The sequence below is a fragment of the Lycorma delicatula genome, chromosome 2, assembly GCF_047948215.1.
Source record: "Lycorma delicatula isolate Av1 chromosome 2, ASM4794821v1, whole genome shotgun sequence".
Taxonomy (NCBI): Eukaryota; Metazoa; Arthropoda; class Insecta; order Hemiptera; family Fulgoridae; genus Lycorma; species Lycorma delicatula.
In genome coordinates this window covers 107,158,863-107,273,079 of record NC_134456.1, presented here as the reverse complement: position 1 = coordinate 107,273,079, position 114,217 = coordinate 107,158,863, and the positions used below count along the sequence as shown (strand labels likewise).

The following is a 114,217-nucleotide window of genomic DNA, read 5'->3' as shown; positions in this document are numbered from 1 at the left end:
TAAAAGAATTGACAAAGTGTCTATATGATCTTTTTTGTTGCAACTCAGTTTTACTTTTCTTTTTTTTTAAGTTTATTCTCATTTAGGGAAATATATTTTAAATAAAATTGTTAATCCTTCATATGACCCCTACTACCACATGCTCATAGAGATTTTTAGGTTAATAAATCTTATATAAAAATAAAATACAAGTTATAATCAGTAAACAATTAACTCATACAAATTGTTTTCTATATTATTATAAACATTAGATAATACTGCATGTATATGTAACAAAACAATAAAAATTAAAAACATTGACTGGAACACTCACTACAAGACTGCTGTCTGTAGATATACAATAAACTACTTGAAAAACTTTAAATTTTGTCTAAACAGAAATTCAGCCAAGTTGGAAGATGCTATTTTGAATTAAAAGAGGGGAATATCCTTCCTCTACCCATCCTGCAAAAGGGTATCAAGAACTTCATCATAAGTTGACTGCCTGACCATGTTGTAAGATTAATTTTAAGCGTTACCCCAACTAAACTCTGGGAAAGTTCATTGATATTACTGTTAGCTTTTTATAATGTTTGACAAAGAACTAAAAACTTTTTCAAATAAGTATGTTTTATCCTTTTCTTCACTTCTTGACAAGTACACCTCTGAATATGCATTTCTGTATTAAGAGGCCAGTCCAGCTTTATTCGATATGCACGTTAACCACTTTACTATTTCAATGAGTTAGAAAGAACTAACTGATGATTAATAACTGTGAAATCATTAATTATGATGAAATTCAAATATAAGTTTAAAAGCAAAAAAACATTAAACAGTACCCATATATAAGTTAAACTTCTTTTCTGGAATATTTCTTTCCCCACAGGGTAAAACTTGTAGTGTGTGAAGATGTATTGTTCAATTGTTGCATTAATACACATCAAAATTGAAACACTTAAAGATCAGTATAACATGTCTTTAAGCTTTTACTATTATATGAGTAATATAATGTTATATAACATGACTGTATTAATCTATCTTAAAGTGGTTAAATGTGATGTTTATTTTGTCCCAAAATTTCTCATACAAGTGATGTCTGCAAAGACATAATTTAATCGCTTTCAGCAGCAGAGTCTGCTAGATAGTCATATAGCATCTACTCTATCTGCAAGTGCACTGTAAATCATTTATTCAAAAATGATGATTGAAATTGAAAGTTTCATTGTTAATGTGTTGAGTCCCATTTGTGGGTATTCACATTCGAAGCATTAAATCTAAAATATACCACTGAAAAACCTTTCAGTATGAGGATAATAAGTTTTCATTTTAAAACAAATCTACCTTCTTTGTAGTATGTTTTTAAAACTAATACAACAATACAGTTTATACATTAAAAAAAAAAAAAAATAGATAAAATTATGTACTGATTTGTTAGCTGCCTTAGCAATGTAGTACTTTGAGCTATATTTTAATGTAATATGGTAAAAATAAATTTTTATGGCTTAAGGAAATTTTAATAATAAAAAACAAACACGTACAAAAGTAAGGGAATATCAGTACTTTATTTTATCAATAACATACATAAATCTTACAAGTACAATAACCACAATAACAATTTACAAAGGAAATCTGTCTCTTCTGTATTGTACAGTAAAACTGTGTATTTCATATAAGTCTGTATACTTACAAATACAAATATAAATTAACTCAAGTATCTGAAAACAAAATTAGAAAAAAACTAAAGCCCATCTCTCATCTAAATTATTTAATTACTAACAAAAATTATTGGAAAAAATTCAAGAACTTAAAAAGTGAATTAAAAAAAAAATATAGTAATACAATTTCAATCAATTATACTACATCAATGCTATTCAATAAACAAAAACATATACTTTCACACAATAAAAAAAAAAAAAAACACAATTTACAGTATTAGGGTCATATGGAAAGTAGTACTCTTTAGTGGCTTGTTACTCCATAGGTCAATGATCATGGTCAATTCAAGGTCAGCAACTTGTAGTTTATGTTTAGCATTAATTTTTTTATAAGAAATTTTTGAGACATTTCTCTGCCAATTATAAAATTAAAAATAAAGTTGAAAATTCTAAGGAGAGTGACGAGATCTGTTGTTCAGTTTTTAAATGCAAAAATGCGAGTTTCATTGACATATAAAGAAGTTTATATATAACCAAAATGTCAAAAATTAAATGTAGGATGCAGAAACCATGATGAACAACGTGGGTATACAGATCTCATTATAGTTCAATTTCTGAGTTATGTTGAGTACTTCTAGCAAAATCAGTCGCACATTTGACATCTTTGAAAAATCTCATGTTTATAACATTGAATCCACAAAATTGTCACCATTTATCTTGGTTGAACAATTATTAGTAGCAGATGGATTCCAAACATTTATTCATGAACACAAAGCTTTATTGTCTCCTTTCATCCTTTTCTATGCATTTTATGCTGACAAGAGGGATACATAATTCTGATCCAGAAAGGCTAAAGTTTTCCACAGATGTGATCCTTTGTTACAATGCCCTGCCACAAACAACACAAAATGTTCCTCTAGCTTTATAAAAGGGAAGATTTAACCATTCATGCTATAGCCCAGACTCAGCTACTATAGATTTCTACATTTTCACAAGAACTTGTAACATTTATACTTTGCAAGTGATGAAGAGCTGAATGCGTCAAGTTACTTCATTTCTGAATGGAATGATATTAGACGACAACTACATCAAGCGTAAAAAACTTGTTAATATTATATGTGCCTAAATATTCCAGATAATTACAAGGAAAAGTAATTTAAGTTACTTAAAGTTATAGAAGTAAAATATAACTTTTATTAAAGATTTTTTAATGCATATCTTAAATCAGAGTACTACTTTCTGTGTGACCCCCTTGTATCATAAAAAACCCTTATTTAATATGTTAGTGTTTTCTAAAGGTAACAGAAATAAATCTTTGTTACCTACACATATTACATGTTCTGATCACATCAATATGTTCAAGTCTGTTTATGTTATATGAAAAACCTTAAGTCTGATAAAAATTAGAAGGGGTATGCAAAATTTAACTGCTATAAACAATAACAGTTATTAATAAAAATCGTTATTGATATAAGTCATGCTCTCACACAGGAGACTAATTGTAAAAATATTAAATTTGATCTGTGGCAGAAAAAATCATATGATAAGGTTTGCAAAATAATAAAAGCTGATGACATCATAATAAAAAAACAAAGTTCAACTGCTAAATGCCATGAAGATTAAAAATTCATTTAAGATTTATATAATAGAAGATATTTAAGAAGATTAAGATAATTAATTAAGTGGGAATTAATCTAACGAGTGAATAATACCAATCGACTTCTTTAAAATATATTCAGACTGGTTAACGCACCAAGAACTGATAAAAAAAAAATCTTTCAGATACCCAACATAGGTATTTAAATAGTTAACAGCACTTTTCTTTTTATTATTATGTGTGTAGTATTACTTTAATGGCTTTGTAATCTTTTTTAGAATTTCATAAAAGTTCAAACTTCAACACAGATTGAAAAATTCTAGTTTATATTTTCTATAACAGCTTAATCTTCCATCAGCATCTACTTTGATATATATTTTTTTAAATTATGTAAACTGTCTTATCTATTTGTAAAAGTTCATCTTAATTTTTAAATAAGTCATATTATGTACATATATTCCACATTTCCTCCAAAACCACAAGACTGATTTCAACAAAACTTGGGACAATTACTTACTAATAGCAAAAATACTGTGGGTATTAGACATCCCTACTGCAACCACTGTAGGACGGTTAACAGGTAAGAACTTTATAAATTATACAAAGTTAAAATTCTGGAACATTTGGCAATATATTCCAACATTATTACATTTTGAAAATTTGTAGTTTCTAGAACATAGCTAAAAATGCTTTGACGAGTTAAAAAAAAAAATAATAAATTTGCCAAGATCAAACTGTAAACAGGCTAGGTTTGAAGGACTAAACTCAACAAGAAGGAATGCAAAGATTTATGTTTGTTGAGCAAAGCGAGTGACAATTTTTGTAAAAAAGAAATGGATATCTATGAACAAATTCTGACCCTGAGCAACGTCGCATATACAAGCTAGTTTTAAACAAATGCAAGATTCCAGAAAGAAATGCACAGACAGTATTCTTTCAACTTTTTCATTAAATTATTACTGCTCATAAATTAAGGGAGAGTAAAATCACTACTTCACAATCACACTAAAAAATGGTGTGGGAGATACCATACATTTCAGTGATACTCATTTTGCTCATATAAGTGATGTAAATCAGAATACTTGGTAATTGTGAGCCTGAACATACTCAACCTTTTTAAATTTAAGTGTGTTGAAAAATATGTTATATAATTAATAAAAATACAAGTTTCAAAAGTTGGAAGACTTAAATTACCTTAGTATTTTTCCTCCGAAACTGTAATGGCAGTAGCATTGTTATCAGCTGTTTTGGATAACTCCATCATATAGTCATCCCAACCCCAATAGGGGAAGACACCCACCTTGTGACGATTCTGGTCGTCACACCCCCCCCTCGTTCCTACCCCTGATAGGATTTAATTTTATATGATGGGAACTATCATATAGTCAGGATACAATGAAACTGTCTGCTGGCCACCTAAATAGGTAAAACATGTATATAATTGGTATATTTAACGTTAATTAGACAAAGTTAGTGAGTGTAGGTTATATTGATATAGTGCGAGATACGTCATTACACAGAATCAACATAATCTAATCAAACATAACCTATGCTTGCTAACCTTGTCTGATTAATGTTAAAAATAAAAATTATATACAATAAGTTATACGAATAGGTGATTTTATTTTTATATATGTAAACAATTGGATTTCAGTAGGGGTAACCGATATTCTTTTTTTGTACACCCTGTAAATCCAAATTACTGTTTCAGATCTTTTTTCCCCAAATCAATTTTAACAAATTTTTACTTTTAACAATATAATACCTCGTAGAGCTAGCTACACCAGCTATCACACAGGTCACCTTATTGCCTATCATACAAAAGTATTCTTCCCGGTACAATAATTGTTAGCGATTGCTGGTAGACATATAATTGTTTGCAACATGAGGGCTACCAACATTTAGCGATGAATCACAAATGTAATTTCATACATTCGGATATGAGAGCTCATACACAGACAATTGAGCGTATGTGGTGAGAAGTACGTTCAAACGTTCCTCAGTAAGAAATTGTAAGCACCACTTGCATGGGCATCTCGCAGTTCTTTTTCAAAAGAAAATACAGGGACCACAAGACCCGAGTACATCATTTATGGTCCAGTCTTGCTTCACTGTATCCTGACTATATGATGGAGTTGCCCAAAACAGCTGATAACTATGCTACGCCATTACAGATTCTGAGGAAGAATAATGAGGTAATTTCATTCTTCCGACTTTTGAAACTTGAATCTTTATTAATTATATAACATATTTTTCAACATACTTCAATTTGGAAAAGATTAAGGTTGAGGGCGTTCAGGCTCACAATATATATACATATAAAATCACACACATTCCCATAATCCAACAATTAAATGTACATTTTAAGATATAAATGCCATCTAATAAGCAATGTATGCAAAAACTGCAGGAATTAGTAAAAATTATTCATGAAAACCTTTTTTTTATCTGTTTATCATGTGCAATTTTAATAATCCCCAGTTTTATTAAATTATAAAAAATAATTTAAGTATGTTTAAGGAATGGTTTTATCTATTGTTTAATTTTTTTTAAACGTTTTCTTTTTAATAGTATCAGTAAGAAATTATTGGTCATACTGAAAACAAAAGTGCTATTTCAACTTGCATAAAATTAATAAGTTTTTTGTAGTCGACCATGTGATTTAACTATGCTATTACAGTGCAGCTATAATTCACAATTTCAGATAACAGTAGGTAGAATACAGGGTTTGAAGGAAAGAAGCATTTAGATTGAAGCTGTTGGGGGATATTTGTTATTTATCAGAAACAGTACAGTCACTTCACATTGATAAATATAGAAACAATTGTACAGTTAAGAATCTATCTTGTATTTGCATAATACAAACACATAATCCTGTGTTGTCTTACCGTTTATAATTGTGGTCCTAACTACTCCATATATTTTTATAGTAATATAATATGTGATAAGTCACTAAAGACCATCTTAAAACAATCCAAGATAGAAAATTTGATAAGAAATTCGTAAGTTTTAAATTAAACACTACTAATCTGTATAAGAGTACTGGAGAGTCAAGAAAAGTATTTGAATTAATATTTTTTATTGTCTTATTTGTTTTTGTGTTTATTTTGTCATACTTATAAAGATTTACTCAATTTAAAAATTAAATTAAAAATAAATAATTTAGTATTCTATGCTTACATGAAGGACTATGGTATTTTCTGACAAGAGGATTAAGATTGCCAGCAATATTAGTGAATATTCTTCTTTCCATCAAAACTCCTTTTGCTATCCTTTGTAAACTACAACTATAAAACTTTGTATGCACTGTAATTACCTTATTATGGTACAACATTTTGTTTTAAATGAAAAAAAAAATTCTAATCTTTAAGGAGGGCTGAAATAGCAATCTCTTCAAAAATATTTAAATGACAAATACTCTGTCCTTAAATATACTTAGAATAGTAATTAAAAAAAAAAAAAAAAATCTATAATGAAGTTGTGAATGACATGGTTTGGTAATTGAAAAAATACTACTAGGAAAATGGAGTTCTTTTTATATATTTTTAATTCATAGAGATTATCTTCAGATAAATTGCAACCCATAAAAAGAATAGTTTTTAAACTCAATTTTTTTTATAAGTGATTTTTTAGATGAAACTCTTTAAAGACAATATTTTAAGTATACATTATTATAATATTTAAACCATATTTATTCAGAGTAAAAGCACAATGGTTTGAACTTTACCTCACTTTACAAAATTCAATTTCTAGGAAGCTAATTGAGAAATCCCATGTGTTGCTGAACCATTGAGTCATAAAGATGCAAAGTTCTGTTAGGAGAGGTTGTAAAATTGAAGAAATTTTGTTTTTTTTAATTACCCAAAAAAATGCTTTATAATAAGCAGTAATATTAATTTTAATTGTACAGCAAAACGATATTTACGTCAATATCAGTTCAGCTTGAATACCCATAACAAATTGTCAAATCTTCAACAAATTTTTTTCCTACCTGCAAACACATTGATAAACTCTTAACTTTTTTGATTTAATAATTACTTTTAAAAAAACAGTGTACATATTTTTTAACAAATACATTAGCTGCAAAGAAACTATCGCCTTGTAGATTATTTAGAGTTGGCTGTATACTCGCACAATTCTCTGATCTTACGAATGTTTAATTATTTGAAACTTAAAAAATCTAATATTATCCATTAGCAGTAGACTGCTGGGTAACCGAAACCAAAGAATATGCAAATTCTGAAATGTGATGGTCTAAGGATTGTCTTATTATTGTACAGATAGGTATATGATAAATACTGAAAAATTATAAATTTGTATAATTTATTCCAAAAGAGAAATAATCATCTGCATAGGTGAAAGTAAAGGTTATAGGAATGAATTTCTTTAATAGACATTTTTTCTTTTGGCATGTTACTAGTACAAATATATTAATAGTCTCAAATTGATATCACGATAATTTAAAAATAATACTTCATTTAAGATTATAGAACAGCATCAATTTATTAACAGTACTGAAGGAGTATAAGGAAGAATTACGAGCAGACATCAATTATTAAAATGCATGAAGTACATTTGGATTATAATTATGATATATTAAACATCAATATAAGTACATACTGAGACAAGATTAAGTTGTTATTAGTACACTCAACATAAATATAATGCATACTGCTCATTAGTAAGTGCCAAAACTAACAATATTATATACATATATTTTTATTTGTATTTGTAAGACCTAACAGAAGACCCAGAAAACCTTGGTCTCAGGGCTTACCATCTTATCTTAACACATTCTAGAAAAAGCTGCTGGTAATGAATTTAACAGAAACTAAAACCTTTTAACAAAGATCTCTCCATCATAAATTTACAAAAAAAATTCTGAACCTTTCTATAGTCACTGATCACATTAATAAAATACAGATATTTTCTATAAAAAAAAATAAAAATAAAAAAAAACCATGCACCGTTCAGCGACTGCCGTCTCTATTTTGGAACATAATCAGCAAATATGTTAGTTATAAACAAAATATGAATAATATATAACACAAATGTTACACTCGTATAAGAAATTTGATCTATTTTATTATATACATATCATATTTTAAGTACATATAACTGTGTTTTTCAAAATGTTTTTTTCCTTTGAATTTTCTAAACATTACTCATTTTAGTCCTACGTGGCAATTTAAAAACCCATACAAATATAAAAATTATTTCACCTTGAGTTATAAGAAAAAAAGAAGGAAAATAGAAATGTTTGTTCATTTCACAATTTGTAACATATCTTCATGTAACTAAGCCTTCATATTAATGTATTATTATTACTAAAAGAGAGTAGAGACTAATTATCACATTAAGCCTTATACTTCTTTTATTAACTTGATTCAAACAATTTTTTTTCCAGTTTAGTCTGGTAGTTCATTAGTCTCCCAACTCTGGTGTATTGTTGCTATAATGCTAATGTCATATGAGTCCCACTATCAGAACTCACATGACATCATAGGATATGTTGTGACATAGTGTCAAAACATATCCTATGAGATATAACAAATCCTACGATTTTCATTTTTATTTTTTTATCCTGAAGAATATCTCAGCATTCACCCTAAATCATTGAAATTATTTAGCCATGATGTATGCTGCTTCCTGAAAATCAAAATAATGGTTATCAAGGTCGCACGAATTGAACCTATATGGTAAAAACTAGAAGCGGACCTAGATATGGATAGTAACCTTCAAGGAGCAGCCTGGGGTCATAAATGTATAGTAGAAACATGGCCCTGACTTACAAAAAATGAAAATACTATATTTACTAATTAAAAACTTGATATAGATTTCTAGAAATTTTCAGAACTTATAACAAACTAATGTAGAACTAGTGCCACAGAAACATACATATATAATATGCTGTAATGAGATTTTACATTTAAACATTGTGAAGAATAGGATATAATAACTGAAGAATATTTGCTGCTACGAAAAATCTGCACAAAATATTTTAATTTTTATAAAAAAATTAAAGACAAATGAAATTTTATGCATGTAATAATAAAATTTTAGAAATCTTTTAAAACTAACTCTTTAAAGAATTTCTGAATAAAGAAAAAGTTTCATAGCAGAAAATTTTCAACATAAAGCAAACCTTTTTATCATCAGTTTCTTAAATAAAATCCTCATTTTTAATTATCAACCTGCCTACATTCTTTCTTTAATTACTTGTTAATTTTTAATATTCTTAACACCAATTAAAATATCCATCCATTGTTTTCAGTATTCAGATATTCCTGCAGTATCGTATATGTTGGATTATTGTGTAATAGCTTGCATCGTAACAGGACACTTTCACCTCAGTCTAAAAATCCTGGATATTGTAATCTAGTCAAGATAGAATGCAGAAATCTGTTCCGTTCAGGAAATATTACATTACATTTAATATGTCCATCAAGTCTTAATTAATTCCTAGCTCAATAATCAAGCTGAAATATAAATTAAGAGGCTGAAATAATATTGCTTGATGGGTTTTAATGCATTTAACTGATGCTCATCAATGTCTGTATCAAAGTTAAAAATAGTTTGTTGCTGAAAATATTATGATGGTGTGGTGAAAAGTTTTGGGTCTCACATGGCATTAGTATGCTTCATTTCTATATGGTGTTGCCTGATTCCATTCTTTGTTTGTTTACTATACGTTTCAAGTCCCTGCATCACTTATTGTAATATTTACAGTCCGTCAAAATGGGGAATTAGGGTGTTTTTTTACAAAATGGAAAAATATGTATGATCATGCAGTAATTAAGTATTCTTTCCTGAAAGGCTAAAGTGCAAAGAAAATTAAAAAAAGTTTGATATGACACAGGGAGACTCTTCTCCATTAAATACAATAGGTACACGCTGGTCTCAGAATTTAAAATAGATTAAACATGCACTAGTGATAAATCACGCAGTGGACTTCTGAAGTGACTATGCCAGAAATGATAGAAAGAGTGCATAAAATTGTTTTGGCAGATTAATGAGCGACAGTGAAAAAGTTAGCAGTCTGTAGGCGTGTCAACAGAACACATGCACAATATTTTGCAAGAACGTTTGGTCAAGAACACGCTATGGACTAGTGCTATGTTTGCTCACCCAACCGAAAACAGTGCCGAAAAAACATTTTGGCACAATCCAGAGGAATTTTTATGTAGTTCTGTGACTGTTAAGAGTTGGGTTATCATTACATTCCTGAGACAAAACAGCAAGACTGCTCAAGTCAAGTGAACCTGCTCAAAGTGAAAACGAAAAAAAAGTTATAGCAACTGTTTTTTTGGGTTGTACATGGAATATTTTCATTGATTATCTTCAACAAGGTGAAAAAATAAATGGTGAATATAATGCAATCTTATGGCAGCAACTCAATGATGAAATTAAGGAAAAACAACTGCACTTGGCAAAAAAGTGATTTTCCATCAAATCAGTGTGAGCTCCAACTCATACTGATTGCAATGGCAAAAATCATTGAATTATGGTTTGAATTGCTCCAACATCCTCCATATTAGTTTGATCTGGCTCCCAATGACTATCACTTGTTTCCTAACCTAAAAAAAAAAATGGTTTGGAGGAAAGAGATTTTTGACCAATAATGAAGATATTGCTGCTGTAGATGGTTACCTTTAGGAGTTGGATAAATCAACGTACCAAATTGGCATAAGCATTTTTGTAGACCATTGGGCTAAATGTGTAAACCTTATGGTGTCTATGTTGAAAAATAAATCAAAATGTACCCAGAAAAATGTTGTTTTCTTATCCAGACCCAGAACTTTTCACCCTAACCTCGTAATTACATATATTAAACTTGAATACACAATAAAAAGGATAAAAAAAACTGTATAATTACATTCTGAACAGTCGAGATAAAAAAAAAAAAAAAAAATAGTGAAAAAATGATTAAAATATATAGATAAGTCTGGAAAGTAATAGTAATAATATTAAACAAATGAAAATATAAGATAATGAATAACATCTTGAATTCATGCTTCTAAGTCCAAAAGCATGATGATAATGAGTAAAAAACATAATCCAGCTAAGTAAAAAAAAATTCCCTATAATAATTTTAAGCATAAAATTTATGATCTGTTAATTCTGTAAATATTTCTTTCTCAACTACTGTAGTACAGCAATAAACTGTAGTACAGCAATGGACATTCCAAAAATATTTTACTTGTCGTGCTGCAAAAATAAGATATCAATTCCTTGATACTATAATTGCTTCAATCATCACAAATTCTAATAATAAATCCAATCCACATTTTCTTCAAATGAATTTAAAGCAAAAAATTAACTAAACAAATGTAAAGAAAAAAATTAGCAATAGAAACAAAAATCAAAGCAAATATAAACTCTTGTATGCTGCACATAATCGTTTCCATTTTTCATAATAAATCACAAGTCATACCAAACTTGTGAAGAAAAATTCAGTTTTGACCAACTGATGATAATAAAAAAAATAAAAGTAATATTATAGCTCATGAACAAAATCTCTTATACAACACATGGCTATCAAGGGAGGTCCAATTCCCAAGATACCAATGTTATAAATATTAATTTAAATATATACATAAACTAAAAAAAGAAGTATTTTTGGTTGTCCATATTTGCTATTAATACATTTAATAAAGTTCATAATATAACATCAACATTTTGGAAACCAAAAAAAGTGTTTTTCAATGTATGTATATATAAAACACATAAACCTAGGAAGTGAGCCGATTTCTTTAAAAAATTGCCAATCAGCCAAAACAAAACTGATTAATCTATTTTTAACCTACACAACATTCTATATTCAAAACTTATGAACATACATACTAAAAAAAAAACACAAGACACACACACACGTCATACAAATTATACCTGGATGTTCTGTTCAAAAATGTGTACATATAGTAATAAAATAAGAATGTACATGTCACCACATAAATTATAAATACTGCTTATAAACTGTAACTATTCAAGGTAGATCGCAGCTCATAGAGGTATTTCTTATATAATCAGAAGTGATGTTAAAAGTAACACTCAAGAGAATAACAGTTGCAACCGCAGCAACAATTATTTATGCTACTACATAACAATTATTTTAAATTACAATAATATATAAACAAATACATATTTCTAAAAGAAATTAATATTAAACAGAAGTATCACAACATATTTACTAAACATGCATGAATCGCTCTCTCTCAAATCACACATTCACACACACATGCATATACATACATGATGTGCAATTGACAGTCGTCTCATAATTCTAATAGCCAATCTAAAATTTTAACATAATATACTTACCAGATTACACAACAACTGATGATGAAGAAACCCGCTAACATAAAAGTAGCAAACAAAAAGAAAAAAAAAAGAAAAGGAATTCATGTATATATACGTATATAAAACTACTACTATCACTAATAATAAAAATAATAACAATTATACAACTAAACAGTAAATAGTTACAGTTACATATAAAATTCCTTGAAATTATTCTTTTTAATCAGTTTTTTTACTTGTTTATATTCATGTGGACTGTGTTGTGATGTGTAGCAAAAAGTATATGAATGAAAATATGTGTTTGTACATTTCACTGATTATAATTAGTTATGAATATTATATATGTTTATATATATAATACACATCATATATAATTATATATTAATTAAACCTAATTGATCGTAAATCTCAAAAATCCCAAATAAAATTATTATTATTACTATCATCAACAAACACTTAAATGCTGTCAGTATGAACAATTATGATCATTGCATCATCAACACTTCATTTTTTAAAATATCTTAATTAGTAATTATTATTTCAATAAATAATCAGTCACATCAGGGGGAGATGACGGATCGTGAATATTAAATCTGGCCTTGCAGGTCCCCTACACATGATACAGTGGTTGCGATACATTTACATCCAACACCTGAGAACAAAACTTTATCTGACAATAAATAATTTCATAAAAATAAACACACATACAAAGATTAATTACATAATGGAATACTTTACTTAATTCAATCAAAACAATTTAATTATAAATATCACGTCAATATAAAAAAAAAAAAAAAAAAACTTTGCTAATCCAAAATGAATGGATCTTGGAAACCAGACTCTCTATGTGAATAAATAAAGTAACAAATTAAACAAGTATCTTTCTACATCAAACTGTATACACTCTTTGAGTGGTTACAAATAGAAAACGAACAGAAATGACAAAACATTATCATCTGATAGTTCAAATCATTTGTTTTTCATTGTTGTTAATTGCTACATTGTATGTTATTTATTCCATAATAAACATGGCTGAAATTCAGTAGTCTTTTTACCATCATAAGTGGTTTTTGTTTATTGGAAAACTGAGAATGAAGAAAACTGAAGAGGATCAAAGTCACTGGGTGATGGAATTTGGAAAATCACCACCACCATCACCATCAAGACTAACAATTCCAAGAATTTGTGACAAGTCTGAAGCTAATAGAACAGTGGAAAATATAAAAAATGGGTGGACTAGGCAAAGATAAACCTCTATGAGTAATAGAAATGCAGCTTTACTAATGCATACCTTTACACAATTTCTCAGGAAATGTTATCATGAGATTGTTATTAAAAAAGGGCAGTATTTGTAGAATTTTATGAGCTAATAAGCACAGATCACGTGACTTCTACTTGCAATAAATGAAGATGATCCAGATGGGAAGTATAGTTTTGTGAATGGTACTGGGGCAAATGTGAAAAAAATGAAGGGTTTGAAGAAATATTAGTTGTTTGGCCAGATGAAGCAACTTTTAATCTTATGTGTAATTAATAGGCATAACAGTGTATAGTGGAGTAACACAAATCCACACTTAATTGAACAGAACCAATTAATTTACTGGCCCTAACAGTACAGTGTGGCTATGGATGGTTGGGGTGTCTTTCTTTGAGGGAACTGTCACTAGGAACATTACAAATGCAAAACAACATTATTTCTATACTACATAGCCTTTTTGTTGATGAAGTGTACTACTTTCAACAAGTTAAGGCTGCACTCCACCATCATTGTGACATGATGGAATTCCTTGACAACAACTTTCCTGAGAAATGGATAGTATGAAGTGCTTCCGAATTCTCCACATTTCTCTAGGAATGGTTGACTTAACACCAATGGACTTCTTTACCTTTGGGGTGTTTTAAAAGACACTGTGTATGTTACAATAGCAAGGCAACTACAGAAATAGTATAGTTAGCATGTTGCTGTGTAATAAACCATTACCATACATATGGTATTGATGTTAATGGTGGTCACTTTGAACTTTAGTAGCTTTTAAGTTAAAAAACACAAGCATCCTTTATCTAACTTTTCTTTAATAATATTATAGCATATATTTTTTTGAGACAAAATATAGTCGGGAAAGAAAAAAGTTTGATTTATTTTTAGACAGATTTTGTAATATGGTCCCTCAATCAAGTGGAAAACCATGAATGAGTGAAAAATTCTAAGTTTTGATCACTTCACAAAGGGTAACGGTCTTTAATAACACAAAAACCTTCCTAATCAAGAAGAAAAAAGCATTTTATGGATTTGTTTTGATTTCAAAATGTCCCTATTGGTAAGGAAAATGAAATATTTTACCAAAAAATTATCCTGGTATATTATTTTAATCAGAAGTATAAGTCCTTACTAGTCTTGTTGGGCTGTTTGACAACAATGCATTTATTTATTACTACGATAAAGAATTCTAAAGATAATTGTAACTACTCAATGTAAATGTAAAACTGACTTTTTTGGCATTATAATTAATAGTGGAATATCATTTTGAAAGAAATACTGTGATAAAATTTAGCCGAGACTGAAAAATTGTGACCTAATTAAGTCATGAGGTTCTTTTCTTTTAACCCTCCCTGCATCGTTTTAATGATTGAAGATTCAAATTTTAGTAATTTTCATCACATACTAAGCTGTGACAACTACCTTTTTACTAATGGAAAATTTACTACTACTAAAAACTGATGGAATAATCTTGTGAGTTTCTTCTTTTTTATAAAATACAAATCACAACCATTTAAGTCAACTTAAGCTTTCCCAGCACCATTAGCATTTCAAAACAAATATTTAGCACCCAATCAATCAAGTTAATTAAACTATCAATTATAAAATATCATAGTGGGGAAATGAAAATATATTATGTAATGAACTGGTTGGACAGAAAAATGGGAGAAACGAACAAAGATTACACGAACAAAGTGACTGTACCACTTGAGAACAATTATTCATAAGCACACTGATGACAAATATATCTATCTCAAAACCCACTATTCAAGGTCAAACCATGCAAGTGGTATAAATGTAGAGGGGAAAATTAAAGCACTACAACTGGCTTGGATGAATCGTAAAACAGATTATATGGTCTGTCTACAGATACTAGTTACATCAATGTAATGACAGTAATAAAATGGAAGAACAAAATATTGAAGCTGATCAAAGGGTAAAAGCTGAAGGAAATAAGTTAATTTTCAGCTGGCAAAATATTTTACTGATCATAGTTGAACAAGTTAATCTATTTACTGTATATTTTAAAACTGTATACTATTTATTTTTTTAATACTTTAATTTTAACAAGATATTTATACTAACAACCAGGTTGTGAATTAATTTGTACGTTATTGTGACTTTATTTATTAAGAATCCAAACATAAAACCACTCCCCTTGTAAAGAGGAAATTGCCTAATTTTTTTTTTAGAAGTTTCAGCAGTTTATTTTAGAAAGATTTGTTGAACATATGTAAAACAGAAAGAGTCAACTAGATGAGCCCACTTGTAATACTGGCATCTCACTATGCCTGAATATAAAAGCAGCCACTCAATCAGCTTCTAAATGTGATGTAAATATGTGCTTCTAATATGTTGTTACAGATTGAAACAACCAAGTCTAACACATACAACAAGGTACCTAGACTTACAACAAAGAATGTGCTTCTAATATGTTGTTACAGATTGAAACAACCAAGTCTAACACATACAACAAGGTACCTAGACTTACAACAAAGAATCAAGAATAAGGAGATACAGGAGGAAAAGAGGGACTTGCAGAACTTTTAGACAACTTCTGAGGAGAGGGGAATAAAATAATGTATTACTTTAACTACTGTTAAGATCTTTGAGCTAGAGAATTTTTTCTGTTTATAGCCTTGATTAAAAGACTTTTGATAGAATTATATGAACCGACGAAATGAAAATATTTTACTAACACTTGAAACAATAACCTAAAATCTGATCTAAATACAAAAAATGATAAGAGTATGATTACAAAGAATGAAATATCTAAAAATTAAATTTTTTTTTACCTCAAGTCAGATTAGGGAACTCAACGTGATTGGTCATCGATTTAAGCCTAAGAAATGATGCACATTAAGAGATAATAAAAATAATAGTGTGAATGTGTTTAGAAATAAAATGTATCTGTTGTTTTATATCTTATTACAGTGAGAGAGCGTTTGACCGATGATATACAATATATTATCAGACTCATAATATATTATTCTAAGAACACATACATACACAGATATGTTATGTTGCCCATTTATTTACATAACTGCAATATTATTTGATTCACTCAACTTGAATCACACTGGGTACAGATCAAACAAAATGATAAAGGATGTGATGCAACATCTGACTAATAACTACATTTAAAAGCTAAAATTAAGATTAATAAAAGAGTATTAGAATTAAATGAGGAAGAATGTGTGTCTATAAATGAGAAACATGGAAATTATCAGAAGTATAAATTAACTTGGGTTGATGTGCAAGGCCTGTACAAATGAAAATTAACTTAAAAAAATTTCCATAATGCATTAGCATGTATTACCTGCCTAATGACAATATTTAGAGGAGTCCTTTATCAATTGCCTCACACAAACTCCTCATCAGTGCTATTGTTTCTTTTTTTTATTGATGAATTAATTTACCACCAGAAGCTTACAAAGAAGCTGGTACGTAGGAATATGAAGATGGAAATTTATAGCATATGAAAAATGCCATGCCTTACTAGGAATCAAACCTGGACCTCCAGATGAAAGGCCGAGGCGCTACCACTCCGCCATGGAAATTTTATACTTTATGATAGTCTGAATTAAGTTCAGTTTCATATTTTTGGTATTTTCTTGATGAAAGAAATCAAAGCTATTGAAAAAAGGTGTGCACTAAATCTTGTTTTAAAATAACGAAAACATAAAGTTAAAAAATGTTGTGACAAGTATTTGGAGAGGACTGTATGAGCTGTAGGTTAAATTAATAAGTTTTTTAATGGTTAGAAATTAAACAGGATACTGATCAAGGAAAATTAAAGAATCTGTTAACTGACAATCATAACAAATGACGATCATATTTAAAAAAATATATGCTATTTCAACAGGGAAAATAGTTTGTTGAAAACAATTTAAGTGATAATTTTTAAAGTTTGTTACCTGTTTAACTGAACATGGGATGTTATCTAGAAAGAAATAGAAAACTGTTGATATCAACAAATTTTAAAATCATTCAGAAGATTACAAAAACTTTTTGAAAAAATATCATATCGAGTAATGAGCTATATTTTTATAAGTACACACTGCACAAATTAAGTGTGATCATTACAAAAGGTGGAACACTAAGAAGACATGAATATCATGACAAATTTTCTAACATCAAAATCATATCTTTTCTGGCTGGAAAGGTGCCATCTACTAGGAATTTATCCTGTAGGGTCAAACAATGGACAACAAATCTTATCTGATGGTAGTAGAATATTTGAGTGATCAATTAATCATCTTCATTGCAAGAATAAAAAGTAAGAAGTCACTCTAAGATAGCCCATAAATAAAAGTTCAACCTAAGTAAGGAATAATGGGAGAAAAACAAATAAAAAATTTAAACTGAACTGAAGAAATACAAATATATAATATACATATAAAACATAGATAATGTATTCAATAAAACACCGCTTTAAAGAAAACAAAATTAACACAAATTACAATTAATATATTACAAGATTTTTTTCTTTTAAAGAAAATATCAAGTAAAATGAAGCCCCAGAAGAAAAAATATTACTTTATTAATTTAAATAAAATGCATAAGCAAATATTGATAGACAAAATCATAATGAACTCAAAAAATTAAATATGATGGGAAGGAAAGAAAGCACAATATATAAAGCACGTTAAACTAAAATTAATTTACCTTTTTATTACATTGATATCATCAGGATTAGTTCTTAATTTAAGAGTTTAATTGGATAAATAAGACATATGTGTGATAGCAACTCATGGAGCTTGTTTTTTAAGTTTTGATGAAATGTGCAAGAACTATTTCTCAGCACCTTTTCTCTTGTAAAGTTTTTTAAAAAGCAATAATAACTATGAAAGAATGCCATTTTCAAACTATAACTTTTTTTAAAAAAACAAACAACCAAGCACGTTATTATTTCTGAAAAGACGTTACAGAACTTTCCTATAGGCCCTATACACAAATCCACTGATACAATTGCAGAAAGTGATTCAACAGCAGCCACTCAGGGAGAAACACCAACAGTCCAGGAGTACATTCCAGCACCCACTGATATTTTGAAGGTAAATTAAAATTATGTCACCAAATTAAAAAAAAAAAAAAAAATAGTTTATTTTTTATTGGTCCTCCCATCCTGAATTTCAAATTAACTGAAGTTAATAAGGTAACTGGTGGTTAATGCACAATAGATTGGGTATGGTTCTTACTTATTTAGAAATAATAACAACAGAAATACTTACTTTAATAATGCATCAATTGTGTTGGTTTCTTTAGTAGTTCAGGGCATTTGTTTATTTTAGTGTTTGGTCATGTGTAGACGATCCTTTCTCTGTGCTGGGAATCACAATTACTACTAATACTACTATTACTACTACTACTACTATTGTTGCTGTTGACATTACAATCCGTATTGATGCTAGCGGTAGTGGAGGAAGTGGTCATAGTTGTGACGATGTTGGTAGTCTGAAACAATAACTGAATAAATATATGTATTATGAATATAAACACAAAAAATAGCAGGGTGATTTACTTGCCAAAACAGAACTCCTATTTACAAATTGAATGAGTCTAATTTTTATAATTATTTTTTAAACAATCCTTATCTTTATAATCAAAGGGAAGAGGTGACCCTATCCTATAAAAATAACTAGAAATCTTATTATTCGTTTGCCACTTCTTAAGTTTTTCTTTATGTAAACATCAAATACTTATAAAAAAGTTGCCTTCTTAATAACTGCTACATTAAATTTATCTATTGATATGAATTATTCTAAATCTAAAATGTTAAATAACATTAACTTAAATGTTTATCTACCTTAAAATTTGTTGAATTAGTTACTTAGCAGTTTCCTTAAGATTAATTTCATTTAGTTAGTTGATACTACACAGATAACTGATAATAATACATGTCCAAGTCTTTGCAAGAAAAACATATATAGTCTGTGAAAAGGGTAAAATAAAAGGATAATGCAATACTAAATAAACAATGAATAACAAAACGGGTTCATAATAAAAGAAAAAATAGTTGTTAAACAACAATAGTATCCACTAGACAAAATCTGAAACTTAAAATGAATTTAATTTAAAAAATTGAGTTTATTATTTATAATTTTCAGTACAAAAAAAGAATAAGTTTAATACTGAGTGCCCTCTGTAATATAGAAATCTGACTTCTGTCCTGACAAAAATAAAAAACACTGAAAGAATAAGTACAAATCTATATGTCAAGAAAAGAATCTTGATTTAGAATCATGAGTGATATAGTAAACTACCCTTACCTGACAAAGTCCTCTGTGGGTAGATTGTTTTCACTCTCTTCCTTCATTAACTGCAATGGGAACTGACACAACTGCTATCCTGATTCCATATTTGATATTATGCTGGGACCTTGTATCTGGTAGGGCAGCAGCTCTTTTCTGCAGCTGCGCACTGTATTTTTTTTACAGTGGGGGACTGTTTTTTTCACAGGGGAAGGTGGGATTTGCACAAAAAGCCAACTAAGATGCCTCTTGGTAACACTGGGACTTGGTGAAAAAAAAAGATTGAAAGTAGAATAAAGAAGCATTTGTCTTATTTTACAGGACAAAAAATCAATGAGCAGCTGTTGCCCAACATTATTTTCAAAATTGTTAATGAAATAATTAGAAAACTTACTTCATTAAATATTATAAAGAAAATTCAATGCTGAATGAAGACAGGAGTGAGTGTCATTAAAATTTTGAAATTTAAATTAATTACATACTTTTTTAAAGAAAAAACCTTTTAGCTAAAAAAACAAAAAAAAATTATTTATTTCATCTAAATTTTGTTTACGCAGGAAATATTTCAATTACTGATGTTCTTGTCCTTTTCTTTAGAAAAATATTTTTATCATATTAAACTCAAAATAAGAAGAGGCACAGAATAATATGTGGTGGTTAGCAAAGTGAGAAGTTTAAGTGGTTTAGAGCACATTTAAATAATATTACATAATTTTGAACTGTTGATTTTACTTTTGTAAATATTAAAAGATATTCTTTCTAAAGCAATTCATAAATAATGATATTTGTTTTATTAATTTGATTATTTACCAATACAATTTCCTTTCAATTTATTTAATTTTTAAGTACTGCTTTTTAATTAATATATACTTTTATTAATTCCTATATTGTTTAGTTTATAATTCTTCATTTATGTAAATGCATGACTAGCTTTAGATTTATTATCTTTTTTTTAAATAGTAGAGTATTTTTCAGTTTTGGTCCATTTTTTTCCGGGTAATGTAACATTTATATTGGGTAGAAAATATTTTACTGTTGTACAGTTGTTTGCAATAATTGCCTATCAAAGAGGAAACTTTTCAAACTAACTACCAGGTTGTAAATTAACAATAGATTATTTTTAATTTCTGGAAGGTATGAATAAATAAATCAAATTTTTATCTTAAATTTCCTTAAATAAACATTTTGATAAAAAAAAAACTGAGTAAATTTAAACCACAGTCGTGAAATCTAGCTGACTTCTTAATCAGAAAGTGATGACAGTTTATTTTTGTAGTGAACTTTTTAAATTTGTAACATACCAAACATAACTTAGTAATGTATACTTATGAGATGGAAGGAACCTGCCATTCTCTATGATTCTAAGTTTCTATTGTTACCTTGGTTTAGTAAAGAAAGTTATGAAAGCATAATCCAACTGTTAGTCCTTGGGCTGTCAACCAAATATACAAGATGTAAAAATCAATTTAATTTTTTCTTTTTAATTCGGAAAAAAATTATTATTTACACACATTTCTCTGGATTAACTACTAAGGTGTATGTGAAAAATAAGAATGAACTGCTAATAAAATGAGGAAAAGTCAACTGGATCATGAACACATGATAGCCTCAACCAATTAATTCGGTATAAGTCATTTCAGTAAATTTGTCAGGAGACTAGTTTATTACTTTCTTATGTCAGCAGTGAATAATGAAGGCTTTTAAAGTAAACAATCCTGCCAGTTACAATTCCAGTCTGTAATTTGAATTGTCAATGAAAGTGAAAATTATGGGGATTTTGTAATAAATGAAGAGGTAATGTGACGATATCTTTAGTGTAAGACTTTCCCATTGATGAAGACACAACTGGGAAGTCTTATGATTAGATGGACGACACAGTTGAAAAACAATGTCAACATTTTAAAAATCCGAAAATTTACAATTAGTTTTCTATTCTTGTAATACTGAATCCAGAAAAAAGTTTGACTAATTAATATACAAGTGGAAGAATATCTCTACATAAGAATTCTTGGACTATTATGATAGATAAGTTACCTCCAATAACATGATCGAATTGTGGGTTTATTACATAAGTCAAAACAATTATCCATGCAGTGGTGTGAGGCCATTAAAAGCAAGAAATCCAAGTAATTTATTTAGGCAATCCAATATTCTTTACTTTTAAAACAAACTGTACTTTTAGTGACTTGATGTGATGTTGATGTGAATAACAAAAAATAACAGCTGATGGAATACTAAAAGACTTGCAAAACTGAAGAAAACAGCAACATGGAATGCTGTAATCATGTTTAATTCAACCTAAAGAAGTTATCTGATAGTCAATGGTTTGAGGAATTCAAAAGAGTACTGAACCACCAGGGTAAAATTTCATCAGGATATAAAAAGCTTGTTTTTTAGAACCAGTCCATAGAAAAAAATGATGATTATGTAGAAAAATAAAGTAAGCACAAAAATTGAATTAAGAATAAAATGGTTTTTATTTTTTATAAATCTTATTTGAAATACTATGAAACAGTACATAATTTCCAAAAACGTATAAAATAAATAAACAAAAATGTGGTAGGATTTTCAATTTAGTATTTACCAATGTGTAGGTAATAAAATTTACATGATACATGCTACAGCTTGTAAATAATAATTGAAAAAATTCCTAGAATGCTAGAGCATTTGGCAAATCTATCACCCTGATAAAAAAAATACAAATTACACAACGTAATATTTAAAAACAAAAAGCATAATCAATTTTATATATGAATGTTATTTGTTACCAGTTAACTAGGAAATGAATACAACCGAACAGGAGATACAAGCTGCCAATACAGCAATAGTATAAGATGGTCTGACATAAAACTACACCTCTTTTTATGTCATTTCAACAGTGACATCTCTTAATATTCTATGCTCTTTTTAAGAGTATAAATAAAAGAGATTCTATCAATTATAAAATCAGATTTAGATAACTGTAAAAAAAATTATAAATTATGCTGTCTTTGGAAAACATGTTAGTTATAATAAAACAATTAAATAAATACTCTGTCTTTACATAAATACAAAAAACATATTTAGTTTATGTATTGGTATTCAGTAGATATATATATATCTAATTAATTTCCACATGTAGATATCTGTTACAATTACAGAAATGACAGGAGCCGTCATGAAACACATTTATGTAGCATTATCACACTTGCTGACTAACTTTAGATATTACAAGGAACAAAATTAATTTAGGATGATCACTTATAAGAATATTTAGAATAGTTATAAAACAAACTACTAAACAAATAAAAAAATAAATTCTCACATTAACATATCCAGTAATTTTTTCTTCAGTATAAATTTTTAGTTGGATAATAATATTGGTGTTCTTGAATATAGGCACCGTTACTCTTATCCTTCATAATATAACCCAATAGAGAGAGAAAAGAGTTTCTTATCAACTCCTCCAGAATAATTAATATCCCCCAGTCAAAGGTTTCAAAATTTCCTTAAAAGCCAACAGTCTAGGGACTCTTTTAAGACTAACTGGCAAAGTATTTAATGCATTCATTAAAAAGTATTTAAGTACTTATATATTTATTAAAAAGTACTGCATTTACTAAAGTACTTAAGTATTTACTTGACACAGTACTTTTTAATTCCCTTGCTGCTGAATATGATGAACTAGCCTATATGGCTTGGAAGTTTAAAAATATCCCTGTTATTGTAACACTTTTCAAGTATTACTACTTCTTTGGCTTGAAAAAAAAACAGATTGGTAAGATCTCCTGCAAACGCAGAAAATATAACAGCCTGTACCTCTAACACCCAACTAAAATTTTCCTTTCTGTTGACTTCCCCCCCCCCCAAAAAAAAATACATTACATCTTATAAACTGTAGAAGTAGCTAGAATAAGAAGCTTTTACAATTTATTACATCTACCAGTATTTTACAGTTTCTTATGTAGAAAGCTATTAATACGACTTTTTAGGGTGAAGTTTGAGAGTTAAACCAAATAACTTAGCATCTCATATAAACTGAAATAATACAGTATAAAACTTGAATTTACAACCATTTTGTTTACTTATTTTCTATAGGAATGACTTCAGTCAACTTGCTTCAGTATCCTGAATATCATAGCTGTTAAATTAAATTTGAACATTACTTTAAAGATATTCTCTATTATATGAGAGTCGTTCAATAATTAAAGAGATAAAGTATTATTAATTAAAGAAGTGGATTAACTATTTAATAGAATAAAATGAAACTGTCTTGATGTACAAGTTGGCAACCCGGACAGAAAATATAGACATTCAAGATTCCCATTAACTTCTTTTATTTATTTCAAAATGTAAGCCTGACATATATATCCAATTAATACAGATGTCAAACAATCCAACAATTTTAATGTGATGAATGAACAGTAACAGAATTGAGAATGTAGCAAAAAATTAATTTTAATTTCTATTCTACAGCTCAAATTTTTGTTACAAATTTAAAGTGGCTGGCCAGCTAGGCTGATATAAACATGCTGCTTCTAAATCAGCTGATCTTGGATTTGATTCCTCAGCAAGGTTCTGACATTTTTCATCTATCATTTCATGTTACTTGTTAAAATAAGATCAGAAGCATATCTGAGGTCATATTAGAAATTGCAATCCCTTTTGCACCCAAAAAATGCAAAGAACCAATTTTTAAATTAAAGTAACATAAAGTCCTGCTGTAATCAAGTTTCTATTTTTTATGAATTCATATTTAATATGGTCTTACCTAATTCAAGTTACTGAACATTTACCAATATTTTATTACAAAAATGTATTTGAAAAATAAACATTCATCAGTGAAATCTAATATATATATATATATATATATATATATATATATGATTAGCAAGTTAAGATTACATTCATGTTGTTATGTGATCTCTTCTTACCTTCATGAAAATTCTTGACATTTTTCATACACTACAAAATTCAACTTTCAATATAATTATAATTGGGCTGTATTTCAGTATGTAGTGCTAAGATGAAGTATATAAATTTTACTTTAGACAAGGAGGTAAATTATGTATTTCATACAACTTTTGAGTTAACTGCTTGGAAAAAAAAAATTACTAACAAGGCAAACAAAATATGTCTAGTTAAATATGAGTGACAATATAGGTATGTGGGTCTGTGAATGGGTTTTATTGAGTATTTTGAAGAGAAAAAAATGTTTGTTAATGTTGTATAACTTCCTTTTCGCTCAAAATGCTGCTGCAATTTTTTATTTTAAGTGAATTGTGCTAACAGAACGTTTAATAGTGTAAAAAAAAAGGAAAGAATTAAGAGCATTATTCAAATAAGTATAACAGTAAAATTTGGTAAGCTTAATTAATCTCTTTGAATTTTAATGTTTAATACATTTACTTATGAATATGGTATGAATTTCTTTTCAGTAATAACATTTCTTTTATCACAGATTAATTATTATACAATGCCTTCTACAGAAACTTTATGTATAAAGTGGCATTGAAAATGTGATTTCTTCAATTTTATGAGTCAAAAGAAGAAAAAAATATTGTTACATTTAGTGATAATATTTTTCACTATAATCTGTGATTTAATAATTGTATAAATATTAAAATGTAAAGATTACATGTTTGAAAATGTTGATATTTTGCTTTTTCTTTAAGAAATTCCTTTATACTTCATGTTAATATTTAAAAACATTAGGGCTAGACAGTGTTTTTTAATCACTCACTCTGTGGTAGTGGTATGCCTTTAATCCAGAAGATTCTAGGTTTGAATCCTAGTCAGCTTGACTTTTTTCATTTGCTACAAAGTTCATCTAAGCATGTTCATAAGCATTAACTCATTATATTATTAAAAAAAATTTGTTAATTGTTACTGTTAAAGAAATTATTGACATCATGCATACTTTATCCATAACTTAACCATTTGCAGGTGGTGATGTATGAAGTAGCACAAGTCTCACTGAGCACACTAGAATTTGTAAACTATAGCGATGATTTTGGTTATATTTTATATTGAGTTCTTTTCATGTAAAAGACAGTGAATAATAATAGTAACAGTAGTAACATTTATGGTAATATAATAACAATAGCAATTTTGAAGAAGTAGTGCACCTAGGCAGGGAAGAGTATAACATGGTTTTATTATAATAATATAAATATTTTTATTCATTTCCATCTGAATTCTTGTCTCAAAAATTTTGTTTGAATTCAAACAAAGCAAGCCGAAAATGAGGTTTTAGAAGAAGCAGTTTGTAAAAAATTATGTAAAAATGAGCAAAAAACATGAAAAAAATTATGCACGCGTCTTGTTACATACACACAATCATTGAATTCATCTGATAACTGAAGTGAAATGAATCCCAATCACGTTGTATCAGGAATTCCCACCTAAAAATGATTGAAAGAACATCTGCTGCCATCTCTTGGAATTTATATGTAACTACGTGAAGACAAATAGCCAGTCACATTCAGAGACTCATATATGGGTTTCCGCTCTCCAGCGTAAGTACAGGTAGCCCATATATGGGTTTCTGCCCATGGAGGATTAAGTCAATTAAAATAAAGGAAATGCAAATTGTAGAAAAATGTTGTAGAATCTTATATGTAGTAATTTGGTAGTCTTACAAGAGAAAAATGTTTATACACTTATACCTCTATCCTACACCACCTGTTCACTAAAATGTTGAAACCTATTAAGTGAGTTGAAAAATATAAATAATAAATGCCATTATTATTTCTTTACTCAGGATCTATTTTTAAAGCAATAATTAATTACACATAAGGTAAATTAAAAGAAGCACTTACTAAGGAGAAGACTAAGTTCAAGTGTGTAGTTTTCTGTGCATACTTCAAAAAATTTAATTTATAAATTAAGAACAGGCACAGAGGTGTCCTTTACCCCTGGTAGGTACTACAACTACTATTTTTGTAGCCTGGGTAAGAAACAATCCTTGAAAAGTTTCATAGACTCACTAGGTTGTGAGCTATGAGGTAGATACACTAGCTATCAGAGGGTGACACAAATAAGAAGCTATAAAGTAATTGGAGAGGAAGAGGCTAATCAATTCACAGAGGGAGATGCTTCCAATTGGGGTAGTTTCCCATTTTGTTTAAGACCATCAGATGGTTAATGTGAAAATTTAAGTGTACATTTAATTTTTCTGGAATGCTCGGACTTAACTAACTTAAACAATTTTATTTTTAACATCTGTTAAAAAAATTACCTCTTCGACATTAAAAACGATTGAAAATTATATTTATGCTGAAGATATAGATAATTTTCCTTGTGAAATAAAAAGAGGGGCATTCCTGACAAATCAAAGTATTCAATTGTATTACATAGTACAGCCAGGACAAACAAATCTGAAAATAATTTTTTTTATTAAGTTGATAAAAGTATTCTGAATATTGGCCATTCCAGTAAATTAACTACTTTTATAAAGTGATGGGTATGAATTTAAGTTTTAAAATATGACATTTCTTAGAATGAACATGTATAAACTCTAAATGGCTTAATTTTGCATTACTCTAATTTGTCAGATGGCAACATTTAAGTAAAGGATTGCAATATCAGCAGTTGAAGTAGTCTTGTCATGTAAGATATTTCAGTACACATTCCTTTGTGTTGTGTCAACTTTATCTTTATCCAAGGATAAGCATGTTTCGCACAAAGAATTGCAGATAAAACTTTTGCACAAACATCTTTCTAAGATCTGAAACATGTTTCAGTTGAAATTTTTCTTGTCTGCAGATCTCAATAAGTCTGAACAACTCCGCACTTCATATATAAATATTATGAGACAAGTGTATAGAAAGATTCAAAAAAGCCTAGGCTACTGCCACTGCTAAGTGCAGAAGTCCTAAAGGATATGAACTTCTTATCCAGAAAATTTCTTAGCTTTCCTAAAAGACAGGATTATCAACATCATATATAACATTGCTTCTCGGCCTCTGGCCCCGTGCAGTATAACTTGTGTTTACTGCTAACAGTAGCAATTTGCTTCTACAAGTGCAATGTTCCTAGGTTCACGTCATCGGGGCTGACAACAATCAGTGGCTGTTAGTCAACCTGTGTTGCTGTGGAGTTTAGGCTACACAGGAGTGCCACTGTCGGCTAAGTAAGGATGTTTCCTTTGTGTTGTATCGTGTCCCCGTTCTAGGTTTGTGAGGCCAATAAGCTTTTTGATCCTCTGGTAGGTTTGGGAAGCGATTTTTGCTCCGACCTCACCTGTGGTCTAATTTAGGAGCTGTTAGCTTTTGACATTTTGAGTAGGGCTACGAAAGAACAGGTGGCCTTGATCGGGATAGTTCACCGTTGGCGCTCACCTTGCCTTGTGTTAGGTGATAGGTACATTCAAACTGTTACTCTAGTGCCTGGCAGTACAGTCAGTGTTTTTGTTTCTCACATACTATGAAGCAATCCGGAGATTGCTTATAGGGTCTTGTCGGCATAGCCAAGGACCTGGTTCTCAGACCACGGTAGATTGCACTAAAACTCCTGCTGAAACCTCCGCTACGAGCTGTGCGGAGAAAGCTGCAGCTGAAACTGTGCAGGGAGTGCACGGTAGTGGAGGGAGAACCAAGACCAAAGGGTGGCTCCCCATGAAGTTGGGGAAAATGGAATCCGGCAATGTAATGATTGGCTTGGTGCGAGAGGTCCCCGAGGTGAAGCCTGCTGTAAGGCAGGTGAGCTCCGGATCTGACTATCGAGATGAATCTGAATGGCCCAAAGTCTCCTCTAAGAAAGAGTTGTGTGTGCTCCAAATCTGACTGTATCGAGATGTGTCTGAATGGTCCAAAGTCTTCTCTAAGAAAAAGTCGTGTGTGCTCCAGATCTGACTGTATCGAGATGTGTCTGAATGGTCCAAAGTCTCCTCAAGAAAGAGTCGTGTGTGGCACTGGAGTGTCAACAGATGGTTGACTGCTTTTTAAGCTAGTGTAGCTTGAAGGTTGTGGGCCTGGCGTTAAAATGAAAGGGACTCCAAAGCGCCAACCTTGTCCTGGATTCAGTCATTTCACGACAGACAGGGAAGGTCAACCAGGTTGTACAGGGAGTTCGGGGTTTCACACTAGTGACGGGTGAGGCTCTGGGTGAACTTAAGAAATCCATTCAATGGGTGGAAGAGGAGATTAGGAAGTTTGTCTCTTTTGCCTAAGTTGCTGCCACGCCTGTGCCAGGCTACTGTTAAGGAAGTCCCACTTAAACCTGGCCCAAGGGCTTCGTCGGTAGTGATGGAACTAACCCTTAAAAAGGTTCTGGACCAATGGAGACAAAGGATCCAAGACTCCTGGGTCACGAAAACAAGGACCATGGCGTGATCTTGAAAGTTATTAATGAGTGGCAGGTGAAGCAGCTGTTGGAGGCCGACGTTCTGCAGAAGAACAAGCTAAAGGCTCAGTTGCTGACCGAGCAGAATTATTGTAGTCGTAATCCCAATATTAAATATAAAGGCTGTGTAATCAGCTAAGTTAGAGTTCATATGTACCTAGGTGTTTTGTTTGATAAAAGGTTGCTGTTTAGCAACCACACTAGGCAAGTAGCGGCAGATGCCGTCTCAGTGATGCACAAACTTAGGATGATTGCTCGGAAAGATTATGGGTTGTCAGGCCATCAAATGTACATGGTATACTGGGTGTCTTAAAAAAAGCATGACCTCTTATGCGGTGCCTGTTTGGGTGCATAGGTGGCATATGAATTTCTTCACTTCTTCAAAATTTAAGGAGTGCCCAGTACAGAGCCTTAATTGTATGCACTAGTGTTTTTAAAACAACCTGCTACGAGGCTACAACAGTATTGGGAAAGGCTCTCCCAATCAATTAAATGGTGATAGTTCAGGTGCCCATGTGGTAATTGCAAAGAGGCAGGAAGGCCTAGGTATTTGGGGTGCGGTTTTGAGCCTGTATTGAGCAGAATGGTGATCACAATGCACCAGATCTAAATTTCGTTCAATTGCCTATTTCCTGCCTGCGGAAGAGGCTGCAGAGCCTCGCGATAGAAGCATGGCAGCTGAAATGGGACACCACAACTAAGGGAAGATCCTTGTATAAGTTTATACAGGATCTGGGGGATGGTATACCTTGAGCTTGTTTTTAAGGACAACGGGTGCCCTGGTGCTCACCAACCACGCTAACTTGAACCAGTATCTGATTCGGTTCCGCCTGGCAGCTGATGAGCTGTGCAACAGTGGGGAGGTCCAGTCAAATGAACACCTGATGTCTGACTGCCCTGGTCTTGGGGGTGCCCTGGAATTTAGAGGTCAAGGGAAAATTGATCACTCACAAGTGATGAGTCAATGTGGTGAGAGCCACATTGTTAGACTGTATGGGAGTTCCTGTATGCGGTTGCTTTGTTTAACTGGCATCTGTAGTTTACTTAAGGGGAAGACTCTTACCGTGTTGCCGTGGGAAGCTTATCCCGAGTATGACTAACCACCAGCCAATTATTATGGCTCCAAGCGCTATAAAATGGTGGAAGGTACCTGCTGGCATTCAAAGGCCTAGGCATGATAAATTTTATTATGGATGTCATATATATTTTTAGTAGTTGACGGGGTACGCCTACCCATTTTATCAAATATATGACAAGTGACACAAATATATGGGTTGGGACACGTAAGCCAATGGTGTATGCCACCATGCTTAGTCTGCTCACGTTGTTAGGTAAGCTCTAGGAGCTTTGTTAGCATACTGGTTGCTAAACTGTTCGAGGCTCAGTTGCCATTTGTGACAGACATTCGGTCATATGCTTTACGGTGACCAAATGGGGTGGTGGCAGGAGAAATGCCAAGCAAACCAATCTACTGCTGCCTATCACATCAGAACTGGTCAGAGTGAGAGACTACATTTTTATTTATTGACCTGATTTCACCTAGTGGGTATGTGAAAATTCAGAATAACCAAATATGGTGTGAGTGAAAATCCTCACATTTTTTACAAATAATTACTTGGGATTTACCAAGAAAAAAAAAGATTGTCATGTGATATGCTCTTTATGTTTTTTGATAATATCTTTGATGATATTTTTCATGATTTCTCCAATAGTTTATTACACTTTTAAGAGGGAACAAACTAAAATGTTGGTTTCAGCCAGGTGATACCACTTGCCATTGCTTATGAAATACTTAAAATTATTTTCAGAAAAATCCTCAAATTCTTGATAAAGTGAAAATAACATTGAATATGAGACTTTAAACAGAAATGAAAAAAAAATTATGAAAATTATTCTAATAAAAATAAAAGAATTATACACTAACATAAAGTTAATAAATTAACATTTTTTAAGGCTTCAAAACTACTATATCAGCCTGGATCTAGAAGTTCTGCATGACACAAAAAATAGAAATGAACATATTTCATTTGACATGTTAATTTCACCAATATAAATATAAAAATGGAACAATAAAATATGATGTAAATAAAACTGTTCATGATATCCAAATGTTTGTTTGAGATATTCATAAATTTATACAAAAGCTTAGCAATAGAAAAATGATTAATTGTAATTCTTCACATATGTTCTTTCATTGTATTTTTTCCACATACATTAAAAGAATAGCATATATGACACAATCTAATTCAAGAATAAATCCAAGACAAAGTAATCATCTTAAGCTCGTAATTTTTCCTTGAAAAGATTTAAAATTCAGAAGAATAAGCAAGACACTTCTGAGAGCAAAAGCAGGCGAAGAATGAACGGCACATATCTTGTCTTAAAGAGAAAAAACTTGCATTCAATTAAATTAATACTACATTCAATTAATAACTAGCTCTACAGTAGCATCAACGCTACGCAAAATTTGAGTACATACATTTAAAGCATTAATACAATAAAATCAAACAAAAACTTACATTTTATATAATATACCGTTTATTTAAAAATCTAATCACAAAAATGAAAAATATGGTTTGAAGTTAACAATTATTTGTAATTTGATGACACTGCAACGTTATAATGATGTAACTGTATTGTGTATGAACGAGTGATAAGCAATACTCCGTGTTCCTGGACGAGTGAAACCATTTTATATTACAGTTAGAGATCACTGATAAAATAACTCGACAGAGAATAAATTGTTATCCTTCATTTCCATAAACAGAATTACACTTTCAGCATTTATAATCCAAAGAAGAAGCAGAACACAATTAAAGCGAGCACCGATAAACAAAACGTTCAACTGAGTGCATGTTGAACTAGGAACCATGAACCGATGCCTTAACATCTTCAACACCTGGCAGACAACACTTTAAATAAAGAAATAAAATCACTATTTCTTTATATTAAAAATTATAATCTGATAATCACAAATCATAAATTTCCATTACTAAATCCCTGAATGGAAAATTTTCTTTTCAAACATAGAATTATCTTGTATGACAATAAAAACAGTCACAAAAAATTTCAGGTAGCACATAAAAATGCTACACATGAAATAAGCCTTCTGGACTGTAATTTTTTTTTCATTTTTTCTTTTTTGTTTAAATATAGTAGTGATTCTATAAATTTACCAGACCTTATTTCGCCTTATGTTTGAATCCCCTGAGTCATTTCTAGGTATAACAGTTTTAACAAATTCTTCACACGATAGCACAGAATTGGATGAATCATCATTATTGCACTGTATCATCACCGAGTTATTGGGCGAGAGCGAGTCATCTCCCTGTGGCAAAAATAACAGTAACAGATTACTGATAAGAATATAATAAACAGTTTTAATAAATAAAATGTACTATAACATTGCATTCGAAAAAAAAATGTATGCTTTAGTTACTATTATAATATTATTAATCTTCATATGTGCTACAGCAGACCTTTGTTGCACACTTTATCACTTTATTGTGCAGCTTCATTAAGCCATATAGTCAACGATTAATGAAGACCCTGATTCAGTGTACCTTTTTGTCAAACCTTCTAAATTAAGAGTATTTTAACAAAACAATTGGATTATGAATATACTGCTTACAAATGAAGTTACATGATGTATTGCAGCCTTAAAACCATATACATTTTTCATTTTGGGTATACATGTACACAATGGCATAGTTTCCAGTAAAGGCCTGTTTTTGTTTCATTAATTCTGAATGTCAAATGAGCAGAATAGTCACCTTTATCTGTTATTATTTTGGCTAATGTGTTATGGTAGTCTTCAGTGGGTGAAACAGCTGCAGTTCCATCAACAATTTTATTATTTTAATACTATTTTATCTCATTTTTCTTCCTAAATCAATCAAACCATCCTTTGTTAAAACAGGATGCTTCCTCAGTTTCTAATTATTGTTTATGTTTAAGAAATAAGAATTGATAATGTTAACCCTTTCTATTAAACTCTACTGCCAGTTTAAGATTTTCATGTGGTTTTAAACAGTATGGATATAGCACTTTTACTTCTTCAAATATTTGTTCCAGTTATTTTTTTACAATACATAAAGTTGAATTATGACAATCTACAATTTAAAGTTATCTAATTTTTAAAAATATTATCTTAGTTTCAATTTCTTTTTTTTTATAAAACCCTTCAATTTTTTGAAGAGATAATCATTTTCTCTTTTACTATCATTATTTCACAAAATGTTATGTGCCTATTAAGCTGTATTCAATTACTGTATCTGGACCTGTAAAATACAAATCAGAAGAATAAAAAAAGTTACCAAACAGCAAACAAAAAAGAGCATTATTTTTTACTTCTTTGTACAAAGTAAAGGAGGTACTATAATTGCGAAAAATTTCAGTTTTAAGATTTCAAATTAAATATCCATTTGACTAGTTTCAGCGTGATGTCTATATATATGTATATCACATAACTCAAAAACGAGATTAGCCATAGAATGTTGAAATTTTGTGTTTAGGCCTGTTGTAGCATCTTGTTGTGCACCTCCCCTTTTTGATTGCAATCAACTGGGCCAAAAATGTATATAGTCAGACCTCTAAATAAAGCGAGGATTTCAATTTTAAAACATTTGGATGTTTTCTTAACTGCAGTAATAAGCCCCTGTTGAGAACTTTTCAATGATATATCATTAGTGGTACTTATTTTCATTGGTTGCAGAGTTATAACCAAATAAAATTTTAATTAATGAAATATTTGGATCTTACAAGCACATCAGTTTGAATCTGACTTCTTACATATATATATATATATATATAAAATTTTATGTACTTTTCATTTTAATTCAACAATTTTTACAAACATATTAATAATTATTAATAAATCAATATAATTAAAAAAAAAAAAAAAGTTAAAAAAAATGTGTATGAAGTTGGATTCAAACCGTGTGTGCATGGTTACAAATCCGACACGTTCTCACTTACACCACATATCTTACTTGAGGGACGTGAAACAAAATTAATATATAAACTAACATAAATTTTTAGGGCCATTTTTTTTTTTTTTAGTATAATTAAATATTGTGGGTTAGTATTTTGTGATGAAGACCTTGAAACCTTTTACAGTAGTTTTTATTTTCATCAAACTTAATGAAATATATATTATAATGATGATGATGATGAAATATTATATGGGTTGATTTCTCCTGTATAAATACATTTTTTATTTTTTATTTATGCATTTGTTTCAGTCTACTTGATAATAAATATCGGTATAAAATTTTATAACCTTCTCCTGTTTCATTTTTGTTTTTATTTTGTTGATGGTTACATCACAATAATTTAAAAACATAGTATTAGGTAGATAAGACTTTTTTTTTCTTTTTTGTTTAACCTCTGGGACTACCGTTAAATACTGCTTCAGAGAATGAGATGAATGATTTGTCGCATGTGTGAAAATGCCATGCCTAACTGGGATTCAAACCCGACACCTCCGGATGAAAGGTTGACCAGATGTAAGCCTTACATTTATTTTAAGAGTAATAAAGGGACTTTTACTCCTATTATATCAGGTAAGATTGTTGAATTAATAATTGTGTAAATATCTCTGATGTTAATAAAAAATAATATTTTAGCACTGTGTAACTGTCCACTTTATTAAAAAATTGGAGGATCATATCTTCTCATTTTCAAATGAAATAAGTTTAAATGAAGTGCAACAAAAAATGTATATATGTAATTTAATAGGTGTACAAGGAAGTCATGTTGTGTCCTCATCAGATTTTTTAATCTTAAATCCTACTGTAAAACTGTTCTTGTGTTTAAAATTATGTATTTTGGGAGTAAAAATTGAGAAAATGAACAATAGGAATGCAATATCAAAATGCAATTTATTCAGTTATAAGGAGGGGACAAGTTTTGGATCAAAGGAAAGAGGTAATAAAAATGTAGTTAAAAATAGTCATGTCTGCTATTTTGATATGACAGTGAATGATAAAATAATTCTGACTCAATGTAACAGGGTGAAAGTAACTTATTCACTGTATTTATGTAGTTCTCTCTCATGAGTTCTATGACAGAATTCTGTGATCTGTCGCAATGTTTATAACTTTTAGTTTTATTGGACAACACAGTGTCAGTTACATGCATTTTATTTTCACTAATCAAATTTTGTCACATCTAATTATTTGAAATGTTAAGAATCAAAACAATTGTAATTTTTTGTTTACTTAAATTGTATTAACAATGTGCTAGACTGACTGTTTTCATTTTCTCAGTATCAACCATATAATTCCTCGTCAGTAGGCAGAAATCTGTTAAAAACTTCCTGGATGTGTAGTTACTGGAAACTACAATACCAAAGAATTCTCAATAAATGATGAGGTGCGATTACAATATGTACAACATTCAGTAACATTCAAAGAGCAAAATTAATTTCAAGACGCTTAAATGATAATATCCTCAATTTTTTGTATTTGGGCATCTATTAAAATCTTTAATGAGATATGGACAAACATTTGTTATGAAGCACCTTAAGATTTGTTCAGTGGTTAATTTACACTTCACTTCAGCTTTTAACCACTATCTAGTGGATATTTTTGGAGATAATTATTACTTAGATTAACAGATTGTATAGAGTGTAAGGGGTTATAGGTTGCTGTTATAATCTTTATATTTTTAAACTGTTATTTTCTTTGTGTTGCCATTACAAATTTTATATTTTATTATTGTATAATGAGTATAGATATGTCTGATATACATGATAATAGAATAATTAATGAAGTTCTAGATGAGTTTTTCACTCATAAAAATCTCAAATTTGCACAACTTGTAGTGTTTTTGTAGATGTTTATGGCAAATAAAAAAGTTTCTTGTGTATTATACTAATAAAAAAGTTACAACTTCTCAAAAATCAAGAAAAACCTGTTAAAAGCAATACCATTTTGACTCTCTAAATAAGTGCTCCAAGAGGGTTTCTTGTCTTCTTTGCACTTTACATTTTTTATATTTAGCCCCTATGTTGAAGTTGATGTTTTCAATACTTATAAAATAATTAAAAAAAAATAATTAGGTTGTAATTTAACCAATGCCAGTAACCTAATACAATTTTTGATTCAAAGTGCTTGTAAAATTACCCAAACTGAGATTTCAATGAGTAGCCTACATCTTTTTTCAAGAATTCATTTTTATTTTTGTAAACACCATAGAAGAAAAAATAGATTTTAGGAAAATTTTATTTATTCTTCAGTGAAATAGCCTGTTTTTGTAGCAATAAAAGTTTATTATTATTGAGATACCTTATTTATTTTAAATTTTAATGCTGATGGCCTTTGATCCGTGCTTAATTTTTTCAATTTTGATGGAGGTGATACATCCAAAATGTCACAAGCAGCATCCAATTGTTCAATATTGTGATGTGGGGCAATATATTGCTCTTGGTCTTTGCATTCATACGTTTCTTTCATCCTTCCTGGACCAATAGTTTTTTAGTTATGATTTTTACCGTAAACCCTTACAATTACAAAATTAGGTGTGTTCGCCGTTACAAAAATGGCCGCCACAGGTAAATTGCTTAAAAAAATAGTTTTAAGGTTCTGAGATAAGTAGCAAAGAAGTGGGTTAGTTTGAATTGGTCAAGCAACCACCCTTGGGTCACTTCAAATGGATTTGACATTAATGACATCCTATGACATTGATGAAACCACATCTTCGGAAATGAAAGCTAATAACATCCTTGTCTTTGCATACAGGTAATTTTAAAGACTTATCAATAAGATGAATCATGAGGATTTGATACAAATAAAATTCCGGTTAAACTCCAAGAAAAAAGGCAGTATGATGAGATGAGAAACAATATTTACCATTAAATGTTCTAAATGTCCCAAATTCACATGCAAGGAACATATGAAAAGTGAATGCAAATTATGTGATATAAATTCGGACATTGAACTAACTGCATTTTCCCCCTTACATTATTAAAAGAATTATTATATTAATTCTGTAATTAATTAATAAATCTATAAATTGATTATTTATGTTTATTATAATTTAAATTTGAGAGGCCTGTGTCTTATGAAGAAAAATGCACAGTCTTGAACAGTTCTGCTCTCAGTACAAGAAGAACCATGTATGTATGACACATTCTTTATGTTCAAGGTTCTGAATAGGTATTTTGATGTCAACATATCTGGCATTGGGCTAAAAGTATCTAACATTGCAAGCAGAAGCCAAAGTATATCTACCTATACATAAACGGAAATTTGGCTCCTTTGAAAAGATGCATCCATACATTGAATTCTTTTTGCTGCAGCAATAAGTTGGATGTTTTTGGCACAAATTTGAGTACTTTCAAAAGAAAAATAATTGATGTCCTCTCTTCATAATATTTATGGAATACTTAATTCTATACTTGCAAATTCTATGATATAATTCTGTGCTCTTCAAAATGATTAATGTTGCTGCATGTACTCTTCATTACCTATTTGCACATGTTATTAAATGATTGATGTTATCTATGTTCATTCATGTTACTTGTGTTTATATTTATATTGTGTATAAGTGTGTTAAATGTTATCTGTGTTGATGAAGGCTTAAATAGCTAATCTACTGTGCGAAAAAAGATTATTGTAATTAATAGCTTTTAAATTTTCTTTCAACCTATATAAAATTAATCACATATTTAATATGATTATTATATTAATTAATAATAATAATTATTAATATCATTCATATATTAATATGATTATAAAAAATAATATTAAAGAGTTTTTATTTGTGAATTGTTAATAAAAAAAGTTGCAATATAAAAAAAAAGTATGCACAACATTGTATATGCTAAATAAAATAAAGATTCAAAATTGTAAAAAAAATGTAAGAGAACAGGGGGTTGTGTACGAAGTACAACGTCCATGTTTGATTGTGAATTACCATGACCCATGTCTATGATGGTTTATAACCACCAATTTTTCTCAGCAACCCTCACTTTGAGAACTTCTGTACTACAGTAAATAAGCTACCAAATATTTTATCACATGTTATGTACTGTAATATTCTGACTGTTTACTTAGATAAATTTATGAATGCAAAACAAAGTCAAACACAAATCATCATAAAAGTAAATTAATTATTTATTAATTTAAGACATGGATACCACAAGAAAATTAATGTTAAATATTTAATCACATAGTATGGCTACTAGAGTAATAATGTATAGAATTTTCATAATAATTTCAATTTCCACAACTAAATTAAAGGTAAAATATATTTCTTTAACAGATATTATACAAACTACCAGGTCTTTTTTTAACATCATGAACCAAAATCAGGACTGAATTAGAATTTCTTAAAAAAAAAAAAAATATTCATAAAACAACATGAAGTGTGATGTTAAATTCCCATAACTAAATGAATTTTACTTAAAATCTTTAGTAAATAACTAACAGCAATGCTGTGAATACTACAAGCAATCTGGTTCAACTGTTTCCTACAAAATCTTATAACCTAACAATACGTAGGATCAGTTACCTACTAACTTACAGCAGAAAATAATATCAGATAAGAAAATTTGATAATAGTTTATTTATTGTCATCTTTCCCTTCTCTTCTGAATAGGAGACCAGCAGAAACTCAGTACATTTTATATGACTCTTTAATAGATAATGCAATTAGTATTTGATAATTATGAAACTTTAACCAAGATATTATAAGTTTATGTTACAAGGTGAAAATTTTGTCCGAAAACAGAAAATTGTTTTTAATATACTCTTTATAAAACTAATTCTCACTTATTAATTTAAAAATCTTATACATTTCATACACTGCTCTCAGAGGTTTTTCCATTGTATGAATGTGTTTTATGACCTATAAATTACATAGTAAATTTTTCTTTTGTTAAAATGCTGCTGGCAGATGTAAACATACATTAACTGGGGGTTAGGGTAGAACAAATGTGTATGTTTTCCCAAAACCTCTAAAATAATAACTGTGAATGCACAGAAGAGTTATTATAAGGTCAGCATCCATACTTGTGTTTTGTTTCCCCACCCTTCAAAGCTTATTCTTTCTTGCTGCCACATTATTTTACATTTCTCTTAAAAGCCACATATTTCCAAACAAAATTCTTTATCAATGTTATAAACATTTGAGGCATACAAATAATGAATGACACCACTCTAATAAAAAAAGAATGATGAGTATTTCTGTACTAAGAGGTAAATTTTAATTTTAATTAGAACAAATTAAAAACTTGTGAGAATTGAAATTATAAACACGGATGACAACAATGCAACCTCATTAAGCAACACATACATCATATTCAAGACATGGCTCCAGTTATATATAGTTGGTTTTTTTTTTTTATGGTTTTCCAATTGATTTTGTTAATTCAGATATATGTCTAGCCCAATAAACAAGGAATTGAACATTGTGCCGGTCAGAATGCATAGTTAATATTACCTTTGTAAATAAAAGTGATAATACAAACTTTTCCCAAACCTATATATAGATTATGTATAGATAGTGAAACAGACGATGTGATATGCATAGGGTTTTGAATGGTCCTCATGCAGTGAAACAAAAATAAAATAAAAACAAGAAAATAGCGAACAAAATAATCCTAATAAGAACGTATAAAGGGGCATCACCTGACCTGGCCTGCATGTTCTGTGGCCTTCATCTTCTTATTAAGTATATCAAGAGCAGAGTCTGATGGACGCTTGCGTACACTGGTATCACCTGAAAGAAGACTACTAGGAGATGTAGTTCCATTACGATGCTGTGGTGGTGTAGTACCACCAGTCGAAACCTGTAAAAATGATAACATAAATCATTAAGGAGTATATATTTTTTATTTTTTTTTTTTAAAAGAAGAAAATTATTTTGAACAGAAAATATCAACAATTGTAGAAAATTATCAATGACTTTATTAATTGCTGACTGAAATAACATAAAATCTTAACATACAGTTTTTTTTTAATAATAAAGCATTAGACTGAAGTTACATAATCCTGGCCTAACTCAGAAAATTTTCCATGTACAATATTCAAAGAATTTATGCAATTTACTTTATTAATAAATAACCTAAGCGGAAACTGTTTTATATAAAAAAGGAACAGATCTGCTGTTATACAGTTCTTATGTTTAATGATCTGAAATTGATGTGTTAACCAGCTTTAAATGGATTTTAAACAAAATTAAAACTTCATTTATAAAAAAATATTGTAAAAAATTAATCTTTGCATTTTTTTATGAGGTTCAGACAACCTTTACAATTCTTTGTTTTTTTTGGTGGGTGGGGTGATGGGGAGGGGATAAAAGCTGTTTCAAAAATTTTCAATTTTGCTGCTACCTAAGGGAATATTGATCAGAGGGGCTTCACACTGATACAATGGTAAAAAAATCCATCTATGTTCAAAGCTCATTAACAATGGAATCAACCAATGCAATTTATTTTGGTGCCAAATAACTCATTACTGAAGGCACAAGTAATCACATAAGTTAACTTTACTATTTATCTATGTAATTTTTATTGCAATATAAATTTTTTTAATAAGTTTTACATCTACTAGCACTATCAAATAAGTAAACCTTTTGCAAAAATATTCGTTTTATTGCAGTAATTAAAAAAAAGAACATTATGAATACCCAAAAGTGTTTGCATTGAAACAAGGTAATATTTTTATTTTATATTACAGTGAAATCTGCATGTTTGTTTTTCAATCCATTTTCATCAATTACTTTGAAATTTTTCCTAGTCTTTATATATCTAAAATATACTTTTTCAAATCAAAAGAAAAGGTCACTTCTAGAGATTCCATTAGGAACAAACAGGTAGGTTTTAAGGAGTTTTAAACAAATAAATTTCAAATATTCAGAACTGGTTAATAAGTAAAAATGTAATTTTAAAATAAAAACTGCTGTTGAAAACTAAGAAAATGGTGGTCAATGAACTTCCTGTTTTTGAGAGTAATATTCTAATGAATTGTTTATATACTTTGCAGGGGCCAAATAAATTCATGGGGCAGAATATATCACATTGATTGGTCCATGTTTTTCATCAGTTTTTCGACTTTCAAAACATTTTCCTATAGGTCAACCACAAAATTTACAGGGTTTTTATTAAACACTTTGTCACAAAAATTGACCCCAAAATCAAATTTAATAAAAAAAAGAATACAAACTTACCTTTCTTTCTCGTTTAAGTAAATGTGCTGGCAAATATGAACTCAACTGTTTCCTAAACAGAAAGAGAAAAGAGATTATATTAGCTTCCAAAACAACCAAATGATTTGAGGGTGTTTTGATTACATGGAAACAAGTTTAGAAAGGAGTCGATTGGAGAACTTCTGCAATTTGCTTCTATATCAGGTAAATTAAAACTACTACTTTACCAAGCTGATATAACATTCTCAATGAAAATTTTTTTTTTTTTAAGCCAAGGATTTGATCAATACAAGAAAAATACTTGGTGGAATGAACTTCACTGTTCTGCAAAAATCCTTCCAATGAGGTAGTTAGAGAGAAATGTCTTATTAAATATTTTAGTCTGTTTCTATACCTCCACAAAATACTGGATGATAGTAGCAAGAAATGTTTTTATAACAAAGCCTTAGGGTGCTATTGGGCTGCCTTTATCTTTGAAAGCAGTAATATGTTGCTCATATTATAAACACACCCTAATCGCCTTAGAAACTGAGGGCTCCTTAGGCGAATCCACTAACTGCAATTGTTTGTGGGAGTATCTCACTTCTTCTAGTTAATTTCTAATATTCCTAATCTCTTGTGTCTTGTTCACATTGTTATAAACTTACTAAGCATTGACAGCACTGTATTCCATACAACAGGAACACATGCCATAAGCACGTGTTCCTGGATTGTTGATACCTTGTTTAGTTTTCATGTTATTGTTATCTGCGTGCAACATGTTTGAGTATTAGTGGCGATTTTTGGATGATTGAAATTTTATGTCGTAGCTGTAAACCCAGCTTTTGTCTCTCATTATGATCCTTAGCACCTTTTCATCGTCATTAGCTTGTTCAAGAAGTTGCTGATAAACATCCACTCGAGGTTCTTTCTGCTGTTAAGCCATCAAATTAGGAACAAACTTTGCTGCAACTTGATGCATGTTTAATTTTTCAGTCAAAATGTCATGGCATGATCCAACTGAAATGCTAACCTCTTCTGCAAGTTCTCTGACAGTCAATCGGCAATTTGTATACACCAGATTGTTGATTTTCTGAATGTCAGTGTCATGTTGAAATCGAAGGTCTTCCTGGTTGAGGGTCATCTTCAATTGAGAGATGACCACTTTTAAATTTTGAAAACTATTTGTAACATTGCGTACAACCCACCATCTCTGTAAGCTGGTTTCAAAAGTTGAAATGTTTTCGTGAAAGTTTTCCAATGTTTCATGCAAATTTTACATTGTATCATTGCTCCTGAAAATTGTACTTACAAAAATCGCTACTAACATTTAAACACGTTGCACTCAAATAATAATATCACAAAAACTAAATGAGATATCAACAATCCAAAAACATTTTGTTACAGAGGAGGTTATGCAGAAAACAGTGCTGCCAACCACATGCCACGAAATATCTTTGCTGGTGCATAATTAAAAATGTTATTTCCAAACAGACATCATATTTCCATAAACATACCCGAAAAGGCAATTTTTGTTGTCTTAACTCAGTTAACTGATTCGCTTGAAAATTGATAGGATTCTATTTCTACTATGTTTACATCACCCCACAAAGTTTTGTCAAAATCAGTTAAGATTTGTGTCCAGTAGGGCAAACAAAATAATTTTATAGATTTCAACATTTTTTTTAGAAATCTGCTAATTCAATCAGTGAAGACTGACAGGCTGTGCACAGGTGGAACTGACATAAAAAATATATAATTCAAATTTTTTTTTACATCAGTTCCTGGAGAATACAAATCAGAAAAATTCTAAAAACGTTAAAACATTTTGAAGCAGTTTCTCACACAAAAAAATAAAAAAGTCATTGTGTACAAATAATACAACTAATTGCAGAAATTTAAGTATAGAATAGATATAATCCTTGATTCTGTGCAAATGATGTCAGCTGACAACAAAAAAGTACTGAGAGTGACAACTTAAATTTCTCATTAAGTATTTGTGAATGAGTGTGAATATAACCCACACAGAGAACAAGAAATATTCCACAAAACGAGTAAAGAAAACATCAGTGTAACATATTTATTATATGAATCAATTCATGGTAGAGACCAAATCACTAATATAGATATAAATTGATTTAAAGACATGTAAATATTAAAATTGGTAAATTTCAACAATATTACAAGCAGTTGAATAAATCTAATTAATGATCTGATAAAAAATAAATAATTTTTAATAATGATAGTAACTACTGATCGTATATAAATAATAAAATTAAAACACTTTCATTTCACTTTGAGGTTTAATCAACAGAGATTATTAAAAAAATTATAATTATAAACATTTTTAGACCAAACATGTTATCTTCAACTTGGTTAATCAGTAAAACAAAGTAATACATTAAAATTATAATTATGATAATAGTCTAACCTTCTGACATGTCTGGCTTCAATTTTCATTCCTTCTTTCAACATTTTAATTTGGAGTGCTTGCCTGTGAACTGAAAAATAAAAATTGTAAATAAAAAAAAAATCTGAAAACAGTAGTGAGAATTATTTACCTGTTTACAACTGAAACTCAAATTAATCAACTAGTCATAATGTGTAATTACACCAATTTTTATCTTAGATGGCTAATTTCTAATCACACAGTTCATATAAAGTATCAAGCACAACTGGTATATCTTTGATGATGAAAAAGGAAATTTGAATGATTAAGAGAACTTGACCAGTTATAAAAACAGCAAAGATGTAAATAATTTATCACAACTTTAATTATATGGTTGCAATACAAATAATTTTAGTGAAAATCAAATGCTGGCAATATAACATTTTTCTTTTTTATTCTTGTAATTAACTATTATTTTCATTTTTGTCTTTAGTCATTCAAGAATAATCTAAATAAATGAGCCTGGATTATCATGGGAGATTCATGAAAATGTATATTTGATGGCACATCTAAGAACTTAAAAGTAATAATTGATAACCATCTATTATTTAAACCACATGATATAATAATCACAAGAAAATTAACAAAAAGGTTAAATACTTTAGCAAGATTTCCAAAAATTTATTTTAACTACCGCTCAAAATTATTGGTACATGTAATAGCATAATAGTTCCTCACTCTAAATATTGCTTTATCATACTCCTTAAGAGTAATAAAACACAAGTTCATAGTTTACAAGTGCTTCAAATATCAATATATGCATATTATTACAAGCTTACTTAGGACACCTCCTAACATAGTCTTAAAAAATTAAAATTTTTATCAATGGAAGATTATATATAAACTATTATAAAATAAACTTATGTTAGAAACCAGGAATTTAGCCAATAATTTTAAAATGAATGCTAACATTCATAATTATTAATTATTTATTATATTTGTCATCTAATTTATATATTATGTGATGTTATTTTTAGATCTAGATGTAAAAATAACATTTACATTAATGTTTTTAATTACAAAAAAAGTTATTTTAAACTTGATGCAATTTTAAAAAGAAAAATTCAAAATCACTCCTGATCAAGGTTTGATTATTTATGATATTAGATAGAAAGTAATGAATGACATTAAAAAATTGTTAATTATAAAGGAGAAAATTAAAAAATGTAAATTGAATGAACATTTTTTTAAGGAATTATTAATGATATTATTAGTTTATTTTTGTTAAAATGACAATTTATTTTGAATGTTTTTATTGTCTCAGGCTAATTTAATTAATTTAATATATATTGATACTCAAGTACTACTATGAAATAGCAAAGTTGTAACTAAATAAAAATAATCAGTTAAATGTTAAACATAAAATATCATAACAATGTGCTCACAAAAAAATTTCACTCGGTAAGCAGTCTTTAGAATAAAATTTGATAGTCCAGAAAAATAATTTTAGGATATACTTGCCAGAATTTGTAAATGATTGTATATCATATGTGAGATCAACATTTAAATTTTCAGTTTTAGCAAAAACTAGTCCTATGAACCACATGGAACAAGGTGTGTTTGCTTGAGGCTGAACAGGAGGTGTATTCTGATCACATGAAGATGGCGGAGGTGGCGGCGGCGGTGGTCCTTGAAAGCACTCTGGATTGACATGAGCCAAAACAATATGCTGGTTGCGTTCTAAGTTACCGATCAAATGTCTAACTTTTGATTCTATGAGACCACACCATTCCAATTGATCTTCCCCAGTATTTGAACTGGCGAGCAGTACGATAAAATGTCTGAAAATAGAATAAGTAATTATTATAAACTGCAACATTAGCATTTAAAATAAGAAAGTTAAATTTTTGCACAGATAATATAAATTTTTAACAAGAGATCTCATATCTACAATGCAATAAGGATTCTTACAGGACAACTCCTTAAATACCAAACACTGACTTTTAATAAAGATCGAAAACAATACAACAACTGTCAACATAACAGATTAACTCTTTTAATTGTCATACCCAGACTTCTAATAAAGATGGCAAAGCTTTTCTTAAAATTATTTTTACTACTTTCAATACACTACTGATACTGGTAAGACAGTAAAAAAAAAAAAAATAACTTCTACTTTTTCTGTACAACTTATGTGTTATTTGAAACTAAATAAAGCAAGCACAGATAAATGGCTGAACTAAACAAAAATCATCCATAAAAAATACTCATTAGACAAGTTTACAAGTGAATAGAAGATGTACAAAATCAGTACCGACTTAGTTTAAAATTAAAAAATAGCACGACAACATTTTTGGTCTCAGGTTAATTTAGAAACTAGCTTTAAAAATAAAACCACCAATGTGGCATTTATAAATTTGATAATGGAAAATGGAATAAAATGAGTAAAAGTTTAGATAATTTGACCAAATATAATGAGCAAGTCAAGAATTTACTTTTTTATTGCTAGATCAAAGCATAAATGAGATTATTATTAGTAACTGTTTTTAAAGGAACCAAAAAATGGTAAAAAAATATTAAATGGCCTGACTACTTGTAGTAAAAAAATTTAATTTGAAAATAACTAAGACTAAGACAAGAGTAATGAAACGTAAAGTAGGACGATAATGAAAAATTAAATATTAAAATATAAGACAGTAAAACTACAAATAATGAAAATAAGGCATATATCAAAAGCAAACTTACAGCTTTAAGATCATAAGAGAAAAAAACAGCTAGTATTAAATATGGTTCTAAGAATTGAAAACTTAATATATGATATTCTTAAAAATTACTTACTGTTAATTCTTTATGGTAGGAAAACATAGGTAATAAAGAAAAATTTGACGTTACAGGTTGATAAAATTTTGTAGCAAATAGTGGAAGAAAGATATCTGCAGTAGAATCCTGTAAAATGATGAATTAAACCGATGGTATATATATATATATATGTATATTATTAACACATCCAGATTTAATCAAATTGGTAATAGTGGAATGTGCAGAAGGTATAAAAATCTTTAAAGGAAGACAGTCATTTTTATATATTGAAAACAAGTAAATGAGATTGTAGTAAATACGTTGAGGTCAAAAAAGAAGTACAAAACATAAAGGAAGAAGGAAAGGCATCAAACCAGTCAATGGATTAATGACTTCCAAAAAAATGTTACATAAAAAAAAATTAAATTATGATAAACTCAACTTTTGGATTCAAGTTATCAGTGGACAAAAAAAGATCAAGGTGTGTGAATTTATATAGGATTATGCCTTTTCTTTACCAGCTATGTACTCAAGACTGCAATACTGGAGTGAAAGAACATTAGTTGTAATCTTGGTGTGTTGTTATGCGATTTGGTTGAAGATGGTTATCTGTTAAGAATGTATTTGGGGATTCTTCATTTTCCTACCTAATGATTAAATAAAAAATTCATTCATGAAAAGGTGGAGTGGGTAAAGCTGGGCTTAATACTTAGCACACTTGTAGTAACATAATGAAGATGAAATTGAAATATGAAAGAAATATACACAAATATGTACCAGAGAAATAAAATGTTATGTCATTTTTAAATATTTCATATGACAAGAGTCTAATAGTATTAGATTTGAAGGGCATCCATAAACTGAACCCTAATACAGTAAGTGAACTTTTGTGATCTTACAATCTTTATTAAACGTTAAAAGAGAAGATAATAAAAACCTTTATAATTAACAAGAAAAGATGTTCTTTGAGATGAACAAAACCAGTCTTACAAACACCTATAATAATGTGCGTAAATATAAAACTTAAGTTAACTGATCAGTACAATGTTGTACGAGATAAGAACACTAACCAAAACACAGAACTTACAATAAGCTCATCAATAGTATAAAATTGTTATAAAATACACATACGTCAAGTGTCTTTTAACAAATTGTTACTACTTAAGTGGTATAAAATGTTTAATAACGTACATACACATATAGAAGTATGGTGACAATTGTGACTTTACCTGTGGGTAAAGCCCATATGAGAACTCCTATATTTGAACAAAAATCCAAACGGCAAAATAAATTTTTTTTTTGAAAAAATATAAAATTGTTTGTAGACAGTTTAACTACTTGATTTTTCAAAATTGATAGTTAACACCTAGTTCATTAACCCTAATTAAAATTATTGGTAACCATGTTGCTTTAAAACCAAATGTTATTCTTAGAAGAATGCATTTTCTACTTTTTCTAAAATTGAATAGAAAAGATATGGCAACTGTTTCATCTTTTGAATTGAACATGAACTGGATCATTGCTCTCATTGGACAATCAATCCTAATAAAAAATTATTTTCATAAATATAAAATATAAGCATAGATGTACCTTATATCTATATAAAAGAAACAGAATAAACTCAAAATTTTCTTTTGTTAATGCTAGTTTGATGCATTATCATCCATAAAATTATTTTATTTCTATAAATTCATTCAATAAATTTTCATCAATTTTTTTAATTTTACTTTAGAAATAACACATTAAAACTATTTAATTTTTACTAAAATTAGAAACATCCTTCTTCAATAAGTTGCATTTGCATGGTGAGATGTAAACATCTTGCCCAGTGACCTAACAGATCTATTTTATTATAAAGTACAGAAAAAGGTATTAGAAGAAAGAAAACAGAATAATTTTCAGAACACTGAGATAATGAGAGTAAATTACAAACAAGAAATTTTTAAAATAATGAGAGAAATATACAAGAAGGAAACTTGAAGAGATGATCATTGTTCTCAAGATTCCAGAATAAAATGAAATTATCAGAACACACATTTCAAAGTTTTAGATATACTTGTCTACAAACATCTGAACAGTGATTATGATGATGACAATTACAAACATTGTCTTAAATTTTTGTCAAAACATTTTTTTTTTACTTAAAATTTACAGCAGGAAATCAATAAAATTAACTGTTTTTGTTAAAATCTGATCAAAGATCACCTAATATTTTCTTTAGGATCAATTAAGATTATTTTTAGTCAACAAACCTGTGCAAGCAACAATTCACATTGTAGAATCAGAAGTGCAATTTTTCCTAACATGTACTTGATTAAATAAAAATGTTTTTAACTTTGGCAAGCATTGCAAACCAACGGATAAAAATACTAAAAGATGACTTTTTTTTAGTGCTATATGAAGCAAAATACAAGCTCTTAATAGAGTATCCAAGCTAACGAATGAAGGAGTACAGTGATGAAACACTACTCAAAACATTAGTAATTACAAAATTTTTCTTAAAAAAATATTTCTTACTTATATTTCCCAAAGAAATTAGGAGGGTCAAACAATTTATCCCATGTAGCACGTCCTAACACAATATCTTCTGTAATAGCAAGACCTTGTTTAAACTCATCTACCATTATTGTTCTTGTTGATATTGAAACGTTAAAAGTTGAATTCTGTTGAGGGTAAGCTGGTGTAATTATTGGCATTAGATGATACCTATCTGCCACTGTTACCTGAAAAATAAATAATATTACATAAAAACAGATCAAATACAAAATACTAGGTAAATTTAAAACTCTACTGATCAAATACAAAACAAATTTCATTTCTGCATGTTCTCAAAGTTGAATAATACTGTATTTTGAGATTGTAATTATTAGATAATGAAGTTCATTTAATAGATTACTCCTATTTTACAATCTCATAAAAGTAAAATATAATCTAACTTTAACTTTACTAAGTCATATCAGATATTTTTAATTGTTTTAACAAGGCTGCCATCTAATTAATGTCTTTTTTAGTAATCCACTCACAGAACAAAGCTTAAAATTCAAAAAGTCAGTTAAAAATAACATTCCATAAACATAATCTATTACAGGAATGGCCACTGCTAATAAATAAGCAACAATGAAACATTTTTTCAAGCTGCAGATGATAAATAAAAAGAAAATTAAGTAAAGGAGTTTGCAAAATGATTATCAAAAAGTAGTGTAGCATTAAACTTTAAGGTATTTCTTAACTATTATAAAATATTTTTAAAAGAAAACTCGTTCAATATACTCCATTTTTTAAATTATCCTTTAACTAAGTACGAGGGTCATTCAATAATTAAACCACAAATAGCTGCACAGTAAAAATGGTTTATTAAATAAATACAATTTTTTTGTCTACCTTTCCACGTAATCCCCACCAACTTCTCTGCACTTCTCCCATTTTTTTACAAGTCTTCTTATCCCCTCAGCGAAGAATTCTTTTCCTTGATCTCGAAGACAGTTTTGTACATTTTTATTTACCTTTTCATTGTTGCTGAACTTGATGCCACACGAAGCTTATTTCATCGGACCAAACAGATAAAAAAATCTGAAGTGGTAAGGTCAAGGCTGTAAGGAAGATGAGGTAGGAGCTTCCAACTCACTTTGCCAATAGTTTCCAGCATCGAGTTTTGTCTTGAAGAAGCATGCCTTTCCTCTGCCATCTAGGACATTTCCTCTTCAACATGGGCTTGACTTTGTTCTCAATCGTGGCTAAGTAGAATAGGCTGTGGATAGAGAGTACATTGCTCCTCTAAATAATCACCGAAAATTGGACCAGGACACTCCAAAAGATGGTTAACATGATCTTACCAGCCAATGGTTGTTTTGAATTTCTTATGGACAGGCGATTCAGGGCGTTTTCACTGCATGCTTTGACGCTTGGACTCCAGCTCAAAATGGTGTATACAATTTTCATCACAGGCGTCCAAAAATGAGTCACCTTCATTATTGAAACGATTTTTGAGTTTGGTACAAATATGAAATCTCTTGGCTTTGTGGTGAACAGCAAGCTCTCTGGGAACTCACCTAGCACAAGTCTTTGAGTAGTTCAGTTTGTTTTGAACGATGGAATGAGTTGTACCAAAACTTACTTGAAAATTTTCAGCAATCTGTTCAACTGTAAGTAGTCAGTCTTCTGGGATAAGTCAATCAATATGAGAATTTAACGCTGAGATTGACTTTTGCTGGACGTCTGGAGTGGTGCTGGTCAGTTATGCTTTTTCGGCCACTTTTAAACTTTTCCACCTTGGGTGGAAAAGTTTAAAACTTGCACGGTTCATGAAACTACTTCTGTATTGTTTGTTCATGTGAGAGAATATTTCTGACGGTTATATACTTTCTGATAGTAAAATAGGATACTACAACTGTTCTTCAAAAGTACTTTATTCGAGCGGACACACCATCGTAGCTAAAGCTTTAGAGGTTATGTTTACATAAATATTAACTGAACAGCTGACTACTAACACTCTTCGCAAGGTTGCTAGCTAACACTTACAAAAGTTTCAATTGTCTGCATTAAGCATTTCCTTCACTAAAAATGTTTGTTTAATTACTGAATGACCCTTGTATATTAATTTTATATTGCTTATTGTTAAGGAGTCCACATCCCTTTCTTCATAATATTTATGTCACCACTATTTGTAGTACTGCTAGAAAGTATATCTTATGTTACTATTTATTAAACAATGTACATTTACTTTAGTCAAAATTATTTTTGGCGTACTCTGTCCAGCTTCAAAGTTATTATTACCCTTTATTTTTGCATTCTTCTATTAATATATTATTTTGCAAATTAATGGTACACCCTTTACCTTTTTTTTTACAATGAATTTAACTGTTAATTAAAAAAAAAAATCATGGAAAAAGTAATACACATCAAAAGTACATCTGTAATGATAAAGTGTAAAAAAAAGCAAAAATATGAATAAGTTGTACATATTAAGTATTCATGAATGATGGCCTTGTCCTTTATCAGATCAATGTTACTTGACAATAGATGGAACGAGAGTTCAATTTAGTGTTGACATGTAATACCATGTATTATGCATATACATGAAAAAATTGAATTGTTTGACTTAGTAATTAATAACATGTAGGCACAAGCAATTTCTGTGAGGAGTAACTTAATTAATTGAAAACATTATCTCACAACTGAAAATAAAAATACATTAAAGTAGACCAAAATGATAAAGCAACAGTTACAATGAATCTGTTATTGAATTCTATACCCACAACACAGGAATAAGAATTTTTATAACTATGTATTAACTAGCTCTCATAGAAAGAATGTAAATTTATTTAATAAAATGCAGTACAACAATTATTTTTGCAATATAAAAAAGGACCAAAAAACAAAAAAACTGACCAATTGGTCCTATTACCGACCCTTGGATCCCAAACAGGAAAACCGAGATTGACATTGTCTGGTTGCTTAAGAAGAACTGGTTGAGGCCACTTCCACTGATAAAAAACTAAGAAAAATTTATGCACCAACGTAGCTGCTACTGCATTAGGATACAGTTGACAAGTTCTAGCAACCAACATCGCCCACGATACACCTCCAAGATATCCCAAAACATTGCTGTAGATACCATGTTCTGTAAAAGATAAAATATTAATTAAAATTCAGTACTTCAATAATGACAGCAACATAAAACTTGATAGAACTGGTGTACAGTTTGTATACGACAGACACCAAAATGTCCATATTGCCAGCCTACTCTATGCATTCTGATTATCAAATTTTACTGACTGAATACTCCGCTGGCTTTAAAATGAACTATTTCTGTTCTAAAATCATATGTTAAATTTGTCATCAACAAATATGTTTAGAAAATCAAGTTATCTAGTATTAACATATGCTGAATTTGTCAATTATGGAAAGCCCACTGCAATAATGTTACATTTTCTCTCCGCGTGTTATGCAGATGACATGAATACTTAAAATGAAATTAATTACGGATTAGAGAATGTATACATTAAGTAATTACTATGATTACTTCATCATTAAGTAATGATGGCTGGAAGAGAATAGTGAAGTTACCTTTTATTAAGAAAATTTTCTAATTTCCTGGTTCTAAAACATACGAAAACTGTAACTGGTTTTAAAATTTTAATGCAGGCTAATGAGAAAAAAATATGTCAAATATTGTAATGTAATAATTATAATTTAATATGTGAAGGATACTAGGGGGGTGGGAATATCCATTTTTTGATGTAATTTAGGTAATGTAATATAAATCTAATATATTATCGTTTTTATTTCTTAATGTTTTAAAGCAATAACAGGTGAGACAGTTAAAGGGTCTTTTCACTTTTGTTAGTTTGGCCAGGAACAGGGAAATATGTATAGCATACTGTACTCTAAGGTAATTGCAAATGAAATGTACACTTTTGATGATTTATACATCTTTTTTCTTTTATATGTAAAATACGGTAACTAATATGGATTTAGAGGGAATGTTTTTAAGTCTGTACAACTGCTGTTAAAATCAATATTGACCGACTGGATAATCAAACATGACTGCTCCTCTACAGAAAACTTTTTGTGTAATTGAATCAGTCAAGATAAATGTTATTATTATCATGCAGTGACATTTCAGAAGAAAGTACAGGAAGTGCCATGAACAAGACAATCCATCTATGACAGGAAAAAAGCAATTATAAAACACATGTATACGTAAACTTCTGAAAGACCTCCCAACTTAGAAGAATATGTCGATCATGTTCATGCCATCTATCAACAAAATCTCGGTAATCAACTAGATCATACATTTAGAATTACAAATTCTACACTTATGGAGAATCTTTGCAAAAACTATTGAAAAGATGCTTATATGGTGTTAGAACATAATTTAAATGATGATGATGTCTCAAAATTTCTTCATAGATGCTGTTAACATATTGAAGAGGGCAGTTCTCATTCATCTCTAACTTTTGGTGGTATGTTTTTTCATTAGTGGCAATCGACACAACATTTTATCTCAATTTTCTGTTACGGAAAACAGAAAACTCTACAAAATCTGGGCAACATTAACATATATGCAAACTGGTAAAGGGTTCCTTTTTTCATTAGAAACATATGCAACTGGAAGTATTTATCTTAATGTGTTAAATGAATGACTAATACCATTCACTGGGCACAAAGAAAATTAAGAACTTCATTCTTGTACAGAGCTCTGCCTCATTGACAAACAGAAATTAAAAATTATCTGGGCCAAAATAATAATATCTAAATCCTTGCAAGATATTGATTGATTGGCTGTGCAACTGATGAAAGTATACTGCTGATACATTTGTTAACAAGAAGTCAGTGAACGTTATCTAAACATGCGGTGTAATAATTTTTTTCCTCAGCTTCTTGCAAAAGAAAATCAATTAGAAAACGAGTGGTTCATGCAGGATGGAGCCAGACCACACACAGCTAATGTTTTAGACCTTTTGCATGAAACTTTTAAAGCAAGTGTCATTTCAAACAGCTTCCCTAATCGTTTTGCATGTGGGTGATCATTGAGACATGTAATGAGATAACCGAGGAAATGTGTCATAGAGATATTAACATAGGATTCATGTTGAAGTTGCGGGACGTGATTGTGGTCATATTGAACGTGTAATAAGCAGAACATAATCTCCAGGTATATAGTAAACACATTGTATTTTACTTTTCTGCATTGTGATTCAAATAAATATTTTCTAATCAAACCAAATGTTGGATTATTTCGTGCACTACTCTGTAGATACAATCTTCATGAAATTTGCTGTAAAGCCAGGGTTAAGTAATAATCACCAATTTGAAAAACAATTTTTTTTTTTAATAAATTTAGCAATTTTATTTTATACCTGTACTTTCAGATGTTTAACAATCTAATTTATTAAGTATTATTTTACAACTGAACCATTAAAATATAGCAACCAGCAGTAATAAAAATGAAGATTCTCAGCTGCAATTTAAGTAAGGAAAAAATGATTGAAGCTTAGGAAATGTAAGTAATTTAAAAAAAACTTTTGACCTGGGGCCATGATAGCAGAGAAGGATATAAATGCAAATGTATTCAAATTGTATCAAAATGTGATAAGGAAGAGATAATTAATATACTGATCATATGACTTAATATAAACTCTTATTTATGTGGCCTCATTTTAATTGAACAAAAATACACAAATTTTCATGCTACAGAGTTAGGGTAAAGAGAACTAATGGCAATCATTGAACAACTGCTGGTATATAAGTACACAGCGTAAAAAAAAAAGAAATAGGACATTCAGTAAAAGATCAACATCGTAGTCATAAAAATAGGCCAGATGGATTTTTGTGAATAAACTTAAAAGCTGTTTAGCATCACATCTTGTCCTACAAAGGTCAAGTCATTAGAGTGTGCAAGACTTGAAACAGATTTATCTACTGGATAAACTTAAAATTATAATTTACCTTACTGGATGAAAGTTATAAAATTCTTTAGCAGAGCATCCAAAATTGTTCTCTTAAAAAAAAAAATTATACAGTTCTATGCAAAAGACTGAATTTTTTATATATATATTAATAAATTATATATTTCCAGTGAATGTATATTTTCATACTCCTTGTACCTCAAAACATAAAAAATATTCTATCCACCCCCAATCCCACTATTTGATGAAAGTAATACCATACTTTTCATAAAAGTTGGTAAAAATTCAATTATCAATTTTGATTAATCCAGAACACACTTAATTCTAAAGAATGTAAACTAGTATACAATGAAGTTTCACTTCAAAAAATAATTATTTACAATGTTCTTATTTACTGCAATAATATATCTTTTTACCCATTCAAACATCTAGAATTATAATTTTAGATCAACTAAAGTGTTACAAAAACTGACTTTCAAGTACAATAATAATGATTATGATAATAAAAGGCCTAACATTAATAAGGCATGAAATGATATATAATGAAACCGGCAATTAATTTTCTAACTCTGACTTATTGATTCTGATCAATGTTATTCAGTCCATCATAAAGTACTACTAAAAAGTATGTTAATAATTAAAATCAAATTACATCTATCTATACTTCATGTCTTACGTTTACTGAAAGTGTAAATAATATTTTTATTATAAAAAAAGGAAGGAAGAAAACCAAGCAATTTTCTTTTTTGTCTCTAGATAGAAGCTTTGTTTTTTTGATTAAACATCAATTTTTGCACTGCACAAAGACTTCCTTTCTGAAACGACAGAAATGAATACATTCATGATTAACTGCCAGTTACTGACAAATTTGTAACAGCCTAAACATATATTACAACCTACTGATTATGTAAGAACATAGTAATAAATTCAACTGATCTATAATTTTAGTTTTATAAAAGTATTTTAATTAAACAGAGTAAAGGAAACTTTAAAAATCAATACTATGCTTTATGTAAAAAGATATTAACTTTAAATAATATACTGTAAATTTTTGATAGGAAAAATATTATTTACTAAAATTTTTTTATCAATAGTCAAATTAAACAAAGAAAAAGAAAATGTTCCTTTATATCTAAACATGTTTTTTAATGTTCTTATTAAAGGTACTAAACTGAGATATTACAAATAATTATTAGAAAAATAATTACGCAGGGCAGTCAGTAGTGATGTTAATAACCATCTCTTTAATAATTAAAAGTTTTAAAATAACACTGTCAAAAATGAAATAAAATTAGCAGGAAACTAAAAATTAAACCCGGTAACTGGATCCTTGCTATCTACAACAATCAATTTCAAAACAGTAGATCACTCGTTGCCTAGCTGGAACTACATTAAATTATGCATCTTTTTACTTAATAGAGATTTCTTCTAAATTATGATTGAATATTCCCATTGGGATAATCAATTCTATAAGCACAATATTGTAGATATAAAACCGATTAATATTTCTCAAAATATTACTTTGGTGTGATTTAAACATAGTGCCAGCCAATATAGTACAACTATTGACTGCAATATCAAGAACAAATAATGTCACTTCAAAAACAAACAAATGTTATTATACATTGGTCATAAAAGTTTAGAAAATTCAATTATCATGTAGGGTAAGGATTAATTGCTAGATCAACAACTAGTTTTCTGTTGCCCTATGAAATCCTGTTGTGGTGCAGTATTTCTTCTATTACACTACTAGGAGTGCTAATGTACTTCAGAAATCCCGTGTAGAATTACTGCACATCTATGTGTTTTTTAAACTTGACAAGTAATAACTATATAATCCAGGAAGTCTATTTCTTTCTTTTTAGTAGTTCATTATTATTAATTTCACAAGTTTTTCAGCTTGTTAATCTTCATGAGATTGCTGATTATAAAAGAATTCTAACTTAATTTCTGTAATTATCATTGTATACATATATTATTTTTTTAACTTTTTTATGTATGTGACCTTTTATTTGAATAATTGAAGACCTTAGTTATACAAATTTAACAGGATACTGTACGCTTTAATTTAGAATAAATCGTTAAATAACATTATTATTAGAATACATTTTTTCTTAAACTACTGCATACTGTACCAATATTGGTTTGGTACCTTCATTTTTGGGCAGAAAAATTTCCAGTATGAATCTACTGTATTTTAATAATTACTAAAAATAATTAAAATATAATTTAATATACCGCTGTTATCAATGTTGTATTTAATGTATTACTTTAATTTTATTTATTTAATTTTTTATTATCTTTAAATTTCAAACAAAATTATGTAATATTTGTCTGCTGTGCCTTCCAAACATAGGCTTCTGATATCATGTAACAGTACAAAATTTAATTCTGAGCCAAATTATACGCCGACAACTTTCATTAAAAATATTACTTGAAAATCTAAATTACTTTTATAAAATAACTGAGTAACCTACAACTAATGACAGTTTTTAACAATTTTCTTTTAATTTTTCTTGTAATAATTATAAACAATGAACAAAAATCCTGCCAGGATAAAAGTATAAAAAAAAATTTGTAGGACTTAACATTAGAACTTACTTTTTGCCCAAAGTTTTATTGTTCGCAAAGCTAGTCTAAAGTTTTCAATATTTGGTACTAGTCTTAATATTTCATCAGTGACCCGACAACCATTCAAACTTCTTACACACTTTGGATCAAGATTTTTAAGTAGCATATCATCCCTTAAATCCTGTAAAAAAAACAAAACAAAACGGTATTGTGTGAACAGAGCAGAATAAATAATAATATAATTCTAACAATTAAAATGAGACAGTAAATAGCATTCTGTTAACTGTTAGCACACCTATACAAGACAGTAATTCTTACAACTAAAACATTAAAAGCACCAAGAATTTAAACAAAATTAGTCATAGCCTATATAATTTAAACTTTTGCATGCATGTGTGTGGTACAGATCAAAAGTTAAAAAAATTGATCCACTCTTCAATATGCGCATTTACAAATACAATTGCATGGAAATCTCTTGGAAGATGATTCTACAGCCAAAAATAAAAAAAAAGTTCATATAACAGATCAGAAAACAGTTTGTTAGCTAGTTTCAGTTCATGAAACATGCTCTGCTTTCTTTCCCTCAGTGAAATTAAACCATATTAAAATTCTTGGGGTATATTTGATGTTTCCTTATGGTCTTTGATCTTAGAAATTCAAAAAAAGTGGTTCTAGTACTCTATCTCACTTAGGTTTTAAGAAAAACAGGAAAAGACATGAAAAAGTATTGTTGGAAAATACACTTCTTTAGGTTCGGGATAAAATAACTTTGATATTTTACCAATAAACAAATAAAAATGTCTATTTAACTTTGTAGTCGATTTAATTCTGAGAAAATTAATGTAAATAACATCTATTAAAACACAAATTTGAGAAGTTCAACTTTAATTGGAAACAAAACACACAAAGTGTATCAGAAAATTGACAAGATTTTTAACAGAACAATTCACATACAAATACTAAAAATTATAAAAATAAATTTGAAAGACTTTTAAAATATATTAAAATTTGTTATTTTTTCATAGGTTGGCAATAACAGCAAATCAACAATTAAGTGCAGTGTCTAGCATTTGAATATTCATTTGAACACTGTTTGTGCTGTTATTGTTTGGTCAGTCATTCACAATGGGTGATACCACAAGTTTGTTTTCATTTGGAGAATAAATAGCTCAAGGCCCAAGCACTCCATGACATGACCCCACTGAGTTGGTCTAGTGGTGAACTCGTCATCATGAATCAGCTGATTTTGAAGTTGAGAGTTCTAAGGTTCAAACCGTAGTTACTTTTAAATGGATTTGAATACTAGATTCTGAATACTGGTGTTATTTGGTGATCAGAATTAATTAACCACATATCTCAGGAATGGTCGACCTGAGACTTCACAAGGCAGAGGCTAAAGATAAAAATGCACTCCATGACATGATATTAATTTCAACAGTCTCACATTTCTTCATATTATTTTATAAAACAGTTCAATGTCATCTTTGCTTATCTCATTTAATAGTGTCTTGGAAAATAGTTTTCAACTTCTAATAGTAATGTATGTAATGTTTGAATTTAGTCTAATGTAAAATTCTTTAGACAGAATTTCTTGAAATATTCTGTTTAAAAGATAATATACGAGTAGACTTTTAGGACTCTAGATAAGTGCTTGTAAAACTAAACTTAGTTTTATCACATACTGATGATCTATATAACCAGGAAAGTCCACTGCAGATGCATACTCTCCAACATGTTTTCATAAATTGTAGGTTGCCTTCTGTGTTAGTGGAACAGTGTTGAAATGATTATTTCTTTATTATTATTATTATATATTAATAATTATAAATTGTAACCACTTTGCACTTAGGTTTTTAAACCAAAGATCCTTTCTTTTTCAGTAAACATTTTCATTACATGTATCAACAATATCAAAGATATATCTGATTGAATCGCAACACCCTCTAATGTTTACATCAACAATTATAAGATGAAAAAAAGGTGAGAAATTTAAATTGACTGAGATCAACACTAAGATTATCTTAATGTTTTCATTGGGTAGTATCTTCTGGCCCACCCAATTAAAATAAATAAAAATTTAATCTAACACTTTTGGAATATCTTTTACCACTTGCAGGAAGAAAAATTTATATATGGTAATTTTTGAAGGTTTTGGCTACCTACACATGGTAATTATTAAATAATGATTGTGCAATGTATGCTAAATGAAAAATAGCCAAATTCACAGACAATACAATTATTTTTCTGATATAACATAACAGTTTGGATCACAAAAAAAAAGTTTAATTGTGTTTCAGTTTCTATTTTTCTTTTTTATTATAGATTATCTAAATATCTAAAAAAAAATCTTTGATCAATTTAAAACTAAATGAATTATTTCCTTTCAAAGAAACAATATTACTACACTGAAGAATTTAAAAAAAAAACTAACTGGAAAATCAAATTTTCAGCATACTCTCAATTAATGTGCAGTTAAATATTATTATCTCACCTTTATTTTTTATTTTTTAAATGTAAACAAATTTTATTTTGAAATAGTTGCTTTACTATTATAAACATATGGACTTGCCAAATGGAGAATATTTCAGGTATCAAATTTTATTCTATTACTCATAAAGTCAATCAATGTCTGTGTCCCCATGTTTGGTATTAATTTCTTGTAGCGCAACCATTAAATTGACAATTTCATGTTCGAGTAAGCCATCATTAAATAGCTTTCTTCAAAATGTTTAACAAATCTTTTCTAATCACTTACCATTACTAAATTAAGAACCATAGTATTATTACTTTCCCAGCTACAGCGATATATGCTGCTACAGCTATAAAAGTATATACTGGTAAAAAACATTTTTAAAAATGGTCTTTTTTAAGTTTCACGCCTTAAGGAGAATTAAAATAAATTAACAAAAAAAAAGTTTAAATATATTGTGAATCTGTGAAAAGTTTTTTTATTGCAATGATCCTAAATCCATAAAATTTATTTTTGCAGACGGAGGATGTTTGTGCAGATGTACACACGATGTATCTATGTTGGCTTGTATTTAGTCTTACAACTCTGGACCCTGTGGACTGATTTTCTTTAAAATTGGTTAACAGGTAATTAACTTCAAGAGAGGAAGAATATATTAAACTTTTTTCAAATATTGGAAAAAGGAATGTTTTGACTGAAATAAAATTTCAAATCTTTACAGGGCCTTTTAGCAAAAACCCTTTCTAACAAAAGTTGAATTTCTTTTTATCAAGATCACAAATAATCAAAAATGTTTATTTAATATTTACTCTCCTTCTCAAAAAATTATTTTATATATTTTTCTTTTTTTTTTTAGCTATATCTTGCCTCAGGAAAGGCGTTAATGGGAATTTACCACATCTATATTTTCTACATCAATAGGTCTTTAAACCACTATAAAAAGGTTTTCTGCCCATCCCATTCCAATGGTCTGTGGTAATATAAAACATTTTTTTAACTAAAGAAAATTTTTTTAGATTTATTTTAAATTTTAATGTATCAAGTTATATAATGAATTTAAAAAGTAAAATTCTTAATTTTTTTATAGCTCTTGCAGTTTAATATTTCTTAAAAAAAAAAAAAAAAATTACCCAATAATTATTACCCCTACCTAGCAAATTATAATTTTGTTTAATAATAATTATGGCCCTGAGGTTGATAATCCCCACGTCCAGAACACAACATCTACGTTCCACGTCCAGGGCAGCAACAGCTGTACTTATGTACAATACACATAGCTGGCTAACGGGGCTCCGAGTAATTTCCTCAGATATGCTTTTCTTTTGACCTGTTTCCACCTTCAGGTCACCATATGGATTGGAATTTACGGCCACCTGCAGGATATGTACTACTAATGATTTGGAAATGGACTCACACCATATTTAGAGCTGGCGATGTGGCGGTCGGGGTCAATGTTATTGCAGGTGTAACAGAGACCCTTCCGTTGTCCACATGTCCCCTGCAATGGCAAGCATGTAGCAATGGTGCCCATGTATGTCGGTGCATGGGAGCTCTGAAAGCTTCGGTGAGTAAGAGCCTGGAGTCAGTGCAGAGACTGCGCATCCGCTCTCTGCCAGGACATATGTCGGTTCCACCGGAGTACCGGATTGGACCTCCAAGGTTGGTAGCCCTGGAGTGGGGGTGTACCCTGGCGGCTAGCTTTGCTACAGAAGGGATAAACAACATGAGTAATCTTGAACAACAATCAAACATGGCAGAGGGTTCACGAAAACACCCTCGTTTAGAACCGGCTGTTTCACCCGAGGCGAAACGTCGTAAGAGTGCAGAATCTCGAAGAATAGAAGTTAAGGCCAGAAAAAGCTTGCAAAAAGCTTTTTTCAAGAGCAACATTCCGAAGCCGAAATATTTGATAATCACAAAGGCAGATGGTAATTTCTCGAAGGTGAGTCCCTTCCTCATTGCTCGAGAAATAAATAAATGTGCTGGAGGCCCTGTTAAAGAAATTAGAAAAACCTTCACAGGACTTCATGTGGAAACTGTAAATGATATTCAATCGCAAAAGATCCTAGGGTTGAAAAAATAGGAGAATTGGCTGTACGTGTTGATCCCCATGGCACATTCAACACCTCAAGAAGGGGTGTTGTGGTCTGTCGGGATCTATTAAACTGTTCAGAGCAAGAAATTTGTGAAGAACTAGTAGCACAAGGAGTAATAGAGTGTCGCCGATTGAACATGAGAAGGAATGGCGAAGTCCTTCCTTCAGCATCTCATGTTCTCACATTTAACCGGCCTACTTTGCCGGAGAAACTAAGAGCGGGAATACATCGATTGGATGTGCAGGCATTTGTACCGCAGCCAATGAGATGCTACAAGTGCCAACGTTTTGGCCATACCGCTGTAAGATGTGAGAGACCACAAATATGCGTGTGCGGCGAAGAGTTGCATGAGGGAGAGCCATGTAAAGAGCCTTCCACATGCATCAATTGTTAGGGAACACATTCTTGTAGATCCAGGAACTGTCCTGTCTACAAAGACGAGGTAGCTGTGCAGGAAGTAAAAACCCTGCAAAATGTTAGCTACTTCGAAGCAAAGAAGATTGTATATGCCCGCAGTCCTAGAGCAACAACAACCTATGCTCAGGCTGCGGCTGCTGTTCCTGCTCCAGCTCCAATTGCTGCAGATGAGACACAAATTATAAACAAACTAGCGCCTACTTTAACTAACATGATTGAAAGGATCATCGAAAACAAGATGAAGCCTTTCAGCAGCAAAGAATTTGTTAAGCCAAAGATAGTGGTACAGCCTGCTGAAGATAAATCTATAAAAATGAAAGTTGCTCCTGTAGAGAAGAAAACGGAGGCCAAACCAGAATGTCAAGTCCTTCTCAGCGAGATCCTTCAGGATAAGAAGAAAGAGATTGTTATGGAGGCTGCCAAGCCTCCTGCAACTGAGGTGGCCTCTAAACCACAGAGGCCACAAATATCCACACAAGGGGGGCGAATGTCCCCCCTTCCACAGGCGGTGATCAGTGCTGCTGCCATGTCAGGGGGCGGCCAGGTTGCCGCCTCTCAATCGGCGCCGATCCATGTCCGTCGTCATTGGTGGCTTCGGTGGTCTCCGAGAACACGTGGCTGTTTGCAGCATGGAGAAGGAAAAACGGCTGGCCGAAAGGGAAACCTAGGCTATAATTTAATTTAAAATCAGCGAGTTGATTGTACAATGGAACATCAATGTTTTTCAAACATCCATGAGCTCCAACGCTTGGTACATGATGTAGACCCGATCTGTATATGTCTGCAAGAAACACATTTCAGCTGAAATGAAAATTTTAACTTAAAAGGATATGATAAATTTCTGCAAGATCAACCGCCAAATATAAGAGTTAGAGGTGGAGTAGCCATACTAACTATCGACCAGAGCTACCACCGAAGCTATTGATCTAAATACAAGACATTCTAATAATAAGACATTCTAATGGCGACACTTCATTCGCCATTAGAATGAAGTGTCCGCTTCAGGTCACTGTTTGCAGCATATACTTGCCGAATTTTGATTGGAAGGAGGATGACATAGCACAATTAATTTCTGAGCTTTTTCCACCTATTTTACTGGTGGGTGATTTTAATGCTCATAATTCTCTTTGGGGATCGGATCGAGTAGATCCCCGCGGAAGAGAATTGGAAAGGTTCCTGATGAATTCTGAACTTATTCTCTTAAATGACGGGTCGGGAACATTTTTCAATACCAGAGATGGATTGACGTCCTGTATAGATCTAGCACTCATAAGTGGATCGATAGCACCGAGGTACACCTTCCATATTTTAGATGATTTGCATGGAAGAGATCATTTCCCGGTGCAAATTGTATCTGATGTTATAAGGAAAATATATCCCATCTCTAAAAGATGGTTGTTTGATAAGGCAGATTGGATGAGCTTCACGGCTAAGACGATACTCCCCGAAACAACTGGAGTTATCGGGGGCGATGTCGACGCTATAACAAATGCGATACTTGAGTTGGCATCGAGATTCATTCCCAAAACATCTTTGGAAACTTACAAAACAACCCGTTCCATGGTGGAACGATGCAATAAGTAAAGCTACTAAAAGAAAGAAAAGAGCGTATAACGCCCTTAAGAAATGTCCTACCCTAGAAAATCTTATTGCCTTTAAAAAATACAGGGCGTATGCAAAATGTCTCATGATAGACTCGAAGAAACGATCCTGGCAGCAATACTTGTCACCCATCGACAGAATCATTACTGCATCAGATGTTTGGAGGAAAGTGAAGGCGATTTGTGGGTGTAAAAATTTTGCACCCATAACTAGCCTTCAAGATGAAGACGAAATTAAGGACACTCCAAACGAAATCGCAGAGTTATTATCCATTCACTTCGAGAAAGCCAGCAAAACGGCTAACTACGAAGAAGATTTTCGAGCGAAAAAAGAAGAACTTGAAGGTCTACTAAATTTCGGTACTGAGTATAATTACTCATATAATGTACCATTTAAAATAGAAGAATTCATGAAAGCGTTGGAGAAAGCAGGCAACACAGCTGCTGGTCCGGATGAAATCCATTATAATATGATCAGGCAGCTGAATACCAGTGCAAAACATAGACTATTAGAACTGTATTATCAAATATGGCGGGATGGAATGTACCCGCAGCAGTGGAAAAAAGCTCATGTTGTTCCAGTACCAAAGAAAAAGAAAAATTTAACAGATCCCAATAGCTATCGTCCTATCTCCTTGACGTGCGCTATGGGAAAAATACTCGAAAAAATGATTAATAATCGACTCGTCTGGGTTTTTGAAAAAGAAAACCTGATATCACCAAATCAAGCAGGTTTTCGACAATACAACTCTACCACCGATCAAATGATCAACTTAGAGAATATTATATATAACAGCTTTATTACAAGAAAACATTGTGTCGGAGTCTTCTTTGATCTTCAGAAGGCTTTCGATACGACCTGGCAACATGGAGTTATGCTCCAGATACATGAATGGGGCATTCGTGGCAATGTGCCAGTATTGCTCAGCAACCATATGAATGACCGTACCTTCCAAGTACGTGTCAACAATGAATATTCAGCTGAAGGAATGTTGGAAAATGGTATACCACAAGGTTCGCCATTGAGCGGTACCTTGTTTACCATCGCCATTAATAAATTGATATTAGCCATTCCAGTAGAAATCAGCAAACGCGTCTATGTTGATGATTTGGCAATTGTGTATGCCAGCAACAAGACTGCTATGGTGAAGTACAAATTGCAACGGGCGATCAACGCTTTAAATGAAGTTGCCAGGAATAATGGATTCCAATTTTCACTAGAAAAAACCTGTTGTGTACACTTCTGTAGGAAGAGAATTCCTCATCAAAGTCCTATGTTGAGAACTGGCTATGATCCACTACAATATAAAGACGTGAGATTTTTAGGACTAGTATTGGATAAATCCCTTACATGGGGACTACACATACAGGACTTGAGTGTTAGATTCAAAAAAGCCCTAAACATTATTAAATTATCTAACATTAATTGGGGCTCTGATAAAGAGATATTATTGAGATTGTATAAGGAATTGGTTCAATCGAAACTCAACTAAGGATGTATTGTATATTCATCCGCTAGGAAGTCGCATTTAAGAAAGTTAGACCTTATTCACAACAGCGGAATAAGATATGCAACAGGCGTAAGTCCGGCGACTAGTATAATGTCTGAAGCCGAAATACTGCCACTACATTACAGAAGATATCTTTTGCTAAGATATGCAGCAAATATATGGGCTTTTCCTACCCATATAAATAACAAACTTCTTAATAATCATCCTATGGCTGCATTATACGAACATCGTGCTACCTATTCCAGACCAGCCGGAATTAGGCACCACGAATTAAGAAGAAAATATGAAATTGCTATTCTGGAGACTCTAGCAATTTCCACAAGAGAAATACCGCCATGGCTCTTGCCAGCGGTAAATACAAGGTTGGATCTCTCTCAGGGAGAAATAAAAAAGAAACCAGCAGTGATCATCCAACAGGAATTTTTGGCAACCGTCAGTAGTTATGAAGAATATATTAGAATTTATACCGACGGTTCTAAAACTGAACATGGTGTTGGATGCTCCATATATGTAAATGGAGGCTATGGGTAAGCGCAATAGATGCCTGTAGCCTGTTTATAAGGAGCCAACTGCCATGGCATCCTGGCGTGACTAATATACTGCTTCACGGCGGTTCTTGTCGCCTTGAGGGTGCTTAAACAAACTATAAACAAGACAGGTAGAAGAAGGAAATGGCATTGATAAGTTGTATTTTTAATTTTATGGTCTTTTTGAGAACCTTATCTCAAATTTTAATATCGGGGCCCTTTACACCCCGTAAGTGTTGTTGTGTCTTAATGTTTTTTATGTTGGTTGTGCTTTTAAATAAAATGTAAGGGCCCTTTATACCCTTACATATGATGATCCTGATGGTGATACTAATTTCTTTTAAAGAATGTGACGAGGGCTAATGACCCTAGCAGTCTATGCCCGTAAAAATTAAAAAAAAAAAAAAAAATTATGATGTTTCTTAGTAATTTTTAAACAATTTTAAAAAGATTTTTTTAAATTTTTTATCACCACTTAGGGATTATTTTCTTAAAAATTAATTAATGAGTATGAGAGTCCCGTAAGTAGAACATTTTTTCCACAATTTCCAATTTTTAATGCTCAAAACGTATTTTGTTTAACAATAAAGTTCCTAAAATAACTTAATATCCCCCTGATTTAAAAATCTAAAAAATTAAAATAAGCTTTTTTAAAATCAATTTTAGTGACTATTTCAATTATTAAAAAATGACAATTGTAAAAACATAAAGTTTTTTCAAAAATGGATTCTATAACTTTGCTGGCTTAACAGCAAATTTTATGGAATTCGTTGCCAGTTTTTTGTTCTAGATGATCTTGCTGCAAGATATCACAGCAAAAATTTGCTCTGAATATTGATTTCCTTGACAAGCTATTTACTTTAACACACACAAATTGATAAGGTCAAACATTTAATGATGTAATTGTATTATAGAGTAAACAATTAAATTATTGGCAGTATAGTGTTGGCCAATCCCCAAGGCATTTGCATTGGTGGCATCCTAACAGAGGCCAAACTGATGACTGTGTGTTGTGTTATCAGGTTTAGAGGGTCTAAAATATGACCTCTGATAAAGCCCATCAGGGCTAGGAATAGAGGAGAGTGCTGCAGTGACCGGGATCACCACAAAGAGGCTGTCTTACCCTACAAGGGTCAGGATGAGGTCAAACATGTAATGAGGTAATAATATTACAGAGTAAAGAATTAAATTATTGGCAATATAGTGTTGGTCAATGTTAAATGAAAATTTATTTATCTTGGGTTCACTCTCCTTTCTAAAATATTTATTTGTTTTTGTTTATTCTATTTATATCAGTTTGCTCATAATACAATTCTTTACACATTTTTTGTTTAATATTTTTTCACATTTAATTACTCCAGACATAAATGGTTATTTAACACTTCTTATTAAAAAAAAAGTGCCTTTGCTAATAAAAACCTTTGGGATCCTATTTTTAAACTCTTCAAATTTGGTTACACTTAAAAACTAAAAACTTTTCTCTATAATTGCACCATGTTTTTCCAAATGCTACAAAAATTGTTATTTCTCTCATCCTTTGAAGCAATGCCTAACAGCGGTCCAGGAGGCTTAAAAAAATTGCCATGCACAGAAATACAGATATTAACTTAAATTACAGTAAATATTTTTAAAAAATCTTTCAGCACCAGTTAAGTGGAAAAACATATTTTTAGATTTATGTTTATATAAAATTGTTTCTTTAGTTTATATTAAAAGATTTACCAAAGTGTATGCCCGATTCTTTACGGGAGACTGAAACATATAAGCTAAACAATATAACTGTTTATGCATGATATATATATATATATATATATAAAATTTTCTTATCACTACATGGAAATGTACCTATTTTACTGTACATAACAATAATAAATAATACAAAATTTCATTTGTGTTCTTAAAATAGGAAAAAAGCAAGCATCAATCACATATTAATTAAGATGTATAAACCAAAGTGAGAATATAATATTTATTACTTTACCATTGTATCAGGTATTTCTTTTAATGCTAGCCTGGCGAACAACATATCTATTTCGATACCATCAAAGTTCATTTTAATTACCGGAACAAATGCTTCTTCAACAGCCTGGAAAACATTAACTGCATTACAATAATGAAAGCAAAATTCACTTGTACACAAGGTATAACAATTTAATTTTTGTACAGTGGCTATGCAATGGTGATATGATTGGAATAATGTCATTAATCATGACTATAAATGTTTTAACTGGTTTGTATGTATACTACTTCTTCATTGGTAAGAGTCATTTACATTTGTTAGGTAGAAATGATGAAAAATTGATTTTTCATAATTAACAAATAATTATAAAGATCCATAGGTAAAAAAATAAATAAGCAGTTGAACTTTAAAACAATGTGTTAACATCCAGTTGTGTGAAAATCAACAAAATTGCTACTGAAAGTTACATTTAAAGTAAGTCTCCCAGAGTTGCACCCACTTATGCCAGCTATTTCTTTCAATCCTCAAAACATTTTCAATAGTCTTCAAAAATCGCTAAGTTAACTTAGCGATTTTTTCTTAATTTTATTTATTGTCACATATTGTTGATCTTTTAATAGGGTCAGTCCATTTCAAGTGTCCCAAAAAAAAAAATATAAGTTGGTTGCTTGACCAATTAAAAAAAAAACTGAAACTTACCCACTTGTTTCCGGACCTTAAAACATTTTTTTTAAGCAGTTTACCTGCGGTGATCATTTCTGTTACATATTTTTCTTTTCTTTTTTTTTAGCTATATCTTGCTTCACGGAAGGAGTTAATGGAAATTTATTACATCTATATTTTCTACATCAATAGTTCTATAAACCATTATAAAAATATTTTGCCTATCCCACTCCAACGGTCTGTGGTAATAAAAAAACATTATTTTATTAAAGCATGTGAGCACGTTGTGCACACCTATTTTTGTGATCATAAGGATTTATGGAAAAATCGTAACTAAAAAAATATTGGTCATGGAAGGATGAAACAAAAAGCAATGTAATCATATTTTCTAAAGGTAAACAATTGGTTCAGTGGTTTATTTACCTATCTCTCCTTTTTCTATGAGAAAATTATCAATAAAGTTGAACATGAAAAACAGTGAAATTTTACTTATGGTCATTTTTTTCAAAAGGCAGGGATGGCATATACAGTTTGAATTTTTTTTTTATATGTTAGTAGTTTTACCATAAATAATATTAATGGTGATGTACTTACCCCTACATTTTTTATGAATTTTTGAAAACTAATTTTTTTTTTAAATTCAAATTTTGGCTTCAAATAACTCTTGATGGGGCTACTCATAAAAATCTCAAATTTGCACAACTTGTAGTGTTTTTGTAGATGTTTATGGCAAATAAAAAAGTTTCTTGTGTATTATACTAATAAAAAAGTTACAACTTCTCAAAAATCAAGAAAAACCTGTTAAAAGCAATACCATTTTGACTCTCTAAATAAGTGCTCCAAGGGGGTTTCTTGTCTTCTTTGCACTTTACATTTTTTATATTTAGCCCCTATGTTGAAGTTGACGTTTTCAATACTTGTAAAATAATTTAAAAAAAAAATTATTAGGTTGTAATTTAACCAATACCAGTAACCTAATACAATTTTGATTCAAAATGCTTGTAAAATTACCCAAACTGAGATTTCAATGAGTAGCCTACATCTTTTATCAAGAATTCATTTTTATTTTTGTAAACACCATAGAAGAAAAATAAATTTTAGGAAAATTTTATTTATTCTTCAGTGAAATAGCCTGTTTTTGTACCAATAAACGTTTATTATTATTGAGACCTTATTTATTTTAAAATTTAGTGCTGATGGCCTTTGATCTGTGCTTAATTTTTTCAATTTTGATGGAGATGATACATCCAAAATGCCACAAGCAGCATCCAATTGTTCAATATTGTGATGTGGGGCAATATATTGCTCTTGGTCTTTGCATTCATATATTTCTTTGTTCTGCTAAGAAAAAATACTTTTGATCCACTTAACACAAAGAGACTTTCCAGGAGCTGAATTTAAATTTGGAAAAATGTGTTCTTTAAGAGCTTGCTCTTATGTTATTTGTCTTAAGTTTTTCTTAACTGTCTTTTTATTAGTTCTCAAAGGGTCACAATAGAACTGTCCATACAGGTGACTGAATTTTGACAAAAATGTTTTCAAGATATTTATGAACACTAGTGACATCTGGAATAAGATGTAAAAAAATAAGTTGGTTTTCATCACTAAATTCACAAATTTTAACAAGTTCTTTTGTCACTGTTCCATACACTATTTTAAGTGAAATTACTTGAAAATAATATAAAAATTTAACCGATTTTAAAATTTGCAAATATGATATTATTAAGTAACATTTATTTAATAAACACTTCCAAACACAGGATGAAATTTGAGACGCTAAAGATGTGAACAAGTCACTGCACTGACTAATGTCAGACTGACCAGTCTGTAACTGTAAAGCTAAATGATGCAACAACCAAAAATGAGCATGTTGCAACATGAATTTTCCTGATAACTGGAAATGATTTCAAGCACCTGTTATAACATGAATACTGTCTATTTCAATTATAGTAATAATAGTAGAATTATTTGAAGCCAAAATTAACTTCTTTTTTTTTAAATTAATTTTCAAAAATTCACAAAAATTTAGGGGTAAGTATATCAACATTAATATTATTTATAGTAAAATTACTAACATATAGGTACATATAAAAAAAATAATTCAAATTGTATATGCCTCCCCCTGCCTCTGAAGAAAATTCCAAAAGTGAAATATCAGTTTTTCATGTTCAACTTTACTGGTAATTTTCTCATAGAAAGAAGAGATAGGTAAATAAACCACTGGACCAATCTTTTACCTTGAGAAAATATGATTAAATTTCTTTTTGCTTCATCCTTCCAGGACCAGTAGTTTTTTAGTTATGAGTTTTTCCATAAACATTAGGATCACAAAATAGATGTGCGCATTGTAACAAAGGTAAAAAAATAAATAAAAAAATAGTTTTAATAAGGTCTGAGACATGTAGAAAATAAGTGGGTAAGTTTGATTTTTTTTTGAATTGGTCAAGCAACCACCCTAAGGGTCACTTATAATGAATTGACTCAATAGTGAAGTGTGAGCTGGAACAACATCGTTGTGCAAAGTCCAAGAATGGTTTTCCTGTTTGTTGCAGTTTTCTTCAACTGTTAGTTGATCCTGCAACCCTGAAGTAAAAATTTATAATGGATGGTGCCATTGTAAAAAAAAATTAGGAAGAAAAACCTTAACATTTTATCCAACTCTGAATGCTTTTATTGGTCTTGGTTCTTCAGAAACTATGCATGGGCATTTATTTAAAACACAGCTATACATCAAAGTTTCATCACGTATTATAAAACATTTAAGTAATCAGTGATGTCTGCTAACAACTGTTACTTCATGTTGCTTCTGCTGAATAAGAGTTTTGGAACAAATTCTGCTACTACTTGTTTCCAAAAATCTACTTGTCACCACAAATGTCAGTCATAATTGTTTCACACTAGCTATAAGAAATTCCCACCTCTTCAGCAAATTCTCTAAAAGTGATTTGTCAATTATTGATCACAATGTCCTTTATTTTGTCAATATTTACGTTGGTTGTTAATATGTTATGATGTCCAATTCTTTTGTCATGTTCACAGTTTTCTTGAAACCATTTGTATCATTCATATACTTTTCGTGTTAACATAATAACCTTGCCAAAAGCCTTCCCTAACATCTTCAGTACTTCAAAGTCCTTTATTCGATTTTTAATGTAAATCCTTTGTTTCATCATATTCAAACAAAATCAACTGCCACTTGTAACAAAATGTTCTAATTGCTAAGCTGTCAAATTTGAATTAAACAACTAATATGATAAAAAATATTGATATACATTACACAAGTAAACCATCAGAGAAATTAAAAATTCAGTCGAAAAGATATAGTGTGCAAAATTACCAAATTCTTACTTTTTTATCATACCTCATATGTACATTTACATATATGCATTTGGATAATATATGTAAATAAATGATACATACCCTCAAATCTGTAACTTCAGGATGATTTTTTAACATTTCAAAGAATGAAGTAAAATAATCAGAACGGTCTATATGTCTAGGTGCAACACATAATGCATCAATATCAGCTCCCTTATGATGAACACCTAATCTGTATGAACCGAATGTGTATATTTTTCCACCAACTTGCTCAGCTACATTTTCTGGCATGTTTCTAGCAATGCTTAATTCCTTAATCCATTGTTTTACCAAACAATTTAATTTGCTAAGAATTTCCATCCTGGAAAAAAATTATGTTTCATATTAATTTATTACCTAAGCATATGAACAGTAATAAAGCAGAAATAATAATACATAATATCTCCAATAACAAATACAAAGAACAGTAAAATTGATGTTTTACTGCATCTGATGGACAATGAAATAGAAGTTCTCAATTTTATTCTTTTAGATAGTTGTAGAATTTCTCTAATAATGTAAAACATTGTAAATATTTATTAATAAATCCAACATAATTAACAATTAGCAAAATTATAAAAACTATCCCTTCTCCTAAAAGATATCTTTAAATGCAAAATTTTAATTTATGTAGAAATTAATTCATACAAAAATTTAAAGATTTGATTGTATTGAACAAAATTTTGTAGATTAGAGTAATGAACATTACAAGCATTGATATGATAAGCAATACAATATTCATTCATAATTTTCTTATAGGGCAGAGTGTCTCAGCTGACTTATTTACGTACAACATTAAAAAAATGAGTAGGAACTAACACACGTCAACAAAAAATAATTTGGAACTGAGATAAAAAGTAGGTGAATAGGGTAAAATTCTTATCTTTGTTTTGCATTTACGTTTATCTTAATCTTTTTTCTTCTTTTCCTTTTTTGTTCAGTGAAGTCTTCTCTTTTTATCATCTAGCAGTAGTTACTCATCGTAGATTCATTCCATCTGCCTTAATAATGTTGTTCTGTCAGCCATATATCTTGGTGGAATCTTTCTCCTTGTTTGTCGCTGATGTCACAAAGTTTAAAAGGAAAAGTCCAAATGAGAATATAAAAATTTTCATTGACATTCTGCAGTCTAAATTGTTGTAGTTCATTTATAAGCTGATCATGGTTTTCAGTTTTTTGTTAGCAAGAAAATCAGTAACAACATCTTTGAATGACTTCAATGCTGCTAGTATTCAGTTTACTATCAAATATATTTTAATAAATTAATTTTCTCTATTTGTGGCCCAATGATATTCCCTCTTTTAATTTGGCTTCACTTACTTATGAAAAAACCTCAAGTAAATATTTTAAAAGCTACCTCCATCTTCATCTAATGCTATTATAAAATTCTTCCTAGTTTTAAGTTTAGAGGTTGTTAAATAATACGACCTGCTTTAACAAGGGGAATATTGACAATATTATCTTTTCCTGGGGTAAACTGATTTCTTTTTGGCCAGTTTTTAACTGCAGTGTTCATCTGTAGCCTGTCTATCCCACAAACACAAGAAATACATATATATATTGTAAAGCCATTCTGAAGACCGAGAAGAAGCCCTATCACTTTTAGGTTAGCAATGATTCGCCATGAGTGTTCATTCTTAATGGCTTTTTAAATTTTTGACATACTTTCATGTTTCCTTCATTCCTACAACATGTGCTACCACTATAGAAGAAAAATTATTTGATTCCAGTTACACAACAAACACTGCCTTTAAGCTTCTTTTTGATGAGTATAAATAAACACTGATCACGAATAACATATTCAATGTCCAGTTCAGACATTAGTCCCATAACATCATGGCAGGAACAAATTAAACCATTTCTTATAAAGAATTTCAGTAAATTTTCATTTTGATTTCTATAAACTGAAATTTTAGTATCCATGATTAATAAAATTACATTCTTTAAGACGTGAACCTAGAAGTTTCGCATGTTGTTTCGACATAAACAAGTTACGAATTAGGTTGCTCAGTTCTGCTTATGTTATGCAATGAGGTTCAGTATTTGATTCTTCTGGAATGTAATTAATATATGTTGCAGTTGAGGATCCATAGGTTGAGCCTTCTGGGGAATCAGAAAGCTCTTTCAAAGAAGCTGGAGTAATCGGAATTGGTAAATCAACATCCTGAAGTATTGGTCTCATAGTTGAAAGAACACTTGGGAGTGCAATTCTGCTTTTATTGATTGAATTGAAACCAGAAACATTTGTTAAGCAAAAACAGCAGTTATAATAACGGTTAATACACTCTAGTCAAATCACAGGTAAGTCAAAAGGCAATGCTCTTTTTTCCTTTTAACACTGAGCTAGTTTAAGATAGCACTTGATGCGTGCTACATACATGTGGAGTCCAGGATTTATCTTGGTCTCCCAAGGGACAGTCAAAATAATGTTTGTAAGCAGTTTTCAGAAATTTGATACTGGTTCTTGTTGACTTTTTGTGGTGAATTCTCTGTAAACGTAAGAAAAAATATTTGGAAAATCTTTACAAGCCCGATTTTTATTCATTGTAAAATTCAAATTTTTTAATGAATGAAAGTAAACTGAAATATTACAGAAACAAGAAAAAGTTACATTTTAATTTATGAATACTTAATTACTTAAAATACTTAATAAAATTGTTTCACACACACCTTAACAAATCTTGAAATTCAATACAATAATACCAAAAGTTGTTATAAAAATCTTTCTCTAAATTGATGGCATCATTTATGAAACAATCTTTATATGTGCAAGATAAAAACACTACCACAACAAAAGAACACAGCAAGTCAAACTAAAAGCTGGACTCATACTGAAGAAAATTTCATCATGTTGAATTACTCATTACTTGACTCACTGACATGTCTGGCTTGACATGAAATGACATCATTTGATTGTTATATATCAAATATAGATTTACAGCATGCATCACAATATAAATCAGATGTGAAAAAGCAAACATGCAGACGGACTAACTTATTTGTATTGTTTGTTCCACAAATGATCGAACAAATAAATTTAAGGGGTTGTAACTTAAGAATGTTACGTGATGGGTGTTTCAGAATATATATTCAGATTCAGCATATAAAATACTATATAGAACACCTACTCCCTTTTCAGTTCCAAATTTTATGTTGACCAGTGATAATTAATGATGTAATCCTTCAGTTTCTAGTATTAAGATGACCATTTTTATTTTGATTTTATAATCATACAAAGAACTTTTTACAACATGCATAGAAAAATAACTTGTATAAATTTTTTATTCAGTTTTGTAGAACAACTAAAAAATATAAATATAGTAAAGTCCGGTTTATCTGGCCTAATGTGACAGTGTACTTGGCTGTACAATATAAATTATTTGTATTGTAAATCGTTAAACAACTGAAAAAACTTTACCTTCCCTAGATAAATTTAATACAGGGCATCCTGATATACTATGGTAAAGTGTCAAAAATAAAAATACAGTACATTACTGTAATACAATTTTAATCTTTAAATTAGTCATTAAATTATCTTAAAATCACAACTGCAGTTTTATGTTTTCAAATGCCATTAATGTATAGTGAAATAATGTTTTTACAAGAGTTTTAATTTTTTACTTATTTAGAAAAAAGCCTTTTACAGTTTTTTTGTTTTTCGTTTTCTGACCTCTTTTTTGCTGTGGTTTCTCTCTATCGTCATAACCAGATGATGTTGGCTGCAGTCCCCTCATCCTGTTATGGGATGTAAAGGTTTTGATGGCTTTTAAGGTATCAGAATGAGAATCCTTAGTTGAGCTTGAAGTTACGAAGTCATCTTTGTTTTCTGTAGGTTCACTGGACACAATATGTGCTATGTCTACATCCATGATCTCTTCATTCTCATCATTTTTCATCCACTCATTTACATCAGAAATGTCCACACTTTCACATCTGGGGATATTTTGAAGAAGAGAAATGATTTCAACAAGTGTCATCTGTTTGTAATGATTCATATTTATCATCCTGGTGACGAAGAAAGATCTTCCAGGATCGGATGAGTGAGATCTCTTCCCAGGCTTCAGAACTCTATCTAATCACGTCAAGGATGTCAATCTACTTCAGTCTCTCAACAAATCCCTCATTGTTCTTGATACCCATAAAAAAACAGAGAAGCCGCGGATACTTCTTTTTTAAGGTCTCCAGTATTCCCTGATCCATAGACTAGCTCAAAAATGTTACATTTGGGGAAAGAAAAAGCACTTTAACGTCACCATCCTGCATCTTGTCATTGATAGGTGCATTGTCCATAAGAATCAAGGCTTTCCTTGAAAGCTTATTATTCTTCAAAAACTTCTCCATTCAGACTTTTTTTTTGTGCAGTATACCACAGAGAGTGACTCTGACGTTTTAAGTTTTTTAAATGCCCTGGGCTTCAAAGCCTTCCCAATAAGTGCGAATCTCAATTTGTGGATGCCACTTGCATTGCTATGAACAAGCAACATGACTCATTCTTTGCCTCTTTTGTAGCTGCTTGCACCTGCTTCTTGTTTTGCAGCTAGGGTTTTAATAAGGATCATTTTGTAACTGAGCCCTGTCTCATCACAATTATATATCTGGTCACCTGACGTGCCAACTATCAATTTATAGAAATCGTGGCCATGCCTTAATTTTTCTTCCAGTGATCTAACCAACTGCTTGCTGCAGGCTGTAAATTCACTGCTCTCTTCTTCCAATATATTTTTTAATTGCCTAGTACAATACTGTATTGCCTAACGCCTGCAATTTTTACGATACTACATATAAATATGAAAGTATTGAGGTTATCGCTGAGACATTGCAGGCACTATGCAAGTACAAGACTTTTTGTGGTCACTTTTTAATATTTTTTTTTGCCTTGGCCAGATAACCTGGAGTGCCGGATGGAAAGAGACTGGATAAATTGGTCTTTACTGTATACTCAATCTGTAAAATCTTTTCCAAGAGTAAAGCTATGAAAACAGAAATAATGGTGAATCTCTTGGGTGAGGTCATAACTTGTTCGGAAAAGCCTTCTGAACAACATATCCAAAGCTCATTCACCTTGGGGTTAAGAGTTGTAATTTGTTTTTGTGAAAGTATTTTTGTGCCTAGTGTTGGATTTTTAATTAATGGAACAATGACCGAACATAAGATTTTGTTTCTTGCTTAAAAAAATGCTACAGAAATGTTTGAAATGATGGAAACAAGTACATAGTGATGAAGGTGTGTGTTGATTGTGTTCAAGCGGTTTGGTTATTTTTGTAAAAGCTAAATGTCATTAGAAGATGTAGATAAAAGGTTGAGATCAGGGTCGAGAAATTTTCATAAAAATTGATTGGGTGATTTTTCATAAAGCCAAGGATTGGTGCCTGCTTCAGGAGTGCCAGCTCACACAGCCATCACTGTATGGCAATTTTTGGTCAAAGGACAAGTGACAGTGGTGCTAGACCATCCTCCTATGTGCCAGATATAGCCTCAGAAATAAACTATTTTCTGTTTCTTAAGGTACAGATGCCTATAAAGTGGAAGCAGTACAAGTTTCCAAAAAGGAGATTCCAAAAGAAGACTTCTTTAGAACTTTTAATAATCTTTATAACTAATCTAAACACTGTATTGTGCTGAAGGGAGACTATGTAGAAACTTAAAGATATATAAATTTTACAGACTTTTTTATTGTTTTTATAGCCTCACTCTTGGAACTTTTAGTATACATCATGTATATGTATTTGTTATAAATGAGGATAAAATATAATTTCTAAGTATTAGAATAATAAAGTTTTCTAATCCTAATGGATATTTTATTTATGCCAATATAATAATTCTGTTACAACCACTAATTCATCACAATACAGCTCTTTCAAAGCACAATATGTCAGATTTTCAGAGATTTGTTTAATACAATTAAAAAATGTCAAAATTTACCTACTATCCAGCAGGGTAAAAATTATAATATCAAAATATACAAAATGAAATGATTACTATATGCAATTACTGAAAAAAAGTATAGAAGCATGCCGTTCCCTTTTATAGAAGTCGATTCAATTATAACAGAAATTAATCAGAAAGAATAAGATTAATGGAGAACTACAAGACAATCACCCCTCTAATGACATACATCTTTTACAGGCAAATTCACAAAGAAAAACCTGGAAAACTAATAATATACTAATCAGATAATTTTTATATGGAAGTTTCCTCAAACTTTCAGAGAACTTATGTAGAACTTCCGCATATTTATGTGGATGTACTTCATGAACTGTTTAGAAGAATAAAATATGAAGTGCAACAATAAAAGTAATGATACTGATGTTTTTAGCAAAACGTGGCAACCCTGCAGCCTTCATAGACACTCTACCTTTAATTTTGATCTTCTGCCACTAATAGTCCAAGCAGGATATTCATACAACCTCTCAGTCTTGAGTAGTGGTGTAATAAGTGAACACGTGTTTTGGTCTCTAGTCACGGAATTGGATTTGCAAAATATTGTACAACGGTATTCCATTTCTTTTTGTGCTAAACTTGGTAAGAATGCGATGAAAACCAATAGTAAGCTTCAGAAGGCTTTTGGAAATGAGATTATGTCAAGAGCCCAAGTTTTTCATTGGCATAAAATGTTTTGTAAAGACAGAATGAATGTTGAAGATAAATACAGCAGTGGATGACTATCAACCTCATGGACAGATGTCAAAACAGCCGTGGTGTGTGAAATCATACGATCCCATCAGAGGTTATCTGTGAAAATTATTGCCAAAGAAGTGACATCAATCAGAAAACTGTTCGCCAAATAATAACAGAAGATCTGGGCACGCGAAAAATTTATGTGAGAATGATCCTGAAAAATCTCAGAGCAACAGCAAGATGCACAGAAAAATGTGGCAGCTGATCTATTGGAACAAGTACAAATCAACCCACAGTTACATATTGAATTGCGTTAGCACTAGTGATGAGAGTTGGTTCTTTTAGTATGATCCAGAAACAAAATGTCAAAGTTCGCAATAGTTTTTAAAGGGATCAAAGCTTGCCATGTCGAATTCAAAAGTGAAATGCACGCTTGTATGTTTTTTCAATTCCGATAGCTTTGTTCATAAAGAGTAGGTGCCTCCTGGTCAAACAGTTGATCAATATTTCTGCAAAGACTTCAAAAATGAGTCTTCCATCTCCATTTAAACATTGGTATGAATTGGATTCTTCATCACAATATGTGCTATCTCATGCTGCATTGTCTGTACAGCAGTTTTAGCACAAAACTCATTTCAGTACTACCGCAGCCACCTTATTTACCAGATCTCACACTGAGTGACTTTTTTTTATTCCCAAGAGTCAAATTGGTGGTCAAGGGACACTATTTTCAAACAACAGATGTCCAAAATGCTGTGACAAGGGTTTTATAAAAAATCCAGAAATGTTACCAGGAGTGACAGAAGTGTTGGAGTAAGTGCGTAAAAGCAGAAGGGAACTACTTTGAAAGAGATTACACTACAGCTGACAAAAAACACAAGCAAAGATTTTTATCACATCAGTCATATTACTGTATTGTTGCACCTCATATATTCAGTTTTTTTTTTTTTTTTATTACTTTTAAGACCATAATGGATCAATCACTTTAGTTCATTTTTTTTTTTTGCAAGTTCTTTCTTTTCTTGCTGATTTGTTGTTTTTCAGCTTTTCTTTTTTGCCAGTAATTTCTAAGGGTTTCAGATCTTCTTGCCCTTTCTTGTTCAGAGTACACCCGGCTTATTGTTTTCTTGGGTTTTGATAGGAATCTTGTTTCTTTATTTTTTAATTTCTCATAGTTTCCGGTTTTCACGGGTTATGTCTAATTCCTCCATGTCTTTCTGTACTTCGTATAACCAGTTCGGTCTGCTTTTCTTGTTCCAGAAAAGTTCGATTATCCGTCTGCTAAGTCTGGTCTATATTCAGTTTAATATAAACAAAACATATTTTATTAGAAAGTGTCTTATCAGCTAGCACAATTAAAATAGAATTTATTGAGAAAATGATAGATGGAATTTTTAGCTTGGTGAGTGAGACAACCAGACCCTTTAGTTAATCCACCCATCCATTTAATGAAGTATAAATTTCAAACAGGTGATGATTAAAAATGTAATGGTATCATATAAGGAGAGTTACAAACAACTTAAAAAATAATCTATCTTCAAAAAAATTAGAAATACATCTTTTTTTCCAATAAGTAAACATAATTTTATTAAATAAATCAATTCTCTTACAAGTGTAAGAGCTTAAGAGAGTACATGTTACTTTTAATGTAAATACAAAACAAAAATTTTTAAAACTGACTACATGTAAAATCTTATCTATGTAAACAAACCCTTCAGTTTACCATTTTATGTACCCTTTTTCATATATTTATATTCATATGTTTGTTTGCACAAAAAAAAAGTTCATATAAACATGGGTCCAGAAATGCTTTATTAGCTTGTTATATGGCTAGTTAGTGAAAGATTTTGCCCTGATTCCTGGGCAAAGACTGAAACATAACAATACTGAAATTCTACCAAACTCAGGATTAAGGGGTACAGCAAACTTGATGGTTTCTTATGATTTTGATCTGAGAAATTGCATGAAAAGGTTCCAGAACTATAGCCAATAATTTTCATATCTGACAAACTTAAAAATTTGTTGTCTAAAACAACTTTTTTTTTACATTTGTAATATAAAAACTTTGTTAAATTACTAACAAATGCATAAAATGTATTATCAAAACTTTGAGAGAATTTAATTCTGAGAAAATTAATATAAAATAGCTCAATAAAAAACAAATACAAGTTCAAGAAATTTGATTTTATTACTAACACTTACCATATGAAAACAAAGGAATTACATGTACAAAGCACATTGCTTTCCTACAAAATGCAATAATACAGAGAACAGTGCTGTATTAAAGACAAAAATGAAATTAAAAACTTAAATAAAAAATCCAGTACTAATGTTATTCAGACAATAAACTAAGCATCTTTTTGCATTTACTGTCAAACTGAAAATTTAAGAATTTATGATTTCCTAGGTTGGTAACAGAAATCAGCTGGCCAAGAATGCATTTATGTCATGTTATCAGGGTATTGCATATTCTGCACGACTGCTGTGAATTATCATCAATACAGTGTACTTTAATTAATTGTGTGCGTGTTTTAATTAATGTCATACTGCAGCAATACCTTTGTTATTTTGCCTTTATTTATCTTATGGGTATTAATGGAAATGGAAATGCAACTGCTGCTGCTACAGAATATCAGACGTTTTCAAAACCGCAGAGTTCCAAATCCTAAAACAATTAGTGGAACATTCCATATGCAATGAGAAATGGGTACACACTTCCCAGCATTAGTACTCAATGCGACCGTTCTGCCCACCAAGATGCTGATATTGATGAAACCATTGTTGAGGTTAGCTCAACCCAGTCCAGTTGTTTGTACACAACGCCTTTCCCAGTACATAATTTCCCAGTCTATGGTGTGGAAGACAGTAAGTATATAACAACAACCTGTATTCTTATCATAGTCAACTAGTATAAACCCTTCAACCATGAGATCCTTCCTTCTCTTCGTTTCTAATATTACAACTGTACATTAAGTGCTAATTGTACAGGTTTGTTTTATTTACTGATGAGGCTCAGTTTACTGAGAATAGCATTAATAATCTCCACAACCAACACACTTGGGTAGAAAACAATCCTAACACAGTAGGATGTAATTTCCAGCAACAATTTAGCTACAGTGTGTGATGTGTTCTAGTTTATAATCAGCTAATTGGACCATTCATTCTCCCAGGACATCTAAATTCTGATATTTAATTGCAATTTCTTAAGAAACAATTGCTGATCCTGTTAGATGTTCCTCTAGCAACAAAAAACTGCATGTACTTTCAGCATGATGGTGCGCTTCCCCGCTTCTCACGTGCCATGTTGGCATACTTAAATGAGCAATTTCCAAAGTAATGAATTGGCTATGGTGGGCCACCAAGATCACCTGATCTAACAGTCAGAATTTTTTGATGTGGGGTTGGATGAAACGTACTGTACACAAGAGAAAGGTTCATACACATGAAGTGTTGGTTACAGAGCATTCAGAAAGTTTCTGTGCACTGGAATTATAAAAGTGTGATGACAAAACCTTCTTAATTATTACCATGTTATTTTATTTCATTATTTTATAGATATTACAATAACTGGAATAGTTTATGAAAACGATCTTCTTAACATCAAAACAACACTGTACACGTTTCAATTTGTTAACATTTGAACCAACTGATCTACTGCAATGTCTTGTACCTATACAGTTACGATTTTTAGTTTGTCAAACATTAGTGGTCTGTTACGTTACATTGCTTGTTTTGCTGCTTCCTCATAGAAAGTAACCTAGGGACCTCATAGAAAGTAGCCTACAAGTGATTTGTTCACCAAAGACATTTCATAACAAAGTCATTAACCTGTTAGCTATGTAAGCTGTGGTTCCATCTTTTTGGAATCAACATTGATTGATTTCCACTTCTGTTGACTAATGAAGTTTATTAGAACAGCATAATAATGATCACTACTATCTATATTTTCAAAAAAGATTGGACCCACAATGCATATTCTACTCACATTGAATGAGTCAAATTTTTGCTTTGCGTAATTCACGGGGGATTAGTTGTTGACCAAAGTTGAGTATTTGTAAATTAATATACCCTCTCAGATGAAACCAGGCTTCATCTGTAAAAAACATAATGTCCAGGTTACCTACGGAATTTTGGTCAATAAAACATTTAAACCATTAACAATAATTTAGCCTTTTGGCATGATCTGTAGTTTCAGTTCTTGAACATATTGCTATGTAGTAGAAAAGTCTCAGTTCTTTTCTTACAGCTTTATGTGCGGTAGCAAGTCTGATATCTTGTTGCTGTGATAATGTATGCTTTGGCTTTGATGAATTTTCGGTAATAGCATCAGAAATATCAAGCAGCTTCTGTTTGTTTAGTTTAGGTGTTCTTCCACTTCGATCAGTGTCTTCAATTGAGCCTGTTCCACAAAATTTTTCAATTTCATAAGGTTTGAACTTCATTGCGGTAAGGAACAGGTTAATTTGCAAACTTTTCAGAAAACTTATGCTTCATTAAATCAGTATACTTGTCACTTTCATGAGAGACATTTTCAATGTGAAAAATGCATTCCTTTATCAGTTGTATGTTAACTTTATTCTTTGTAGTTGATAACATTTAAAAATTTTATAGGTATCAAATTTCTTGAACTTGTATTTGTATTTTATTGGGTCATTCTAAATCAATTTTCTCAAAATTAAACTTTCTACAAGCACTGATAATAAATTTTATGTATTTATTAGTCATTTAACAAAGTTTTTATATTACAAACGTAAAATACATGTTTTTAGACAACAAATTTTTCTGTTTATGTCAGATATTACGAAAATTAATGGATATGGTTCTGGAACCTTTTTATACAATTTCTGAGGTCAAAAACATAAGAAACCATCAAGTTTACCCTACTCCTTAATCTGGGTTTCTAGAATTTCACTTTTGTTATGTTTCACTCTTTGCCCAGGAATCAGGGTGAAATCTTTTACTAGCTAGCCATATAAATTGGCGCTTCCACGCCCATGTTCATATGAACTTTTTTCATTATTTTCCCTGGTAGCATGGGCTAAGAAAGCACCAGTAACACTAAGTGAATCTCCCTGCACATTTCCATGGACAAGCTTTAAGCCAATGTGGTGAATCAGCTAAAAGATTAAATAAAATGTGTTATTAAAAAAAATAAACATACTTTTACTTACCTATGGTTGAGTTCTTCGTCTGATTCACAGACATTATATGGTTTTAAAGCCTCTTCTAATTCCACTGTTCTTTGTATATCAATTGGTTTTGGGCCAGCAAGACTGATGGCTGAAGTCATACCGAGAGTGCGTAAATTGTTGTTTACACCACCTCCCCCACCACTTTGTTGCTGATTTTGTGTACTCTGTTGTAACTGCTGCTGTTGCTGCTGCTGTAGATGTTGATTCTGTTCTTGCAACTGCTTCTGCTGCGTAGTCCACATCCTAAACATGCATGCACAATATAAACAAAATGTGACGCCAATAATCCAACACTATGGACAGAAAAGCAATGTAAAAAGTCATAGTAACAACAAAATTCTAAATCTAAAAAAGGATTACTATGAGTAGGTAATAGATTCTGATTTCTTGTCAAATCGATTTTCTCTTCTCTCATTCTCTCTCTGTAATGAATGCATAGAAAAATACAATAAAAAATAAAAAAATAAAGGAAACAGTTCCACATATAAACTCCCATTTGCAAAATGTCATTTATTTTCAAATGTCACATACAAAACAATCAAAATTCAATCTTTATTTTATCTATGAATATAATAAATTATGTAGAAAACAATTTTTTTTAAATCATGGATTAGGTTGAATTAACATTTAACAAATGGGTGGAGCCATTTAATTATGAGGTGATTAAAAAGGTAATATTCATATTTATTACACAATAGGATAAGATTATTCAAAAAATGAATTACCTGAAACTCACTTCTCAGAATTAAAACTTAGTTCTAACCGAGCATCTCCTACGCTCTATATACAGTGTACTGGTAGGTGTCGGTTAAACTTAGAGGGATTGATTCTGGGCAACAAATTAAACAAAAGTTTCTGTGGACAAATGCCCTATCCAGTTTCATTTTCCTCAGTCAGTCATTTTCTTCTTTTTTTTTTTTTTCAATAAAAATTTTATCTTTAGAACAGATTGAGGTAATGAAATTTATTGTACATATACCCATTCCCAGAGTACTGGTCGGGAAAGAGTAGCTGGATGATGGACTTGGGACTTAACCGTGATGAAGCAGACTGTGAGCCGGATCAGGAGAACTGCACAATGTGAAGATGATCCTGATCGACGTGCAGCCTTGCTTGTGGACTATCATCGGAAAAGGACTGAGTATTTTCATAAGGGTAGGTCTTCTAAGTGTGATTCCTGGTGCTGAAGACCCATGGGGTGTTGTCTATAGAGTTCTTGGGCATAAGAAGAAAAAAGACAGTCTTCTGTCAGCTTTCTTGACTCAGGATGGTGTTGTAATAGACAAAGATCATGTCCTCATTCTTCTGATGAACCACCTACTTTCAGATGATACTGAGGTTGGTGAAACCTCTTATTGATGTGTTCGAAGGGAAATTGTAGGTTTCGCTCAGAGAATTTGCCTTCTGAGATTACTGAAGCAAAGGTCTGCCAAGTGTAACCTGACTAGGAATAAAGCCCCCCGCATATGATTGTATCACAGTGGAACACCTCATTCGCACGTTGCCAGTGATTCTTGGTCCCCAGACTACGGTTTTTAATAGGATGCTTTTTGCTGGGCATTTACCAGCGTGTTGGAAACGTGTTGAGTTGAAACTACTCTTCAAAGGTAGCAACAAGGACCCCACTGTAAGTTCTTTTTACCAGCCTCTGATGCTCTTGCCTGTAATAGGTAAGGTTTTTGAGGTCTTGTACCTCTGCATCAATAGTAGATTGACTTCTAACCATATGCTGATGGACTACCAGTATAGTTTCCACTCTGACAAGGGCACAGAGGATGCTATTCTTAGGGTAATGTATTTGGCATTGACCAGCAACTGCAAATATGTACTCCGTGTCTTTTTGGACAAATCTGGGGCCTTCAATAACTTGTGGTGGCCCTCTGCCTTGTTTCAGTTGCAGCAGTGTGGTTGCACACAAAATGAGATTGAGACTCTCTCAAGCTATTTCAGCAATAGAACTGTCGTCCTTCATGATGGCGGCTCAGAAGTAGGAAAGACCCTGTCAAAAGGTTATTCACAGGGCAGTGTTTTAGGTCCACTTGATTGGGTTGTTGAGTTCGACTCTCTAATGTGGTTTTGATGCCCAATGGCTGCTGCATTGTGGCTTATGCTGACGATGGGTTGCTGCTGGTCAAGGGTAACTTGTGTGCTGAGATAGAACTCAGAGCAACACAGGCGTGTAAGTTATTAATGTTGTGGAATCTTCAGCATAAGATGGTTTTCAGTGTGGACAAAACCACTATGATGCTTCTTAAAGGTCGTCTAGCCATGAACCATCACCCGTGGGTCGTGATGGATGGCCTTCCGATTAGGTGTTACCGTTCAGAAATATCTGGGTGTCATCCTTGATGAGAGGCATCAACTCAGAGAGCGCCTTCAGTTTGTCACAAGGAAGGCTATAGATGCTTTCTTTGGTTCGTACAGTCATTCATCCTGATTGGGGTTGAATTATCGCACCATACGTATACTTTACAAAGGTGTCTGTGAGGCCATAATGTTGTATGCTGTGCCTTTCTGGGCTCATTGTTTACAATTACAATGTTATCGAGACATTTTATTGTGAGTCCAATGTCTTCTATTGTTAGCTGTTGTCGAAGGCTACAGAAGAACTGTCTCGAGAGAGGCAATCTCTATGATCGCCGGCATAAAATCCATTGAAAATTTAGCTACGGAACGTAGCAAGCGGTATGCTTCCAAGAAAGGAGACCTTCTTACTTGTGGGCGTATACGAGAAATTGAAGAGCAAGGTTTTGACTCTTGGCAAGTTAGGTGGAACGATTCTTCTACTGGTTGATACATGCATAGTATATTTCCAAATGTTAGGGAGCTGTGAGCAATTAGGTGGGTTTCCCCCAATCGGTACACAACTCAATTCCTTTCAGGATGTGGTGCATTCAGGAATAGTTTGGCTGATTTGGGCTTGCCCCCCCCGGACTGTAGGGTCGACGACACTGTGGACCATGTCCTTTATGTTTGTCCCCAGTACGAAGCTGAACATACCAGAGTTGTTAGGGAGCTCAAGAGAGTGAATACCTTTCTTGATTGGCAAGTCAACTGGAAGACTCGCAGAGAATGGACTACTGTGGCTGGCTTCCTTTGTTTCCTTGCCCTGAGCAGAACAGCAAGGAGTATAGTAGAGTAGAACGTTGGTTGGCTAGGGACTGCCTGGGCAGTTGATTGGCCGGAGGTAGGTGTGTTGGCATCAAGCCACGGTTAGTTAGTAAAAGTAATGATGATTATTGTTAATGTTAGCTGTCAGTGGAACGACGACTGCACTGCTGACGGTATGGGTAAGTATGCAGTTATGAGGTGTAGCATCGTTTTGATAAGGGCAGTTTTTGAATAAGCAAGCATCACTGTCTGTGGGACTGCACTGTCGAAGGCATGGATTTACACGCAGCTATGCAGCTGTGAGGTGTAGTGGCATCTCGATGATTGTGGTAAGTGAAAGTAAATGTCATGTGGAACTTTGCAAGAGCTGAGTAGGAGTAAGAGGTCTGTCTGCTTCTCTCTGGTAGACCAGACCGGAGTCCATAATGAAACCAAGTCAAGGGTATGAACTGAAGTTGAGTTCACTAAGGAATAGGAATAAATTTTGTTGTTGCTAACAACATTTTTGGTAGTTTGTTATTATTCATTTGTCTCAAATTAATGAGACATTTACACATGAATTGGCTCTATAAAATGTAGAACTAGGTGTGGGGTTTGTGTTTCCGTGAACTTGGTTAGCTAGCTCAGAAGGCAACGATTTAGGACATTCAAGATGTCCGGATGATGCCTGCAGCGAAGGCAAAAGCTGAGTTTATAAAACACTGATGTAAATGTTTACACTGAGGCATTTACATCAGTGGTATCCCAACAAGGCCTGGCTTAATACTATGAGATGTAAAAAGTTAGAGGGTGAAAGACGACTCCTGTTAAAGCCCATCAGGGCTAGGAAAGGGGGTTGTGGTGTGGTGACTAGAAGCATCACAAGGTAGGTGGTGTCTTCACCTATGGGATTGGGATAGTATCATGATATGACAAGTATGTGAATTTGGCAGGGATTAAGTCAATAAGTAATGTAATTTATATGTAACTTTTGTGTACAGTAAACATTTTTTAATTTATTTTTATTACTTGACTGTGTTAATTTATAAATAGTCCTTGTATATAAAAATTATTTATGCAATTTTAAATTAATTTATATTTTTGTATAATCTTATTTATTTTTAAAATTTATATAATCTATAAATATTTAAAAATTATGCATATAAAAAATACAAAAAGGCTGCTTTTTTATCGCATTTGTTTTGTTTTTATATTGTTATACAAATTAACCCAACCAATGCATTTTTATCAAGGACATTTACATAAATGAATTAGATAAAAATAAAATTTCAGCCTTTTTTTCTCTCCAGTATGCTAGCCCAAATAATAAAAATAATGCTCCGAGACTCATAAAAATATTTATGAATATTTAATAATTATCATAATTTGGGCAAAATTAATCAATTTTTGAATGAAAGAAAATTGTTCATGGAGGACTAAAATCCAATCACTTCATAGTGTTTCAAGCTCAAGAGTTTACAGACAATCGCAAATGTATATTCTGAAATGCACACTTATATAGAGAATTTTTCTTAACCCTTTTTTCTATCCCACTATAAAACTAAATATGTTATAGTAAATTTAAACACAAAATAATTACAGGCAAAGAAAAATGTATTCTTTATGAAGACAGAGAAAAAGGATGTAATGAAATGTTTACTTTTTTGATGGACTGTGCTCTTACTTCTTCATATTCTCTACTGAGTGTTTTCAACTGATGGAAAAACAAACTTCAATAGTGAAAATTATCATAAATGAAATACAAATTGTTAAAGATTTTGCTGAGTCTCAACAGCTCCAGATATAAACAGTAATGATACAATCTTGCAAAATTTTAATTTAGTTAATTTTTAAAACTTTCAGTGTGTGTTTTCCCAAAACCAGATTATCACTGACTAGCCAGCCTCCACTGCACGAGTGGTAGTGTCTCAGCCTTTCATCTGGAGGTCCCGGGTTCGAATCCCAGTCAGGCATGAGGCATGAAATCATTTATCTCATCCTCTGAAGCAATACCTAATGGTGGACCTGGAGGTTAAAAAAAAAGGTTATCACCAACTGGACCAATCCACTGGGTTGGTCTAGTGGTGAACTCATCATCACAAATCAATTCAAAGTCAAGAGTTCTAAGGTTCAAATCCTAGTAAAGGCAATTACTTTTATATGGATTTGAATACTACAGCATGGATACTGGTGTTCTTTGGTGGTTGGGTTTCAATTAACCACACATCTCAGCACTGGTCGATCTCTCTCTCTCTTTTTCCTGTTTAGCCTCCGGTAACTACTGTTTAGATAATACTGCAGAGGATGAATGAGGATGATATGTATGAGTGTAAATGAAGTGTAGTCTTGTACATTCTCAGTTCGACTATTCCTGAGATATGTGATTAATTGAAACCCAACCACCAAAGAACACCGGTATCCATGATCTAGTATTCAAATCCGTGTAAAAATAACTGGCTTTACTAGGACTTGAACGCTGGAACTCTCGGCTTCCAAATCGGCTGATTTGGGAAGACGGGTTCACCACTAGACCAACCCGGTGGGTCAGCACTGGTGGATCTAATACTGTAGAAGACTACACTTCATTTACATTCATACACATCATCCTCATTATTATCATTCATACACTCATTTGGAACTACTATAAGTAATACCTTATAGTGGTTCCAAAGGCTAAACAGAAAAAGAGAGAGAGGTTATCACCGACATTGACTTCGAAACAAATGAAAATTATTTCACACATACACATACATATATGCACGCACATACACAAGATGTTTGTATTAATTAAAAAAATAATAAATATGTTTTCATTCATTAAATTTTTTTTTTTTTTTTAATTTTCAAAGAATTAAGAATAACATTTACACAATTTTTTTTTTTTTAATTTTCAAACAATTAAGAATAACATTTATACATATCCTCCCTTTTTATTTATATTTTAAAAATTAAACCAATTTACCTGAGTTTGAATGTAAATCTTCTCTAACTGCATGACAAATGTAAACTGCAATGGAGATGAAACTGTACACAAAAGGCTACATTATAGATTATACTTATAATAGGATTCACTGCACAGGAGCCATTATCTGAAAAAAAAGAAGAAATAAGTGTTAAAAAATATCCATGAAAGTATATCTTTTTGAGTTAACCACAATTAATCTATTTAAAGTGATAATTAATTTTGACTAATTAAAAAAGAAGTTGTAACATTTAATTGATATTTTGGATATTAAGTAATTATCTTTAGGCAGTATTATAGCATGACTCTGAAGTATATGCATTTATTAGTACAAAAAAAAAAATCCAACAAAATATAGCATACACAATTATAGTCTGTGTAATATCTGAAGGGGAATCATAGTAAACTATGGCATCCCCTCCACTGCTCTTTACATCACTCAGGACTTCTCACAACAGCAGCCGTAGTAGTGTATCCCAAGAGTCACATCAATTAATTTACAATGACTTGCACCATATGTAATTATGACATCACTATTATAGTAACGGAATATGTTCTGGTAATTGCTATTACAAATAAAATTATTTATGCCTAATATTTTGTTCAAGATGCAAATGAAGCAATTTATTTAATTATTTCTTGAAAGTATATGTTTTTTCAAGTATGTTAAACTAAAGTTTTGCTATAAATAAACAGCAACAATGAGTAAAATAAGTTTTTATTTATTACAGGCTATAATCTTATGATTTTCTTTGAAGTGAAATTAAATTATGCATACTTTTGTTGCAACCAGTAGAACATGTTATGCATGCCACGTTATAGGATTAGTGTAGAGGAGGCAGCTTGGAGGGACCCCACCGGGTTGGTCTGGTGAAATCATCGCAAATCAGCCGATTTTGAAGTTGAGATTTCTACGGTTCAAATCTTAGTAACAACAGTTATCTTTATACGGATTTGAATATTAGACATGGTTACTGGTGTACTTTGGTGGTTGGGCTTATAAAAAGTACACACCTCAAGAAAAAGTCAATCTGAGATTGTGCAAGACTACACTTCATTTACATTCATACATATCATCCTCTGAAGTAATACCTTATGGTGGTTCCAGAGGCTAAACAGAAAAAGAAAGAAAAAGCTTGGAGAGAGGACTTGTCTTTAGATTTCACATGTATGTACTATAGGTAGTATGCTGTTGTGATTATAACGTGAACCAAATAATAATTAATAAAAATATAGCTATTATAAATACTGTTTTACATTATGTGATAAGAGCTAACATGAAATATTAAAATACCATGAATATCTTCTTTGATGTGAATAGAAACAAAAAGGGCATGAGAAATAAAATAAAATTTTTCTCACACTAATTCTGAGAATTTTTTATTGATGTAAAATTTACACGATACCAATTTATACTGCTGAAAAAAGGCTCCTGTACCTTATGACATTTTTCAAACTTCTTTATTGTACATCAGGCCAATCACTGTGTAAAACCATCTTTTCCAGACCACTTCCCTACTGTAATATCCAAATCCTATTTAGTAATACAGAATTGCTCATTCAGTCAACTAGTCGGTTAAGAACTGTATCTATACAATGTTTCATAATCAAATAGATAAAACAGTATGCAGTAAAATAAGTCCGATTATTTTTGGTAAAATGAATAAAAAGAAAAAATTATAGAAATTAACATAAAAATATATGATAAAATAAAAATAAAATGAAGGTTTTAAACAAAAAGTACAAAGTTTGTTTATTGTAATTTTTAGAAAATTTCAACTTGTATCTTCATTTCCCTTAATTTTCAATTGTTCGTTTTGGACCACAACAAAGAATAAATGGCAATGGTCATTGGTAATAGTTGAGATTAAAAAATACAGACAACCCCTTACAATTGCTATTAATTGTGAAGTTTTGCATCAATATTGTTAGAAATGGTATCAGTGCTTCAATACTTAAGAACTGATAGTTCTGCTAGATACAGGCAAAATAAAATAAGAGATAGCATCCTAGAAAGTGAAGGATTGGAAATAGGTTAACAAATCTCAATGCCCTAAATTAATATATAAGAAAACTGACTGCAGCTTCATTGCGTACTGTTAAATGTTTATCACAGTGGTACAAGTGTCCACTTATAAAAAGTAACAACTTCGGGATAAAATCAGAGTAGGTCAGAAAGTAAAATTTTTTATTAATTTTTGAATTAAAACTTTATTAATTTATTTACCATATAAAAAAAACTTTACATATTTTACTCAACAATTTACTATAAGCTCTAATTCTGAAGGGCTTTGTTTGGTCTGACTATCTCACAAAATCCAAAATCGGATTATTTCAAATTAACACTCTACGACCATAATTTTACGCATGTGTGCCGATTCACCTGAAAAGTTAAGAAGGGATTGATATCATTCTTATTCAGTTATCTAGTCTGTATGCTCCTTTGTGCGTGTTTATAATGATTAAGAAAATCAAGACACCCACCAATTGTGAAATACAATCTACGATTTGTATTTTAAATGCAAGGAACGTTGAACTGGTTGAAGTTCACAATTACATTTTTGACACTTATGTAGAAAATGCAATGATTGATTTCATGTTATAGAGATAAGTATGACTAATGGACACCATATGCAAAAAGATGAACAAAACTGGTGACAATCTTTGATTACATGATTTGATGTGCACAAGTGATGGTTATATTAAAAAGAACATATGATTCACTGTTATATCTCTTTCCATACATTTACCAGTATTCATATTAATTTCTAAAAGATACTGTGCTGGAGAAATTGAATTATCAAAAATTAAGTGCAAGCTGAGTACATAAGATGATTACAAAAACAATCACAAATAAAATAATGGGCAGCATACTGGCATTTTTGACTTTATACACAGAACACATGACGATATTTTGGGCCATACAATCACCGAGAACAAGACATTGGTATTGCATACAATGCCTGAAATTAAACAACAATTTGTGGCACACTTCACTGCCCACAGAAAGACAAAAATCGAAGCTGATATTTTCATTTCAGAAGATCATTTGCACAGTGTTTTTGGTGAAACAAAAAGGAACTTTGCTTGTTCACTTCATTCCTTAAAGCTACACAATAGTGATCTATTGTGAAACACTGAAAAAATTGTGTCGTGATCCAAAACATACAACATGGCTTGCTTACCAGGGGGATTATGTTGATTCATAATCAATTGGTAATTGAGCAGGGGGATTGACTCCCCCTGCTCACTGCTGCCAGAATGCAACACCTCCGCAAGACTTTGGCTGGGAGCAATTCGATTATCCTGCAAACAGAAAAGCTCTTGCACCAAACAACTATCTACTGTTGAGTTGAAACCTTCCTTGCTGGCTGACAGTTCCATGATGAGGTCAAAAAAATTATTAATATGATACTTGTGGTGACACAACTTCTGGTGCCCCCTATTATAAGTTCCTCAATAAAGGCAGCAATTATGCAGAAAAATAAGAGTTAAATCTGTACGTCAGAGCAATAAAAATTTTATGCGAGTAGTTCTAGAATCTTTTGTTTTTAAATAGCTCTTTGGAACTTATTTTCTGGATAACCTGTCGTATTTCTAATGAGTTTGTAAGATACAAACACTTACTTATATTAAGAGAAAAATAACTATTTTGTTAAGACTGGTATCCTGGAAAAATTCAAGATAACTTAATGAAGTTATTAAGGTTAAGATAAAATCATACTACATGTTTTATTAAAATGAATTTGGCCATTTACACATTATTCCAAAAGGCATAAGTTGAAAAAATAACCTGCCCTTATTTTTAATTAAATGCAGTATGAAACAGTCATTTTTATCATGCACAATGCCATATGGGAATGCATTTTTACAGGGGAAAGCCACTCACTATAATCATCTACCTTCCCATCATGAATTTAAAGAATTATACTGTCTTGTTTATTGTAAGCGAGTATTAGATTCTCTTTCATCCATTATGTAACAAGCTCATACACAAATCATCTTTTTCAAATACTAATCATTTTACTCATCTTATCAGTTATTTATTTTTTTATACTTAATTAAATGTTGTAATTCCATAAAAAATCCTAGTGAATCTTCCTAAACCAAAAAACTTTATCATCAAAATTGTATGAGACTTTTAACTGGATAGCTCTAATCATTCATAAAGCAGCCTTAAATCTTAAAAATTAACTGTTTAAGAGATAGATTAACTGCAAGTAAACTGTAGCTCTGATACAGTAATCAGTAAGTTTAAACAGAAATTAGAAGTAATGAGTAATTTCAACATTTGCTGTTGATATTTCTTAAATATTTTTTTGATTGCACAAGTAGAGGTCAACTAGATGAGAAATTGTATTATTGATATTACTTTAATAAATTTTGTAAAATAATGTATCTAAAATCCAATAAGTTTAGGGCATGTTTTATTATAGGATAATTGTTTATTTTTTAATTAACCATTATTATGTCAACACTACCCCAAAAAAAAATACAGTATAGAAATTAATTTCGGATTTATCACTTCTGATAAGATTCCCTATCGTATTAATTAAATAAATAATTCAATGAATACTAATAACAAATGTTTTACTGATTATAAAAATATATAACAATGCCTAAAAACAAGTTACATATTATTACTTGAAAAAAGTTTTAAAAATCTTTACTATTAATACATTTTTTATATATGGTTACTAATTTTTTGTGAAAACTTGTCTTATAGAAGCAATTGTGATTGTTTTATTCAGACTTATTTGTTAACGTTCTTATTGTAAAAGTTTTGAATTTCTTAGATACTTAATACAAATATATTATTATTTAGGGAACCAATATCATTCAAGTAATGAATGTTTGTGTTTACACATTTAAATAGCAATTTTATCTACTGGAAATGAAATTTAGAAGGTGGCTACTTTGTTTAATAAGATAAATAAATTATGTAATATTTATTAGTTGTAATTTTTCTGTTACTGTTAAAGGAAAGAGGAATGGATTTATCAACAATTTTGTTGTTTTGTGCTCCACAATCTATTCCATACCCAATACTGTAACATTTTTTCAACAGTTCTAAATATGTTATTATGAACAATGAATGAATCATGAAGGTCACTAAATGACTTTACTATGAAGGAGGAGAGAGAAAAACACTAAAGGTATCATAAATGTACAAATCACATTTACAAGGGTTTGGTTCACATTCAATAATTTAAAAATTTATACAGGAGAGGTCCTTAGAATTGGTAGCCATTAAATTCTGTAAAAGAGAGCTTTGTTTAAATTTTTAGCATGTTCTACAATTAATGGAGGGCTGGGTGAAGTTATCAAAATAGATGAGTTGCTATTTACAAAAAGAAAATATAGCGTTAAGAGATTACCAGTTCAGCAATAGGTATTCAGCAGAATAAGCAGGCAAGTAAATAAACTTTCCCTAACTGCAATTCCAGATCGCAGCCATAATACTTTAATGCAAATCTTTTCTGATTTTTGGCACAAGACAACAATAATGGATATTAACAAGTGGATCACTTGTACAGACATTTTACAGTTAATCAGGCTAAAATTTTTTTAGAGTATTTTGGTCTACTGTCTGGCCAATACACAAAACAAAGAAGATTGTGGAGATCTGTTACACCACAAGATAAATATAATAACATAGCAAATGATATGTTAAGATTACTTATAATATTAATATAGAGCCATATCTTTCTGTCAACCCAGTTGAACAAATTGTCATATCAGCAACCTGGTTAAGTTTATATTTTCCAATATTAATAAGCCCAACTTAAAGAAGAGAGTATTTGATAGTGGGGGAACACCAGAAAAGTACCTTTTTCCCCCCTTAGAAGAGAATACAGATCTTTTCTGTTAATTCCCCGCTATCTCCCAATTTCCTTTTGTTCCACATGGCTCAATCTCTCCCCCCTTTCTTATCATATGGCTATCGGGGCATACTGGACAGTTATGTGATAACTATAATCACTGAATAGTAGTTCTCAAATCAGTACCAATCATTCTTCAGGACTGTGCGCTGTTCAATATGAATTTTTTGCATTTACACTACCTGTTGATAATGAGTGCTGTACATTTTTTTCAAGAAAAACATATCTTCCAACCTACATAAAAATACCATTTGAGTCATGAAATGACTGTGGAACTTGGCTCGTCAAGATAGGTCTAGGTGTAATTGCTGTACTTGTCACTGGACAAAACCATTACAAGCAAACACATATTTAACTGACTCAAGATGGTCATATTAAACCATACTGTTGCTCATTCATACTTGGGTGCACCAAATAAATACGAGGTAAGTTTTACAAGAAAAAATAAAACTACAATCGGTGATAAGAATAATTAATTACATTTACCAGCTTCATTATTCTGTTACTGAAGAATTCTTCCGCCAGCAATTTAAACCAACTGTTCTGATTTGCAATTCCTCATCATCTTCAAACTTCTGTGATGCAAGCCATTGTTTTAAATGGAGAAAAAGGTAATATCACTTGTAAGGTGGATGTTCGAAGATTTCTCAACAAAATTATCGCAATTGTTCAGTGGTTTTTTTTGTCGTGTGAGGTCATGCGGTATTGTGGAGAAACAAAATCCCGTCGGTTAGCTTTCTGTAAGTTTTGTTTTGAAATGAACATTTACGTTTTGTAAGCGTTTCACAGAACATATAGGCATTAACAGTTCTTCCACATTCAAGAAATTCAATTGAGCAATATCCCTGTGGCTCCCAAACATCAACAACCATAGCAATAAACTTCTTGGGCTACGAGGATGATGAATACTACCATTGCATCGATTGCTGCTTTATCTCAACATTTGAATAAGATATCCACATTTCACCACCGATCACAATATCTTTCCATAAATCATCCTAGCATCTCAAAAACATTTAAGCTGTAGCACGACGTTTTTCTTGTGTTTTTTGTCAACATTTTTGTTCCTGTGGAACACAACTTTCTGTAACCCAGTTTTTCAGTTTAAATGTCATAAATTACTGATTTCGTAACAAAAGGAAATTCAATCAATAATTGAGAAATAGTAAGCCATCTGTTTTCATGGATTTTTGCTATTACATTTTCAATCAATTCATCTGTGATGACAGTTGGGCAACCACTACAATCTTCATTGTGAACATTCGTTCTTTCTCCACGAAACAAATGAAACTATTGGCGAATTTTATCTCTGCACATAACACTAGGTCAGTTAATTCTCACACAAATTGATAATTTCTCTATGAATATCAGCAGCAGATTTGTTTTTCGCCAATAATGAATTGCTGACCGGACTTCACAACTTGCAGCACTCATTTCAGCCAGGCTATACACAACTAACATAAACCTATTATTGCATACGGATGAGTGCTAATATAAATAAACATGCTACACTAGTGCCATCAATTTCCAATGCTTGTAATGGCAACAAACTGAAAAAAGCCCCTACTTAAAATAAACGCCTCGTACATAGAATCAAAAAAACATTTCCTAGTTGCAGTTTCTGATTGCAATGCTGTAACATTGTCTAACATGATGAATAGCTTCACACATGAAGTGGTGAAAAGAAGGGATATGAACCGAAATGGGACCTCAGTTACACACACTAAATAATCATTCGATTGTATCTGCTAGCTCTTCAACCGGTGCAAACGCCAAGCAATAGAAAGAGGTTGTGCGCTAAGGCCAAATTGAAAAACAAGAGAACGCACTTAATGAGCATGCTAGCCAATTACCTGTGTGAATTTCTGTGGAAGAAACAAGTGAACAACACGAATATCTATCCCTTCAATGAAATAGCAATTTACTGGCCCCCAGCTAATCAACTATTCACAGGAGACACATTAAGTACGTAAAAAATAACATGGGTGGGGGGTAAATTAACAGGAAAAGTCCAGAAATAATACAGAATATCATACTGTGTTCAATTTTCACAACAGAAATAAGTAAAAGTATTAACTTTTTACCTTTTCATAAATATATATATTTATTTTACTATACCTGCTTATTCTTAATATATCATATTACAAAATAGTTATTACAGAACTGTACAGTTATAATTCTCAGAATACGTCAAGTTTTCATGCCCTCCAGCACATCTTCAATATGGGAAGCGATAAGATTATTCAGAAAATTTACTGATATTTTACTAATGAGGGTAGATGGTTAGCTTAAAAAATAGTTTATTGACTATTTTGCAAAGCATCAATTAACTATTAATATAATTTAACGTAGGGATATATTAAAGATTAAATTCCAAATATAGATCCAACTTTGGTTCAATTTAAAGTAAACACCATTTAAGGATTTTGTATATTCAAGTTGCCTGTCTAACTTCCCTACATTTATCTAAAGTCACAGCAATGGCAGCAACCAAGTGAAGAGTGTTCCAGTTTCATATGAAAGGTCTTAGATTCAATTCTAAGTCAATCTTTTTAACTTTTATTTTTTCTTACACATATACTAATACAGATGATTTTTTATTATATATTTATAAGAATATAAAATAAAAAAAAAACAATGAATTTTTTGTTTCCTGATTATTACTTTATTTGAATATAACAATTATTGATCTATACAGTAGCGCAGTAGCTTTCCTGAAGGTGAGCGTTCCAGTCTCATACAAGAGATCTTAGATTTGAACCTCTGTTTTTATTAACTTTTAAATTCTATAAATTTCATGTTTGTTTATTATTATTTTATTTAAATATAACAATTATCAACCTAACAAAAGAATTCTGTTCTATAAAACTCTAAAAAATTAAGAAAAATAAATTTATTTATTTATGAAGTACAGAGCGCGTCCTCCAAGAAAATGAAGGAAATATGGGAAAAAATGATATTGGTTTGGTCCCTAATATACAAGCTATTCGACTGCTATGACTAATTAAACTAAACTACCATTAAACATTGTTAATTGAACTATTAAACAGTTTAAATGGAGTTTTTACTTTTAAGACTGAGCCAAATTGTTGGAAGCTGCCATTTTAGATTTAAAGTAGGGACCCCCCCCCCCTTCATATCATTCTACAAAATACTTCCTATCATTCTATCAGTATACGCCACTATAAGCTATTTGCTCTTGTAGGTAAAGAAAAACTTCAAAGTCAGTAAAACTTATTAGGAAAATTAAAAATCGGTTTATAATTTTCATAATTTAAAATTTACAAGAAATTTATTGGGAGACTACAATACAGATACAGTTGCTGTGTTCTTAAAAAAATTAAAAACTTATTAAAAGAAATGAGATATCTTCTAATGGTAATTACAATAATTGTAATCTAATGGTATATACAATTAGGGACTTACCTTCGATTTTGATGAAATTTGGAATACACCTTATTTAAGACCTATTTATTACAATTGACATAATTCTTCAGAAATGCCTTTCACCTGAGTTATGTCCCTCACCAAAGGTTTTGTAATTTAATATTGTAAAAGTATAATATTCATTATTTTTGGACAAAATAATTTGATTAAGTATGTTATTTAAGTCAATAATGAGATTAAATTCACTTAGACTAAATTAATTAAGGGTTAAGTTTATGTGCAGGTTAGGTTAAGTTTCGTGTAATATAACTTATGAGTAAATAACTTGGTTTAAGTTAAATTTAATTGAGCTTAAGGTCAAGGGTAAGGTTAAGTAACTAACGATCCCATGTACCAAACTTCGTATAACATCAACATAACTTAACCAAACATAATTTAAAACTTGCTTCACTTGCTAACCTCATTTAATTAACATTAAATTTGCCAATTATTAGGCTGAGTCCATAATTATATACAAAAACCAATTATTTCATCCAAAAATAATGTATATTACATTTGTAAATGCTCAATTACAAAATTTTGGTGATAGTAATGTGTAACTTACAATGTTACTCTGGTGAAAAGTGTTTCAGATGAATAATTTCAAATGTAATGAATAACTTAAGCCCTTAATAAGGTATATTCCAAATCTCAACAAAATTGGAGGTGAATCCCCGACTGTATATAATTACGCTTCTAATAATAATTTCAAAGCTGATGAGGTTATAATAAAACCTAATTAAACCACCCTATTCGATCAGATTTACTTTTCAGTGACCAGTATTTTTTTATTCATAATAACAAGGTGTTACAATGTTCACTTATTTTTACTAAAAAAGAGCTAATGACATTACCAACTGCAATCATATGTATAGATCAGTGTTTCTCAACCACCGGTCTGTGAGACAATGCTACTGATTCCTGAACAAATTGGCTGACTAAAATATGAGAAAAAATGAACAAAAAGATTCATATAACAGTAATATAAAATGTATATATTATAATTATTTAATAATGTTCTGAATATACACATTAGCAAATACTGGTGCATGTTTACTTTATTGTATATACTGTATTCTTCGCACAATTGGCAACAATGAACTATCCCACGAAGCATACAGCGTGGTAGTGGAAGATATCAAAATGACGCACTTAACAGTGTGGCTTTGGTGGTACCTTTGTTTTATTACCTGCTACACCCATATTCAATTTACTGAAAACACTACATTTATAATTACATTCTTTACTTTACAAAGTTAACTATTAGAGTTGTGGTGAAGTGGTTTACTTTTAATTATTGCAAAAACACAAATTTTTATTTCTCTTAAAATGAGTAAAAAAAGTCAAGGAACTTTACATAATTTTTTCCATACTTAAAGTTCGGCTCTGGGAAATGGAATTATAGAAAAATCGACTGAAACAGAAAATGAATATCCACCAAACAAAAAAAATAAATTGCTTTTACTAGATGCAACAATAATGAGTACTTGAAGTACAGTTTTATACTTTGGCTGAATTCTACGGAAGACGAATTATGTCCAATATGCATAATATGTAAGGAAGTTAAGAATAATGAAACCATGAAACTAAAATGTTACAACATCTAAAATCAAGACATCCTAAACTAGAACAGAAACCATTGGAATATTTTGAACGACAAAAATAAGAATTTAATCTCTAAAGAAAAAATTTAAAGAAACTTATTCAAAATAAATTGCCAATTGAAATGGTCATATTTAGTTGCACTATGCATAGCCAAAACAAAAAAATTGTTCACAACTGGAGAAAATTTAAATAAACCAGTGTTAATTGGTGTTTTCAATGAAATGTTTGAACCCTCACCTGCAGATAAGATCAGATCAATTTCTCTTTCAAATGATACGATTAGTCGTTTAATTGAAACTATCTGAAAATGTTGAATACCAGTTAATAAAAAGTATTAAAGAATCACCAATGTTTACCATCCAGATCGACAAATCTTGATATTTTTAAAAAGCTATTTTGCTATGCTACGTATATAATACATTGACTATTCTTCAGAAGAAATTATTATTTTGCAAAAATTTGGATTTCCACACAATAAGTTCTGACATATTTGATTCATTGAATTCGTCTATTAAAAACCATTCCTTAAACTAAAAAAATTGTATCAATCTGTGTACCAATGCAGCAGCAAATATGCCTGGGAAGCACTACAGAGTAACAAAAAAGATTCACGAAATTGCTTCTTCTGATGTATTACTAACACATTGCATAATACATTGTCAGCACTTAGCAGCCAGAAATAAGTCACCTGAATTTGGAATGGAATGGAATGCAAAGTTGGCAGGAGTTTATTACTCCCTACTTTATCGCAGAACCTGGACAGAGTCCCTTGCTGCTGGATCATTCTAATCGGGCTTGTTTTTTTAAAAGGGTTAATTTTAAATAGCGGGTCTAATTTTTCAAGTTTTGTGTTATTTTAGTGAATTTAAGACGGATCACCTGAATTTAACAATGTTCTCCTGGAATTGACAAAACCTGTAATTTTGTAAAGAAAAGCGATCTTACTCTTGATTATTTGCTATTCTTTGTCAAGAGGTAGAAGCAGAACACCAACATCTCTTACTTCATGCAAAAGTAAGACGGCTCTCATGAGGAAAAGTGCTTACCAGACTTTACGAATTAAGGGTGGAAGTGAAGATATTTTTGGTAGAAAAACAGTATCCATTATCAAAATGTTTTTTCAAAATATATTTTACATTGTAAAACTGGCATATATAAGTGATATATTTTCTTACATAAATGGCTTAAATTTAAGTTTGCAGGGAAGTATGACAATTGCATTTAATTTATTTCACAAAATTGATAAATTTAAAAATAAACATAAAATTTTGGTTAAAAAAATAGAAGAAAATAATCCTGATGTATTTAATTCTTATTACGATTTTATTACTACACAAAAGGAATTAGTAGTTGATAATCTAAATGTAATAATAACTCAACATTTACAGTCACTATAAGATGAATTTGAAAAATATTTCCTTACAAACATAAACTTGCAGGAGATGAATTTATGGATAACTAATCCTTTTATTAAGAATAATTTCAATAATAAAAATTTAAATAACGAAGACAAAAAAGATCTCTTGGAACTGAGTACAGATATAACATTAAAAATCAAATTTTCAACTATGAATTTAATTAAATCTTGGATTGCAATAAAAAATGAATATTGAAATATACATAACAAAGCCATGCAAATTCCCTTAGAAACCACATATTTGTGTGAAGGTGGATTCTGTTATGAAACTGTTAAAACCAAAACAAGACATCAGTTATCAATAAATTCATCTCTTCAATTTGGTTTAAGTAATTTACAACCCAACACTGAAACAACTGTGCAAAATGAGCAACAACAAATTTCTCACTAACTTTCATTAACTGAAATTATATAATTTGTTTGTAATTCCTATTTTTAAATAAAATAACCTACACATTTATTTTTTATTTATTTTCTGATATTCATTTATGCATTGTTTTGTTGTTATAAATAGAAATGATATTAATTAATATTATGTGCATGTAAGCATGTAAATTTAATTACTAATAAAATAAAAATTTGGTTGTATTTTTTTTTTTTTTTTTTTTTTTGCTAGTCAAAAAATCTAAGCTGAGGGTCTGTTGGTCAGTGTTTCCTCTAATTTTTGGTGACCTGTATGTGAATTTTTTTGTATGTGCAGTTTTTTCAAAAATAAAAAAAATCTTTGTACAGCAATAAAACAAATGTTTTGCATACAACATAAAAAAAATGATAAAACAAGAGTAGTCAAATATTAATGTGCAATAACTACAGATATAATTAGCCACTTAATTCACAGCTCTGTAGCATCCACAGGTAAATTAGATATAATTTATAATTACAATTACATTTAAAATCAGCAATAAGTAAGAGGTTAAGACATTCGAATGAAAAAATAGGAAAATTATACTGACTTACCTTGTAAAAACATAATCTGTTAACTTTTTTCGACTGCAGGTGATTAACTCATTATTATTTATTATTAATATTATTCAATAAAATTAAAAAAAATAATAATCAGATAATTAAACACATTTAATATAAATTTTAAACATCTTAATGAAGGCTATTAATTTTAAAACTTTTCTCTCCTGTCTTTTATTTTAACCACTCTGAATGAACTTTATCTAAATTAATATTGTTTAAATCACTCACATAAGATTTTACTTTATCAATATAAAATGATTTAAATGAATTTTTTTTATAAATTGATTTCTGTCTTGTTTTAATTAAATTCATTAAACTAAAGCGTCGGTCATAATCTGCACTAAAAAAGGTAAACTAAAGTCTCACTTGCAATCTGCACTAAAAAAGGTACCCCTAACATCTAATAATTTTGAAAATTTGTTACATTATTCATTAAAAACAACATTACAAAGTCTGCAAAATCTTTTATTTGTTTCAATTTAATTTTTTCGCACACAGAATATTTAACTTCATTATATTGTTCTAATATTACAGATTTATCTCCAACAAAAGTTTTATAATTTAAGTACAGTTGCTCAATGTCTGATAATCCAAAACCAAAATCACATGATGATAAAGCTGTTATATATAAGGATATGCCATCTGCTACCTCATCTTTTGGAAATCTTTCTTCAAAATTTTTGTATAGCAAATTAAAATTTTTTAACATATCTTGTTATTTACTGCAATATTCTGATCAATAGCTTTTTGGAAAAGTGCTCACCTTACTGCTCCGCGCAATGTTGTCAGTAAGATATTGTTCTTCTAAAATTGTAATAAAATCAATATTTTCTAATTTCTTTGAACAGAATTTTGAAATTACATCATCTTTATCTTAATTTAAAGTATTCAATTAATGATTCATAATGACTAATTATTGCCTTTACAGTAAAATGCCTCTATAACCACCTCACCTCACTGATGGCCTTGAAAGCTATAGCTTCATTTTCAGAAGCATCAATATCTTTAAATTTATTTACTTTCATTGCATCTTGAGAACAGGGTATAAATAGTTCTTATCACAGTTTCAATATCAATTGTCACTTTTAAATTCTTTCAGCATCAAAAATGCACAAATCTTCATGATGTGTAACACAGTGTTGTTGAACCAAATGTGGTGCACGTTTAATTTAGCTGCTACATCATTTCCTTTTCCCAGCATAAAGGGAAGCTCCATCCAAAATAAACATAACAAGCTTTTGTAAATGAATCTGGTTGTCTACATAATGTTATGGAAACAACTGAAGAGAAATCGTAGGTCTGTAATTGAGTTATTCTAGCAAAAATAGTTTTATATTGATTAGATTCCCTAAATTTAAAATTAAACATTTTGTTGTAGAAATATCTCTACTTTCATCAATAATTAATTTATAAAAATCAGCCATTTTAATTTCATTTATCATTTCTTTTTTTACTACTGTATTAACTACTTCTAAAATTGAAAAGGCATAATATTTACTTTGCCAACTTTCTGGTATTTTGCCCTGTGGTTATTTATCTCTTGAACCAAATCAAAGAAATATTTATTTTTACTGCCAATAGTAAATTATATATTAAAATTTTCACTTCCTTAGGATTTGTTTTTTTCGCTCGCAGTCTTCTGGCGTTTCATTTAATAAACTTCCTAAACTAATTGTTGGTAATAAAACATTTTTACTTCTTAATTTTTGTACACTTTGGAATTTACTAATTAAATGGTGTTTTGCAAAGTCCAGTTTCCAAATCCCATCCATATTTTTCCAGTAACAAAATCACTATGCGCCTGTCCACATCCATCCTGCCCATCATGACAACAAACACAAACATAAATATTTATTTTAACTGAATTCATATTTTATTATGACTTTCCAAAGAATCATTTTCCGCAAACTAGTCGTTTATTTCATTTTAAACATGATAATCTAGGGTTTTGGTAATTTAATTAACAGACAGACTTCAAACTTTGAACTCACAGGTTATTATTAAAAAACCACTTAATATTTATTGTACCGGTTATTTTAATAAAATTATTTCCCCAAAAAACTTATAAAATTAATATTTAATAACAAAAGAAGATAATCACATAATTATGATTTTAACACAAATAAGATGTTGGCTTAAACACTGATGCAATTTTATGCACATGTTGTGCCATAAGCGTGACAGGAATTCCCAGAACTAGCTGTACAGCTGCCAAATGAGCATCACTATTCCACGACCTCACCAGTCACCAACAGTTGTCATCCACATAGACTTAATAGTTAGTGGTTAATTTGAACTTAAAACTAACATATCAACTTTTAATTTTTGAAGGTTCTGTATGCAAAATGTTGTGTGCGAATATTTTTCTTGTGCGCAATGTTAAAATCGATGTGCACATACGTACAACTAAGAGGGAACATTGCTGCTGGTCACTGTATATTTTCTATAATTTTACTGGTCTGTCATAAAAAAAAAAAGATTGAGAAACACTGGTCTAGACGGTGATATAAAAATTGAACACAATTCACTCAATTGTACTGTATCGTGATTACATTTAAAAACATTACATATTTTATTATATTAATGGACCTATGCATTAAACAAATAGCGTGACCAAAGATGAAACAAAATTTTATAACATAATACGCACTTTTTATAACTGCTGCAAATTATTGATTTTGTATCAAGCCTTTATATGTTCATTGTAAATATTATTAGTTACACTAGATTTCAATTTACTAAAAAATAAATATTATATATATATATATATATATATATATATATTATAAATGTATCTAAATTAAATTTTTTGTAGCCCATATTTCCTCTGTATGAAAATTCTAGCTAATTACAAAATATAAACTGATTCAGCCATTCCACAAGTAGAGAAATAAAAACCATTAATACCTTACTTTTCTCTTTCCATCAAAGCGCTTTTGGGCCTAAGCCCATCTTCAGTAATGTTTTTAAAAAAAAAATTTTTTTTCTCTTTTCACATTTACATTTTTGAGAAGTTAAAACTTTTACAACAAATATTTGTTGTCAATAATTTTTTTTAATTTTAAAACACAAATACTTAAAATGATTAAAAAAAAATTTTTTTTTTTAAAAACCATTACTAAAGATGGGCTTAGGCCTGAAAGCGCTTCGATGGAAAAAAAAAAGTAAGGTAAGGGTGTTCTTTATTTCTGTACTTGTGCAGTGGCTGAATAAGTTTATATTTTGTAATTTGTTTATATATATATGATCTTTCCCATTAAGTGGCAGCATTTATATTTTTGATGGGTACAGTGTAAATGCACCTTTGTATGGAATGACATCTTAGCCACATGGCAAGTCATTTACTACTGTCACCATGCCATAATTAATTTGTTCAAAATATTTAATTTCTCACAAGTCATTTGTGCAAGATGAACCCTTCTTTAATTGTTGCCATTCACACATGCTTATTTCTGCACAATAACATTCACTGTATAGTTAATGATTATTGTATAGTGTACGTTTATTATTAAATGAAGTTAAAAGAACCATTTATAAAAAAAATAATTAAAAAAATTAAAGAAAGCAATAATAACATTATTAATGTAATCAATCAAATACTGAATAATTATTGCTCTGACAATAATCTATTGTAGCTGAGTCACGGCTAGTAGGCCAGTCACTGCAATGTTGCTGACAATATGCAAAAATGATATCATTCCATCCCCTATACTATGGTGCTTTTACGGTATTCCCAACAAAAATCCAAATGCTGCAACTTAATAGAAAAGGTCCTACATATACACAGAGATAGCTTTATAAAATCTATATAACAAATACGATTTAAAAAGTGGCATTCTTAGTGTTCCCAACAAATAAAACGGGTATTCTAATCAGAACTACCCGATGTCATTAAAAAAAAAAGAAAAACAAACATAAAAATGTACACTTTGGATTAACTTCATCAAAACTTTATTTTTAGGAAGAAACATTGTCTTGGTCATAATCACTTTAGTCTACAGTAAAAAAAAATTAGATGTAGAATTGCCAAATAAGTCAACTACACTTTGCATTATATGAATTAACAGGGAATGAAATATTTTGCTTCAGCAGTCTTACTTACGTTAAATGGCAAAACAATAAACAAAGTAAATAATTTAAATAAACTTAAAATTTCTAGGCAGACTACAGTTAAAACATAAATAGTAAGCTTAAACATGGTTGAGTCAGCTATAGGCGATATTTAACTTCCTTAACTCTTCAGAAAAAAAAAATAAGTAAAATAACATAATACATAAAATAATAATTTTTCTTAATGTAAGAGTGTAAATATGTATCAAATATGTAAACATACATTTTTAACAAAGATTAACAGAGCTACTGGTTTTATAAATACTTACATTCATTAAATTATTATTTTTTAATAATTAATGGAGCACACAGTTTAAAAATTACATGGATAGTGAACTTCTACCAAAGTCTTCACAAAAACCTATATACTAAAAAGTAAAAACAATGTACTATTTATTTCACATCTACAAAGAAATTAGTAACATTATTTTCTATCAATAAACCTTAATTTGGCACAAACTTTAGAATCAAAATCTAAAGAACAGATAAAAAAATATTATTTTCCAGTATGATTTTATTAAAAAAAAAAATTACTTTTTTTTAGTAATAGGCATCAATACACAGGAAGCCACTCACAACGGAATGAAACTGGCATTTTAATAAAAACAAGACAAAAAATTCAGAAAACATGTTCTTACTAAGCATGAACTATAGTATTTTGAAATGAATTATCACAACAACTTATATACGTTGATTTAATAAATTGTTTTTGTCAATTTGGTTGAAATCTTACTATGTGTAAAACTCATGTGATTAATACATCTGGATGTCCTGATTGTGTTAAGCAATTTGCAAAGATTAATTCTGCTTTGTGTAATGTTTGTAAGTGTGTTTTTTAATCTGAGGATGAATATGTACAGTTCAATATAGAATTCAGGGTAACAACTGCAGTTAACTTGTGTGTTCCTAGGTTGTTGTTTACCAGTGTGCTTTGTAAGTTTACTATGTAATCTTGTGAGCATTCTAATTTATGAAAGCGATACAGCAACTTTCGGTACTTGTGTATTATAACGACACCACTAAAGTTGGGAGGTTATAACCAGTGCAACTGTTGGTGAGTTAAATAACTACTTTCTACTTCTTATCAGTAAGATGATAAAATAAAAATATTTGTTACAGTTAATGTTGAACTTAACTTAAAATATGAGCACTTAGAATTTGGGATATCCCATGTTGTGAAGAGAAGGCTGTTAGATTTTTGCAGGTTAGGTTAATTTCAATAAATAATTCAATTTCTAGTTTTGGGTTTCTACTTTATTCCTAACAGTCATCATAAATTTACAGACCTATTAAAATATAACATTTCAATCATGGTGGTACTGTTATAATACATAAGTACCCAACTTTCCTTCGTGAAAATTAATTGATGTGTTTGGGTTTATATATGTTCTGCCACTCCTGTTTTTCATTTTGTTCTGCATATCTATAATAGGTGCGAGTATTAGTTGGCCATTCAGTGATGGGTAAAAAATATTATTCCAAGTAGTTCATTAAAAGTATTAACACACAGCAGATGTTGTATGAATACAAATTAATGTATTAGTTCTATTCCATCTGGCCTACAACTGAGGAAGGACATAATTCATCAAAAAACCTTTTCTGGACGCAAACTTCCTTGTAATTTAAAAGTAGGTTATCCTGTTATCTGGTTTTTTAAGCGACATAATTTTTTTATATTAAATAAAATTTTAAACCACACTTTGTCATGTAGATCAAATTAATCCACTGGTTATATTTGTAAATGTTCTAGTGGTTATTATAATTAAATAGCCAAACATTTTTTTGTAAACAAGCTATTTAAGAACACAATATTTAGCTCATGCTATATAAAAAGGCCTGTAATTGTGTGGATAATTTAAAACCCTACAGCAGATACCAAATGTACACATGTATATTGAAATATTGCATAGAAAAAAAGTCAGTGGAAATCAAATCATCATTTAGGAGGCAGGTACAGTCAAAGTATAAACAAGAAAAAGTTTACATAAAAAAGACCAGTCATTAAGGCAATATAAATTTTACAAATAATACATAAGTACAAATATCACTCACCTTATACAATACTAATATAATATTAATTTACTCTAGTTATAAAATAAAAAAGCATTAATATTTTAACACAGGACACATATCCTATAATCAAGGAAATATTAAGAGAAACCTTATTTCATGTATATTGTTTTTATACAAAGTTTATAATGTGGAATAATTGTAACAATTGTGAGTCTAGCATGCTACATTACAGATTACAATGTTTTAAGGATCAAATGAAAACACCAGTTTAAAAAGCAATAACATCTGTTTCAATTACATTAACACATGCACAAAGAAAAAAGATCATATTGTATAAACTTAAATTGGAAATTTAGCATGATCGAATGGCTCAAATACTGAAATTACATGGCAAGGGCACAGAAAAATACAATGTAACATATATGCTTACCTAAAACAGGGCAAATATAACCGAAATACGTAAGCAATAAAGTATCAACACAACAAAAATATAAAGGTCAGGCTAAACTCATGAAATCGATCAATACACATAATCTCTCTTATTACAAGGTATCCTTTGCGTACCGAAGTAAACAAATGCTAGCTAACTAAAGTAAAATAAGGTTACGTAAAGAACTAGCGTTGCACAAAGAAAAATTTCAGTCACAAATTCCTCGTTATTTACACGTCTATGGAAAGCATACTCAACTATATTTTTACAACTAAAACGATATTCAGTAAGTTCGATTCACGATAAAACATTATAATAATTATAAAATTTTAAAAGCTACGATTAATTTAACCAGATCACGCCAAAACTTGACAACTAAATAGAACGTTGGCAGTCGAAATAACACAAGAATAAAAATAAGATAAATCGATACGTTAAAAACATAATTAAACATACGTGAAAATGAAATGTATGTAACACAAATTTTTAGTAACTGTTAAGATAACACAAACAAATAATTTAAGTAAGGAAGTACAGACTCCACACCACACACATGAAATATTACACAACGCCTAGATGACATCAAAATGGCGTCTTCTTACAACACAAGTACCAACATAACCTTGAACAAAATAACAATAAAACGTCTTACAATGATGTTTGATAGTGCTTTATTCTCAAATAGAATTTCTTTTCGCAAATTCCAGGTTTATTCCTTAAAACTAGAAATACCAATGGACCTGATGCAATCTCTGTGAGATATTGATTTGTTCTACTATAAGTGGGGAAATTTTGTTGTAAGTTCGCTGCGATAGTACAGAATAAGATCAAAGTTGACTGCAATAAGAACCGTTTCCTGTTCGTGTTTGCAATTTTACGCGCTCTGAAGGATTAATTCTAATTTCAAATCCATGAGAACAGCCAGATTTTGGTGTAATCTTAATAAATCATACACAATCATGAAAATACCATCTACTTATCGCCCCAATTTCATTTAAAAATATGCAGCACCTCACCATTGTGCCTATAGTCATTTACCTGTTATTTCAGTCACAATGTTTTTTATCGCTCGCTCAGCCACTTACAATGTATTTTTTGTGTAACCCAATTCTACATAGTCCATAATCTTCAATGTTTTGCACTAATCATTTATTCTCCTTTATTGAAATCAATGTCCTAACTTACCCAGACTATCTGAAAAATTGCGTTTTTTTTCATTCTGAATAATTTTCTGAACAGTTCTTTTTTTTACTACCCATGCAGTTTGAAGGGTAATAGATTGTTTCTATTGAAATCATGTTGCTAACTATTTGTTAAAGCATGTATTACGACATTACAGTGAAACATTTTCTAGGATAATAGAATGGTTAAGCAGCATGACAGAGTTCTCAGGATAGAACCTTTTACCCAGCTCCAAGTGAAAAAGTGTAGTACAAACATTTGTCATCTTGATTACTACCTCTGAAACATATGCAGAGATTTTGTATTATGTGACAGCTCTATATGATTATACAGTGCTTTACTCTTAAATGGATTTTTTATTTATTTAACGTAATAAAAAATTTATTTAATCATACAAAATATGACTATATAGATTTTTAATAATGAATTTAATCAACATTGAAAGACTTTAAGCTGACAAATAAATTTTAGTAGCTGGCATGTACAAGCTCACTGTAATTAATATATAGTACTTACAATGTAAGTAACTAATGAGGAGCTAAAGATCACAGACCAAATAGAAGTGGCACAAAACTAGTTTTGGATAAGTCATATGACAAATATAGCAGTACAATTTTTACTAAATCTGAAATCAAAATACATTTGGCTTTAATGACATACTGGGATGATTTTGAGATACCGGTACTCATAGAAATTGAATTACATATAATTATGTTTGTTAACTAGCCACAATATGGTGATTCCCAGTTTGAAGAGTCCAAAAATTTTTAAACAAAAAATTTATTGTTGTTATTGGTGATTTTAGTCATCACAGTACAGCTGGGAAATATGCTGCAAGTAATAAAAATAGTGAAGAAGTAAAAGTAGGCTAAGTGGAAGAAACTTGCTTTTAAAAATGACCCAAGATGCTACCCTCGTTTAATAACAATAGGTGAAAATGTGGGGTTAAAATCCTTACATCTTTTTTGTTAGTGATGAATTAGATCAGAATATATCAAGGTATATTCAGAAGTTGTCCCCCTTAAGAGATGTTTTAATTTTAAACACACTAATTGTGAAAAGTTTGTAAAGAAGCTGGATTAGAAAGTGGTTAAATACTGACAAAATTATTTATGATTATTAACTGAACTGCAAGAAGAGTGACACATAGACACATTCCAAGAGGATATCAAACAAATTACACACATGAACTCAATGTAGATTCAAAAGGTCAGAGAAGTTCAAACAGTTATTTGAAAATCATCCTTCTCTAAAAAGACTCAAGCTGGTGAAGATCTCCTGCATGCAGTTTTCATCAGCAGAAGAGAAAAATATGGCAGTCTCTTGAGTAAACTTGACAAGAAATAAGATCACTGATGTGCTTTAAAAATAATTAAGAACCTCAACAAAGATTCCATCAGCCTGGCATAAAACTTTACTTATTATATTCCTTTAGAAGTATTGAAATCAGCAATATGAATTTTTTTGCAAAAATCAGACAAATAAAAAACATGACAGCAGGTCATGATGATCTTATGACAGAGGAAATGAAATATTTTGAACCAGAAACAATTAAATGGAAACCAAACTGAACAGCTTTATTACTACCAGCCAATTCCAAAGATGTGGGGGAAAACATTGACAGTGGCCATATTGAAACCAGGAAAGACTCCATCTGACCATAAAAACTTCCAACTTTCTCTCTCTCTGCCATCTTTTTAAAAAAACAATGATATTCAACAATATTTCTCCTTTTAATTGAAGAAAAGACCATCTCTCACAAATAGGTTTTGGGTAAATCATGTTGTGGATAGATCCAAAATGTAACTTAGTCCATTTAGGGTAGTTTTGAACAAAAGCAAACACTGGAGTTACAGCATTTATTGATTTGATTCTATAATAAGCATATAATAAAATAAACTAAAAATGGTTCTGTCAAAGGTATATAAACTTACTAAAAACATCTCATAAAAGAGGCATTTCTATGTAAAATAAAAAAAAAAATGGTGCAAAAACAGATTTCCTAATGGGAATATTCTGGCATTGACATCTATACAAATGACCAACCAATCTTATTTGAAGTTAAGCAATTTGTGTATGCAGATAACACAGCAGAAGCTACTCAAAACAGACTTTTTGAGGCTGTAGAAGAAAGATTAATTAAATACTATAATTACAATCACTTGAAATCAAAATTCATGTGTTTCTCTTGCACTTGAGAATTAAAAATGCTAAGAAGAAGCTCAATATTAGATAGAGAAACTTGAACACTGAGAACTTGGAGAACTTGAGCACTGTGGAGCCCCAAAAGATCTTATAGAGAGCTTGGATTGCACTCTCTCCTTTAAGGGTACTATCAAGATACAAATTGAAGAATTTTCTACAAAAGCTAAACAATATGTAAACTAACAGGCAGATCTTTGGGACATATAAAACAAATGTTCTTTGAAGATCAGTACTGACCTCGTTTTCTGTAAAATATACTGAACTAGTTTTTTTTAACTCTGTTCCTGTAAAACATATTGAAGTAGCATTAAGAGAAACAGAAAGAATAATAAAAAGATCCTAAGACCAACTTCAATTAGACTAACGTCTAAATTAAACCATCTGGCAGGAATTCAACCTCTGGATGTAAGAAGGTAGAAGTGGCTATGAAGATGGGGAAAAGGAAATGGCAGATTGCAGCCTCTCTTTAAGCACACAATTGTGAGTATTTGATCTCAAAATGCTAGAGTAGAAAGGAAGAAAAAATTCTGGGTAAAAGTTTGCCAGAAAACCTTTTCATAGAAGATCTACTTAATCAGTTTTACAGTAACAACTACTCATAAAGTTGATGGAATTCTAGGTAAAGGGGTAATATTTGGTTCTATATACCAAAAAGAAATGTTACTAACTATGATGTCTGTCAGTTATTTTTAATAAACGTTTAACAAATTTCAGTCAAGCAATTTTGTAATATTCAAATAAAAATTTTGTTAATGCTTCACTTTCTGATCATAGAGGTCCACATAACAACAGGCTTCAGAGTAAAGAAAAATGTGAGACTACTTGTCTCAGAACATTTACAGGAGATA

General features: G+C 30.5%; 1 protein-coding gene and 1 long non-coding RNA gene across 10 annotated transcripts; one reads left to right on the top strand and one right to left on the bottom strand.

The window, feature by feature from the left end:
- Positions 1-1,522: 1,522 nt before the first annotated feature.
- On the bottom strand, positions 1,523-110,571 carry hrg (poly(A) polymerase hiiragi). 9 transcript variants are annotated; one of them, XM_075355941.1, is made up of 16 exons: positions 110,439-110,571; positions 90,134-90,260; positions 84,061-84,324; positions 72,335-72,593; positions 68,273-68,377; positions 57,700-57,850; positions 52,096-52,307; positions 49,205-49,410; positions 45,410-45,729; positions 43,931-44,000; positions 41,542-41,593; positions 40,007-40,162; positions 32,549-32,695; positions 19,024-19,258; positions 6,959-13,183; positions 1,523-1,694 (listed from the first exon to the last, which is right to left on the bottom strand). In XM_075355941.1, exons 3-14 carry the CDS (start codon positions 84,321-84,323, stop codon positions 19,091-19,093), a joined length of 2,109 nt encoding a protein of 702 aa, XP_075212056.1. In that variant the 5' UTR covers position 84,324; positions 90,134-90,260; positions 110,439-110,571; the 3' UTR covers positions 1,523-1,694; positions 6,959-13,183; positions 19,024-19,090. The 9 variants fall into 9 exon arrangements, with proteins under 9 accessions (XP_075212056.1, XP_075212058.1, XP_075212055.1 ...); XM_075355943.1 differs by having other exon boundaries at positions 1,523-13,195; XM_075355940.1 differs by having other exon boundaries at positions 1,523-13,183.
- On the top strand, positions 67,271-77,961 carry LOC142319076 (uncharacterized). The gene is made up of 3 exons (XR_012755101.1): positions 67,271-67,451; positions 74,351-74,572; positions 76,104-77,961. It is a non-coding gene; the product is annotated as an uncharacterized LOC142319076 (long non-coding RNA).
- Positions 110,572-114,217: the final 3,646 nt, after the last annotated feature.

Coding starts and splice junctions, on each gene's coding strand:
- hrg (XM_075355943.1), bottom strand. CDS start 84,323: ATGTGGACTACGCAGCAGAAGCAGTTGCAAGAACAGAATCAACATCTA. Junction 72,594..84,060: donor GACGAAGAACTCAACCATAG/GTAAGTAAAAGT, acceptor ATTTTTTTCCAG/GATGGAAATTCTTAGCAAAT. Junction 45,730..49,204: donor AATTTCTTTGGGAAATATAA/GTAAGAAATATT, acceptor TTCTATTTTCAG/ACATTTTATCGTACTGCTCG.